General features: G+C 39.6%; 1 protein-coding gene across 2 annotated transcripts; it reads right to left on the bottom strand.

Moving 5' to 3' along the window:
• Positions 1–6657: 6657 nt before the first annotated feature.
• QSER1 (glutamine and serine rich 1) lies at positions 6658–98951 on the bottom strand. 2 transcript variants are annotated; one of them, XM_069091370.1, is made up of 14 exons: positions 98881–98951; positions 98377–98403; positions 54966–55078; positions 53536–53697; positions 45333–48995; positions 29064–29401; positions 26754–26870; positions 26079–26212; positions 25102–25313; positions 22287–22424; positions 19840–19937; positions 13152–13301; positions 11655–11750; positions 6658–10253 (listed from the first exon to the last, which is right to left on the bottom strand). In XM_069091370.1, the coding sequence occupies exons 1-14, from the start codon at positions 98934–98936 to the stop codon at positions 10113–10115; spliced, it is 5445 nt and encodes a 1814-aa protein (XP_068947471.1). In that variant the 5' UTR covers positions 98937–98951; the 3' UTR covers positions 6658–10112. The 2 variants fall into 2 exon arrangements, with proteins under 2 accessions (XP_068947471.1, XP_068947470.1); XM_069091369.1 differs by lacking the exon at positions 98881–98951 and having other exon boundaries at positions 98377–98654.
• Positions 98952–127855: the final 28904 nt, after the last annotated feature.

Below are 127855 nucleotides of genomic sequence, written 5' to 3'. Positions count from 1 at the left end.
TTGCATAACCAGCAGACACTTTGCTGCCTGGTTCTTAGAACCAGGCACCTTGGCTAAGTCAAGCAGGTCCCTTGTCAGAGCAGGCTCCTTCTCAGATGGCACCATTAGACCTCTGCTCTTTCTTCTGACCTTTTGGGATCTTCCCTGTACCAAAGGAAAGAAGGCACAAACAGTGGGAGCCCCAGCCCAAACACAGGCTTGCCTAAAAGGCCATTAGCTCGCCAGCCAGCCAGTCCCTCCCACCATCCCAGAGGAACACAGAGAGTCATCCTTATAATTCATGGGCAGCAGGAAGGAACATTTGATTTGTCTGGTCAGTGACTTCTGTCACTTTCCACTCAGTAGCCAAGAAAAGTAGACTTTTCCTCATCACTCAGTAAACATCAGGAGTCACAGAATTCCATGCCTGCTTTGCACCAGGGAACGGGTCCCTTCCATTACCCATCGTCCCTTACTTGAAGCAGGTTCACCTATCCTCATGTGTCCTTGCCCCCTCAGGTGGATTGGCAGCAGTTGGAGCCTATTGAGCATGCTCCAAGGACATTAGGCTACAAAGGTATCCTAATATTGGTGGATATCAATAAACTAACCAGTGGAAACATACAAGTTAATGTTTTCACAACTTTGGTTCTGTATCTCATTAAGTAAATTTTCAAACTGTCCTGATGAAATTGATTCATACTAAACCTTGTTCAACATCAAAAATACATATTGCTGCAGGTCTGGTATATTGCATTAAAAAAAATCAAAACCCGTGATTTCATGAAAGTAAGGAGTTTCTGGTGAGGACACTTCCCTCCTCTGAGGCAGTCATGCAGCTTTTCTGAAATTACTTTTTGCCAGGGTCAATGAGGGGGTAAGTGATCTATCTAAGTTAACATGGGTTAGATGAGTTAGAGGCAGGGATGGAATCCAGATAATGCTGGTTTTGAAGATGTCCCCTCTCCTAAAGAGTATGGCATTCAGAAAGATGACTGAATTTTGACTTGTTAGGGCTCAGAAATCAGACTTATTGGTCCCTCAAGAAGAAACTTAATTAACTTGTATTCTTTTCCCTGTCTCTTGAACCAAGTGCTTTTTGCTTTGTTGGGCTTATTGGTTTTTATTTTAGTAACAGGTAATTTTATTAAGTCTGGAAATTCTGAGGATTTGGCAGAGAGCTAAAATGCCTCATTTTCTTCCAGTACCAGGCCATAAGGTCCCTAAGTAGTATGTGTTAAAGGGTGCCCCAAGTGTCAAATCCTAAAGGCACAAATGTTCGCTTTGCTCAGGGTGCCAATAAGCTTTGAGCCAGTCCTGCTTTCTCCATTATTATGGCCATTTTGGATAATTACATCTAATAGGATATAGTTAGAAAAGAGTTCGGTTTTGGTATCATTTGTACTCAAGTCATTTAACTATGAAGGATGGGAAGGATTTTCTTGAGGTTCAGTCATATCCAACTCTTTGTGACCCCATTTGGGGTTTTCTTGGCAGAGATACTGACTGGAGTGGTTTGCCATTTCCTTCACCAGCTCGTTTTAGAGATGACAAAATGGGCAAACAGGGTTAAGTGACTTGCCCAGAGTCACACAGCTAGAAAGATGAGTTTTCCTGATTCCAAGTCCAGTGCTCTTCTCTACTACCTAAACAGGTCCCTTTCTCAGAAGATCCTGGAAGATCTATGACTTGGACTGGGTTGTGGGCAATAAAGCTGCCAATTTGTATCTGCTGTAGTCATGGTAGCCCCAGTAGATCTTAGACCTCCACTTGCCCTGGTCTACAGTTCTCTGTGGGCACTGCAGTGCTCTGTTGGGTTCTGGCTGACCCAGTACCAAGTACAAAGACCTTCCTTGTCTGTCTCCCTGTGCTGGGACAGACACACGATTTCTGGTGCCCTTTCCTGGATACCCCCATCAGCAGTGAGCCTGGTGCATTTTCTCAGCGCATTTGGAGGACATCTCACTGCACTGCTTCCTTAAACTTGGCCATTTTGGTTCCTCCCCTCAAAAAGTGTATTTTATGCCACTTAACAATGCCTTCTTAAGTCTAGCTGTGAATTTTCACCCTCAAAAATCAGGTCATCACATACCTTTATGAAATAAAAATTCTGTATTTGCACAAATCAAGCTATAAAAACAAATGTTGAGAGCCAGGTGAGCATTCTAACATAAATTTTGCAGTTTCTGACTGAAAACACAAATGTCCAAACATTGAAATGTTTAAACCCAAGATGCTACTGCCTGGTCCACTAGCACAATTTGGCTCTAGCCTGCAGATACAGAAAATGATGGGAATCCCAGCACCTCTAGTTCTGCCTGTCACATAAGAGCCATGGAAAGGATGCTGCACTTAGCCAGAGGACCCGGTTTCCCAGTCTGGCTCTGGCCCTTAACTGGGTGACTTGGGGCTTCAGTTTCCTCCCCTGAAGGAAAATGAAGGGGTTAAACTAGATCTTTAGAACCTGGAGAGACCTGTGGACTGCCTTGACGCCATGAGTTTAAGTGTTACATGAAGCATCTTAAAAAGGAAAGCAAAGAAAAAAACAACAGATGCAGAGTTGTCTTGTGAGATTAAGAGGAAACAATCGCCTAGCCAAGGATATGTCATCAATAAGTCACCTCGCCATGAATGCAGAAGACTGCCCTGGCCTCTCAGGTTACTCATCTTCCCCATTCTTGTCTTTCTTGACCAACCACTCCTGGCTCTCCTCCTTCTGGCTGCTTTTACTGGGTCATCCTCCATGCCACTATGGGGATCCCCCAAGGATCTCTTCCCTCTCTCTCATGGGAGCTCATCAGCTCCCCGGGTTCAGGCTCTATGCAGATGATTCTCAGATGCACACAGCTAGCCCTCGTGTCTCCCGAGCTCCTTCCTGTTTCACCAGCTGCCTTCTGGACACCTTGGATGTGTTTGCCCCCTATCTTGGCGTGTCCAGGACTGAGTGTCCTCGCAGTCATCCAGGCTCCCAGCCTGTATCAACCTCAGCTCTTTACCTGCACTCATCCCACATATCTATTCTGTTGTAGTTTACCTTCACAGGCTTCCCTTGTATGTCCCTCTCTCTACACTCACTCAGTCACTAGCCTAGGACAGGCCCTCACCCCCTCTTGCCTGTATTGTTACAGTAGCCTTGTAGTTGGTCTCCCCATCTCAAGGCCTTTCCTACTCTTATGCACCCTCCGTTTAACTGCCAAAGCAATTTTGTTAAAGCACAAGTCTGCCTGTACCTCCCCTCCCCTGCCTTTAAAATCCTGTTTGGTTTTTAGAGCCCACCACAACCTGGCCCTTTTCTCCCTTTCCAATCTTCTTGCCCTTGCTTCTTCTGGGCACTCTGTTCCTCTAAGCTTCGTCAACCAACTCGATCTCATCATACAACATACTCATATTCATTCTGACGCTTCCTGGAATACATCCCTTCACTTCTGCACAGACAGCCTTCCTTTTCCCCATTAGAATGTGGGCTCCCGTTTTTTGCCTCTTTATAATCCCAATTCATGGCACATAGTAAACACTTAACAGATGCTTATTGACTAACTAGGTCCCTGTGAAATGCACTGTTCCATAGGTAGGGCTGAGAGGATTATCAGCTGAAACACATCTGTCTCCTTAGACATATTCTTTACATCCCTGGAACCCACTTGGAATAGCTATAGCATTTCTTCTGTTTTTCATTTTATAAGAATACCCAAAATGTTTGTCTGTGATTAGAACTGACACGTAAAAGTTGGGCTTTGCTTTCCAGTGTTTGGTGGCCAGTGCTTTAATGTTATCTTCTTTGATAGTGATCTGTTTGCCAAACCCAGTGATAACGCTAATGCACTTTGCATTAGTCTAGGCTGTGAAAAACCCTGACTTCCTGACTCATTCTTGCCAAATAAACATTTTATTATTAAAAGTCAATGGAGGACTGGCATGGAGAGGGCCTCCTGTTGATTAATCCAAGAGTTTTTAAGTCACTGACAAAGTTCCATTAAAAACAAAGTTAATGAATACATTCCGCCCCCACTCCCCCAAGCCTGGCCCAGTTCATCTTTTGTCAGAACTCCACTGCAGAGACCAGCTCTGGAAATGAAGCAGAAAACTTCCACTGATGTCAGCAGAACACATCGTTACTGCCTTGAAGGCCAGGAAACATCCACACAAACTCCATTTGGTTACTCAAGGACCTTCTCACTTTTGACCCAACCTAATCTCCGGCTACCCTTGCTCACACTATCTGGCCACACTAGACTCCTGTTACCGTTACTTGGATCTTACTCTGCGTTTCCTTTGTTCCACCTGGAAAGCTTTTTGTAGCTTACTCTCCTCCCATCCCCACTTTGTCTTTTAATTTTCTAACCAGCCTTCAAGACTCTGCTCGCATGCCGGGCTGAGGCCTTCCTGAAGTAGTCTTGTGTACACTCACAGATTAACTGAGTGATGAAGCCCATCAGGTGTTCTCTTCTTGAACTCCTTGTGCCACGATGCTCCACAGAACAGAATGAAGCTTTGGATTATATGCTTATTTATTCTTCTAGTATTTCATTGGTTATAGTTTGGTTCTCCTCAAGTAGACTGCAAATTTCCTGAGTACAGGGACCATGTCTATCAGACACAGCAATTAACAGGCACCTTGTCACTCCTTAAATGAACAGTTTTAGAATTTTGGTCCCTGAAGGGACCCGAAAGAGCTTATCCAATTCTCTCATTGTACAGAAAGGTTGTGACTTTCCCAGTCATAAGGCCAGTGAGAAGTATCATGAGAAACCACATGCTTTCTTGTGACCGTACTTTTTTGTTTTATGAAACAACTATGTCCCCAGGTAGCACTTTGTATCAGAGGACACAATGCAGGTGAATATGATGAATTATAAGTGGAAAAAAGGGAAGAAACAGATTGGGGGAGAGATTTTTTAACATCCAGGAACAAAAATAGAAACTGAGAGGGAGAGGAAAAGGGCCGCTAGGTGGCGCAGCGAACTGAGCACCAGCCCTGGAGTCAGGAGGACCTGAGTTCAAATGTGACCTCAGACACTTGACACTAGCTGTGTGACCTTGGGCAAGTCACTTAACCATTTACCCTGCCTTCCCCCCTCCAAAAAGCAAGAAAGGGGGGGGTGGGGAAGGAAAAAGCATAAAGCCTGGAGAGATTCTAAAAGCAAGCAAACATCAAAATGAGCTTAGAGACTGCAGTGGAGAGGGTGAGAGAGTGGTTAATCGAGGGAAACATACCTGTTTTCTGTTATTTGAAGGACTACCATACAGAACAGGAATTGGAGATCTTCTGCTTGGCATCAGAGGGCAGAACAAGCAGGAATGACTAGAAACTGCAACAGGCAGCTCGAGCCTCAAAGCAAACTTCAGCGTCTTCTGGAAGAGCCTGGATGCTGGCTTGCCAGGTGTGGGCGCGCCAGATGTCTGCCCTGATGTCCTTTTCAGCTCAGACGCTGTGAACTAGAGATGGGGAGTACTTCACCTGGGGACCCTTGGCAGAAAATGGCCGAGCCACTGAAAGCAGGAGGACAGTAACAGTACACGACTCACCAAGCACAAAATGACCAGATTTAGTCTGTTTTACTTAGTACTGAGTTACCATAATATAATTAGGTTTCCTTCATTCTGAAGGTCACCCTCCTCCTAAATCATGACTTATGCCCAAACACGGACATTATCTAACACACTTCATTCTGATTCATTGCAAACCCACTACCTGGGCAATCCACAGCTCATTCCTCATGCTGATACATATTATTCCAAGAAATGAGGACTGGCATGGTGGACAGATGACTAAGATCAAAATCTCACTTCACATCCTGGCTCTGCTACTGAGAGCCTTGCCTGTGAGGCCTTGGCTCAGGTCCTTAAATACCAAGGCCCTCACTTTCCTCAGGTGTCATTTAGCTCTAATAGTCTGTTAGAGTCTTCCTATGAGATTTTCCTAAAAGAGCTTTCAGATGGGAATTGAAGGAAAAAAAGAAACAGAATTAGATGCTAAATAAAGCAATTTCTAAGAGCTAACTGCAGCTCCAAGGTGGGCCAATTCACTTCAGAAATGAGAGCTGACAATTTAAAAATATCTTGGAGGTAGGGAACCTAAAACCACAGGAGTTCTAAAAAACTGAACAAAGTTAAGCAGAAAAATTGCATAATACATTTTTTGGGTCCATTTTCATCAAATGTCTAGAGCTAATGTGAAAAATGTTATTTTCCAAATTTATAAAATGGCTTCCAAAACCAGAAGGAAAGTATTGCTTTAAGCAAACAGTGAAAATTTAAAATCAATGGCTCAATAGATCTTTTATTTCCTACAATGGGATTATATCTTGTTACTTTGAAAAGCAAGGAACCATAAAAAAAACAAAACCCATTAAATGGATTTAGGGCTAAAATTTCACTTTTTTTAAAGTGATATAGCTATTGCTTTAATTATGTACTATTTTAAGTGAAAAAAAAAATGCCTGTGGGATAACTACATGGGGTAGGGAAAGCCATAGGATTTTGAAGGGCATTTTAACTAAAAGCAACATTAGTTCAGTGTTGTGAATTTTTCTAGGATTAAACTGTAACTATCCTATTACTAAAACTGAAAGCAAGACAATTACTTAGTTTTAAATCATGACTCACTTTTCAAACACAATCTAAAAGAAGGCTGCTTGTAAAAGAAAACTTAATTCATTTAAAAGAAAAAAACAAATACCCAGAACATTTTCAGTTTTATTGTTTAAAAATTACTTTCATTTTAATGAATTAGTAACATCAAATGTGTATTATACAAAATTGACCCTTCACATTTCCATACATAGTATCTGGACCACTTGAAACTCTGGACTAGAAATGCATAAGGTTCCTTAGTATCCGTAATTTCAGTTATCGTCACATAAATAAAGGGTGATATGCAAAAGCATGCATTTAACATTGATGCAACAAGGTGTACATTGTGCAATAATGCACAGCTAGGTGCACTGTTTTTGTGCCACTGACACAGTTGGAAGCAATTATCCTGGGATTTTACATTCTATTCAGCAAACTGCCTTTCTGCCAAGCTTTTTTGCTTCGAGGGGCAGAAACAGCTTTTTAAAAGATACAGATGCAATAAAACATTCCAGAACTTAAAGACCTGAAGCAGCTTTCAAAGATATTACCAGCCACTTTAAACCCTGCTGCTCCATTCACTTCTATGGGTTTTTGCCTTCAAAGTCACAGTTCAAAATGGAACAGCTTTTTCAGAAAAAAATAATTCTTTTTTGCATGTTTTGAGAACTCATTTTCTTTGCACACACAAGACTTTTCATGCTGGGGAAAACAGGGTCTTAGAAAATTAATCTATTATCATTTTCTGATTTCATAGTTTAAAAGAGAATTTGTAAATTTATGAAAAATATTTAAGATTTTTCTTCTTCCTAGGACTTCTGTATTTGATCTTGCAATGAAAAGAAAATGAGCAATTGTTGTTGTCACCATACCATAATGACTAGTAAACCATTACAATTTCATGATTTCACTGCAGGATCAAGAAAAAGGAGAGTGGGTTAGGATGAGAGGAGGGGTGTGTGTGGGAACACCACCTCTTCTCCAACCAGATATCTAAAATAAAAAAAACCCCACAGAAATGATGTTTTGTGCAATCTCTTTCCCTTCAGGTTTGTGTAGACAGGAAAATCTCATCTTGAAAATGTTGTGGTGGCAACACATTCCCTTCTTTAGCTCAAGCTGCCATCCTAAGCCTTGTAATCAGCTTCTTTTCAGAAAAGTTAGGAACTGGTACTCAATAACACTTGTGTTTAGTTAGCAAGGGAAAGTTCATTTATCAGCTTGACTTATGTTTTTTCCCCCTAGGATCTGAGAGGAGGAACTTCTTGTTGTTGCCTATGTTGTTCAGCTCATTTGAGGACTGAGATATTATCACAACTAGAACTCTTGGGTCCCCCATAGGCAGCATATGGCAGAAATAGAGAACTAACCTCTAATCTTGTTTTTCTACATGTAGTGGGAAATAGTACACCTGTTTCACTGAAGTAACTTAAGCTGCAAGCATATGACTGTAAGTGAAATGGACGTCTTCATAGGAAGCATGTGATTCATTTCAACTAAAAAAAAAATCTCCCTTTAACTTTTCAAGGGCACATTATGAAATCATTTTGATGACCAAGTCAAGTGCTACCTAAAATGCAGAAATTTGGAAAACAATTTAGAAATGCTCAGAGGCTAATTTGGGTGAATGATGTAAAAGGCTTATGTTTACGAATAATGGCATATTAACAATATATCTTTCCTTTTTAGCATCTATATTTAGCAATATAATTTTCTTTGTAAATGAGTTCTGTCCAGAGTCAATACTACAAGAGAGATTATGGCTGCTTCCTACATATGTATGTTTCCTCTCCACTTAGCATAAATTAGTTTCATGATGCTTCTGCCTCTCACATTCTGTACTCTCAAATATGAGTCCAATAAGCAATTATATCGTGTACTATTTTCATGGTAATAAGCAGGTTTTAAGAAACTTCCAGAAATAGAACATTTGTCTTGGCATGAAACACACTGTTTCTATCTTCTATCCAATTGTATATAAGCATTTAAGTATTATTGCTTTAAACAACATAATAAGTATTCAAGACTAAATACTGAATTTTCCCCCAGTGCTACAGGTGTTTTGACACAAATCAAATTGCTTGTCATCTTCAACTTTCAGCCACATTTACTGAGGTTTTTTAAGTATTATATGTTAGCCTGTTAATTCAAAATCAAGACACTAGCTATGGCTACACAACCATGTCTTTTTTGGGCACTGAGCAGTAGGACTGCTTTCTTGGCAGGAGTTAAGGCACTAAACGGTGGTAAAATAAACAGAAGTATGGTAGTTGACCATTTCTTAAAATCTTAAAAAAAGATTGCTGAGTGACACTAGGAAATTTCTTCCAAACAAATAAGGCATCCTGTTGGCAAACAAAAATAAAAAATAACATCATGTTGAACCTAATACATTCACTGTCTGAGCAAAACTATTTGAAATGTCAGCTATTAAAACTAAAGAAAGCTACAAAAGTATGTATAAAGGTTGAAAAGGCACCAGAAGAACTCCACCACTTCCAGTTCTAAGAATGATGTAAGCTGTGTTCAACACTGCATATAATCATCAAGTCAGTTACCAATTTGCTAACCAGAAAGAAAGCCATAGTTAAGCTTTTGTTTTAATAAGTCAGTTAATCAAGTGCTAGTTTAGTAAGAAAATTTATTTTCCTATGTCAGAAAGTAACTGCAGTGTCTAACACAACTACATTTATGATGCAAAACTAGTCTAGTACTGAATGCATGTTCTGGTTAACACTGAAGCAAGACTGTATAAACAAATCAGTTACTTCAAGATAGAGTTTACAATAGGAGAAGTCAACATATAAATGAATAAGATTTACTGGAAACAATGCAAAGTGTATTACAAAGATATATGAAACAATTATAACCACAATTTTTTCTCTGTGAAAAATACAACTATTAGTGAGATAAAATGTACAATTGAATTTTTTCAAAGAAAAACAGAGTATAAAGGAAAATACTTTTCTTCAAAACAGGGAAAATAGTACAGTTCATTGTTTTTCATTACAATATAATTTGACACAAAAAGCAGTCAAAGGATTGCACCAATTCCACATCCAGTTTCCTGAATATGTTCCGAGTAAAAGGAGTCCATACAGCAGAATGTGGTTTCTGAATTTGATGATGGCAATATTGTCTCACAGAATGACACAACATACTAGCTGTTTACAAAATGTACAATACTCTCATTTTGGTGGCCAGATGTAAATGCAAGTATATGCTTATTTTTACCCTGGCTGTTGTTTATTAGCCAGAGTCAAGAAAAACTAAAGTATTTAATGTTCTCTGTAGCAATAAAGAATTATATTTAGTGCATGCTTTATTGTTTTTCAAAAAACATTTCTGAAAATAACTGTTACCCAATAGTTTACAAAATAGAAAAATTATTCATCAGGATAAAAATGTGTCATAGGTCCATTCACAAAGGACTAATTTCCTCAGCAGGAACCAAGATACAAGTTCCTTAAGTGAAGAAGGTATGCATTGTCTGAAGAACTGGAAATTCTCTTTAAATTTTTTTTCCTCCCACATGTAGAAAAATGGTATTTTGGAAAGTGTTATGAACACTTTTGCTGGACAAAATTCAAAAGTTCTCCAAACTTTTCAAAAAGGTCCTCTACCCAGTTTACATTTTTCATACAGAGCTGTACAATTTCTTCCTGTCCTAAATCTTCATTTTTTTTTTGCACAGTTGAAATCTGAAGGAGAAAAATTACCATATTAGTTTATTATATTCTTTGAATACTACAGTATCTTCAAGGTTTATGAATATTGGGATAAAATCCCAAACTAGTGGTAGACTGAGAAAATTCAGACTATTCCAGATTAGGCCAATTAAAAAAAGGACCCAGCCTCAAGCAATAATTTCTTTCAGGCAAGTTTGGAAGAAAAGACAAATCTATTTACGTTTGGCCCTATGGAAAATGGCCATCTTCCTATCTATCCTCTTACTAGGACTTTTGAGTCTTCCAGGCTTTCTCACACAAGCGATCTCTGACAACAGAAAATGTGCAGCTGTCATAGTGAGTGGCTATCACATTCTCGGCTGAGGACATTAATTCTTGTAGGAGCAACACTTTATCATGGTCCAGGGAAAATAAGTTTCCCTTTGATAGGGCTTCATATGAGAAATAAGAACATTTCTTCAAGGACCCCTCCAAAATTCTCATCTCCTCCTAAATGTGTTAAGTCATAACGACAAAGCCAACTGCCAATTTTAGAACCCCAGTCTTAGTGTAAATCCCCAAGTATTGTTTTTCTTCAAATCACTGTTGGACTTTTACCATATTTCACATACTTGACAAACATAGCCAGATCTGACAGGATCTGATAAAATTAGTTAAAGCTATTATAGGATCTCTCAGGAAGGTGTTACAGGTATTAAAAACATCCCTTCTACTGGGTTCAACTTTCTACTGTAGTATATGTAATTTCTTAGCAAGTTCAAAGTACTTTATCTAAATGCTGATAAAAGCTGATTGATATTCATTTCATGGCAATAAGATGATATTCATTGTAACTATCCTAAGCTGGGCTAGTTTAAGTACTAAGAAAGGAAGATTACTGTCAAAGCCGTTACCACAGACAACTTCAGAATGTTTGCTTGTGCGTACAAAAACTGAGGCAGAGTTTGTATCTCAATTAACAGCACCTCCTAGCTTGGAAATGGCATGCATCAGGACGCATGATGGTGTAAAACAATTAGACATAGAGAGCGGGGCTCAAGTCTGAGCAAAAAAAAGGAAAAAAGGTAGAATTACAAGTATCCATTATCCAAAGACAATTCCAAAGTAAATCTTTTTTTTGGCTTTTTCACTATATTTATACTAAAAGATACCACTATCAGCTGTAGTATTAGTTAAAGCAGATGAATTTTTTAAAAGCATAACTTATAGATTAATAATAGAAATAGGGGTGGCTAGGTGGTGCAGTGAATAGAGCACCAGCCCTGGAGTCAGAGGGACCTAAGTTCAAATGCAACCTCAGAAATGTAACACTTACTAACTGTGTAACCTTGGAGAAGTCACTTAACCCCAAATGTCCTGCTTTCCCCCCTCCAAAAAGCAAAAAAAAAAAATAATAAATTAATAGGCACTTACCTCCTCTTTACATATCAGATAAATATGGTATTTGTAATGATGAAGAGAATGATATAAAGAATACAACTGTATTTTTTCTGGATCTACAGCAAACTCCTATAAAAAAATTTTAATGATACATTTCACTGAACAAATAAGCACTTGACACAAGAATACTTTTACAAAAATACTGAATCAAACTCTCAACTTCAATTCTGTAACTGACTTATTTGGGGGAGATTTGGCAGACGACAAATTAACAACACTGCTTGCTAGTTCACATTGAGAATGAATACCAATCCTTCCTTCTGGTAGTTAGCTATAAAAGGAAGAGGATCTGGTCCACCAAGTGGGCTTACCAAGGAGATTAGAGGGGATCAGAGCTCAGGATCAGGTACAAACGCTCCATAGTTTACTTTGTCAAGGAAGGAGATCCCTTTGGGGTTTTTTGGAAGTGGAGTAAAGGAAGGAGTAAGGGTGGAAGAGGGGAAGTGAGGAGAAGAGCTCACAAGAGGGGGCCTCCTTTCTTGGTAAAGTAGGACTATTTGTCAAACAGTTAAAGAGGGATCTGTGAAGTCAGAACTGAGGGAGTGAGAAGGTCTGAAATGGCCCCCCTAGGGAACATGTAGAAAAGAGGATACAGTCTGAGGACTGGGGGAGTGAGAACGCTGCCAGAGAGGACAGATGTATGTTTGGAAGGGGGCATTACTAAAATAGCAAATAAATGCAGTATTAAGTGTCTGATAAACCCCAAACTCTATTGAGGAGAGGTCCTATTATCTGACAAACACAGCGGTGAATTGGAAAGTAGTCTAGCCGAAATCAGATAGAAACCAACATCTCACATCTCATAGCAGCCCTTAAAAGAGTGGCTTAAAATTGGAGACGAACAAATACTGTTTAGGGAATGGCTAAACAATCATGTTATATGAATACATTGGAATATTACTGTACTATAAGAAATGATGAAATGGTCAAAGGAAACTAGGAAGACTTCTAACAAATAATTTATATAATAACAGTAGAATTATATAAAGAAAAACAAATTTGAAAGACTTTAGAACTTTGATCAATGTAGTGACAGATCATGATTCCAAAGGACTAAAGTTGCAACACATTACCCCCTGCCAGAAGTGGTGAACCTGAAAAAATGCAAAATGAGACCTATATTTTTTAGACATGGCCAACGTGGAAATTTTTGATGGATGTGTTATAAGGTTTGCTTTTAAAAATTCTTCAGTGGGGACAGAAAATAAATGCATATTAAAAAAGTCAATCTAGGGCAGATTGGTCAAACTGGGAGAAAAGAATTGTTCAATGGTGATGAGTAGGTTTTGGGGAGTGAGGCAGTGGAAGAGGTGGAAAGACAGATGAGGGATAAGAAAAGGGAACTTCAGAATTAAGAACCGTGGAGAAAAGGGGCATTTTTGGGTGATGACAAGATGTACAGTGTAACTAGAGGGAGCTAGTTATGGTAAAGATAAAGGAGAAAACAGTTCAAAATCACATGACACTTACCTGTGTTGATTTAGTGGTTGATTTGGAAGTCCTAAGTGTTTTCTTGTTGTAAGATTTGCCATTCATTTTTATTTTAGAAACAGACCCTCCACTTTTCACTTTAGAGTCCCGAGTAATTATTGTTAGTTCAGGAAAACTTTCCAAAGCATTCTTTAAGAGAGAAAAGCAAAATAAACAATGTTTGAAGGAAAACAATCACTACTTTAAAAAAAAAATCAATTTAGAGAGTCGGAATGGCGGAGTGGAGGCACGATCTCTCTGCTGCTCTGGCTTCCACCTTCCCCAATCCATGCAGAGGGGGGACTCTAAACAAGCTTTGGAGCTGCAGAGCCCACGGGCCAGCGCAGTGCTCTGGGAGCCAAGCCCAGCCCGACACTGAGGCTTTAGCCCCAGGGCGGGCCTGACCAGCCACTGGCCTGACCAGCCACTGGCCTGAGGGACTCCAGATCAGCAGCAGCTGTGGCCATTTCCAGATTTATCAACACATAGATGAGAAGAACAGGGTGAGAGGTTAGTGCAGTCTGGACTCTGGGACCCAGTAAGTGGGAGTGTGTGGCTTTTGCCCCCAGGGTGAGATGCTGGCACAGCCAGCCAGCGCCACGTGGCAGCTTTAGCTCCTGGCCTGCAGAGTGTAGGGGGACCAAGCACCAGTCTGAGGGGTAATCGCTCTTGCTTTAACCTTCTTGGATCTGGATTGCAGTGTGGGGTGGAGGTCCTGGGGTGTATGTCCAGCTTGCCAGAGCATGTGGAGATCTTGGAGAGGGCACCCATACCTCTGGCAGCTGAGAAAACCCCAGCGTTTGGGACAAAAGCTCCCCTGTCTGGTGGCAGAGTACTACTGTGGCAAAAAGCCCAGGGGTCAAGTGACTGAGGGGCAACATGACCAGGCAAAGGAAACAAAGCAGACAGAAGATTCCACCACGACACTTCTATTTTGGGGACAAAAAGGGGCAAAGCATGGAACAGGAGGAAAGCAGTGAAGTCAGAACTCCTGCACCAAAAGCTTCAAAGGAAAATACGAGCTGGTTATACGCCATAGAGGACCTTAAGAAGCAGATAAGAGAAGTGGAGGAAAAATTGAGAAGAGAAATGAGAACGATGCAAGAAAATTATGAGAGTCAACAGCCTGACTGAGGAAAATACCACCTTAAAAAACAGACTAACTCAAATGGCAAAAGAGGCTCAAAAAGGCAATGAGGAGAAGAATGCCTTAAAAAGCCAAATTTGCCAGATGGAAAAAGAATCTCAAAAGCTCAATGAGGAGAATCATTGCTTCAGAATTAGATTGAAGCAAATGGAAGCTAATGACTTTATGAGAAATCAAGATGCTGTTAAACAGATCCAAACAAATGAAAGAATAGAAGGCAATGTGAAATATCTCATGGGAAAAACCACTGACCTGGAAAATAGACCCAGGAGAGATAACTTAAAAATTATTGGACTACCTGAAAGCCATGATCAAAGTAAGAACCTAGAAATCATCCTCCAGGAAGTTCTCAAAGAAAACTGCCCTGATGTTTTAGAATGAGAGGGCAAAATAGAGGTTGAAAGAATCCACCGATCACCTCCTGAAAAAGATCCCCAAAAGAAAACTCCTAGGAATATTATAGCCAGGTTCCAGAATTCCCAGATTAAGGTGAGAATATTACAAGCAGCTAGGAAGAAACAATTTGAATACTGTGGAAACACAATCAGGATAACCCAGGATCTGGCAGCTTCTACACTGAGGGATCGAAGGGCTTGGAATATGATATTCTGGAGGTCAAAGGAGCTGGGATTAAAACCAAGAGTCACCTACCCAGCAAAACTGAGTATGATCTTTCAGGGGAAAATATGGTCATTCAGTGGAATAGAGGACTTTCAAGCATTCTTGCTGAAAAAACCAGAGTTGAATAGAAAATCTGACATTCAGATACAAGAAGCAAGAGCAGCATGAGAAGGTAAACAGGGAAAAGAATTCATAAGGAACTTATCAAAGTTGAACTATTAACATTCCTACATGGAAAAACATTAATTTTAATTTATGAAACTTTTCTCAGTAGCTGAAGGGAATAGAAATATATATATATGTCCATATATGAGGGTATATGGGCATATGAATACATATATGAATGTGAGTATATATGTTTACAGGTATACATAGATAGAGGACACAGGACCAACTTAACAGGAAGGGATGATACTTAAAAGGTGATCTATCTCATATAGAAGAGGCAAGGGAAAATGGTTACAATGGAGGGGAAGAATAGGAAGGCAAAAGGGAATGGGTCAACCTTATTCCCATTGAATCTGGCTTGAAGAGGGAATGAAATACACACTAAATAAGGTATCTCACCCTCCAGGAGAGTTGGGGGGCGGGAGGTAAGAGGGAGGATGATGGAAGAGAGGGCAGGCTGGGGGAGAGGGAAGTTGGAAGCACCCACTTTTGAAAAGGGACGGGATCAAAGTAGAGAGTAGAACAAGTGGGAGGTGGGATAGGAGGGAGGGAAATATAGTCAGTCTTTTACAATATATCTACTATGTTATTGTTTTGCATTAGCCACACATGTACAACCTATACTGAACTGCTTACCTTCCCAGTAAGGGTGGGTGACAAGGGAGGAAGGGAAGAATCTGGAATTCAAAGTTTAAAATCAAATATTCAAAAAAAAAATATATATATATACACATACTATTATTACTACTATTTTACATGTAATTGGGAAATAAGATATACAGGCACTGGGGCATAGAGATCCACTGGAAAAGTCAAAAGGGGTATGGGAGAAAATATGGGAGATATGCTATTTTGGGGCGGTGGGTAGGGAAAAATGGTGAGAAAATTTGTAAGTCAAAAATCTGGCAGAAATGAATGATATATATCAGAAGTTAATAAAGCATTTGAAAAATAAATAAAAATCAATTTAAAATGCATCAGAAATTGAAGGCTGGCATTAGAATATATAGTTTTTAAAGCAGCAGGACCAACTCCACTGGAAAGAAAATAAAAGAGGTTGCTTCAGGTACAGAACATTACGTCCAACGTAGGCTTCTATGTCTAATATTTGATGTGAGAATCCAGCTGGTCATTATTAAAAGTGGTTTCTTGTCTAGGTTCCCTCACCAGTAAGTGTTTTAGGCCCTCCTGACACATGCCAGGCAGTGTGGTATAATGGGAAGAACCCCAGAAAGTCAGAAAGCCCTGGTTTCCTGTCCAGCCCCATTGCTTTTCCCAGGGGGACCTTGGGTAAATGCACTTCTCAGTTTCCTTCCAGTTCTAAATTCTATGATTTTAAGATACTCTATTCCTCTACATTTATACATCGAATACAATTAAATCTATATACAGTTCTTTGAATAGTTGTTCAATCCTAAAGCCATTTATTGGTTTAGCTCCACAGACCTCTGTTCTTCATCAGATTAATCAGCATTTTCAGTGTATAGATCAGAAATGAGTCAACCAACAAATAGGCCAAACCTCCAGATTTTCTTACTGCCTCTGTGCTAATAGCTCTACAAGCTACCAGCCTGACCCATGGAGGAGGGCCCATGACATTCTGACATAGAGAAAGACCTGGTACCTTGTAAGCTGAGTGGTGCCTCATTCTTGGAGCGGCCTTGTATTGAAGAGAGCTACTGGGCCTTGATGGGGAATAAAGGGGCATCTCTTGATCCCCCCATCCCCACCCCAAGCTGGCCTCCCAAAGGCCATAAAAAGAACATCTCTGCCCTTCAGATGCACCACCCACCCAGCTGGTCCCTGAGCTAGGCCTGTGGCTGAGCCATGCTTCTCTCCAGGGCCATGCCCAAGTCATCTCACTTTATAATCCTGCTTCCTACATGCATATGTCACCCACATATCACAGGCTTACTGAGCAGAAACCTTTAAAAAAGGATATCAATGTGAGAGATGAGGGGCAGAAACATCTTATCACTGTTGAGAGGTCACAGAAAAGTCAGAGGGTCACAATTCTGCACCCTTTCATTAAGGAACGCTATGGACAATCAATGTGACTAGAAGGACCCTAATGAGCTGAAAATTACATACCATCAAGTTTACCACTATTGGAGTAAAAGGGATGAAATATGCCAACTAAATTCACAACTTAGTCCAATAAACCTAGTACTTAGTGTTTCCAAACATCTAGAACTGAAAACATAATGGGCATGTATTTTTTCACAAATGAATTATATTTTCCCTTGAGAAACAAGGAGACTAAAAGTTTCATCTTTACTAAGCAACAGGATTCTTTGCCCAGTTAGCTACCAATAATTCCTGGCCCCTATTAATTTTTTTTTAAGTGTGTTCTTTTATCAAGAATTACTATAGGGCAGCCAGGTAGCACAGAGTAAGAGCACCAGCTCCAGTGTCAGTAAGACCTGGAGATCAAATCCTGGGCTCAGATAGTCAGCACCACACCCAGAAATAACTGGCCGTGTAACCTTGAGCAAGTTACTTAACCCCAATTGCTTAGGGGCAGCCAGGTGGCTCAACGAGTAAGAGCATCGGCTCCAGTGTCGGGATGACCTGGGTCAAGTCCCGGGCTCAGATAGTCAGCACCACACCCAGAAATAACTGGCCGTGTAACCTTGAGCAAGTTACTTAACCCTGATTGCTTAAAAAATAAAAAATTACTGTACTGCTTTTCATTTTTCTTAATGTAATTTTTTTTTTTTTGCTTTTTGGACAGGGGAAGGCAGGGCAATTGGGATTAAGTGACTTGCCCAAGGTCATATGGCTAGTGTTAAGTGTGTGAGGACGGATTTGATTGTGTGTGAGGACTCCAGGGCTGGTGCTCTATTCACTGCGCCACCTAGCTGTCCATCCTTTTCATTTTTCATATGCATTTCCTATCTTAAATTATTTCTTAACAAAATTACTCCTTTCAACCAATATATGAAAGAAGTTTAGAAACTAAACATTGATTCTGAACAAAATTGGAAGCAATGAATTTTGGGCTTGTATAGAGACAAAAAGACAACTTTTAAATTACCTTTTCTATAAATCCAGGATATCAAAAGACATTTGAAACACATTTCCTGAGGCAAAGAAAACAAGGACTACGGCACTGATTTCCCAAAATATTCAACAAGACTATTCTGGGAAGATATGATAAGTATTTATTTCTTTTATTTTTCTGGAATTAAGTATTTATTTCAAATGCATATGAAATAGGTATTGCACCTGTATTTTAAAAATTAAAAAGCAATTTAACAGTCTGCCAAATTAGTACACTAACTTTTACACTGTGTCTTTAAAGTTAGCTTAGAAGATAATCATCCATGTCAGCTAATAATTTGGAGCTTTCCACTTAAAAAAATTTAACTATCTTTACAGCTTCTTATAACCATGGGTTCCTTTTAAAATCAATTTTTTTCATTCTGTGAAATTAACATACACAACTACTCAATATGAAAATAAAAGAACTTCCAGACCTATTTAACACACTTGGCCAAGTGATGAGACTTAGGGTCTCTTGAGATTTAGGGTCAATCAGCCCTAAAAAGGATTAGTCCAAGCAACTGTGTTTAAGAGTGGAGGAGTCTTTAGAAACTGCCACTGCACTGCAAGGTAATTTTAGCTTAAAAGAAACTTCTCTTTATTTTTAAGGTGTAAGTTAAATGAACATCATGTGATATATTAACGCACCATGTAACAAGCATGTCTTGATTGTGCATGTGTCCTGGCAGTTTCCCCAGCCAGTACCTTCCCATTCATGGCTTTGGAGATCTGCTCTTCAAGGAAGCACAAGGTAAATGAGAGTTTGTGCGAGGGCCTCAAAAGCTAAGAAACAATGCCCTGGGGAGAAGCCCCAGCTTCCTGTGCTTGTTTGAATGCACTCACCTTCTTCATTCTCCACACTGGGGTTGTTTCTAATGAGGGAGCAGGGGGTGCAGGAAAAGCACCTGCAGAACGAAGCCAACACTGACCTTTCAGCATGTTTGTGAAAGTTTGTAAAACTCCCTTCCTTTCAAAGAGATCTCACTGAAGGTGTAGAGTTTAGAGTCAAACCAGAACAGCAGTTAAAAGACACAGACACTCCATTAAAGGAGCAGTACTGTTCAGTGGGCAGAGAGGGAACCTCAAGCCTACTTCCTTGCTCCAAGTCCCATCTCTGACCCAGCCTGGCTCAAGCACCCCGAAAATCTTCCCAGTTTGGAGTCAGGAAGATGAGTTCAAATCCTGCCTCAGACACTCACTTGCTGCACGGCCCTGGGGAGACCATTCCATGTCTCTGAGCCTCAGTGGGATACTAACGGCCTCCACTTCCCAGAGATGCTGTAAGGATGCAGTGAGAAAACACACAGGGAGCTTTGCACAATAGAAGGTCCCACATCAGTGCTAGCTAGTCTTGGTTTTCATATGACAAAGACACCTTAAAGAACACAAACTGTGGAACGAGGACTGATGTATGTTGGTGTAAGGAGGGCCCCTCCATCGATGAAATCACACAAGCACAGACACCACAGCGTGTCTCACACAGAAGTGCACACTCTGGGGCTGTCAGCATTTTGTTGAGATGGGTGGGCATGGATATATATATATATATATATAAAAGATTTTTATCGTGAAACATTCATTTAGGAAAATCATTAAAGCTGAATATGAATCTTCTGGTGAATGCAGAAGCTAGCTTCTTAGTAGAGAGTGCCCACTACAAATCTGCTCTTTCAACAGGCATAGATCCATCTTGGCAAGAGGAAATACCTTAAGTGACTGATCCAAATGGAGCTTCAGAAGAAGTCGTCTTCTGTTGTCACTCAGCATGCCGTCAATTTTCTTCATGTGTGGCAAAAGTAACTCATCTGAAATAGTATTAAAAAATGTATTAATATAGAGGAGAAATGTATTAAGCAGGAAATATTTGAATAATCAATTTTTAAAACATGTAATACACTGAAATATTTAAAATATACAAGCTTCAAGGGAAAAATATTAAATAAGCCAACTCCTAATAATTCAGAATTAAGGACTGACAGGACATAGGACATAAACCTTAAAAGTCTGGTTTTCTTTATCTTACTTGCTTTTACATCTCCCCTATTACTAATTACCAAATGTATCATTCCCTCTCCACATCCCAGAGAGCTATCCCTTATAACTAATAATAAAAAGTAGGGAAAAAAATTCAATAGAATTAGACAAAGTATCCAAAGGACATTAGGTGCAATGTTCCATACCCACAGTATCCAAATTCTGTCAAAGGTATGGAAGGAAAAATTTCAAACAAAGCCTCTAGGAGTATTTCTAATAATGAAGCAAATGAAAGAGATGCCAGAGTGTGGCAGAAAGAGTACTTCACTTGGAATCAGGAAATGGGGGTTTTAATTATCACTAAGTAGCTGTGTGACCTCCCTTACCCTCAGCTGCACAACTTGTAAAATAAGGGAGCCGAATGAGAAGACCTCTCTGATCTATTTTTTTTTAATTAATTAATTTATTTTTAAGCAATTGGTGTTAAGTAACTTGCTCAAGGTTACATGGCCAGTTATTTCTGGGTGTGGTGCTGACTATCTGAGATGGGGATTCGATCTCCAGGTCATCCCAACACTGGAGCTGGTGCTCTTACTCGATGAGCCACCTGGCCGCCCCTAAGCAACTGGGGTTAAGTAACTTGCTCAAGGTTACACAGCCAGGTGTTTCTGGGTGGGTGCTAAGTGTCTGAGCCCAGGATTCAATCTCCAGGTCATCCTGACACTGGAGCCGGTGCTCTTACTCGCTGTGCCACCTGGCCGCCCCTCTCTGATCTTTTTTGCCCTAATCACTTATGCTATGAAAGAAATCAGTATTACACATTTTCTGACGTGGCCACAATAGGTCACATCATAATGCATGGTATGCTTTCAAAGCACCTTTTCATAAGCAATCTTTATTTGATGCTCAAAACAACTTTAAGAGGGAGACAATGCAAGTATTACCACTTCTGTCCTGCAGATGATAAAACTGAGGCTGGGAGAGGTTAAGTCATTTACCTAATACCCAAAAACTATTCAGTGGCAGTCAGGCCTCAAACTGAGTTCTTCTGATATCAAATCTATGGTATCTGTCTGGGATAAAGTAAAAAACATCTGAAAATAAGTCATTTTTTTGTCAAGTGCAAAAATATCTTCGAAGACTTAGTAATTTTTTCTTTTTAAAGCAATCGGGGTTAAGTAACTTGCTCAAGGTTACACGGCCAGTTATTTCTGGGTGTGGTGCTGAATATCTGAGCCCGGATTTGATCCAGGTCATCCCGACACTGGAGCCAGTGCTCTTACTTGCTGAGCCACCTGGCCGCCCCGACTTAGTAATTTTTAAAAGTAACAAACTTTAGAAGTCATCTAAGTGATGGTTGGTTCACATTTGTCTTTGGAAGGTGGGGTTTAAACAGAACTCATGCACTGGGGAAACAGCATCAGCCTGAGTTTTCCAAAGCCTGGATTGTAGCTCCAGCTTTGTTACTAGCTAGGCTTGAATCTCAGCCAGACTGGATGATATCTATGATATATTCAAAGTAGACAATTATAGCTCTCTGCAAATTTTAGATGTGACATATTTTACTAGCTAGGGCATACACTGAGGGGGAAAAAGAGGAAGAAAAGAAATAGTCCACAGAAGGAAGATTGGGGAGGGGAGGCGGGGGAGTAGGGGGTGGGAGAAGAAAAGTATCAATAATTAGATACTGATTATATTTCATTACAATTAACCTGGAATTCTTTCTATTTTTAATGATTACACCTATGTGGACAGTATCAGGTTATGCTCAGCTATTTGAAATACTTTTCTGTCACCTATGGCATATTTAACAACACAAGTGTATGAAAAAAAATTCTAGTTGAAAATTCTAAAATGATTTGTTCTTCACATTTAATGTATACTAGGCTGCATCTTTCTTTGTATATGATACCTCCCAGTCTAAGAATATTTGGAGAACTTCAGACTGAAGGATTGATTTACGATGGAGCTATTCAATGTTTGCAGTAATATTATCACCTATAGTACAAAGTAGTCAAAATGCACCGATTGCATCTTTCCACCGTGATGGCAATGCTCAGCCCATCCAAAGGCCAGATTTGTTCAATAGAATAGCATGCAGGCAGATGGCTGCGAAGGCAGATTCTGCCCTCAGTAAGAAGAGCACCCACATGCCTCAAGTCTGCGTGATCAGCACATACCATTGCTCTTCTCCAAGGCCTGCATCGTGTCTGCGTCTAAGGCGATGCTTACAAGCAGCTCTACATAGCTCCTAAAGGTTTCCTTCATAGCCCTGGTGTTCAGAAAACGTGGGACGGAAGGAGCAGGAGGGTCAAATTCTAGAAAGTAGATACATTATTTTAAAATTGGAAGTACACTATTATTCATCTCAAATATCCTACAATTACTGTTCAGAGTAACCAACACCAATACCAAAAGTGGAACAAAGTTTGCAGGAGACTTCTCACAACTTTGGCTGGCTCCTCCAAGCTTCCCTGGCCGCCAGGGTGACCCTGGGGGACCAGATGACCCAGTACTTTAACTCCAATGGCAGAGACACACACATGGCCACACTGACCTGTGGCTCCGTCCCTTCCCCATTCCTTTGCACAGAACTCTGGCATAGGCACATAGTGCACAAAAACAAGAAAATGTAAAGTGATATTTCCTAGAAAAGTGTGCTTTAATTGGAGAGGCAAAATACAAGTTTTTGGTAGTAATTTTGAATGTAAAGTAATTTTAGACTTTACTATCACTTCTTAGGAATTTAGGGGTAAGAACATCTTCCTAAAAAGAAAAAAAAAGGGAAGGTGTTTAGTGTTATCCAATGCTGACACCTAGTGGTCAATCAAGCTTGCTGTCGAGTCATTTCAGCTGTGTCATTTGGGGTTTTCTTGGCAAAGCTGCTGGCGGTTTGCCATTTTCTTCTCCGGCTCAATTTACAGATGAGGAAACTGAGGCAAACAAGGTCAAGTAACTTGCCTGGGGTCACATAGCTAGGAAGTGTCTGAGGCCAGATTTGAACTCAGGGAGATGAGTCTTCCTGACTCCAGGCCCAGCACCCTATGCACTGCACCACAACATATTGTTTAAAAAAATTGTTCCTAACTTATCTACCTTCCTTGAATAACAAATGCAAAAGCCAAATCTTCCTATTATAAACAATAGCTGCCAAGATGTAAAAAACAATTCTATCTTCAGTGCCTGTTCTTAGTACTCATTTCATTCATAGGCTCTGCTACAAGAAACTCATGAATGCAAATCAGTAAATATTTATTAAGTCCCTACTATGTATAGAACATTGTCCTAGGTGCTACTGGGAGATAAATTGTTTTTACATGTAACTGGGAAAAGATTTTTTTTAAAAGGTGCTTTTCCTCAAGAGAAATGAGTTCATTTTAAACTTTATGGGAGGCTGATGCAGAAAAGACTCCATAGAAAAGAAGAGGAGGCATTTCAGGTGGGCTCAAAGAGGCCCAAGAGTCGAAGAGATGAGAGGGCTTTCTGGGTACAGGGAAGAAGATAAGCAAAAGTATAAAGGCAGGAAAGCAGGAGCACATATGAGAACCTCTCACTGCAGCAGAAACAGTATGTAAAAGGTCAGTGAGAAGAGAAGGAAAAGCTACACTAAGAAAAGCAGGGGGGCATCATCCTGGGGAGGGTCTTTAGCTTACTCAGTGGGCCCCAGGGAGGCAGAGGGGAACTGGCTGCTCTGTGGGCAGTTAGGGAAGGATGGTGGGAATGAGAACCTGCACTACAGGGACCTGGGGACTAGAGAGGAGGGGATGCACACTGGCTCTTAGAAAGGCACAAGCTCTAAAGCCGGAGACTATCCAGAGGCCATCCAGGTGAACTAACTCTTCATGGGATGGGAGAAATAGGAGTGTCTGGAGTCAGGAAGTAGCCTCAGACACCTCATGAGTCACTCAACACCTCTGTCTGTCTTAGTTTCCTTAAGTGTAAAATAGGGACAATAATATCGCCTACCTTTCAGAGCAGCTGAGGATCAAATGAGGTATTTGTAAAGCACCTTACAAACCATAAACTGCCATATACAACACTGGTGACTCTAATTATTAAGTACTTTGTCCAGGGTTGTGTCAGGCAGGGGATTTGAACCCAGGTCTAAGTGAACATGAGATGAAAAATGAAGAATCAAAAATAAAGCTCATGTTTGGAACATGAATGAAAGAATAAAGAGAAAAAGAAGAGATTTCTGGATTTTGACACATTGAGTTTGAGGTCCCTGTAGGATATTTAAGTACATGCTTGTTTAGACTAAGGAGAAAAGAAAGGGCACAAGATATAAATCTGGGAGTAAAAGATTGCAAAGGAAGGAGAAATAGCCTGTCAGGGTGAGCAGACAAGGGCAGGGAACAGACTCCAGCCAGTGTCTATCTGAGAAGCCAAGGGAGGTGAAAGGGTGAGAGGACTTTGTCATCAAGACTTGGGCTGAAAGTAAGCGTTTAATGCATTTAGGATTTTTAAAGTCTCTACGAGGCAGCCTGGTGGCTCAGTAAATAGAGCCTAGAGTCAGAAAGACCCAAGTTCACATCTGACCTTGGACACAAAGGCCCCCAGCAAGTCACAACATCTCTCTGCCTCCATTTCTTCATCTGTCAAATGGAGATAATAATGCACCTTCCTCCCAGGCTGGTTTTGAAGAGAGTCAAAGGAGATATGTGTGAAGCGCTTAGCACAGTGGCTGGCATACAGCAGAACTACTATTATTATACAAATGCTTATTCTCCTTCTCTATAGTAGGACTGACTCTCTAGTCATCAGCAGTACAAATACATAACTAGCTTTCCTAGGGCCAAGTATGACAAATATTTCACTATTTAATAATAAATTGAATTGTTATATTAAGAAGCAATGGGAGGAAAATACATTAACATCTATAACAAATCTAATTTTGGTGCAGAATCTCTTAGAATAGACCCTTTTAAATGCCCTTGGAGGAGCTGCAGCATCAGTGGATGGAGAAGGGCCTCTGGACACCCCCTGCCCACTCACCCTCCTCCTCACTACCACTGGTGTGGATTTCAGGTGAGGAATCAGACTGAGAAGACTCCAGTTCTGGCTTCCATTTCTTCCGTTTCTTTGGTGGTGGCTCGGCCTTCGTCTTTGGCTGCTTAGCTTTGGATTTCACAGAAGAGACTTTTGTTGTTTTTGGTGCCGGAGGGTCGGGAGCTTTACTGCTGCTGCTTGGTTTAGAATGGACAGCTCTGCAATGTTAGAAGCATTTACCTTGGTTAACAAAAGTTCTGTCAAATGACTTAGGAAGAAAACTCAGACACCCCTGTAGGTGATCTTAACATGACAGATTTCATCACCTTGTCAGCACCTTTAGGAATCTGAACTAGACCTAAATATCTCTAACAATGATCTTCATTATAGTTATCTTTTCACCATTTCTATTCAGCATTCAGTTAAGGGACTAATTATTCCAGTTCTTTCATCCTTCAGCTCCTTTTGGGGCATACCTAACTGCTAGAAGCTTGCACAAGAACAGGCCATGTCATACCTGCTTAGGGAGCCTCACGGGCTGAGAGCTTGAGGATAAGGACCTGGATGGCCACAGGTAGGGAAGAAAGTCATGGAATCTGCTGCTACTTAACGGTTCTGCTCTGGATTGGTTCTGGGGAATTCTCTAGATGACAAGGTGAGGTTTATCTCGTTTTGTCCTCTTTCAAATCCTAATACGTACAACAGTTCCAGAAACCTAGAATTATACTAGTGTCCTGGGATTCAGACTCCCCACCTGGTGGCACCAATAAAAGGCGCATAAGATCCCAGTAGGGCCCATGGCACCACAGAAAGCTGTTGTCTGTTACAGTACCCTCAGCATCAATTTCTTCAATATGCATTAGGTACTGAATTTTTAGTCTTCGATAATTAAAATTTAAAAGTCCAATATTCTACTGATTTCATTTTCTGCACTAGTCACGAATGACAGGCCCTGCCCAATACTAAAGCAAGAAGAGAAGTACCTGGATGTCGGTACAGGGTGACTTCTGGGCTTTCTTGAGCATACTCTGACATACTCCTTCTTGTTGATGTTATCGATGAACTTTACATATACCCGTCTGTATTTACTCTTTGCATCCCCAAAATATCCAAGATACTGAGGAAAAACACAGACTCCAAATTACATGACTGTACTCATTGCTTTGTAAAAAACACACTAAAACTCATGACAAAATGTTAAATTACTTCAATGAACATTAATCAGATGTTAAAAACTGCATCTTTTCCATTCAGTAGTTAAAAGCTCATATGCAACTTACCAAGGGGGGGGGTCATTAAAGTTGGTTGGGCTTGTTTCAGGCAGGGAAGGAAGGTGCTATTAGGAACACACTCAATATTCTATAAGTCAACAGAGAGAACGCCAGAGTTCTCCTGTACAACACAACACCCAGAGAGTTGTTATCACTTGCTTGTTCAGATATTTAAGAAAACATAAACTTTCAAATAAAAAAGTTTATTTGTCTAGTCTTCATGCATTCAGTGGAAAAAAGTATAAGGTGCTTTCACTTCATCTTAACTCAGGATATCCTAAAACAATTCCTTCAGAAATGCAAACTGTAGAAAATATTCTTGAGTTTCATCCATAATTTTTCTTGAGTGATGACCATCCAAAATTGGTAGATGTTGATTCTACTTACACTATTAGTAGCAGCAAACTCTCTGTGCCCATCTCGAATTTCAGGAACAAACTTTTGCAATAAAGCTTTCTGTACTTTCCAGATGGCTGGTGGTTCTTTACCTGTTTTTAAAGCCACCTGTAAAACGCAGAATTAAATCAAAATGGATGATTTGATTTTCAAAGTCAAAGAATTGGAGAAATAACTTCAAGAATTAAGTCATCTAGTCCCCCACCCAATACAGAAAACACCTCCACCATTTTCTTTATAGATGGGTCATCCGGCTTCTGCTTGGGAGTTTAATGCCTCAAAAGGGAGTCTTACTGAATTTTTAGCTAATTGTCAAAGTTCTTTGTACTTAGTGGAAATTTGCCTTGTAGCTTCCATCACCCTGGTTTTTAAGGAGCCACGGTGTGGTACTTTACGGTATATAATAATGTACATTTAGAGACAGGAAATTATCATTAGATGCTAACAGCCCTCACCTCTTCCATGTAATAGTTATTTCTATTTGTATTTTATAGTTTATAAATACTTTATACAAATTCTGGTCATTTACACATATGTATTTCCCCCCTAGCAGGAACCTATGATTTCAGTAGTTTAGGGAAGTCATGCTAAAGGAGCTCTCTCTGGAACATTGAGGCTAAGTGACATGACTAAGTTTTTCTCACTAGTACACATACAGGTCTTCCTGACTCTTCAGGCTGACCTCCATCCACTAGATCATGCTGCCTTCTATCTACTACACTATATTGTCTTATATATTCCCAACAGTACTTTATTAATGCTTAAAAAAAAGCCACTGTGATCATTTCCCAATCCTTCCCACTCCCTTCCCCCAAACTCTCCCATATAACAAAGCACAATTAAACAAAACACGCCATCATATTAATGATGTCATCACATAATGCATATCACCTTGAGAATGGAATTTATCCAACAATATAACTGTGTAATCCAAACTATGTCAAGCTACAATTAAGCAAGGAACTAAGTTAAAATTCAGATTTATTAAGGGCTTTTATTTTTAAATGACATTTACTTCATTATTTTGATATTTTTGACAGAATGGAAAGCACTGCAAAGAATAAAATGACACATTTAGCTACTTAAAACTGAAGGGATAAAAATGAGCCTTTGTATTATTTAGAATATCTGGAAATACAGAAGAAGAGCAACTAAATTCAATGAATATTTACTAAGTGACTCCTTATGTTAGAGACTGCTGGGTGCTGGGGATAAAAAAAGGAAAAACTATGGAGTTTCTTTCAAGAATCTTATGATATAATGTGTATGTGGAGGGGAGGGTGGGACAAAGACCACAAATAAGTATAATTCAAGGTGTTCTGTGTTAGGGGCAAAAGAAAGATACTAAGTGCTTAAGGAAAACCTGATGAGGAAGGAAATCAGGGAAAACTTCATGGGGAAGGTGAAAGGAAACTAAAGTAAAAAAAAATTTTTAATGGAGATAAGGGGAGAAAAAAAAAAGAAGAGACTGGGGGACAGAACTACTAAGTATTGCATTGGCACTACAATTGGCTGGAACAGAATGTTGGATGGTCAGCAATGTGACATAGAATGTGTGATGGTCAGCAATGTGAAATAAGGCCAGAAAAGTAGCCTGAAGTCAGACTGGAAAGGCTTAAATGCCAGTCTAAGAAGTCTGAATTTATTCTAAATAATAGGGAGTGCAGAACCAGGAGAACATTGTACACAGTAGCGGCAACATTGTTTAATCATCAATTTTGAGAGACTTAACTCTTCTCATCAACGCAAGGAGCTAAGACTAGTCTGAAAGACTCATGATGGAAAATGCTATCCACACCCAGAGAAAGAACTGTGGAGTCTGAAAGCAGACCACAGAATACTAATTTATGCTCTCTTTTTTTAGTTTGTTTTGTTTCTTCTTTCTTGTGGTTCCTCCCATTAGTGCTAATTCTTCTTTATAACATGACTAATGTGAAAATGTTTAATATGAATATATATGTAGAGCTTATATCAGATTGCATGCTATCTTGGGGAGAAGGAAGGGGGATAAAATTTAGAACTCAAAATCTTATGGAAGTGAATGTTAAAACTAAAAATTAATAAATTAAAAATAAAAATGATAAAAACAAAATAGCAGGTAGTCATAAAGGCCTGTAGGCAAAGGAGTAGCAAAGTCTTACCTACATAGGAGGAAAGTTATATTTGTAGAGAGATGAGCTGAAGAGAAGTGAGACTGGAGGTAGGGGAGCCCAATTGGAGGGTTTATTATATCTTGTTTAAAGTTATCACAATGATATTAAAAGGGAACATGTCTGGGTTCTCCTAGGAGCCTGTGATTACCTTCAGGTTATCAATGTCTTCCACCTTCACAACAAATTCATCCCGTTCTCTGTACTGGCCTTCTCCTCCACTGTCGCTGTTCTCTTCTGCACATCCTTCTAATGCAGCCGTTTCCTGGGCCTTTGCTAACTGGTTTGAAGAAACGCCATCGAGGTCAAAGCCTGAGAGTTTTGGGGGGTCTGCAGAACTTGTGTTTTCTGAAGCATTTACTGCGGGGGACATAGCTTTGTGTACAGACTCTTGCTTCACAGTAGCATTGGGAGTGGTGGTGGCAGCAGCAGCAGGCGGAGGAGGAGGAGTTGGCGTTGTGCCAGCAGTGGCCTTTACAGCTTCTAGAACTAAACAAAGTATAGACACACAATCAGTCTTCAGCCCCAAATCCCTTATGTGTGAGAGGCCAAGCGCTCCTCATTTTCAATGAGTTACTCTTGTTGACAGAGACCCACAGAAATGCAGGTCTAGCTAGATGAGTAACCCAGCAGTAAACCCCTAGCACGGAAGCAACAGGAGCTCATCACAAACCTGGAAAAAGGGTAGCAGGATAGGAGGGAGAGGCAAGGAAAGAGGTCCAGGCTAGAAAACAACGTTGTAGGAGGTAGGCACAATGTGACAGATATGAGAGGTTAGCATCAGGAATGCTGGATTTATAGTCTGGAATCTTGGCCAAGGTGCTGAACTACTGGGGACCTCAGCGTGCTCCTGTCTTAAATGGGGAAAGCAGGTGAGATTCTCTCTATGGTCCCTTCAAAGGTAAAATTTTCTGACTCCAAGATTAGAATCTAAAGCCACTGAAGAAGTTATCAGGAAAAAATGGAGCCTGAAGGGACAAGGGTTGAACTTTATGCTTAAGAAAATCCTCCTCTATGATGGCTTTGGGGAGAAAAAACACAAAAGCACCAAGGTGACTGTAATGAGCCATGTGTAAACTGCTTTAATATCGAGCAATGTTATGCTGCTGTTAAATAAATATGGGGCATAACAATGAGCTTAAAACAATCATGAAGGCTGATAGCTTTTTACTATCTTTATAATTTAAAACCATTTTTTTTTTTTAAGCAATTGGGGTTAAGTAAGTTGCTCAAGGTTGCATGGCCAGGTGTTTCTGGGTGGGTGCTAAGTATCTGAGGCTGGATTCGATCCCAGGTCATCCCCGACACTGGGGCTGGTACTCTTACTCGCTGTGCTACCTGGCTGCCCCCAAAACCATTCATTCTTAGTCTGTGGCTTGTGACAACTCAAATGGGAGTCTGGGGAAAAGTGCTGACGGCCCATAGCACTCCCAAGATGACCAGGAAGCCACGGAGATGGGGAGTAATCTGAACTTAGGGGTGGGGACGACACAAAGCAGTGCAAGAGTAACGGTAAGTTACATTTATACAACACCTACCAAATGCCAGTAGCCACTTTTGATCCTCAGAACAACTCTGGGAAGTGGGTAGTATTATTAACCCCATTTTATAGCTAAGGAAATTGAGGCAGACAGAGGTTAAGTGACTTTCCCAGGGTCACAAAGCTACTGAGTGTCTGAGGTTGCATTAAAATACAGGGCTTCCTGACTACTAGGCACATCTAGCTGACATAAAGGGGAAAATACTAACAGTCACAGGATATAGCCCAGGAAAGACTAGAAAGGGATGTTTAAGCCGATTAAGTCTTGAAGGAAACCTTGGGTTCCATGAGACAGAGGAGATGAAGGTTGGCACTCCTGGTGTGGAAGACACCAGGGCAAAATCATGGAGAAGAGCAGGCAGGCAGACCAGTATGAGTGGGTGTAGAGTATGTAAAGAACGGGGTAATATGAAGACTTGGAAGGGGCGGGGGGGCAAATGTTGAGTTTACATGATCCCAGTGCTAACAGGGAGCCAGTGGGGTTTACTGAGTAGAAGAGGGAGCCACTTTAAAGGATGAGTGGAGGGAGACTTAAAACAGGGAAACCACTGTGGACTGTGACTAGTCCAGGTGATGTGGGAGAAGGGCCTGGGTGACAAAGGGAGGTGTGCCTGCAATACTTTCCTTCTCCCCTTCCTGAAGTCCCTCCAAGGCTCAAGGGTTCTCTCCTCTTTTCCAGGTCTCTCCCAGTTTTCAGTTCCCCTCCATCTCTAACCTACATCTCTAACCACTGGGAGTTTATATACTATGTCTTTTGTACTTATTTGTGAAATGTGCTCTGTGGGAAGAATCGGAAATAGTAACTTTTTAGTTTTCAGTGGCCTCACAAATGAAACTGGACAGAATGAATCCCAAATAGTGCTAACTCACTTCAAGCTATATGGAAGCAAGTCCAGTTCCTTCCTTCCTCTTTTCTGTGGTCCCACCACATGTATCAACAGGTTCTATTTCCACTCCTTCCTAGACATAAACATTCCATTCCTATTCTGTTCTCTCTTACTTTCACTTTAAGCTTTGTATTCTATTACCTCTCTAAACAGAAGAACCAAATTTCTGTCCTGCAAAGACATACTAAAATTTTGAAAATCCAAGGAGACTGGGTTAAGAAAAGATTTTTGAAATTTCTTCCTAAAAATGGAAAAAAAAATGTCATCAGAAGGAAATCTCTACAGCGTTTGCAGTAAAATGCAAAGAAAAAAACCTAGATGAAGCTGGGGAGAAAATCTCAAAGATTCAATGACTTCTAAAGTGACTAAGATACAGAGGAAATACTTTTTGAAGCCAGAGCTGATTATTGAGTGTCCAGAAAAGTTGTTCAAGAAGTGAAGAAAATAGTACTGACTCAATACACAGAATATCGAACTTGTGAGGGGTCTCAGAGGTCATCTAGTCCAGCTTGTACTCAAACAAGGATACTCTACACCATAATTGGCCAATGTTGATCACAGGGACCGAGGCTCTTCAGGATGTTAACATGATTAAGAGCAGAACAGCCTGTCTCTACCATTTACTCCAACAATGGCTGAAAAAGAACAACGGACCAAAATAATCAAGAATTTCAGGGGGAAACTATAGCAGGTTCATCTTGCCAGACCACATCAACATAGTTAGAAGTCTGTGGGCCCTACGGGAACGGTCTAGACAGAAAAGTCCAATGTGGGAGCACAGTATCGCGAAACATTCCAGCAGCTACCAGGGGCTAGTGAAGAAAGCCTAGAACCTGAAGCTGTGTGCTAGAGTAGGAACCCCAGACTTGTAACAGTCTAGTTAAGACACCTGAATCATGGAGCTAAGCTGCTATGACCATCGACTGGCCTCAACAGTGTCTGGAGCTTGGACCAGGAGCATAATGAACAGAATGCCTTATATCAGAACCATTGAGGTACATCTATTCCATCACACTTGTTCTATTCCTCAACTGGGAATGGGACCTTTTCTTTGCTACCTCACAAAGAGATGAAATATTTTTGTACATCCTTAAGAGTTTGTTTTGTTGAGAACTAATCCTTCCTTTAACATCCCCTTCTTCTAATCCCTCCCTCCCTCTTCCCTTCCCATTTTCCTGTTGAATGAAATGTCTATATATTCCTTCCTTTGAAAAAAAAAGTTGTATTTTTTCATCTTTCAACCAAAAAAAATACGATTTTTTTTTTGAAAAAAAAATCCCTCACATTTATTTGATTAAACAAAAATAAAAATAAACTGCATGGGAACAATTTTAAGGTCCAAAGAGACACCAACTTTGTTTTAAGGCTGCTGGTGGCTAACACAGCATCTCCTTGCTACCTTCTCCAGCCTTCTCCGTGGACCACAATGACACATTCAGAAGCCTCTGTCTACACAGGAGTTGTTGAACACCTCTGTCCATTGCCTGTCATGCCTGGCTACCTACAGGACCTGGGATTCGATGGTCAAAACTGTTTTGGGAAGCAAAAGGGTATGCCTTCCTCTTCTCCCCTTTAGGGGAGGTGGACTGAGCCTGCTAAATGAAGATGAATTAATGCCCACGAAGTATTATAACAGGGAAGTCAAAGTTTCCCTAGGGAAAACAGCAACATTCCAGCCCTGCAACAGGGGAATAGCCAAAGAGAAAGTTGCCCAGCTTTTGAGGAATAAAGAAATTCTTCTACTCTGAGGGTGGTGGTCTTTCCAGATCATGTCTGACCTCAGGAAGTCAAAAGGCAAGGCTTAGGTCTTTCAGAGGGACACCAGGATTCCTCTTCCATCCCACCTTTTGATTCATCATTGAACACACCCTCCCCTCCTTCCCCCCCACCCCCCAAAGACCCAAGTCTATCAGTCCTATGTCATACACTTGGAGTAGTCTCTGCCAAGGCAGGACACAACAGCCAACAGACAGAGAAAGCCAGGTTCTCATAAACCATGCTAACAGGCCCCTCCCACCCACCCTACTAAACGTTACAAACTAGTTTTTAATGATCCCCACCCACCCCACCCCACCACTTAACCTGTACTGATTTAAGGGGGGAAAAAAAGGAACAAAAAACCCACCCTCCACCAGAAGATCACACACAGAACCCCAGGCCCAGGACCCATATATCCTTTGGGGGACAAGCTAAGCAGACTAAGAAGCGAACTGCACACAAAAAGAGGGCAAAGGCCTGGCAGGCAGTGACTCGGTTCACTCAATAGACAGGTAACATTCAGTCTGGATGCTCTGTGAAAGAAGAGCCTTTCACAGCCAATTCTACCTGAGTTTGTAACGTTTATACAATCATTAGGAGGGTCTAAGACCATGCAGGTACTCACAAAGCTTTTAGAACCAACATTGGTTAAACAATGGCAGGACACTTCCCGCCTCTCTGGCTTAATGTTAACCCATAAGATCATTTTATTTATTTCTTTCTTTTAAATAGAGGCATGTCTTCTCACCATGACACCAACTCAATGCACTGGAACTCCGAGGGGGTTCTAGAGACACTACCTAGGAAAAAAGGAAGTGGGGGGATGGGAGATCAACCCTACTTTCTGGTAATATGCTTCTCAATTTTTATTATTTAATTTAAAACAAACAACCCCCCCAAAAAATCCCCTCAGATTACCTTTGGTAGGCAAAACAAAACAAAAAACACATTCACTCAAAGAGTTCTCCCCAAATGTAAAGAGAAGTGGGTTACTTATAGGTCATGGTGGACGACATCCCACTGGGTCAAGAAAACTACAAATACAATCACAAAGTCAAAACAATTCTCATTCCCTTCAAACATTTGGTATAGATAGCTCTGCCGTCCAAAGCATTTCTAGCAATGCAATCTTCTCTAACAGGATTTATTTGTAAACATCCAAACATAAGATAAAATAAAATATTTTTCTCTTGAAGAGAGAAGACCTAAAGGTCTTGAGAATGTTACAAATTCAATTTCCAAGTAGGTTTCAAATGACTAGTAGTTTTTGTTTTTAATACTGAAAAAAGTGGACTTTTAAAACAAGTTTGCGTAACTCTTCATTAAAATTAAGTCCAATTTGTTAAGAACTAAGAACTAAGTTTGCTTGAGTTTTGTAAGAACATTTGGTTTAAATCCAGAGTTTATCTAACCAGGGCAACTGAAGAGTCCTCCTGAAAGTCAACAAAATCCCCTGTAGGTCAATGGATGGATGGATGTGTTTGACTCTGTAGGCATGGGAGAACTGGTTTTTTTTTGTGTGCCTTAAATGGATTAATACTATTTCTTTTTTTTCATTGATGAAAAGTTGAAAGATTCAAGTGTCAGCGGCTCTCTTCATCCCCTCCCTCTTTGTATATACTTCTACTTGTATACCTTAATTATGTGAGATAATTTTTAACCTAACTTTCTTCTCTTTACCCTCATTATTGCATTCCTCCTTACCTCTCTTTCCAATCTTTTCTTAATATCAAGACATAACAGAACCACTTCCAGGCCTTTTCTAATTAAAACTCCCTCTATGACCCCTGCTGATGATAGAGTTCATAGAGACACATATATAATCTCCCTATTTTTGAATACGAGCAATTTATCCTTCTTTAATTATCTTGGTTTACTTCTTTCTTTACATTCATGTTTACTTCCTTGTTTCTCTTTACTCCTATGTTTTGAACTTCAAAGTTTCTACAAAGTGCTGGTTTTTCATCGGAAATGCTTGGCAGTCCTCTATTTCATTAAAGGTCTTTTTTTCCTCCCGTAGCATTATACTCAGTTTTGTGGATAAGTTTTTCCAAACTGTTAAATCCACATCCTATAGTGGTGGCTGCTGAATCATGATCCAAATTGTGGCTCCCCCATATCTGAAATCTTCCTTTCTGGCTCCGTGAAGTTTTGTTTTGTAATTTGACCTGGAACAGAAGTGAATGATTATCACCCCCTGGGGATCGCTAGAATGATCCACAGGGGCAGTGGCAGCCTGGAGTGCAACTGGGGGGCATTAAATAAAAACAGGGGGTGGTAGAAGCACGAGGAAAAAGAGAACAAAATTCTGAAAAACTGTTCATACATGTTTCATCTGTTATGTAACAGAGTTAAAACTGTAGTGTTCACATTATTTTCCAAATAAACACACAAATGCAAGTTTATGACTCATCAGTGGTCAAGTTCACTGACAAGTCTTAAGTGTTGGCCTGTGAGTGTTTTGAGCATCCTCGGGAAATTCAGCCTGCAACAGCAAGAATATGTGCGTGTAATGGCTTGTGTACAAAATGATACTATACGGTTACATGATGCAATGTTACATCATCAAAATTTCAATGTAGGAAAAGCCCCACAAATTTACAATAAAGATTTAAGATGCATATTTTTTAAAAAATTATGTATTTTTTGAAGTGATGAAAATTAAAAAAAAAAAACCATTAAAGGATTAAAGAAAGATTTCCAGAGGGATGCTTAATAAATTTTTTTAAAGGGGGCAGTTTGGGACCCTCTGACCTGGAAGTTCTGGATTTTGGCTATCATGATCTTGAGAGTTTCATTCTGGGGTTTCCCTCTGGAGGTGACTTGGCAGAGTCTTGCTATTTCTACTTTGCCATAAGAGTAATGTTCTTTTGAGATTTCTCAAAATGGAACGTCTAGGTTTAGTTTTTTTGGCTATGGCATTCAGTCTAATAATTCTTAAATTTTCTATCTTCAATCTGTTTTTTAGGTCAGTAGTTTTTGCTATGGTTCTATGTAATCCCTTCTGCACACACACACACATACATACAGAGCTATACGTATCTTCCCCAGTCTTTTGATTTTATTATTTCTTGTTACTTTATGGAGTTACTGATTTCCATTGAGTCCAATCTAATTTTCCAGTAGTTTGTTGCTCTGGAAAGGTTTTATTACCTCTTTGTGCCAAACTGTTAATTTCCTTTCCAATTCTTTCTGCCATAGCTCTCATTTCTTTTTCCACTTTTTCCCTTCAAGTGTTCTCATTTCATTTATAAAAACATTTAACTTTCTTGGAAAAAACTCTTGCTTTATCTCTTCTAGAAATTATAGTTTAGTTTGTGAACAAGCTGTGTTTTTCTCTGAGGCTTTGCTTTAAGACGCATTGGAGACATTCTCTTCTTCTGAATTTGCATCCTTGAGTTTCCCTATCAGTACAATAGCTCCACATTTTTTTGCTCATTCTTCCAGCATACTTATCAACTTCAGGCTTGACATTAGGTTTGGGCCTTAGCATACTTTTGGGGGGAAGATCTGGTCATGTCCTATTGCTGCTTTCTTGGGGGTATTGAGTGTTCTCATATCCCAGGATCTCAGGCAAAAAGCTGGAGACCTACAAATTTCAGTGGTTCCAAAGTAATTTCAACCAGAGCAGAATCTGATTGCTGCACCCCAGTCTGAGCTCTGCAAGTTCCTGACACTGATTTTCATCTGAGCAACATCAGAATGCTCCTGAACTTAGTCCCTATCAACCAGATGGAAAGTTCTGTTCATGGAGAATGACAGACTTGTAGGGTACCTTTTGGTCGGGGCTTCCTGTCCTGCTTATTCCTCTGCAGGGTGGACTAGATGCTGAAATACACTGTGATCTGCTCCTGGGGTCAAGGCCATATACTGCTGCTAGTTTCTAAACTTCTTTTGGCCCAAGTCCTCCCTCCTTGCCCCTACCCTGCCCCACGCAGGTCCCCAGGTCTGCTTTAGATCTGTGACCTGGGACTGAGTAGTGGGCAGCAAAGCTTCCAGTTGGGACCTGTCCCAGTCATGATGCCCTGGCACATAGCTTTCCACCTGTAGTGTCTGCTTGGCCTGACCCCACTCCCAAGTGTCCTCAGACCTCTTTGCCTCTTTTTGCTGAACTGAGCTAGACAAATGATTCACTGTGTCACTTCTGAATTTCCCCCATCAGGATTCCATAGGGTACATTTTCTGGGTCTGTCTGAAGGAATTCTGCAAAGGGGAGCTTGGCTGCACTTTTGCTGACAGCCCACCACTGTCTTGGCTCTGTCCCAGGACTCTTCATTGAATTGGGACTTGACTGTCTGATATCTATTGTGGCTCTGGAGCAGGATGGTTAGATAATGTAGTGGCAGATCATGCCCATGGTGAAGACTATAGGCAGGACTACACAGAGGCCAATGGTAAGAGTCCAACAGCAGTAGCTCAGATTCTGCCATTGTGGAAAGGCATTCTGGTTCTGGCTCCTTGGGAGTGGTGGCCAAGCTAGTTCCAAGGCTTTTTCCTTCCTAAGGACTTTGAGGGAAACAAGTCACAACTTCAGCTAGGACCCCAGCTCTGGTGTTGAGATTATCAAGCCGGGCTGCCTTTGCCTTCACCTTTCTACTGGCCTCCTTTCTAAGATTATGATCCATTTAAAATTTCATCAAAAACACATTTTATTGTTATCCTTTATTTTTATATTGCTTATTTCCCCTGTAGCTTTCCCTTTCTCAGACAGCAGTCAGTACCTTATAATGAAATTTTTAAAAAAGGATGAAGAGGAAATTCAGCAAAACTGAATGACATACTCTTTGATTCAGTAATCCATTACTAGGTCTATATCCCAAAGAGATCCAAAAAAGGAGAAAAGGATTTATAGTAGATCTCTTTGTAGTGGCAAAGAATTGGAAATTGAGGGAATGTCTATCAATTGGGGAATGACTGAACAAGTTGTGGCATATGATTGTAATGGAATACAAGAAATACGAGAATATAAGAAATGATGAGAAGACCAATTTCAGAAAAAACTGGAAAGACATGAACTGATACAAAGTGAAGTGAGCAGAATCAGAACATTGTATACAGTAACAGTAACACTGTGTAATGATCAATTATAAATAATTTAGCTATTCCCAGCAATACAGTGATCCAAAACAATTCCAAAGGTCTCATGAGGAAAAATGCTATTTACATCCAGAGAAAGAATTGATGGAATCTGAATGCAGATTGAAGAATACTATTTTCTTTTTTTGCTTTTTTTGAGGGTAATTGGGGTTAAGTGACTTGCTGAAGGTCACACAGCTAGTTTTTATGTTAAGTGTCTGAGGCCGGATTTAAACTCAGATCCTCCTGACTCCATTCACTACACCACCTAGCCGCCCCAGAAGCATACCTATTTTCACTTTATTTTTCATGGTTTTTTTTTTCCTTCTGGTCTGTCTCTTCTTTCAGAACACTCCTAATATGGAAATGTTTTACATGATTACACACATATATAACCTTCATAAATTGCTTATCTTGGGATGGAGGGAGAAAATCTGGAATTCAAAATTTTCAAATTAAGGTGAAAATTTGTCTTTACATGTAATTAGAAAAAATACCATTAAAAAAACTGAATGACACATGGAGAAAGTCAATTACATGTAATGTTTCACACCCGTGGGTCCCAGCTTCTGCAAAGAAGCAGGGGAGATGTCTTATCTTCTCTTTCAGCCAAACTTGTTCTTTATAATTTCAGAATTATTTTGTGGTGGTTGTACATGTTCCATTTACATTATTCTGGCTCTGCTTACTCTAATTTGCATCAGTTTATGCAGGTTCTCTCTGCATTCACCATGTCTTTTTTCTTACAGCAAAATAAAATACTCCATTATATTAATGTATTACAATTTGTTTATCCATTCCCAACTGATGGGCATCTACTTTATTTCCAGTTCTTTACTACAATAAGAAGTATTGCTAAAGATTTTGGTAAAGAGAATTTCTAGGGTGAGAACACTGTTAGGGGTAAGGGAGAACATCTTGGAAGTAAGAAGTAGATTCCAAAGGGCAATAAAATATTAACTTACTCAGAAATAAGTGTGATTTAAGAGTCATTAATGAAAATAAAAGTTTGGGTTGTTTACATTTAACTGATGTAGGTCAATAGGCGTAACAAGAAGACCAAAAGCCCAGAAACTACCTCTGCCACCTAACACCTCATCTTGACAAGAAATATGGCAGCCAAGGGAAATACCAGTTTAGAATACAGACTCTTTGTAAAACCTTAAAGAAGAGGAGAATATTGGTAGATTATGAGCAGCTGCCACCATTTCAAAAAGTGAGATGCAATGGAAAAAACACTCAAGAAGGCTTGGCAAGAGACCCAGCTACGCAAAGTTACTCTGAAGTTATTTAAAAGCTAAAACAAGAAGACCAAATATACATTAGGAATAAAAATCTTGCAGATCTTTTCAAATATACTCTTTTCAACATCCAACAGTGGAGTCACTACATACGAGAATAAGAAGAGAAAAAGCGAATGTGCTGACAAAACCTAAAGCGTTCATTTATTAGTACATATGTCTTGGAAGAACAATGCAAATAGACAACTAATTGGCACATAAGAACAAGATGGAAAAAAGCAACTAGACTAGACCAAATATATAGAAGATCCATGCTATAGGTTACAATTTTGAGGGCCACAAGGGACAATCTCAAAGGTACCTGGAGAAGACATGTAAAGTACACATGCATGCGAGCATGCACACGTGCACGCACACACACACTCCCTCAGACTTTGTTACTCAAAACAGTGGCAGAGATCACTGATAACTTCCAACTCATATGTTTACTTTCTCATCTATACATAATTTTTTATGAGGATAATCCACTCATGCATAGAGGCCATCCTTGATGAGAGGGAAACAGAAAGGTATTCACTAGTGATACTCCACAGCAGACTCACATCTTTATTAATACACTGTCTATGTAAAGAATACATAATAAATATTTGAAGAATTTATACTCCTAAGCAGTAGGAAAAAAAAACACTAGACTTGGAGTAAAAAGATCCAGATTTGAATCTCTGCTCTGCCAAATATTACCTGTGAGATCTTGGGTCTCAGTTTCCTTATATATTTTCAAATCCAACTATCCAGCCCCAGCCTCTTTGCTAACCTTCAGTCCCACTTCTCCAGATGCTTTTCAGATACCTTAAATTGGATGCCCAGCAGACCTCTTGAACTAATCGTGTCCAAAACAGAATTCATTATCTTTCTTCCCAAGCCCTCCCCATTACTATACAGAGCAACTCCACCCTCCTAGTCCCTCAGGCTCTCAATACAGAAGTACTCCTGGACACCTTACTATCTCTCACCTTCTCCATCTCCCTCCCCCCCAATCCATGCTGTTACCAACACCTGTCAATTCTGTCTTTGCAAGATCTCTCAAACAAGACCCCTTCTCCCCTCTTGACACTGACACCAGTCTGGTACAGGCCCTTATCACCTCCTACTTGGACTGATATGAAGTCTGCTGGTCTGATCACACCCGTTGCCTCCTCAATAAACTCGAATGGCTCCCTGCTGTCTCTAGGATCAAATACAAAATGCAGTTTGGCATTCAAAGTCCTTCATAATCCAGCCCCCTCCTACTTTTCCAGTCTTCTGACATCTTACTCCTAGCCAAGTACTTTTTGATCCAGTGACAATGGCCTCCTGGCTGTTCACAAACAAGATATTCTATTTCTTGGCTCTTAAATCATGGAATAAGAAAGTTATTGACTCCAGTTTTGGATAAGAGGGGCCATTCACCTACGAGCCAAACAGGACCTCTTCAATGATATGTAGACCTTTCTAGGAGAAAGACCCACACTAACTATTCACTTACATACACTGTGAGCAATGCATACTGTGCAATGTACTGAGAAAAACACAAAGGCAGAATATACCTGTAAAAGAGATTACAATTCAATAATTTTTTTGCATCATATAATATGCCAGAGATTCAGGACAAGGCATTTGTGTGCTCTAAGTAGGCTCTGCAAACTTCCCAATGTGTATCACACCCTAAAATGATTGTTTCCAAATATTTTTGATTGTGTATAAGTAAAAACTTTTTGACCTTCCAAGCACCTCCTTTAAGACTCAGCTCCAGTGCTGCCTTCTATAAGAAGCCATTCAAGATCTGCTCAGCTACTAATGGCACCCCCCACTCCCTATCATTGTTTCCTCCAGCTAAATCACAAGTGCCTTAGTGCAGTATACTGCTCAGGACAGGTCAGACACTTAATAAATGTTTGTTGATTGATAGATCACCTACCACTCACCTTCCGACCTACCTCTCCTTGGCTACTGTTGCTGCCCCAGCCTCTTGCTGAGCTTTCATCTGTTCCCATCATCATCATCATCACCACCAACCAAAACTATTCAAATTAGATGGAGAAGTACAGAAGAGATAGAAGGCTACCCTGACGGTCTTGCTGTGCCACATCTGAATACTGATCACCACTGGCAAGCCCCTGGCTCATTCCAAGTCTGTCCACAGTGTCACTGCCGAAGACCAGTTGAACTGCTACAACATTCACTCAATTAAAAGGTCCTCTGGTTGAAATCAATGATTAGGAATAGGGAGGTTGTGGGGTGGCTAGGTGGCGCAGTGAATAGAGCACCAGCCCTGGAGTCAGGAGGAGCTGGGTTCAAATCTGGCCTCAGACCACTTGACACACTTATTAGCCGTGCGATTTTGGGCAAGTCACTTAACCCCAAATGCCCTCCAAAAAGCAAAAAAAATTAAAAAAAAAAGAATAGGGAGATTGCAGGGACGTATGTTCTTCATACATTCCTACCAACTGTGTTTAGCCCCTGAAGTGCACAGTCCTCAATTTGGAGATCCTGCAACAGAGGTTTTCATTCTTTGTTCTATCTAATAAATGTCACCACAGAATAACTACTTATGTGATCCAGATTTCTGCTTTTTCAAATGTTTGCATTCATAAAAAGCAATTTTATACTCTTATTGTATTCTCCTTGTGTATTTTGTCCTAGGTGGCTGCCTACTTTATCTCAACCCCTAATCAGAATCCCAGGAAGAACTTAACAAGAGAAAATCTAGCCATTCTCCTCATTATCTATACTACAGGCATCCTACTTTTCTTTTCATTATAATCATTCCTTGTTGAGATTATAGACTTCACAAGATTACTCAAAACACTTTGAAACTATCATTTCAACCAGTGTTTTTCATATATAGTCTCAGGAATTCAGTTAGGCACAAACTTGAATTAATCCTACATTAAAAATATCAAGAAGAATCTTGAAAATTCTGCTCTTAAGAAGTACAAATACCTTCTTGCTTAACTTTTTTTCCCCTTTGCTAAAAGAAAAGACTGAGGAGAGAGGTACATAAAGTAACAACTGATACAAAACCAAAAACACGTTTTAAAAAAGAGAAGTTCACAACCCACTTTTATAATAAATCCACATCATTGGCTTTTTTACACTTTATTAATATAATTCTCTCCTAAAATCTGAAAATAAAGCTGGAAATGTGAATAATTTAGTTACTTTACTAAAATTTCCAAATTTTAAGATCAGAAACTTAAATTTGTAATGGACCTCATAAGCCATCCAATCCAACCCCTTTAATTTTGTAGAAGAGGGAAGTGAAGTCCATGGAGACTAAGTGATTTGCCCGAGGTCACTTAGTTACCAAGCATAAGAGATGCAATTTGAACCCTAGTCCTTTGACTCCAGTCATTGCCCTTTCCACTGACCCATACTGCCACTTTATAGACTGTTATCATATACTGCAGTGGTGTCAGACTCAAATAGAAATGGATCTCACGCAGCAAATTGACTCAGAAAACATTAACTATGTTATACTGCATTTTATTTTGTTCAATACTTCCCAACTGCATTTTCATATGGTTTGCACTTGGGAGTTTTAGCGGAATTTTGCTGCTGAGAGCCAATACACAGCAGGTGTGCTGCCACTCCTTTTCCTCAAGGTACTCCCTGAACTGACACCCAAAACCCCCCATGGCCTTTTGGATAGTCTTGACAGTTATCAAGGCTTTTCTGACCCAGAGATCCCAGTACTAGGCAAACATCCAAGGATATCAAAGGCAGATCCACACACACCTAAGTATCTATCTATAGCATCATAGCAAAAAGCAGCAAACAAAACCAATACTCAGTGATTGTAGAATGGCTAAACAAACTGTGATATAGGAATGTAACGGCATATTATCGCACTTTAAAAAACAATGTATATGAAGGCTACAGAGAAGACATATGAATTAATAAAAAAAGACATCCATGGAATCAGGAAAACAATATGCATAATGTACTATAACAACATAGATTCACAGAACAAAAAAAAAATGAAACAACATTATGTGATCATAACTAAGCTTGATTCAGAAGAAGAAAAACGAAACACTTCCCTTCCTTCTTTGCAAGGGTACGGATGTGGAATATTGCTTATTCTGTCAGATTTAGTTATGTGCTGGTTAGTTTGGATGATTTTTTTTTTCTTTCCTTCTCACTTTTACTCTTTTAAAAAACAAAAAGGATGACTCTCTGGGGGGGGGAGGAAAAAAGGGATTTACTTTGGAGAGAAAAATGTTCTTTAAAAAAAAAAAAATAAAAAAATTTAACCCCCCCCCCCCAATGATATGAAAAGGTTGAAAAATTCATTATTCTGCTCATAGCCAACATGATGGTAAACCTCTATGAATTATGTTAGGTTAGTACTTGGGTTAACATATACAATTTCATACTTTCCAATTTGGTGGGATCTACCAGAGTTTGTACTCTACCTGTACAGACTTCCAATAACCCAGGATTCTCTCTATGCTATAATGAGATATTAGAGAATGATTCTGAGTAGATAGTCCTTACACAAGGATACATATTTTTACATATTTAAATATAAACTTACCAAACTTTGTCCAAAGAGATTTAGAACATCAGTTATTAGGCATCACTTTTGTAACTTAAAGACTGTTTCAAACTCAGAGAAATGAAACTGTACATCACAATAGACAGTTTCACTCTTAGGACACCACTTAAAAACAAAAAAACCCCACTGAAATTGCTAACATTACATCTGATCTGGTTGTCAGAATCTTCTAACATCTGGGAAACAGGTGAGTGACAAGCATCCTCAAACCACAGCAGAATGCTCAGATCTTACAAAAGAAATCCTGCCATCTGACAGGCAGGGAATAGGCAGGATGACTAAGTAGATGATGAGGCTTGCTTTATGAAAGATCACCACAAGCTTGGGATCCCTTAAAGTCTATGGACTTCAGGAGCAAGCCTGAGTAAGGAAATGCTTGAGCTGCTTTAAAAAAAAAAAAAAGAGGCAGCAACTGCTACATGTTCTTATAAGAAGATTTGGGGGGGCAGCTAGGTGGCGCAGTGAGTAGAGCGCCGGCCCCTGAGTCAGGAGGACCTGAGTTCGGATCTGGTCTCAGACACTTAACACACACACACACACACACACACACACACACACACACACACACAACTAGCCGCGTGACCTTGGGCAAGTTACTTAACCCCAATCGCTCTCCAAAAAGCAAAAAAAAAAAAAAAAAGATTTGGTTGGAGCTTTCTCTAAAGTCCCTTTATATTCTATCTCCTCTTCAATCTTTGGTCCTAATCTTAACCAAGCCTCAGTCTGTCTTATGCAAATAAACATGTGAGCATGCGTACACATACACACACTTTTGCCCACCCACACTCTGGTGACCACATTTATCACATCAACTGGTTTGGCCTCAACTCATCTCCAGGAAAGCTCTTAGCTGCTGTCCTGTTGGTGAGCTTAGTAACCCTGCTGGCCTGTCTAGTCACACCTTCCTTAACCGTCACATGGTTCCATGTCTTCCCTTCAACCTAGACCTCAAATGCCTTGCCTAAGACAGGACAAGGTTCTTTTCCAAATACTTCAAATGAATTTTCCAATTTTTCTGGGACAATTTCAGAAGCTACTAAGAAAGAAAGCGCTAGCTATGACCAGCCCGCTCCAAATTCCTCCATCCCAACCCTTAAGGAAGATAATAGCAATGTAGCATCCACTCTAGCAGGGTAATAACTTCCTCTTGAAAAATCCAATTCAAATTAAGATGCATGTCACCTACAGACCAACATTTTCTATCCCATTCCCATCTCTGTACCTACTGTAATTAAAAAAGCTGAATATTGATAATCCCACTAGAAATTGTTATGCTAGTGCTAAATTATAATCCATGACTACCAATGTAAAATTTTACCTGGCTTATTTTTTTTATCAGAAGTATCATCCAAAGTAGATAAAACAGTGGAGATGCTCTTTTGAAGATCATTACTACATCCTCCAGAATCTTCATCATCAGAAGAAAATGAAGGTAAAGCTTCAAAGTTTTTCTTGAGTTCATCAATTTTTCTAGAAGGACTAAATCCCCCAGCTTCAGACACTGCAGGTGAAGTAGATGAAGTCTTTGGGAGTTGGGTGTGGCAAGGTGCACGAACAACCTGGGTCCCTGGCCGCCGAGTCCGATTTGGCATTCGTACGGCAGGGGCTGAAAACTGCTGTTTGGGTCCAGATTTCAGAAAGTCTAAAAAAGAGGCAATAAATCCTGTTTTCACTTCTGGCTGCTTCTCTTCAACTTCTCTGATCTTCTGTCTCATCTTTTCTTGATGCTGATAGCCGTCATGACAACATTCTGAACCAGAAGAAGAAAACGGCAAGCTTGCATCTGTGCCCCTGGAATTCTGACGTTTACTTTGTGGGGGCCATTTTGCCTGTTTCTGGTTACTGTTGTTATCATCCTCCTTCATTAGCCCTTTTCCTGTCAGTCTTTTTTTCTGAAGGTTGAATTGTATTATATCTTGTTCATTTTCTTCAGCCTTGACACCGATTAAATCTCCAGGTTGTGCCATAGCCATTAGAGGAAGTGAGGCTTTATTCTGAGGTCCTGTAGCACTACTGTCACTAGCCATATGAAATTCATTCTCTGAAACAGCACTTTCTCCACTTAGACTTTTACTACTAGTAACAAACTCTTGGTCTCTATTATTTAATAGGCCATCAGTGGGGACTTCATTGTCTTCTTCAGATTCATTAGTGATATGAGAGGTTTTATTCACAGTATCAGAGCATTGCTGCTGCTCCTCAATTGTTGAGGGGGTGATATTTTGATCAGGAGTTTCAAGATGCTTTTGATCAACGTTCAAATTCTTTGAATGAATTATAGGTATGGATGAAAGGTTTATAGTAATTTGGCCTCCATTTAAAGAAATATTATTGAGATTCTCTGACTTTCCAACCATGGCTGTCAGGGAGTGGAAGTCTGGAGTCACACGCCTAATGTCTGCTGATTGCTGAAAATGGGATTTGGAGTCATCACCATTCTCAACCGTTGGAAGTGTTTCACTTGCAGTTGATTTGGCAAAATCAGATGATGTAACCCCACAAGCAGCAGCAGTAGCTGCTAAAATTTCATCATTTGATAAAATGTTTCTCTCATCACTGAGAAGTATTGACTCTGGAAAACATATGGAACCAAGGGAAACAAACTGATTCTTCGAATCATGTTGATTTGGTTGATTAAAAATGCCTTTTGTTGCCAGATGTTGTAATGGTTTAGAAGACTCTGAGAGATCCATTTTAATAACTTCAGAATTTTGAGGATGAAGCTGCTGCTGAGAATGTCCACCACTACTCTGAATAACAGGGCTATCCATTTGAAGGAATGGATGTACTATTTGCTGAGAACTCTGAACAGGCTGTATCTGTGTTGATACCTTTGCTTGACCTAAGCCTGCCTGTAAAATTGACTGCTGAAAAATTTGCAAGTCATACCCAGACTCTAGAAGTACCTGTGAATTAGACAAGGGTAGTTGATGGACTTGTCTTAAAGCATTAGTCTGAATTTGAATCTGTGGTGAAGGGTGAATGGCCTGACTATGTTGTTCTTGGACCTGTACTTCATGAACCTTAGGCAGAAGAGGATGTTGCTGGTTTAATTCTTTTGTATTTGTGTTTACTTGTGAAGTCTGCATTAAATTAGATGCTTTCTTAATATCATGGCTTGACACATTAGGCATTGGCCCAATTGACTGAGTTAGGTGTGTCATAGAGCTGACCATTCTTTCCTCCTTTTCTTGCTCTTGTAGACTAACACCAACCACTTGATCTTCAAGGCAAGAATTACTTCTAATTACACTCTGAGGATATCTATCATCTGCCTTTGAAATTCTATAGGCGGGATCTTGAGTATTAATTTCTCCATCAGGCAACCTTTGGGTTGGTGATTCAAGAGATGTTGGCTGCTGTAACACTTGTAAATCTTGCACTGGAAAATCATCTTCATGTTTTGAGGATGTATACATAGTAGATTCAGGTTTCCTTTTAGTGTAAGATTTTGTATCAGAGGAAGGTCTACTATTTTGTAAGGTTTGTGAATGAACAGGGGATGCAAAAGGAGATGACTGGGCAGTTGGCAAAAATTTATGTGACTGTGGTGATGATGATCCTTGGGTCTGAGTACTTTGAGAAGAATGCATAGAAATATAATTCTGGGTTGAACTAGAAGTTGGCAAATTCTGGACTTGAGGTGAAGAAGAAAATGGAAGAGAAGATGATGTTAATGTTAGAGACTGACCTGAAGTATAGTTTTCTGAAGGGCTACCAGCTGACAAAACTTGTGATTGAGATGAGAAACTAACCTGTGATTGACTGACAGTAGATAAACCCTGAGAGTGACCAGAAGAATAGCTCTGAGACTGGCTAACTGAAGACATATCTCTTGTTTGAGTAGAGTAGTTCTCATTTGTCATTGAAGATAAAACCTGTTGTTGATCAGAGGAATAGCTAATTGTCTGACTTTCAGAAGTTACTGTTTGAGATTGCCCAGAAAAAGTCAGTGTTTTATACAACGGTGGCAACTTCTCAGCTTTATTGTGTGTGTACACCTGTGAATGAACAATAGATGGCACATTATGTGACTGTGTGGAAGCATAATTTTGGGACTGGCTAACTGATAAAAGGCTAGGTAGCTGAGCTGTAGAATAAATTTGTGCTTGGCCTGATATTACAGAACTCTGGTTGTGTAAAGATTTGGAATAGCTTTGTTTTAGCACAGGAGGCATCACACTTTGAGGTTTGGGGGTCTTAGTTGACCTTGGTGGTTGCTTTGCAGAACAGTTTTTTACTTTTGAAGTAGGAAGATAGCTGGGTGATGGAATTGTAGATGGGTAAGACTGAGCCAGTCCCACTGAGACCTGGGAGGTCTTCTGTTGTGGTCCTCCACTGCTCACCTGAGTAGAATCTCCAATTGAGTTACAAGATAAAGATGGCTGCCTGGTTGTATCCTGAAAATCAGCTACACTTGCATTTGAAAAATAACTAGGTAAGGAATGCTGTGAACCAGTCAGTTGTGTCTGAATAGACTGAGTATTTGAAGGCCGCTGATGGTGTTTAATAACACTACATTCACGAAGAACTCTTTCAATGGATGTAGTAGAACCAGTAAAAACTGATGAGCTATAGGCTTGAGAAGCTTGCTGGGCTCCTCCAAGGGGGGAAGACAGCAAGCTAAACTGAGGTTGTAAGAGATGGGGTGCAGACTCTTGAGCTGAACGATATGTAGAAGACTGAGGTGGTATACTGGTACTTAACACAGAACTGCCGAGGCGGTCAAATGCCAAAGCGGTTGGAATAGTACCCTGTGAAGTCTTGATTTGTAGTAAAGGATCATGAGGATTTAAAATACCATTTGAAGTATTATTGAAAGTTGAATCTTGAAGTGTCAGAGGTGGGGTGGCAGCAAAGTTTCTACTGCTGAAAGTGTTGGGATGCTGATAAGTGGAAAGTGTGGATGTTGATGGAAACGTTCCAGTGGTTGGCAAAGCTCCAGTAACAAACAGCTCAGTTGTTGTTGAGGAATGCATACCTATGAGGAGAAAAAAAATTGTAAAAAAAAAGTACAAACAAATATCAACATATGTAGTACAGATGTGATAGCAATGAAAAATTCTCACATATACCTCACATCCTTGCCTATAAGGAAAAAAATTACTGATAGGAATAATTCTTGAAAATTAAGGAACCTTAAAATTCATTATCCAAAAGTACTTAAAGTTTTATTAAATCATAAAACCATATATGCAATTTTAAGTTCACATGAATGGGTATCAAATTGGAATTCACCTATTTTTCCAGAGTAATTAAAAAATTATAAAGCCAAGTACATTTTATATTGGTACACATTTTCACCTTCAAAAAGAATCTAGCCAGAGCGGCTAGGTGGCACAGTGAATACAGCACTGGCCCTGGAGTAAGGAGGACCTGAGTTCAAATTTGGCCTCAGACACTTAACATAAAACTAGCCATGGGACCTTGGGCAAGTCACTTAACCCTAACTGCCCTGCCCTCCCCCCTCCAAAAAAGCAAAATACAAAGTATCTAGCCAAATTAAAAACTAATATTAAGATGCCCACAGTCTAAGCGACAAATACATTTTAAATATTAAGCTTAAAATGCTAAAAGGTTTCTGTTGTCAAAACATATGTTTTTCTTACATTTTAAATGTTAAATTTATTACTACTTAGCAAAAAAATATTACAAGATATGCATGACAGTCATAAAAATCTAAGAAAATATTAAAAGCATATGCTTAGGAAATAATCCATGGCCCTAACATGTATATTTCACCTCTATTTCAATTCCCCTTCTTCTGTTAAATGTCAAAAAGTGCTTCCTTCTTACAAAGATGAGAAAATGTCTAGCAGACCACTAGCAACAACAGGTACTCTAACGATTAGTTTTTAATTATTAAGATAGCTGTATAAATAGACTACACAGTAAGGCAACAGTAATTGAAACTTAAATTAATTAAAAATTATACTTATGTGATTCTAGGTTACAATATAGATTACATTGTCATTAATACCAGAATGCCCTAAAACCAAAGCAACATGGCACAGTGAAGAGAACACTGGGCTTTGGAGTCAGAAGAGTAGGGTTCACTTTTTTTTTTTTTTAAACACCTGGGCAAGTCTCTTAACCTTTATGCACTGTAGGCAACTCCCCAGAGTTTATCTAGTAAAACAAGGCAGATTATGACATGTGATAGCAAGGGATTCCTCATATCAGATCTCCAGGCCAAAAGATTCTTTATGTATTCCTTTGCATATTCCCTAGATAGATATGTTGTATAGAAATGCAAAGAGATGTGAGAAAAAAGGGAGTGGTAAACAGCAAACCTATAAGATATAATAGGAGATTCTAAATAGACATCATTCTGCTTCCTCCCTCTGGAAGCAAATTAGTGTCAGCAATGTCATTTCACTTATTTCAAAGGATAATTGATACTTTCTTTGTAACTATATTTTATATTAATTTTAGAAATTCTTATATTATAAAGAATAAAATTACTTTTATTAAGTTTTTAATTTAAAAAATCATTGTTGTAATCAGTGTCAAGCTTATAGTAGAACTGAATTCAGGTTCTAGGCCTTTGAATCCCAGAATATATGCACAGTGAGATTTTTTTCATAGTTATACTGAGTTACCTACCAGTGCCCAATCAGTAATTTTAATAGATTTTTCAAAGCATTAAACAGAATGGAAATATTTTCTCGAGTCACTGAATTCTCTCTTCTCAAGCATCTTTAAACAAAGGTTGAGTGAACACTTATCACACATGTGGCCTAAGGAATTCTTGTTCTAGCAGGGATTTCACAGAAAATGTGCCTTGAGAATATATATAATATTATTAACACCATAAAAACTGGCAGAACATAGAATTTCTTATAGGCAGCATTCAAAGGTTTGTTGCATATAATTTAAAAGATTGAATATTTTTGGTAGTGATGTGACAAGTTTAAAATTATGTAAATTTTCACGTGTGTGTATATGGATATGTGTGTATATATCTGATATATCTATACAGTGTGTGTGTGTGTGTGTGTGTGTGTGTGTGTGTGTGTGTGTCTCCCCCCTTTAGTAGTGTTTGGTTCTAGCTTCTTTCTCCCTTTAGGAGAAGCAGCACTTTTCTAAGTAGAAAAGACTTGATCTAATTTATTTTTCTGCTTGTGGGCTTTTGTGTGTAGCATAGCAAAAAGCTATAGAAGATTAATTTTTGTATGTTATATAAAATACTTCCCAAAATACAAAACAATCATTTCATTAAGCAAAGCTATCACAAGGTGCTATTCTAAAAATGAGTTCATTTCAGATTTATAATTTGTGTGAGCTTTTTCCCCTCCTGTTTTATCTCATTTTTTCTTAATATTTATAAAAATATTTGGTATCTTTAAGGTTTTTTAAACTTGGCAACTAGATTATGAATTTTAAAATAAAAATAGTGCAAATATTATCAAGTTATGAATAAAAGAAATGTAGCCAAGTTCCTCGAATAAAATGCCTGAACTACACTTTCTCATCATCTTATTAAAGTAATACTGTAGAAAAGCTTCCCCCCCCCCAAAGTCTTTTTATGTGACAGATTAAAATTCAGGCTTTCAGTATGTAAAAAAATCATTTTGAAGCTTGTTATTCAGACTTTAAGTAGAGGTACATTTTCTTTTTTGGGGAAAGAAGGTCTGTTTCAGGGTGAGTGGGTGAGTGTGTGTTTGTGTTTGTGTGTGTGTGTGTATCACATAAGGATTAACATTGAATTTTAGCTCTTCTCAGCAATACAGTGATCTAAGTCATTCATAACTGATCATTGTACAAAATTGCCACTATTGTGGACAGTGTTCTCCTGGTTCTGCTCAATCCATTTTGCATCATCACTTCATGTAAGTCTTTCACAAGGTTTTTCTGAAATGTCTGCCTGTAATTTCTTATGGCATAACAGCATCCCATTGCATTCATATACGACAATTTGTTCAGTCATTCCTCCATTCATGGGCATCCCCTCAGTTTCTAATTCTTTACAACCACAAAAAGAGCTATTATAAATATTTTTGTACAAGTAGGTCCTTTCCCCTTTTTTTTGATCTCTTTGGGATACAGACCTAGTAGTGATATATATTGCTGGGTCAAAGGGTATGCATAGTTTTATAGCCCTTTGGGCATAGTTCCAAATTGCTCTCCAGAAGAGCTGGATCAGTTCACAACTCCACCAACAGTGCATTAGCATCTCAATTTTCCCAAATCCTCTCCAACATTTATCATTTTCCTCTTCTGTCATATTGGCCAATCTGATAAATGTGAGGTGATACCTCAGTTGTTTTAGTTGCATTTCTCTAATCAATAGTGCATTTTTTTTTTTAAAGCAATCGGGGTTACGTAACTTGCTCAAGGTTACACAGCCAGTTATTATTATCATTTTCGTGTGGGTGCCAAGTATCAGAGGCCGGAACTGATCCCAGGTCTCCTGACACTGGGGCCAGTGCACTTACTCACTGCACCACCTGGCCTCCCCCAAGCAATTGGGGTTAAGTAACTTGCTCAAGGTTACATGGCCAGTTATTTTGTGTGGGTGTTAAGTATCTGAACCCGGAACCAAACCCAGGTCTCCTGACTCTGGGGCCGGCACTCTTACTGCACCACTTGGCCACCCCAAAGTAAAGGTGTTTTTTTTTTTTTTTGCTTTTTGGAGGGCAATTGGGGTTAAGTGACTTGCCCAAGGTCACATGGCTAGTTTTTGTGTTAAGTGTCTGACGCCATAAATAGTGTATTTTTTCATATGACTATAAATAGTTTTGATTTCTTCATCTGAAAACTGCCTGTTCATTTCCATTGACCATTTATCAATTGGGGAATGACTTGTAGTCTTATTTATAAATTTGACTCATTTTTCTATGTACTTAAGAAATGAGGCATTATCAGAGACATCTGCTATAAAAAATTGTTTCCCAGCTTTCTGCTTTCCTTCTAATCTTGGCTGTACTGCTTTTGTCTGAGCAAAACCTTTTTTAATTTAACATAACCAAAATTATCCATTTTATATCTCATAATGCTATCTCTTGTTTGGTCATAGATTCTTCTCCACAGATCAGTCAGGTAAACTACTTATTCCATGCTCTCCTAATCTGCTTATGGTATTACTCTTTATATCTAAAATATGTACTCATTTTGACCTTATCTTGGTATACAATGGAAAATGTCGGTCTATATGTAGTTTTTGCCATATTGTTTTTCAGTTTTCCCAGCAGTTTTTGTCAAACAGTGAATTCTTGTCCCAGAAGCTGGGGTCTTTAGGTTTATCAAACACCAGATTACTATGGTCATTTACTACTATGTCTTGTGTACCGAATATATTCTACTGATCCATCACTCTATTTCTTAGCTAGTAACAGCTTTTATGATTGCTGGTTTGTAATAAAGATTTGTTACAGCTAGTCCTGACACGATTCTTAAAGGGCCATACCAAATTTTTGTTTTTGTCATGGACAGAATTCTTTTGTACACATTATTTTAAAATTATGTTGGATCACAAGTTACTAGTTTGCTGAAAAACCTAAAAATTCAGAAAATATTACCTGTCTGCCATGATGGAGCCCTGAATTGTGGTAAAAGAGAAGTTCCTGAAGAAGTGGCTGGAGTAGTTTGGGATTCAATAGCAGACAGGAAATTCATCACTGAAGATTCTTTAGTATTAGTGCCAGCACTGTTCATATTAGTATCAAATATTCCAGAGAGACCTACATGTTAAAATAAAATATATTATAAAAATAAATATACATATTATTTCCACCCACATTTACAAAGACAAGTTCCTGAAGTTTACAATTAATTTGAAATAAAGAAAAATTTTCCCCAATGTAGCGGCAAGCACCCCAGCGTTCCCAGGGTGGCTGCTAGCAATACAGGTTCTTGGATCTGCTTTGTTAAAGGAAAGCAACTCAAAATGGGTTAACAAGCTTACTTTAATCAGTCAGACATATATCGTTTACCTTGTTCAGGGGAAAAAAGGTCAGCACCCCGAACTTCAAAATACACAGACAGAATTATCAAGACAGAAACAGATCAAGTAGACAGCTTTCCAAACTGTCCAGCCATTACATCCATACCCAGTCAACATCTGGGTTTCCAAATTTGGGTTTTTCAAAGCTGGGGGGGGGCCCTGGACAACGGCTTCCCAGAATCCAGATCAAATCACAGAACACTTCTCAAAGTGAGCCCCCCAAAACAAAGCCTCACATCAGGGCTTATATAGCCTTCTCCTGGCTCAGAGAATGTAACAACCTTATTGACTCACTGGCCAATCAAAAAGTATCTACTGAAAAACAAGCCTCCCTCCCCAGGCTTCAGGTGCACTTTAGCCTAGGGGCAGGGAAGATCTTCCAAATTTGCATTCCCATTACACCCAATAATCCTGAGTTTCAATTAAATTAAAATTTACTTTAAAAATTTTACAGTTTCTTAGGGCTTCATGTCATCCACATGTAATCCCTGTCCAGTGGAAGAGGCTGAGGATGATATATGACCCAGGCTCAGGGATTCTGAACTGCAGCAGGGTTAAAGCCTATAAGGTGTCCACTGTTAAATCCAGTGCCAAGATGATGAGTGAACAGGAGCCAACAGGCTGTCTAAGGAGGAGTGAATCTGCCCACATCAGAAACTCAGCTGGTCAAAACTTCTGTGCTGATCAGGAGTGAGATCAGGCTTGGGAGTAGCCTACTGTGCTTTCCTGCCTGGGCAAGATAGGGAGACCTGGTCTCAAAAACAAACAAAAAAACCCCTATAGCTTCATTTCTCTAAATATTATATATATTTTGAAATCTAGTAATTGTCTTTATTAATACATCAGCATGACAGAAAGTTTTCATTCTTATATTTACTCGAGTTTCCTTTCCGTATGACTCTTTTCATCCATATTCATAACTCAAAATATGTACAGCAGCACTCCCACCCACCCCCTTCTGAAATCTGGGGGGAGTCATGACAGAGTTGACAACAAAACTGTTACCAGTGGAATGATGTGTGGCAGCATATCCAGGAAGGTGATGAGAAGCGCCATAATTCTGTCTGTGAAGAAGATCCGTTTCAGATTGTGATGAATGTCCTCCTCCATAGTTTAAACTAGAGAATATTAAAAGCAGAGACTAAAGATAACATGTCTCATACTACAAAAAAGACAAAACTTAGGTAAGCCAAAAATCTTTAACCAATAATTTGAGTAACATTACGACAGATACAAATCAATGAAACAAAAGTTAGCTTCATGAAAATACACCAAGGATCTGTGATTTTTCTCTCATAGAAGGGAGAAATGGAAATTCCTGGTAAGGCAACTGCCTCACCAAACAGGGAGTTAGTTACTTGAAGCAGTCTAGAGTCAGACAATTTGAACCTAATCTTCCTAACTCCAAACCCAGGATTCTGTCTACTTTAATGAAAAAATGTTTCAATGACAAAGGGAAAAAAAGATTAAAAATGAAGTATGGTATGTTTAATATTTTCCTCAAGAGCTATCTTAATTGAGAAACCAGATAAAATAAGGAACATGTTTCTGATTTTAAGCTAGATAAAAAATTTCGACAAATACCACCTTTAGAGTCTTAATAAAGTTTTAATTCAAAGAAAAAGTTTAAACAAAAACCCCACATTTTTGAGGCCTCTCCTGAACTTCTAGAGGCCCCAGAAATTACCTTTTTTCCCCCCCATTTTCCATTTTGCAATTATGTTGTTAAGCCTTGAGGGCAGCAACTGTTTCACTATTGTCTATCCCCAAGACCTGGCAAATTGCCAGTCTAATGGGGTGGCAACATATGAATAACAAGGTCCCTAAAAAGATAGAGAGAACAAACTGAAGGAAATATTAGAAGAGATGGTTCTAGAAGCGGAGGCAGCCAGGAAAGACCTGCAGAAGATGAGATTAGAACTGAGTCTTGAGACCAAACATAACAGCCAAGGAAAGGATGCAGTATAGCCCAAATCCCCTCTAAACTACTGCACAAAGACCTAGAAAACACACTAAACCAAGTTCTGATAAGTAATACACAGAAAATTCACAGTGAGTCATTTTTCCAGACCATGTGAATAAAGGTCTAGCCAGGAAGTCAGAAAAAAGAACCTTTTATTAGGGACTGAGATGGGGCTTGGGGATATATACCAGGGCAATAAAGGGTTTAAGATCTAGTACAGAAGAGCCTATAACTGTGCAGGGCACAGGAACAGGTGCCAAATGGCATGCCTGTCAAACTCTAGAACGGAATTACAGATACAGCATGGACTTGGGAAGGGACTTGTACCCTGACGGTCCAGGGCAGAACATTTGGGAGCCTAAAACTATACTGGGCAAAGAGCAGAAACAGAACATTAGTAAGCAGTCACTGTGTGGCTCTGACCCTTGGATTTTAGATCCAGCCATCAGTCTAGTCTGAAGACTACAAATGAATAACCAGGTTAGGAGCTCAGGACCCAAGGGAGCCTACAATTAATTCCGTCATTCTAAACTTGCAGAGACATCCAGCTAGTAGACAGTATTTGAGGCCAGCAATAATCTAATGAAGATCCAACCAGGGGAAAGTCCATAGTGCTGTTACCCAGACCCAAACTCAGGTCAGGAGTGTGCAAAACTCAAACACGGACAGCAGTGATTAAACAGCTTTGGGTGCATGGGAAGCTTACAGGTATGGCCAGCCTGAGCAGCCTAAGTTCACCATTACCCATAAACGTTACACTTCCTTGATTACAAACTGATATTTTCTGGTTGGACCATAACCTCTTCTTATTCCATCTTTTTCTAAACCCCCTTTTCCCCTTCATTGGATTTTTCCCCCTCTTGGTAGTTATTATTTATATCTATTATTTATTTTTAGCATTGTTTTCTTTTTAATATGAGTTCTAAATTCTCTCTTCCTCCTTCTACTCATCGAAAAGGCAAGCAATGTGTCAATTATACATATGAAATCATGCAAAACATATTTCCGTATCTGTTGTATATATTTTAAAAAGCAAGAAAAATAAAGAGAAAATTTTACTTCAATTTTCACTCAGAGTTCACTATTTCTCTCTTTGGAGGTGGACAGCATTTTTTCATCATGAGTCCTTTGGAACTGTCTTGGATCACTATATTCATCAGGGTAGTATCATTAGAACATTGCTTGTTACTGTGCACAATGACCTTCTGTTCTGTTCACTTAACTTGTTTTCAGTTCATATAGGTCTTGCCATGTTTTCCTGACACCATCCTCCCCCCTAATCATTTCTTATAGCACTCCATCATAGTCATATGCCACTCAAGAGCTCTTGAAAGAAAAAAAAATCATGAAAGAAAACTTCTCAGATTTCTTAGACCCAGGGGGCAAACAGAAAATAGAAAAAAAAAATCCACTGGTAATATCCTGAAAGAAACCCCAAAATGAAAACTCCCAAGAACATTGCAGTCAAAATGCAGAGCTTCCAGAACAAAGAGAAAAATAACAACTGGAATGAAAGAATTCAAATGCTAAAGAGACACAGTCAGAATCATACAAGATTTAGTAGCTACCACTATAAAGGAACAGAAGTTGGAACATGATATTCTAAAAAGCAAAAGATACAGGCTTAGGACAAAGGATTACTCTGTAAAACTGAATGTACCTACAGGGGGGAAAATGCAACTTTAATAGAAGAGAGGACTTACAAACATTATTGGTGCAAAGAACAGGGTTAAGCAGAAACTTCGAAATACAAACATAAGAGAATCAGAAGGGACTAAAAAAGGATGAAACATTTAACATTCTAATGGGGGAAATAAGTGTTGTCCCAGACACAATATCAGGAGTCATAGAGGGAATCAAATAAAACAGAGGACCTTGGAGTGATTTTGTTACATTTTGGTGATTTTTTTTTTTAAAGAAAGGCATGGGAAAAAACTAGCTGTGTAACCTTGGGCAAGTTACTTAACCCCAACTGCCCTCAAAAAAAAAAAAAGAAATAAAGGCATGGGAGAGGGAAAGGAATACACTAGGGAGAAAAAAGGGAAAGGAAGAGTGGAAGAAATTATCTCACATGTAAGTAGGGGATTATACAAACAAGGATGAAGGAGTAGATGGGACACATGAAATTTATCTTTTATCTGTGGTCAAAGAATGGAAGCACTCACATACAGTTGGGACCAGAAATAGAAGGAGAGAGTAAAATGGAGAATAAATAAGAGGGTAAATTCAGGAAGAGATTAGTCATAAACAAAATAAATTCTAACCATGGACAATGGACTTTGAAGAGGTAAAGAAAGAAAGGGTAGGAAACTATGACTAGACTCTAAGCAAGGAAAAGAGAAGAGATGTGGAGGAGGAACAGAACTAGATTAAAGTTCTGGACAGACAAACATTGGTAAAATAATGAAAGCAGGTTAACGGGGAAAAAAATCTCTGCAGCAAATTCTTTGATAAAATCTCATTTGCAAGAGGGAATGGATTCAAATGTATAAGAATAAGAGTCATTTCCCAATCAATAAGTGTTCCAGAGATATGAAAAGGAAGTTTTCAGAGGAAAAAATCCAAGGCAGGAAAAGTTATGTTCCAAATCCCTAAAAATTAAAGAAATGCAAGTTAGTGAAATTCAGAGAGCTCATCTCATATCCATCATATCTGCAAAGTTAACCAAAAATAAAAACAAACAAAAAGACTAAAAAGAAAGGCTGAGAGAAAACAGGTATAGCTGGTGAGGCCATGAACTGGTCCAAACATCTGGGAAAATAATCAGAACTACAACCCTCAAATTACTAAACTGGGTGTAACTTCTGACCCAACAACACCACTATTAGATCTGTTATCTATAAGACCAAAGTAAAAAAAAAGGATCTCTTTTGTAAATATGAATATGCAAAAAATATTTATAGCAGATCTTTTTGTGGTCAAAAAGAACGGGAAACTAAGAAGGTGTCTATTAGTTGGGTAATGGATGAACAAATTATGGTATATGAATGTACTGCAATACTATTAATGCTATAAGAAATGATGAAGGAAATGGCCTTGATTTTTTCACAGAATAGGCAAGATCTTTAGAAGAGAGGTGGAGAAGGGTTGTTGTAAGAGGCTGAAGGAGGCATGAGAACTTGCTTGTTGCATTGCAGGCCCAGCTGAGATAAAGTGACAAATTTGTAATGAATTTCATAATTTCCTTCAGCAAAGCAAGATGTGTGAAAAGACGAGAGTGAAGAATCTGTGAGTCAAGTGTTGTGCAGAGTTAAACTGGCTCACCAAGGGGCTGAGATTGGGAAGGGAACAGGATGTAGCTAATGAAGGGACCTGACAAAGAACTGAGGGTTAGAGCAAGCTGTGGTCGTGCAGCCAAAGGAATAGAGCTGGAGATCATGAGGCATAAAGAAATATGAAGTTATAAAAGATTATGATCAGATAAAGGAATTTCAGAGTTCATGAATGCGAAACACTTGTCAGTGATAAGTGAAGCCGAAGGCCCAAAGACGATAGCAGGATTTGGGGTGGAAATCCTCACTAAGGAAAGAAGGAAAATATACTGGGCGTCAATAGATAATGGCCACTGGGATCGGAATTGGGTGATAAAAACGGCATAGTAAGAAATCCAAAGGAAAAACTGCTAAGGTGAAAATGGTAGAAGGAAAATTTAGAAGTGGCAATGGGGTTAGCAATCTGGAATGGAATTAGGGAGCTTGGGTTGAAATATATGAGATTATAGATAGCAGGTCTAACTAAGAAATGGGGGGTAAAAATGGAGTTTCTAAAGGAAAAACTATCTTGGAGTGAGGGATGGAAACTTTCTTTACAGTTGTCCCAGAAAGACAGAAAAAAAAAAGGAGAAGAGCAAAGATAAATGCCAATTACTGGCAGTCCAATTAGGAGCTTTAAAAATTCTATTTGAAAGAAAAAGAAAAAATTAAGCTTAAATACCCAAATGACAGCGAGATCTCCCACAAAAATAGAGGGTAAGGAGAATCCCAGGCTAAATGAAGATAAGTGAAAGTCCCCAAGAGTTCTTCCCTTTGGAGAACAGAGCTCAGGTTGGATGTAGGAATAGGGAGGTATAGAAGAGGCAAAACTCATTATTTCACTCTCATTTTGAAAGTCTGAAACTATCCAGCTGGAAGAATGGAAAGTAGGTAGCTGAACCATTATCTCTTAATTACTTAATAGAGAATTTCATCTTGACCTTTAGAAGCAAAAAACTTTTCCAAAAATGAGTTACCCATCTGGTAGGAATAAGAATTGTAAGGGACCTTAGAGTTAGTGCAAAACTTTTACTTTACAATATAGAGAAAGAAGGCTAGACAACCTATTTGGCTAACATAATAAACACCTAACCTATGATTCATACTCATCAAATTCTCCAAGTCCATATGTACTATACTTTCTGTTGTAGTAAATAGGCATGATTCAATTCTGTTTTAGAGAAATTGGTGATATGTCAAGATCTAACTGTAATAGACCATAATGATAAATTTTCCAGAAAAGCCCTATGGAAAGCTTACAATTCCAAGGATGTAGCTATTCTGATCAAAACAATCTAAATTCATAGTGTACTACCTGTAGACTTCAGAGATATAGTATGATATTTAAATTTAACCTTAACTTTTATTAAACTTTCACTTATGTCCAACTTAAAGGGCAAGAAAAAAATGAACCTTTTACCTTGATATACAATTAAAATAAATGAAAATCTTGCATAAAATAAAACCAATTTGTTAATATTTATTTCATTAGCATAATACATCGAATAAAAGTATATTTCATTTGTGGTCAGATTCTTATCTGTGGATTACAAAATCATCTACCGTATTTGTATAAATGAGTGCCAACAACCAGAAATGGGGAGCTAACCCATTAATCTATGAAACATTTTAGATGCCACTGCAATTAGGAAAATTCAAATCCTAGATTAGTTTGAATAATTATGTTTTCCATGTTGACATGTCTTAGCTGCTTAATAATCTTTTTACTGCTTAAGTATCTGTCTTACTACTATAAACATTTAATCATCTACTCTATTATTCCCATTATCAAGGTAAGAATTACTATTGTCAGAATATAACTAAATTAGGTCAGAATGAGCTAGATTAAGTAGCTATAAAAGTGTAATTGAGTTTAGGAAACATATTCATACAGCCCTTTAGAGTTTATAAAGCATTTGCCCTACAACACCTAAATGAAGAGACTCAAAGGGGAAACATATTACCACTGGACATATACCTGTTAAAGTGTCAGAGTTAGGATTTAAACCTGGTCTCTCCTGAATCCCAAGAATCACCTAAATCAAACCAACAACTGCTTGCTACCAAAACCAAAACAATATTACCAACCACACTCTGAATAACTTAATATACCAGTCAAAGATATATGCCTCAAGCTCATTTTGATAACAAGGTCCTACAAAAGGTACTGCATCTATCTACCATGGAGACATGAACCTCCTACAGTGGGCAATAACATATAAACAGGGAAAAGTTCAGAGATGGAGAAATCCAGTGAATTAATTTAAAATAAGAATATTAATTTGAATGCTTTCATTTTCAATGGTTTAAGGATAAAGTGAGTTTAGAAGCTACTTGTGTTTTAAATATTCACTTTGTGTGTTTCTCTCTATGTATGTACGTCTATATGTATGTATATGCATAACTGAGATTACCTGTAGATGAAGTGTCCAAAAACAAAAGAAAGGTATAAATAAAACAGAAACACTTTGCTTTTAGTAAATACCTTATGTTCTTCCTCCAAGTGCTTTCATACACAACAGCCTTTCTGTATGTTAGTATCAGAAAGGGTGAAGGTACAAATGATGACAGAAATACAAAATATAATTGAGGGGAATGGGGAAGGGAAGAAAAAGTCAGAAAACAGGTTATATTAAATAAACCAAATCCATTATTAACTTGCTAAGAAAATACTGACATGGAGAAAAACATACCATATGCATCCCAGCCAATTCACATATTTAGTTAAAATTAAATGAAAATCAGCATCAAAGAAGGGAGCATAAAGGAGGGGAAGATGTATTAGAAGTTCTTTCTACTACCTACCTGGGTCACTGCCAAGTTGCTAGTCACTGAAATAGCTACAATACTTTCACACTCCATTCCATAAAAGCTTAGAGATTACTTTTACTGGGAGTGGTACAAATGTGGCACAGCAAGATGATACAATTTTCCTTTTTGGCTGTTCCAAATTTGGTGACAGAAAATTTGAACATAGGTGGAAATTTCTCAGCTAAAACAAGGTGCACTAACAATTTGGGGTTGGTAGTATTATTCAAAATAAGCACATATCTGAGAGCATTTTATCCAATTCAGAGGTAGGATTTGAGAATTCTAAGAGATCTTAGTGGCCAACTAGTACAAACCCAAATGAAACAGGAATCTGCACTGTAGCATGCTTGAACACAGGTCTTCCTTTTGCCAAAGCCACTTTGTCTACTCTGCCATAGACTCTCTCCATGTGCCCAGAAAATGATTACAAACTGTAAAGCATACAGATGTTAAGCTTAGAGAAAACTTAGGGAGAATATGGTAACTATCTTGAAGTCCCTGAAGAACTTTCAGGTGGAAGAGGCATGTTCTCCTTACCCCCAAAGGGCAGAAATCAAAGCAGAAGTTACAGAGGCAGATTTAGACTCAATGTAAGGGTTGGTCTGTGAGATCCCTGCTAACTCAAATTTTGCGAGCTATCAAGTGGAATGTGCTACCTTGGGAGCTAGTGAGTTCTAGTTCTCAATCTTTATTCAAAGACTTAATGACCACCTGTCTGATATGATATAAAAGGAATTTTTGTTCAGGCAGAATTAGGCTAAACAGTCAGTGGTCCCTTCCAATGCAGATTTTTGGAAATACTCCACTACAAAACACCACTTTGGCAGCAGATACACTTTTACAATAAAATGCTCTATTATTCCATTGTCAGACCATCAATTGAAGGTAAAATCTCAATTTTTACTTCTATCAGATCAACTGATTCAATAAAGCAAAAAAGTAGGGAATCTCTAGCCCAGCAGCCAAATTCAGTCTTTGGCTTAACTTCATCAATCCTTCTGGTCAAGCATTTATAAGTGAAGACCTTATGTTTTTCTTTTTTTTTTTGGGGGGGGTCTTTATTAATTTGTTTACTTTTAGTTTATAAGATTCATTACCACAATTCCTTGAGTTTCAAATTCTCTCTCCCTCCCTCCCTTCCCCCCATGGCGGCATACAATCAAGTATAGTTATCTGCAAATACTTTCACATTAGGCATTAGTCAGGTTATAAAGAAAGATTGTATCAGATGGAATGAACAATCAGAAAGAGGAAACAAAACCAAACAAGAAAAAGAAAAAGAGCAGGTAGTTTGCTTCAATATGGGTTCAAACTCAGTTCTTTCTCTGGATGTAAACATCTCTCCTCCATCATGAGTCTTTTGGGGTTGACTTATGACTCTGGATTGCTGAGAAGAGTCCAGTTTATCAAAGTTGGTGAAGACCTTATTTATACCTATAGTTGCAATAATACAGCGTATTTTAATTCGTTAGTGACAATATCCTAAAAGATCACAAGATGGAAATATACAATGTACACTGCCGTTCAGACCAGGCCTAAATAAATACTTGCTGAATTCAGCATGCCTCTATTAGTGGTGTCTTTCACATTTAAGTAAAGCCAATAAACATTTATTAAGTGCTGACTATGTACCAGGCACTGTGCTAAGAGCTAGGGATACAAAGAAAAGGGAAAAAATAGTCCCTGCAGTCAAACAAACTATGTTCAAACAATCTATCTACAGGACAAATTGGAGACAATCTCAGTCAAGGAAGGCACCAAGATTAAGAAGAGCTAGGAAAAGCTTCTTGTAGAAAGTGGGATTTAATCTGGGACTTGAAGAAAGCTAGGCAAGCCGTGAAGCAGAGATGAGAAGGAAGAGAATTCCAGGCATGACGAAAAGTCAATGAAAATTCAGGTAGGAGATGGAAGTGACCTGTGTGAGGAATAGCAAGGCCACTGTCATTGCAGTGAAGGGGGTGGGGGAGTCAGTATGGCACAAAAATACTGTAAAGGTATGAAGAGGTCAGGTTATAAAGGGCTTTAAAAGCAAAACAGGATTTTATATCTGATTATGGAGGTGAGAGGGAACCACTAGATTGAATTGGGATGGGAAGAGGTGAAGTTTAAGTAACAAAGACTTGAGAATGGCTTGGTGTAGGGAGATCTGAGGCAGGGGAAACTTCAAAAGCAGTCTACTTTGAAAATCTAGGCATGAGGGGATGAAGTTTTTGTACCAGGATGGTTGGCAGTGATAAAGAAGGAAAAGTGGTCTATAAGAGAAATACTCTGAAGATAAAATCAACAGGACTTGGCAACAGTTTGGATATGGTGGGGTAGGAATAAGGAGCTGAGGGTGAGCGCTAGGTTGTGAACCTGGGGGGCTGAAAATATAGTGGTGACCTTGACAGTGATAGGGAAGTTGAGGTGTGGTTTTGGGGGGAAAATAATGGTTGCATTTAAGATGTCTATGGTATAATTCAGTTAGAGGTGTCCAATAAGCAGTCAGAGGTAGGATTCTGTGCTGCCTTCTGTTCTCTTCTATGAACTTCTGAATGCCTATTGGCCTTTTTTTCTCCAACCCCAAACACCCAAATTAAAAACAGAAAAAACCCACCCATGTAACCAATAAGCATGGTCAAGCAAAACAAATACACAAAGAGGTCCTGTACAAAAATATACATCTCATTCTGTACATTGTGTCCATTTCATGTCTGGCACCTGTGCTTTATTACATGTCCTCTGGAGTGGTTGGTCATTATGTTCATCAAGCGTTTTAAGTCTGAGTTTTATTTATTTACAATGCTGTCACTGTATAAATCAGTCTCCTGATTTTGTTCACTTCACTCTACATGGCAAGGCAAGGTCAGAAGTATACAGTTAGTGTTTACTATGTGCCAGGCACTGTGTTATATGCTGGGAATACAGATACAAAGATAAAGAAAAATAGTTCCTCTCTTCAAAGGAGTGAGTTCACAGGCTAACAGCACTGGCTGAGGGGTGATGTGGCATAAAGAGGAGATGCCCACAGGAAGGGATGCTGCTGAGATCTGACAAGTCAGAAGAAAAGCAGGAAGGACCTGACAACGACCTGGTCTGGCCAAAGTAGAGGAACTAACCAATGGAAGAAGGACGTTTCAGGGTAAGAGAGCCCCAGGCACTGGGCAAAGTTCTACAGCTGAGATGAGGCATTAACATAGAACTACCCAAGACTCTCTGAAATCATCTCTTTGCTATTTTTCACACTGCAATAATGTTCTATTCACATTCATATACGACAGTTTTTTCAGCCATTCCTCAACTGACAGGCAGCCCCTTTAAGAGGTTCTAATTCTTTTCTCTCATCATCTCTCCTTCAGGATCAGGAAGTTTGTTTTGCTGGAGATTATCTCCACTCTGGTATTCTTTCTTCTTAATCCCCTTCCCTATTTCCTTGTATTTTTATATGTGCAGGCTAAGTCTCTGACCTTCCTTCTCCTAAGTGCAATTAAAAGTGAAGTCCATCTGATGCTTGCTCCCCTGTCATGCTTTAATATACTCTCATGTACCCTAACAATGAGAAATTCCAGAAAGTCTATTTTCCCCATCAGGTTATGCTCAGCTTTGAAGGTAAGTCATTCTTAGTTGTAAATCCTTCTCTTTTGCCTTTTGGAATACTGTATTCCAAGTTCTGCTCTTATTTTCAGCAGAAGCATTGGAGTCTTGTGTGATCTTGGTTGTGGTTCCTTGGTATCTGAACTCCCTTCTGGATATCTGCAGTATTTCTTTAATGTTGATGCTCTGGATTTGGACTATGACATTCCTGGAACTTGTCCTTTTGCAGTTTCTTTCAGGATTCTTCCCTACCTTTTTTGCTTTGCCCTCTGACTGTAATAAATAGATCTGGGCAGTTTTCATTTATGAATTTAAATAAAATTGTTCAGACTCTTTTTTTTAAATTATGGTTTACAAAGAGTCTAACGATTCTTAATTCTTCTTCCTTGACCTGGTTTGCCAGGTCCGTTGTCTCTAATAAGGGTATCTTATATTTTTTCCTCTTTTTTCAATCTCTGATTGAATCACTGATTTCTATGTGGTTTAATCTAATTTTCAGAGTCTTTTACTTGGGTGAGGCTCAGGACTTTCTTTTCCGAGCTATTTACTCTCCTCATTCTTTCCTTGAGAGCTTTAATTTCTCTTGATTTGATCTCTTCTAGGTTTCCATACAGAATATATATATTTCCATATATAATGGAAAATTCATTTTTTCCTTTGAGTCTCTGCTTGAAGTTGTTATGAAATTCTAGGCTAGATTTGGGGGCATCTCTGATTTTTTTTAAATCTATATTGCTGTTCAGTCATTTCAATTATGTCCGACTCTTCATGGAGGTTTTCTTGGCAGAGATAGAGTCATTTGCCATTTCGTTCTCCAGTTCATTTTACAGATTGGGAAACTGAGGCAAAGAGTTTTTAAGTGATTTGACCAGGGTTGCATAGACAGTATCTGAAGCCAGATTTGAAATCAGGTCTTCCCAACTCCAAGGCCTGGCATTCTATCTACTGCACCATCTAGCTGCCCCTTTTTGATGAATAATAAATCTTTATGTTGCTTACTCTCTACTCTAGTTTACTAATCTTTCCAGCTCCTGAATTGGAAGCTTTGGGCTAAGGTCAGGCAGAGTCCCCTGCAGTACTTTTGGGTATCTGGGTAATACTTTTGTAGTAGTTGGCCTGAATAACCTTGGTGCTTGAATAAACCTCCTAGATCTTTGAATTCCTGAGCACTAGATCTTTAGGGTTTTCTCAGAGTAGTGTTAAGTGCCTTGGAATCTTGGTTTGAAGAGTCCTGGTCTGAGTGCAACCACAACAATTGCTTCCAAGACTTTCTGCTATGGATATCTGACCACCCTTAGACCTTCTTAGGAAAGTCCCTGCTCTTCATACCCCTAGATATTGAGCCTTTCAGAACACATTGTCTCTGGTCCCACTGGAAGGCTATCTTCTTGTATGCTTGTCCTGACTTTGCTTGCTGGTGGATCTCTTTCCTATTATGCATGGACTTTTGTCTCAATTTTTTTTGTGAAGTTCTGAGAGGGAAGAAGTAATTTACTATTCTTTCTCTTGGTTTATTCTCTACAATGCTTAAAATCCTAAGAATAATTTTTTTAAAATCCTCTGAAATTAATTAACTATTAGAAAATCATTTATCATTTAAAAAATTTTAATGAAGTTTTATTACATTTAAAATGTTTCTTTGTGGGTATCTTACCCTACAGGATAATAGGGGGGTAGGGGATAAGAGGGGGGAGGATAGAAGGAAGGGCAGAATGGGGGAGAGGGTAGTCACAAGCAAACATTTTTGAAAAGGGAAAGCGTCAAAGGAGAAAATAGAATAAATGGGGGGCAGGATAGGATGAAGGGAAATATAGTTAGTCTTTCACAACATAACTACTATGGAAATGATTTGGGTAACTACACATGTACAACCTATATTGAATTGCTTATCTTCCCAGTGGGGGTGGGTGAGGAGGGAAGAAGGGAAAAAAATCTGGAACTCAAAAGTTTAAAAACTGTTTTTTACATGCAACTGGGAAATAAGATATACAGGTACTGGGGTATAGAAAACCATCTTGCCCTACTAGAAAGTTAGGGGTGGGGGGTGTCAAGGGGGAGGATATAAGATAGAACAGATTGGGGGAAGGGGTTTTCAGTAGGTTTGCTGTTTTGTGGTGGGGGTAGAGGAAAGATGGGGAGAAAAATTGTAACTCAAAATCTTGGGGAGACGAATGTTGAAAACTAAATAAATTAAAAAGAAAAAAAATTTTGGTCATAAATAGACTATAAAGGCTAAGTAGGGGATATTCTGAAGAGATAAGAATCATAAAGTAACAAAAAGTCACATACCCACAAATTCAAATACTCTTCTTACCTATATTTTTCAAAACTAACAGGAATTTCTATTATATAGATCAAAGTGGAGGCTAACTAGAAAGGAAAAATAACTAGAGGTAGTCTCCTAGACATGAAATCAGAAATGGGATGCAGTAACATAAGAAGACAGACAGCACAAAACTGTGGAAACTAGCTATGTTAACATTCAATTGATGTTACCATACCAAAAATCCAAATTTTGCACACAATACTTTATTCATCCAGAGTAGATTGTCAAAAATTTACTATATTTTCATACTAGTTCTACAAAACATTTCTTAATAATGTACATTATATTATATGTAATGTGTCATATATTCAGTGCTCCCTCATCTCAGGGTTTAAAGTTGTGATTAGTGATAGAAAGGTTACCACAATGAACTAAGGTTATCTATCCCCGCCTCTTTCCCCCATACATTCTCCTTCCCCTTCTTTTAAACCAATGTGTTGTCAGAAGAGTTTTATCTAAATCAATCAACACACATTTATTGTGTCTCCAATGTTCTAGACATTATGCTAAAAATTGAAACCTCTCTTTCCTGGCCTCCATTCTCACTTTTACTCCAGCTTCTGATGAAGAGGTAGCCCTTCTGGTTTTTAAGGAGTCATACTTGAATGCTTAGAAAGGAGTCCTCCCTAATTCTCTTTCCTTCATCCTTTTTTTTTTCCTTTTTCAAATGCTTTATTAACTTCTGATTTACGTCATTCATTTCTGCCAGATCATCTACAAATTTTCTCCCCATTTTTCCCCTACCCATCGCCCCAAAATAGCAGTCCCATAGGATATCCCCTCCTCCAATCTGCTCTCCCATACCGTGTTTCCCCGATAATAAGACACTGTCCTATTATTTTTTGGACAGAAAAACACCAGAGGGCTTATTTTAATGAACATTGACAGCAATTTTAATAAACAGGTAAATGTGAACAAAAAAATGTACCTTTATTCAATAAGCAAATCACTGGGGAAGAACAGGATGACACGCTCACTGCTGCAGCTCTGATTGGATGCAGCTCGGAGCGTGGCGTGCGTTTCACGGGGGGCGGGGGGGAGAAGGTGCATATAGAGGGTACCATAATGGAGCGTGTAGCGCAGGGGATCACTTTCACTACAGTAGCAATCTCAATAGGGCTTATTTTCGGGGGAGGGCTTATTTTAGAGGAATCTTACACAGTAAGGGGAGGGCTTATTTTCAGGGTAGGTCTTATTATCGGGGAAACACGGTATTTTCTCCCATACCCCTTTCGACGTTTCCAGTAGGGCATAGTGTATCTCTCTATGCCCCAGCACCTGTATATCTTATTTCCCAATTATGTGTAAAATAGTATTAATAATAGTATATATATATTTGATTTGATAATAATAGTATATATATAGAGATTAAAACATTTTGAATTTAAAACTTTGAATTCCAGATTCATTCTCTTCCTCCCTTGTTACCCACCCTTACTGGGAAGATAAGCAGTTCAGTAAAGGTTGTACATGTGTAGCTAATGCAAAACATTAACATAGTATATATATTGTAAAAGACTGACTGTATTTCCTTCCCTCCTATCCCACCAACCATTTGTTCTATTCTCTACTTTGATCCTGTACCTTTTCAAAAGTGGGTGCTTCCAACTTCCCTTCCCCCCAGCCTGCCCTCCTTTCCATCATCCCCCCCTCTCATTCCCTTCCCCCCTACTCTCCTGTAGGGTGAATACCCTATTTAGTGTGTATTTCATTCCCTCCCCAAGCCAAATTCAATGAGAATAAGGTTGACCCATTCTCCCTTGCCTTCCTATTCTTCCCCTCCATTGTAACCATCTTCTCTTGCCTCTTCTATATGAGATAGTTTGCCCCATTCTGTCTCTCCCCATCTCCTCTCATTATATTCCTCTCTCACCTCTTAATTTCACCTTCTAAGTATCATCCCTTCCTATTAAATTGGTCCTGTGCCCTCTATGTACACATATGCTCCTGTAAACATATTCACATATGTATTCATATGCCCATATACCCTTCATATATAGACATATATATATGCACATATATATATATTTCTATTCCCTTCAACTATTTTCATACTGAGAAAAGTTTCATCACTTACAATTATCATTTTTCCATGTAGGAATGTTAATAGTTCAACACTGATAAGTTCCTTATGATTTTTTTTTCTGTTTACCTTCTCATTGTATCTGAATGTCAAATTTTCTATTCAACTCTGGTTTTTTCATCAAGAATGCTTGAAAGTCCTCTGAATGACCATATTTTCCCCTGAAACATGATACTCAGTTTTGCTGGGTAGGTGATTCTTGGTTTTAATCCCAGCTCCTTTGACCTCCGGAATATCACATTCCAAGCCCTTCGATCCCTCAGTGTAGAAGCTGCCAGATCCTGGGTTATCCTGATTGTGTTTCCACAGTATTCAAATTGTTTCTTCCTAGCTGCTTGTAATATTCTCACCTTAATCTGGGAATTCTGGAACCTGGCTATAATATTCCTAGGAGTTTTCTTTTGGGGATCTTTTTCAGGAGGTGATCGGTGGATTCTTTCAACCTCTATTTTGCCCTCTCATTCTAAAACATCAGGGCAGTTTTCTTTGAGAACTTCCTGGAGGATGATTTCTAGGTTCTTACTTTGATCATGGCTTTCAGGTAGTCCAATAATTTTTAAGTTATCTCTCCTGGGTCTATTTTCCAGGTCAGTGGTTTTTCCCATGAGATATTTCACATTGCCTTCTATTCTTTCATTTGTTTGGATCTGTTTAACAGCATCTTGATTTCTCATAAAGTCATTACCTTCCATTTACTCCAATCTAATTCTGAAGGAGTGATTCTCCTCAGTGAGCTTTTGAGATTCTTTTTCCATCTGGCAAATTCGGCTTTTTAAGCCATTCTTCTCCTCATTGCCTTTTTGAGTCTCTTTTGCCATTTGAGTTAGTCTACTTTTTAAGGTGTTATTTTCCTCAGTCAGACTGTTGACTCTCATTTCATAATTTTCTTGCATTGTTCTCATTTCTCTTCCCAATTTTTCCTCCACTTCTCTTATCTGCTTCTTAAAGTCCTCTATGGCCTGTAACTAGCTCACATTTTTCTTTGAAGCTTTTGGTGCAGGAGTTCTGACTTCACTGTCTTCCTCCTGTTCCATGCTTTGATCCTTTTTATCCCCCAAATAGGAGTCTAATGTTGGGTTCTTCTGTTTGCTTTGTTTCCTTTGCCTGGTCATGTTGCCACTCAATTACTTGACTTTTGGCCTTGTTGCCACAGTAGGACTCTGCTACCAGACAGGGGAGCTTCGTACCAAATGCTGGGGATTTCTCAGCTGCTGGAGGTATCAGTTGGGCGCCCTTACTGAAGCCTCCACACATTCTGGCAAGCTGGACACACACCCCATGACCTCCACCCAAGACAGCAATCCAGATCCAAGCAGGTTAAAGCAAGAGCGATTACCCCTCAGACTGGTTGCTTGGTCCCCCTACACTCTGCAGGCCAGGAGCTGAAGCTGTCGTGGCCCGCCAGCAAGCCAAGGCACTCCCAACTACTGGGTTCCAAAGTCCACAGTGCACTGACCTCTCACTTTGTCCTTAGTATCTATGTGTTGATAATTCTGGATTGCTACAGTGATCTGGAGTCCCTCAAGCCAGCAGATGGTCAGGCCCGCCCTGTGGCTAAAACCTCGGCACGGAGCTGGGCTTGGCTCCCAGAGCAATGCACTGGCCGATTCCTGCCAGCCTACCGGGCTGTCCTCAGCAGGAGGTTAGCTTCTCTGTGTCATTTTGTGGGTTCTGTAGCACCAAAGTTTGTTCAGAGTCCCCTTTTACATGAATTGGGGAAGGTGGAAGCTGGAGCCGTGTGGAGGACCTGCTTCTACTCTGCCATCTTGACTCCGCCCCCTCCTTCATTCTTCATAAATAATCAGTTGCCAAGTTTTATCTTTTCTAACTGTATGACATCTTTTTTCAGATCCAAAACTACTCAAGTGATATTCTCAAATACAGGGTTCCCCATGTCAATTCCCTACACAAAAGTCTTTAGTAGCTTCCAACTGCCTTTAAGATTAAATACAAACTATTCATTAAGGCACTTTAAAAGTCCTCTGAAATCTGGCTCTCACTTACCTTTCCAGCCCTGTTCCATTATTACTACTCCCCTTCACTGGCGCTCTGTTCCAATCTAACTAGAACCCCACAAACAACTGAAGCCTTTCATTATAACTATTGAAGAATTACTGAAGGAAGAAACTTTAAGAAACCTACATTAAAATTAACATGGATATTAACTACTTAGATAACTCTGGAGAAGCCATTTTTCATCATAATACCAATTAAGAAATTTATAGGACACTTAAAATTTTTTCAAAATGCTTCACATAGACTATCTTATTTGAGCCTTACAACAGTGCCCTATTGGTATCATCCCTAGTATATAGATAAGGAAACTGGGTTTCCTCAAATAACCTGCCCAAATGTAATTTGAAACCAGATTTCTCTTGACTCCTAGGTGAACACTCCAGCTACTATATAAACAGGAACAACAATTTTTAAGATCAGTGTGAAAAGCCAAGAAAAGCCCAGGTCTTCTGACTCCAAATCCAGTCCTTGATTTATCTAATTTTTTTTTTCTGTTTCAGTGCCTAACAGAGTAGACACTTAAGTATTTGTTGCCTTTAACTGATTCTTTTAGGTACTATGACTCATAGGATGCAGCATCAGAGATGACCTCATAGATATTGGAGAACAAATCTCCTCATTTTACTTATAAGGAAATGGAGGCCAAGAGAAAGAAAGGAGCTTCTCCAAGATCACTCAAGTATTTAGAGGATATCAATGAAACACTGTTTTATTTTGTAAAAAGGAATCCAGACTGTCTGACAAGCATGAATTCAGCTATACTAAATTCTATTCTTACCTGTACCCTCCTAATAAGTTTAACTGTTTTCACCAACTAAAAGATTAAAAAGACTTGTCTGACTGCTTGATTGGGTAGGTCATCAAGCTGCAACATGGAAATTTTCTTTCTCTAATTTAGGGAGCAAAAACTCATCCAAATGAAATATTTAGCAAAGTCTTAACTATCCAGGAATTAAGCTCAAAGCTCTGGCTCCTAATTCTAAGTATTGCAGTGTAGGTTCTTAATGTTTGTCTTATCAAACATATGAAAAATATTTGATATTTTCTATAAAAGTATCATTTTCTAATGAATATCTTCAGATTCTAAGTACCTTATCTTGAAAGAATTAATTCCTTATTTAGTTTCTGTATACCTACACTCAGTCATTATGCTTTGCCAAAAGTTCTAATACTTTTTTACAACAAACATGATGGACTTCAGGTCCCAGAACTAAATGACTAAACAAATTGACTGGCTTCTTCAGTTTCTACTGAGCAAGGGAGATGATGTAGAGAAAGGTGCCACATTTCCAACTTAGCAGAGTTGAAGAAGCTATACAAAGATCAATCCATCAGTTTCAAACACCACACAAGCAGATCTAGAGACTTTCAGCAGCTGCTCAGATAAAAATGCTTTCTTCTGTTGCTCCTCTGGAAAGAAATGAAATATGATGGTGATGTGGCATATGCTTGGCTATATTCCTGACCACAAGAGCCACCAAAGCCTGGCCTGGGCACAAGTCCAAAAAAGTGTTGTATTTTATCATCTTTCCATTTCCTGGTCATCACTTATTTGTATTATAGGCCCCATCTATTGAATAAATACAAAATTTTGTCAGCATTTTGCAGTTCTCCAAAGGACAGCACTAATATTTCTGCTGGATTCTTTTTAAAAGCAAGAATTAATGCATATAAGTTTTTTTTAAATCTACATTTTGAAGCAGTTTTACAGAACAAACTATGATAGTACATTAATGATAATTGTCTATTGAATTCAAGTGCCTTCTATGTATAGGGCATGATTGTAGGCAGTGAAGATAGATACAGAGATAAACATGAAAAATGGTCTGTATTCTCAAAGAATTTCCATTGTACAGTTAGGTGGTGCAGCGGATAAACAGAATGCTGGGCTGAAGTCAGGAAATCTGGCTTCAGATGCTTACCAGCTGTGCGACCCTGGTCTAGTCACTTCAACCTGTCTGCCTCAGTTTCTTTATCTTTAAAATGAGAGGGAGAAGGAAATGGCAAACCACTCCAGTATCTTTGATGAGAAAACCCCAAAAGGAGTCATAGAGTCAGACATGACTGAAACAAAGGGTTCTTAACCTGTAGTCTTGTGAACTTTTTGGAAAATGCTTTGGTTATATTAAAATATTATTTCAATATTTTATTACTTCTCTATGCGTTAACAGAATTATTTTCTTTTTAATTCTATGTACTTTATGCATTTAAAAAAATTCTGAAAATACACAGCCTTCACCAGACTAGCAAAGAAATCTATTACAAAATGTTAAGAAAATCCTGCACTAAGAAGATATGACATATACCCATAAGAAATTTTGGGAAAAAAAATTTTGAAGCAGGAAAGAACACTAAAAACACTGGGGTGGTAGGAAACCATCAGAAAAGCCCTTGAATGAAGCAGGAACTGAACTTGGGGTTTTGAAGGAAGTGAGGGATTCTAAAAGGCTGAGGTGTGGGAATATTGTACTACAGACACATGGAACAATCTGTGTGAGGTATAGAGGAAGGAGAGATCAGAATATGCATCTTAGGGAGCAGCTCATAGGCCACTCCAGCTTAAAAGCAGAGTGCAGGAAATGAAAGAATGTTAAATGTATGGAGAAGCAGTGGAAGCCATATTGAGGAGACTTAAAATGTCAGGCTAAGGAATATATTTTATACTAGAGGTAAAAAAAGAGTAGCATAGTCTGAGGTTATATTAATGAGGCATCTGTTAAAAGAATAAAATGGAAGAGATGAAAGACTACTAGAAACAAGATTAACTAGAAAGACTCCCCTTCCCCTTCACCCACTCTCTCAACAGAGGACTCGGACCTGGTCTTATATTTTCCTGAGAAAATAGCGGCCTTCACTATGAGTTCCTTCTTTTCCCTTTTTCTACACTTAAACTCCTTGACATGATTTCCCTCCTTTATTCATCTTTGACAGAGAGGTGGCCCTTTTCACCAAGACCAACCTCTCTATATATCCTTGATCCCAGAGCCTTCACTAGCATGCTGCCCTCAAAATCTTCATCTCTACCTTCCTACTAGCTCCTTCCCTACTGTCTACAAAAACATTCAGGTTTCTCTATATCCTAAAAAAATCAACCCATTAGATTCATATCCTCAAGTTATGATCCTACAACTTTCCTCCTGTTAAAACTCCTAGGAAAAAAACTGCCTACTCTCACTGTTTCCACTTTTCTCATTAGCTTTTCATCTCCTTATAATCTGGTTTCTGATTTCATCACAAAGCTAAAATTGTCTCTCTAAAGTTAATCATGATCTCTTAAATGCCTAATCTGATGGTCTTTTCTCATTCCTCATCCTGACTGGCCTCTCTGCAGCCTGCTACTTCCTACTGGATGCTTTCTTGTGAATTTTCTTGACACTGTTCTCTCGCTTTCCCTACCTACTGGACCACTCCTCAGTCTTCTTTGTTGGACCATTATCCATATCATAATCCTTAATTTCAAGTATGCCTCAAGTTTTTACTGGGCTTTCTCTTCTCTTTCTATGTTATTTGTCCTTTGTTTTCAAAGAGAACCTGTGACTTCACGGCTGATGCCTTGACTTTTGAGTGAATTGGATTAAGTGAGGCAGACGTGCACAGTCGTCAGCTTCGCTCTCTCTTCCTCAGTACAGTAGCAAGACTGTACAAAGTCAAGACAACTGGAGCCCGGGATGCAGTGGATGACCCTAACAGTCCTCTGGGACACCCCTCTCTTTTTATACTGCCTTGGTAACCTCCTTAGTACCCATAGGTTTAATTATCTGTGTGCAGACAGCTCTATATCCTATTCCAAGCTCCAGCTCTACATTACCAACTATCTAGTAGCGATTTTTAACCACAAGTCCCAAGGGCATCACTCCCCTCCAAGGGTTTCTGGGGTGTTCAGAGAGGACTAGCACCTCTGGTGTGAGTGCTTGTCAAGACCTTTTCGGGACTGCTCATTTACCTTTCGTGGCTCAACTCTCACCTGTAGCTCCAAGAAGCTGTAGCATGTGCAGTGGCCACACCACAGTAAAGCCCATCTAGGCAGACAGGCTAAACCAGAATGAGGGTAACCAAGAGGCCTCAACCCCTTTGGTTGAGTTGGGGTGGGGTGTCTACTCCAAGCATGTGAAGACTTCCCCTAGTGGAATAGGCAGATGAGAACAATGTGTTCCATGGGCCCTGAAGGCGGCTGGAGCAGGCGCTGTGCAGTGCTTAGAGCTTGGTCAGACATCAAAGATGCCAGGTCATTCACTGCATTCAGGGTGATCACTTATCGTCTTGACTTCTGTCTTGCCACTGGACTTAGATGAATCAGGAAGAGAGAGTGAGGTTAATGACTTTGTGCAACTCTGCCTTGCTTAAATCCAATTCACTCAAGTCAAGACATCACCTGTGAGGTCAGGACCAATGACTTCCCCCAAATGATCCCCTTCTTTGCCATACCCCATACAATGTAAATCCAACTTAGCCTTCTTCTGAACTTCCTTCCCCATTTCTGTGGAGGGCACCACCATCATAGCATTCACAATGCTGGCACTGGCCTCAACACCTCATTCTCCCATACCCTGCATACATAAGTTGTCAAGCCTTCTCAATTCTACCTCCATATCTCCAATCCATACTCCACATAGCTATGATTTTCAGAACAGATCCAACCATTTCACCCTGCTCCTCAATAAATTCCAGTTCCTCTCTAATGCCTTTATAATACAAACTCCTTTGTTTGGTATTTGAAGCACTTCACAATCAGTTTTCAAACCAGCCTTCCAGAATATTACACTTTAGTCTCTTTGATGAACTCTTCAGTCTCATCGACTCTACCAGCTGTTGCACTAGCTGCACCTTGTGACTGTAATAACTCACTCCTCACCTTCACCTCTAAGAAACCCTTGTTTCTTTCAAAACTCACACTTCTTATGTGAGGCTTTTCCTGATTCCCCCAGCTCAATTCTCCTGCCAATTACTTTGCATTTATTTTGTTGATAGTATGTGTGTGTGTGTACACACTGCCCCCCTTGGTGGAATGTAAGCTACTTGAGGGCAAAATATTTTGTCTCTGTATTACCCACTGCCCAGCATAGTACCTAGAACATAGTAAGTAGGTGCTTAATTGATTGTTAATCTATTAATCAATCAATAAACATTTACTAAGTACCTACTATATCCCAGGTGCTGTGCTAAACACTGGGGACATAAAGAGAGACAAAAGACAATCCTTGTCTTCAAGGAGCTTACACCCTAATGGGGGAGATAATATTCAAACAAATATATACAAAGCAAGCTTTCTTTATACAAGATAAATAGGAAATAACTAAAAAAGGGAAAGCATAGAAATGAAGAGAGGTTAGGGATAGATAGCTTCCTATAGAAAGTAGGATTGCAAATGAGACTTGAAGGAAACCAGGGAGGTCAGCAGTCGGAGGAATCTGTAAGACAGAACATGCAAGAAAATCAAAAGAGCAGGGTCATAGAAGCCAGAGGAAGAAAGCATCCTATAAAAGGGGTAGTAGACCTGAGTCAAAAGCTACAGAAAAGAACAACAGGATGAGCAATGACAAACTGCCATCATGGTTTTTTATTTTTGTTTTTTGGGTGTTTTTTGGTTTTTTTTTGCTTTTTAGAGGGAGGAAGGCAGGGCAATTAGGGTTAAGTGACTTGCCCAAGGTCACACGGCTAGTAAGGGTTAAGTGTCTGAGGCTGCATTTGCACTCAGGTCCTCCTGACTCCAGGGCCATTGCTGTAGTCACTGTGTTACCTAGCTGCCCCCTGTGCCATGATGTTTAGCAGGTAAGAGATCATTAGCTACCTTAGAGAGAATAGTTTTAGTATGTGGTGGGGTTAGAAGCTATATTTACAGGGTGAAAGTAGAATATGAGATGACAACCATGACTATAAAATTCTTTTTAGGAGTTTGGCTATGAAAGTGAAAAGATAAACAGAAGAACAGTTGTAGGAATTATCAGTCGAGGTTTTAAGGAGGAAGTACTGACCACATTTAGGCAGCCAAGAAGAAGTAAGTGCATAAGGAGAGATTGAAGATTCAAGGAGAATGATCAAGGAGACAGACTCTGAGGGACAGCAGGGACAGTTTCTGCAAGCTCCCTTCTGGCTCCTGGTCCTGTGATCTAAGGAAAATGGCCACCAATCCTCAAACTAGAATGGGGGCGGGAGGAGGATGCTGCAGGGGAAATAAGGAGGATTCAGAGGAGCCCTGAGGTGCTAACTAGGAAGAACAAGGAGATCCTCAGAGACCTTAATGCTCTGTTAGTGAAGAGGTGAGGGAGGGAAGAGCAGACAGAGCATCATGAATCCTAGTAGAGAGCCAGACGGACAAGCTCACAAGCCTTCATTAAGTACCTACCACATGCCAGGCACTGTGGTAGGTGCTGGGGACACACAAACCAAGACTCAGACAATCCCAGATTGAAGGACTGCAATGCAGTGAGCACTGAAGGTCTACCTGAGATTTAGCTAACAGATTTGTAGTAGGCCTAACTGATATCACAGAGTGATTTCCTCCAACAGAATTCTTTATCAGTAGAAGCAAAAGAGTCTGGTGGTAGGAGTGACCCAGGGCTGGTAAATGGCAAGCCACAAGCAGCGTCAGGACTAGGAGGCAAGGGCTGAGGATGGTATGCAGTCTAACTGGTCAATCATTGACCCGGTCAAGAATATGAGGCCATGAGAAAACAGAGCAACCAGACTAAAAAGAGGTTATAGTGTAGAACAAAGATTAGTAGAAATGAAGCAAAGAGAGAAATGGTAGGATCAGTATTTTTTTTAAAAATGAGCAATTTCAAAACCCAAGATCAAAGGAGTTCACAACTCTACATGATGATGGGAGGTGAGGAGGCCAAAGTGGAAATCAAGGGACTTGAGAAAACATGAAGAAGTCAACACAGTGTCTGAGGAGGAAAGAGGACAATAGATGAAACAGAAAGGAAGCAAGGGAGCCACAGGCTGAACTCCTGGAGAAAGGGGAAAGCATGGCCAAAAGGATGGCAAATAACTAGATGCCTAAAGGGGAGATGAGAACATGGTCCTCAAGGAGTTTACATTCTAATGGTGGAAGGCAACACGGTACAGAGAATACATAACGGTAAAACAGAAGTCAAAGAGTACAGCGAGAGGGTATGAAAAGTTGCCAGAACTTCTTTAAGGAGAGACTTTGGGGGCAGTTTTTGTTGTTGTTGTTATTGGTTTTGTTTTGGTTTTTTTTTTTGCTCCTCTCTCCAGTCCTCAAACCTGAGGGACAGAGCCAGTGCTCTGGATCCCCCAATTCAACGTCTGGGGCTACAAATGGGAAAGTACAAGACACTAATGTCTGTGCTAATCTCTGGGCTTTCACTATAAATTACTAAAAAAAATCCCTGAGCTTGTTTTACTATCATTTGTCTATTCCAAAGTTCCATTTTTAGCTGACTGACAGCCCCCCAAAAAGCCAATGAAGTATAATACCAAGAGCAAGGAAAGTGAAAATAGCATTGTATTCTGCATTGGTCAAATCACATTTGGAATAATGTACTTAGATCTGAGGTGTTACATTTTAAGAGGCATGCTGCCAAGCTGAAGTGTGTCTAGTCAGTCAATACAAATTAAGTGCCAGGTGCTGTGCTAAGCACTGGGGATAATTTCTTTTTTTAAAAGGCAAAAGTCAGTTCTTGTTCTCAAGGATGTCAGAGTTTAACAACAACATGAAAACTAAGCACAAACAATATATGTAATAGGATAAATAGAAAATAATCAGAGGAGAGCAATAGGGATGGAAATCTAGAAACCATTTATCACATGAGGAACAGTTGAAGGAAATGAACATGTTAGCTTGGAAAAAGGCACTTAGGGGATGAATATGAGAGTATTCAAGTACCTCACAAAGAAGATATATTTACTTCTGTACAGTGTCAGGGATAGAATTAAGACCATCCTATGGAAGTTACAAGTTACACTTGGAGGTAAATATGTGCTACAAGAGATATTAAAATATGAAATGAGTTATCCATCACTGGAGATATACAAGGTGAAACTAGACAACTATTTGTTGGAGGTGGTAAAGGGATATAGGTCTTGGAAAAGGGCTGGAAGAGCCTAGATATTCTCAGGTCCCTCACAGTGCTAGGACTGAATGTATCTGTGAATTTATAAAACTCACATTTATATAATGCTTTTAAGATTACTCACAACAATCCCGGGAAGTGGGTATCTATCTATATGTGATTTGCCAATGGTCCACAGCTACAAACTGCTTAAGTGAGGATTCAAATCTAGGTCCACCACACCAGTTTGCTTCTCGAAATAAGTGTTCTTAAATCTGTTCAAATCTCACCTAATAAAAGTATATATTGATATTTTTGGTAAATAAAATTAATTTAGACAACTAAAATGTTATAAAGAAATACATAAAATGCTAACACATTCAGTAAAATGTTGCAACAAAATGCAAAGACGTGCTAGTGAATTAAAATGTTAAAAAACAAAACAAAACACCATGGCCTTGTGAGAGAAAGGAGATTAACTGGAGAAATGCTGTGAGGATAGAACTGATAGGAATGACAACTGACAACACATGAAGTGAGGGAGAGACAAGAGTGTGGTATGACTACTTAAGGGATTACTTTCGGTTCAAAGGAGAGAGGGAGATAACATATATAAAAATAAGCAAACTGGGGGCAAGAGAAAAGCACAAAAATTACAGAATTTGGAAAAGCCCTCAGCAGTGATCTAGTCCAGTCCATTACACTCAACTTTGGGGGTTCTTAAGATCCATAAACTTGTTTTCTACAAGATATGCTGGTGATTCCATTTTATTATAAGCAGTTTCCTTTGCAATCTTATGAATTTTATTTTATGCCCTTAAAAATATTCTGAGAAGCAATCTTTGACACATACACAAAAAAGAATGCCTGTACTAAAGTAATCCTCAGGATAATACACTCAATAAGTGTGGCTGCCTAGCCCCTGACTGATAATATCTCAGGAGGAGTAACCTGCCCCCTCTAAAGATAGCCCATTCCACTTGGGAACAGCTTGAATTGTTAAGAAAATTTCCTAATCTCAAGCCCCAAATGGTCTCTGCAATGCACGCCTCCCCACCCCCCCCCAACTGCTTTAGGTTGAGCCCCCTGGGGCCAACAGAGGTTATAAAAACTTGATCAACTCCCCCTTCTCCCAATATTCTATTCTCCAGGCTAAGCATGCCCAGTTCCTTCAACCACACTTTCTATGATAGGAACTTATGGACACTCCCCAATTTATCACTGTCCTTAAACAGGAGCACCCAGAACTGCACACAAGACTCCAAGCAGGATCTCAGGAAGGCACGGTACAATGAGACTGGTCCTGATTTCTAGAAGCTATGCTTTTCATGATGCAAGGTTGCTACATCATGCTGCTGATGCACACTGAGTTAGCAGTCCCACTAAAATGTCTAGATTGTTTTAAGACAAACTGTTGTCCAACCACGCTTCTTCTACCTTGTACTTGTGAGGCTGATTTTTGGAATGCAAGTAAATTTAATCACTACTCAGCAGAATATCATCCTATCAGACTCAGCCCCATGCTCTAGTCTTATCAAGAAGTTTCAATCCTGCCTTGTCACCTAGTACATTTGCATAAGCATGACACAATTTTCTCACAGATCATGAGGATTCAGGTATGGAAAGGCCACTCACTAATCCACCCCTTTATTTTACAGATGAGAAAGAAGCTGCTCAGTCTCCTGTCCCAAGTGGCACAGGTGGTAACTGTCGGAGGTGGGAGCTGAACCCAGGTTCTGACTCCAAATCCACTGCTCTTTTCACTTCATTACCCATTCTTCTCTGAAGCCTGGACCCAAACCCTGGACCTCTTATTTCAATAAGGTTCAGCCATAATACATAAGCATCTCTACTAAGACACCATGCTAAGTATCAGTAATGAAAAGAAAAAGCAAAAACAATCCCTGCCCACAAAGAACTTACATTCTAATGGGGGAGGGGGTGGGGAGGAAAGAGGAGGACACAGCACTTACATAGCACTATCCAAAGGACAGCTAGATGATGCAATGGATAGAACACCAGACCTGGAGTCAGGAAGCCCCATCTTCCTGAGTTTAAATCTGATCTCAGACCTTTACTAGCTGTGTGACCCTGGGCAAGTCACTTAATCCTGTTTGCCTTAGTTTCTTCTATAAAATGAGCTGGAGAAGGAAATGGCAAACTGCTCCAGTATCTTTGTCAAAACCCCAAATGGGGTCATGAAGAGTTGGACGCAACTGAACAATAACAAAAGGTTTGCAATGCACTTTACAGATGAACTCATTTGATTCTCATGACAATCCCGTGTGGCAAATACTCATATTATCCTTATTTTATAGAAGAGGAAACTAAGGCTAAGAGAGATCATGTGACTTGCCATGAGTCAAACAGCTGGTAAGTATATAAATCAGAACCTATAAAATAAATATAGTGCAGATGGAAGGTTATCTTAGATGGGATGGCATTAACAGCTAGGGAGAGAAGGAAAGTCCTCCTGGAGGGAGGACTGAAGCTGGGTCTTAAAGGAAAAACAAGGACCCTTAGAAATAGGAGGTTGGGATGGAAAGCATTTGAGAACTGAGGAACATTCAGTGCAAAGGCATAGGATTTTGTGGGCATGTTCAAGGCCATTTTATTTCCTACTACCCAAACTCCCCCTCAACACACACACACACACACACACACACACACACACACACACACACACAGAGCCTATCTCCTTGTAGCACACATCCCCCATCTACTCCAGTTCTGGGACTGGGTGAACCATGATCAATTCAACTCTGCTACTGTTCCTACTTGCAATTCCCAGTAAGTTTCTCCAGACCCCTACTCCCCAGGGTTAGGGTCTCCCCCATTATAATGTAAAACTACTTGAGGGTAGGGAACTGGATTTGTTTTTGTATCCTCAGGCTTAGCACATAATAAGCTCTTAATAAATCCTTTTTCATTCACTGAACCATGCTACTCCTCAGCTTTGGGGAGACCTTTTTCCTGGTTCTTCTACCAGTACGTCATCTCCTGCTCAAAAACCATCAGGGAAGGATTAAAAAGAAAGGTAGCACCTGAGCTGAACCATGAAGGAACATAAGGACTGAAAAGGTAGAATTGAAGAGAGTCAGTTATGCCAGACTAATCTTATTTACTTTTTGGACAAGATTACTAAACTGGTAGATCATGTGAATGCTGTAAATACAGTTTTCCTAGATTTGAGTAAAGTATTTTATGCTTTGAGACTATTCTTAGAGAAAAGATGGAATGGTATGGGCAAGATGCTCTACAATTAGGAAGATTAGAAATTGTTTAAATAGCTCAACCTAAAGAATAGTCATTAATGGTTTAATTTCAATGTGGAATGTCTCTAGTAGAATGTTTCAGGGATTTTTCTATTTAATATTTATATCAACGACTTGGATAAAATTGAGGGAATATTTATAAGGACAGCTAGCACACTAGATAACAGGATTCAAAAAGAACAAAATAAGCTAAAACACTGAGCCAAATAAAATTTAGTTGAATGTGGATTCATTTCAAGTCTTACACTTGTATATAAAAAAATTGACTTCACAAGTACAGAATGGGAGAGGTATGGCTAGGTGACAGCCTTGTACTTGACCATGGTGGAATGTCCTCATGACACTTTTTTCAGTTGTGTTCAACTCTTCATGGCCTCATGGACGATAGCACAGCAGGCCCTTCTATCTCTATCTCTCGAAATCTGTTCAATTTCATGTTCGTTGTTCCCATGATACTATCTCATCCTCTGTCATCCCCTTTTTCATTTACCTTCAATCTTTCCCAACATCGCTATCTTTTCCAATAAGTCCTGTTTTCTTGTTATATGGCCAAGGTATTTGAGCTTCTGCCTCAGTATCTGACCTTCTAAAAATAGTCTGAATTAATTTCTTTAAGTATTGACTGATTTGATCTCCCATGCACCACATTCACAAGCATCAATTCTGCAGCATTCAGCTTTCTTTATAGTCCAACTCTCACAGCCATTCACTGCTACTGGAAACATTATAGCTTTGACTAGATAAGACCTGTGTTGGCAACATGATGTTTCTTCTTTTTAGAAGGCTGAACAACAACAACAAAAAAAACCCAAAAAACATTTTTGCCTTCCAAAAAGCAAAAAAAAAAACCCCCAAAACCACAATCATTTTGGTGCAGCTAGGTGGCACAGTGAATAGAGAGCACCAGCCCTGGAGTCTGGAGGACCTGAGTTCAAATCCAGCCTCAGACACTTAACACACTAGCCATGTGACCTTGGGCAAGTCACAACCCCAAAAGCCCTCCAAAAAGAAAAAAAAAAAGACCAAACAAATTTGCCATAGTTTTCTTTCTAAGGAATGTCTTTTAATTTCATAGCTGCAGTCACCATCTACAACCATCTTTGAGTCCAAGGATATAAAATCTGACAATGCTTCCATTTCTTCTCCCTCCATTTGCCAGGAAGTAATGGGACCAGTAGCTAAGACCGTAGGTTTGGTTTTTGTTAAGTTTCCAGTCAGCTTTTATATTTTCCTCTTTCACCTGCATCAAAATGCTTCTTTATTCTTTTTCACTTTCTGCCATCAGAGTGGTATCAGTTGCATATCTGAGACTGATGAAATTTCTCTGGGCAACCTTAATTCTGGCTTTTGATTTGTACAGCTTAGCATTTTACATGACATGCTCTGCATGTAAGTTAAATAAGGTGGCAACATACAGCTCTGTCATACTCCTTTCCTAATCTTAAATAAATCTGTTTTTTCCTCTTCAGTTCTAACTGCTGCTTCTTGGCCCACATACAGGCTCCAGGAGACAAGAAAGATGATCTGGTACTCCACCTCTTTGAGGACTTGCTACATTTTGTGGTGATCCACGCAGTCAAAGTGTAGTCAGTGAAGCAGAAGTAGATTTTTGGGGGGGGACTCCCTTGCTTTCTCCATAATCCAGAGAATGCTGGCAATTTGGTCGCTAGTTCCTCTGCCTCTTCAAAAACCAGCCTGCTCCTCTGGCAATTCTTGGTTCACATATTGCTGAAGCCTAGCTTGCAGAATGTTAAGCATAACCTTGCTGGTGTGTGAAATGAGCATAACTGTTCAGTAAACTGATCTTTTCCAATCCGGTGGTCACTGCTGATGTTTTTAAAATTTTACTTATTTTATTTACTGTTGAATTTTTCAAATTTATTGGCATATTGAGTACATTCAATTTTAGGAGTCACAATTTAGGAAAAGTGTTAATGAGCTAAAGAGTATCAAGAAGAAGGCAACCAGTATGATTAAGGACCTCAAATTCATGACATAGGAGATTCTGCTGGGGAGGTGAGTGGGAGAAGAGAGGAATGTTGGGGGGGGGGGGAGAAGAACAACACAGAAAAGAGATGTTTAGCCTAGGTAAGAGATTTAAGTGTAATATGAGTGCTGACCTCATATAATTTAGGACCTGTCATGTGAAAGAGAGAATAGATTTGTTCTTCTTGGTCCTAGGGGGCAGAACCAGGAAAAATGGGCAGAAGTTGCCAATAAATAAATTTAGGTTTGATGCAAACAATTTCTTTAAGGAGGAGAGCTTTCCAAAAACAGAATGGGCTGTCTGGTATTCCTCAAGTCTAGATGCCTACCTATTGGGTATTTTGCAGAAATAGGTTCTTGTTCAGATAGGAGTTTGAATTGATGGCCACTGAAGTCCCCTTCTAATTGCTCTGAAACTCCAGTTTGGCTGGAAATAATAACAAAGGGAAGCAATGTGAAATTAAACTGTATAGTAGTATGGTACCAGGCTTTGGGAGGCCTTAAAACTCCAGGTTGAGGAGTTTATTTTTCATCCTAGAGGTAACAGAAAATCACTGAAAGTTTGTGAGCAAAGGGAGGAGTAACATTGCTGGACACCTGCAAGAGGAGCTGAGGTGTTAAACATGTCCCTAGTTGCAATGCTCCCCAGTGTATGTGAACCAGATTAAAATATAACTGGGAAATATTTCACAACAACAACAAAACCAACCCATAGTAAAACATAGACAACATTACAGTTTAAAACTAAGTCAATATGCTGCTACAGGGATCCTTATGTACAGACTGTTTCTATCTGGATTTGACACCTGTGGTGCAAAGGAGAGACTGGAGAAAGCTGAGAGAAGAAGGGAGATCTTTCTATTAAAATAATCTAGGCAAGTGGCAATAAAGGCCTCAACTAGGGTAGTGGCAAAAAGGAGACAAATATAGTATTATAGAGGTAGAACTGACATGACTTGCTACTGAATGTATTTGTAGAGAAGCCAAGGGAGGGAGAAAGTACTGAAGTTGGTCAACTGAATAGTACTCTAAAAGGAAAGAGGGAAATGTGGAGGAAGTGGGGGGGGGGGGCAGTGTGTCTGAACATGTTGAGTCTCAATTAAAATGCTAAGAAACAAGCCCCTGAATAATGATTATACAGTGGAATCAGTGCTGCATTAGAAAGAACTTTAAATGGTAACACTGATAGGGTAACTACAGATTCAAAATTGTCTTAAAATGTTTCAAATAATTAAATATGACATAGCTGTTTCACGTTCTACAGAAGTAATTCATAATAAAGGCAGAGTAAAAGGAAACATGAACTTTGGAAAGAGGCTAAGTCCTAAAGCAATGAAACACTAATCAAGAAAAATACTGTTTATAACATTTCATACACAAACTTTAACAAACAATGTCAAATTCCAGCTTTCAGTCCCATGGTCCAAGAGATGCCAATAAGTGGCATAACCACACACTGTCAGGAATTCCCATATCCCATGGCCAGGTGTATGTGTATATATGCCTATAGAAACACCCACACACACACATAATGTGAATAGCTCAGTTTTTACAAGTAGTTACTAAGTTATTAGAATTACTTGTAAGATTTGCCTTTGAGTATAGCATAAGAAGAAAAGGTCCCTTAGTTTGTACTTATATGTGAAAGCAAATCAGGATGATTACAAATCTCCAGTTCATGAGTTTTCTGAATGAGTTTCAACTGAAGGAGGTAGAGAAAAGACATAAGTGGAGCATAAGAGCTAACTTCCTATTATTTAGGAGTTGTCATGTGAAAGAGGAAATAGTAATTATACACATACACACGTATACAACACATATACATATATGTATATAGACATGTTATATACATCTGTATACACATACATCAGATATATGTATCTACACACAAAGAGATAGGCTAAGGCTTTCTTTACCTCTTACATTATATGCAAATTAAAGGTAAATCTTACAACTAACTCTAACAGGTAGTTTAAGAAAACATTGTTTTACTTCAGGCTGAAGCACTGAAAATATTCCAAAATACATCAAAGAAACTAACCAACAAGCCCCATCTCATAGAGCTCTCTGTCCGCTAAATCTCCACACTTGGTAATGGCTCACACTTTTAATCTGGCTGCAATTCAATACTTTGCCTTTATGGCTCTGGTCAAGACTCTTTCTTACACATTTTAATACCTATTTAAGTTAAATATTACCTACCTTACATGAGTTCTATTTATCTAATAGCATCAAAATAAGAAGTGTTAAATAATCTAGCCCAAAAAAGGGCTACACTAAGTACAGTGTCCAGAACAAGCAAGAATAAACCCACTAAATTCTGCCTTGGTCAAATCACACCATGAATATATCACTGTATAGTGATATATTCTATATACTCTATATATTCTATGTGTCATATCTTAATAGGGATACTGACAAACTAAAATGCACCCAAAGGAGGGTGACCAGGATATTAGGAGATAGACACCTTGTCATTTGAAGAACAAGAAAAGAAATGGAGCATTTTATCCTGCAAAGCAAAAGATATAAAGGGATGTGTTACTTGAAGACAACTATCTGAAATAATCAAGTCAAAGAGCAACTTTTAAATATTACTCGAAGGCAGGATTAAGACTAATACCTATTGGTCAAAGGGAGACAGACTGTGAGTCAGAAAAAGAAAAAAGAAAAGAAATCTTTTCCAACAAATAAGAGCTGTTAATTAAATAAGCTGTTTTCTTTTGGCAGTAGAGTCTCTGTGTTGTCAAGGATATCCAGAGAGTACTTTGTAAATTGGGTAGGAGGTTAGGATAAATGACCTCTATGGTCCATCCTGAAGCTAATATATGATTCTGACAAATGAGTGGTTAAGGCTCCTCCTAATACTTTCCATCTATCTGGCCACATCACACTTACGTTGAAAGCACACTTACTTTTCTGCCAGCACATATGAGATTCTTACTATTGCCCTGGAAGCAAGGAGGATGCAAGTACATGCCACTGTGGCAAGGCCTAAGTTAGCCCAAGATTATGGAAATTAGAGTGAGCTGGCATGTGTGAAAGCAACCACTCACGAGTAAAGCAGTTGTCTAGTTAAAAAGATCATATGAAAACTGATCAACAAAGTTATGTCAAATATCTAGCTTTCAATCTTGTTATCCGTCACTTCTAAATAACAAAATTAGGCTTTTACAAGAATGCAGACAGTTTCTTCTATGGACACTCAGCATTTTCTCATTTCACTTAAGAATAGGAAATAAAAGGGGAGGCTAGGTGGCGCAGTGAATAGAGCACAGGCCCTGGAGTCAGGAGGACCTGAGTGCAAATCCGACCTCAGACACTTAACACAAAAAAAACTAGCTGTGTGACCTTGGGCAAGTTACTTAACCCCAACTGCCCTACCTCCTCCCCTCCAAAAAGCAAAAAAAAAAAAAAAAAAAAAAGGGAAATAAAATGTGAAATATCATTGTACATTTTCTGAACTTTCCCATTTCTTGGGGCAGACAGGCAATTTGGCACAGGTTCACAGAGCCAAGTTAATTCCAAAATTTAGAGAAATCCTATCATTTAAAAAAAAAAAAGAATAAGGATCAAGATGGGGACTGGACCTGCAATTTCATGGGTACAAGAAACATCCAAAAAGAAAGACTCCTCTTTATACTGATGAACATCAGTACTTTCCACTGCAGTTTTCTAGTCTCTATTAACTAGTCTCCTAGAGAAGAGATTCTTAAACTTTTTCCATTAGAGACCCCCTTTCGACTTTCAGCACCTTTTGTTGGCATTGCTAGCCTGAGGGCACGTGCTGTATAAAGTGGATGCTTTGTGTTCAGAACCAAGGCTGCAGTGAAGTTACCGGATGGAATACAGGCAAGTGTTGCCAGAAACATCTTGGATTCATCGCTCATTTGAGTTTTAATTAATTTCTGGTCGTTGTGTATTCAGAAACCTTTTACTGTTGCCAAATTTTTCTTGATCCACAGTTTAAGAAGCACTGTCCTAGAGTAGAGAAAGGGGGTTACTCCCCTAGGAGCTCAAAGCCAGACTGTGTCAGAGGTGAATCCCAGGTTTCCTGAAGATGAAGTCTGCTCTCTATCTCCTCTGGCACAGTTGCCTCTGGTTGCTAAGGGAAAAATAAAGCTGCTAATTCAAATGAGTACAAGTATGCTTCATATGAGAACTGTTATTTCAAATTTTTCAAGTCATATTTTTGAAATTCTTTCCAATGGCTTCTAGAACCTGTTTCTCTTCCCACCTAAGTCATCCTTCAGAATTCTCTGCAAGCAACACCACTTTCTTCTCTTCCTACTGTCTCCATTGTGAGGGTAATCCCTAAAGTTCTTAACTGAGGATTTCAGGAACTTTAAAAACTTGAATGGGAAAAAAAATCAAATTATTTGTTTCAATATAAGTTTCCTTTGTATTTTATTTCATGCATCTAAAAATACTACTTTGAGAAGGGGACATGGGATTCACCAGACTGCTAAAGGGATCTAAGAGAAGGTCAGATTTGCTAAAATAGCCTATGTCTCTCTATGAGAATATTCTAGTATAATACTGTTTTGCATTAGTTTCATGAATAGTCATTAAACATTTTTTAGGTGCCTACTATGTGCCAGGCACTGTGGTAAACTCTAGGGAAACAAAAAGAGGCAAGATAGTCCCTGTCCTTGAAAAGCTCACAATCTAATTAATGGAAAAGACAACAAGCAAACAAATATTTACAAACAAGCTATATACAGGATAAACAGAAAATAATTAACAGGGGAAGGAATTAGAGTTGAGAGGGCTTCTTGCAAAAGGCAGGTTTTTAGCTGGGACTTGAAGCAAGATAAGCCAGGAGGCAGAAATGAAGAATAGAATTCCAGGTATTGGGAACAGCCAGAGAAAATGCCCAGACTCAAGAGATGGAGAAACATTGGTATGAAGGAGAAATAGCACACTCCCTCCCTCAAAAAAGACTAGACAAGAAGCAGGACTGAACATTTCTTGCAAGTCTGATAATTTTTTAGAACTGCACAGCTTAGGGGTGGCTAGGTGGCACAGTGAATAAAGAGCCAGCCCCTGAGTCAGGAGGACCAGAGTTTGGTTCGGGCCTCAGAGAGTTGGCACCCACACAAAATAACTAGCTGTGTAACCTTGGGCAAGTTACTTAACCCCAACTGCCCTCCAAAAAGTAACTCTGAATCATCTTGGATCTTGGCCTATGCAAGTTCCTAGTACTGAAGATTAGGAAGGACAAATGAGAGACACCTGAACTCCTAATAAGTAGGATTTTCAGGCTTCTTTTTACAATTAAGTTTTTAGCTATCTAGGGCAAAAACAGCCTGCACTTTGAGTGCCAACTGATCACCTAATGTTTCCTCTTAGCTATTCCAAAGAGAATACGGTGTAACACCATGCTTAATAACATGGTGAGTTGCTTTGACCAGAACAAATATCCCTTGTTGGCCAACCTTTTGGAGATGGGTCTCCTGGAATTTAGAAAGGCTAGTCCACAGATGACAGCTGGGCCTGTACTCAAAGCCTCTCCAAGCTGGTTAGGACCACTTGAGCTTGCACTCTGTGGATATAAATTTCAAGACCCCAGGGTCACTGTAACATCCCAGTAAAGCAGAGATGAGCTTTCAGCGCCATGTCATCTACTGTTGCTTTTTAAAAATTAACACATGTGATACCCAGGATGTTTCCCAAATTTAGTTGCCCCAAATATGGAGATTCAGATTAATAAAGAATTGCTAAAAAACCTCATATCCACATAAAAATAAATATACACAAGACTACAATCAATCCTTGAATTCATGAAAACCACAATGAGATATGACACAAGTTCATTTTATAACTCACCTAAAATTCTTGTAAATATAAAACAGCTGAGGCATAAATTCTGGCCAGATAACCCTCATACTATCTGTGCATGTGGAAAGGAGCCTCATAACAAGTCAATAAGAAACAAGAAACCAAAGAATTGACTAATTTAGTGATTTAAAGTTAGTACTTAAAAAAATGTTTCTAATTATGTACACTCATCACTTTGACAGTTCTAAAACCAGTTGGATCTAGAATTAGAGAGCCTTCAGTTCAAATCCTTTCCTTGATGGTTTCTACCTATGTGATCTCCACTACTTACAGGGTGCTGAATATTGCTTGGGAAAGTGATGAAATTGTGCTGACTGGGTCTCCTATAAATTTATGGAATATAATCTCAATAGGGCCTAGATTGCAGAAAGGTAATTTCCCACTCACCCCAGGGGCTATTCATCCCTCCTCAAGCTTTTTTAAGGTCATTACCTTCTGCATCCCCTCAGGGAAGGACCTCCTCTCATATACTTCACTGAAAAAAACTTAAGTTTTTCACCAAAAGTTCCCCTCTTCTCTCTTCCTCACTTCACATCACTCAAACATGTTCCTCCACTATGTTCTCCTTCACCTGTCTCTAAGAGAGGGACCTTCTCCTTGTCAAGGCAAACCCCTATACACACATCCTTGATCCCATCCTATCTTTTCTCCTGAAAACTGTCCTATTTTCCCTGCTCTTTCACTAATCTTCAATTTCTGCTTCCTTATCCACTGGTTCTTTCCCTATTACCTACATACACACTCATGTCTCCTCCATTTCTAAGAAAAATCCCCCACTTGACCCTACCATTTCTGCTAGCTCTCCTATATCTCTCTTTGCAACTATATTTGAGAAAACTGTCTACTGCACGAACCTCTTCATTCAACTGAAACTGCTTCTTCTATAATCACAGATGACATCTTATTTGCCTTTTCTCTGTCCTTATCATTCTTGATCTCAGCAGCTCTCTCTTCTCCTGGATGGTTGTTCTAGGTTTTCATGACACTCTTCTCTCCTGGTTCCCCTACCTGTCTGACCACTGCATATCAGTGTTCTTTGCCAATTCTTCATCCAGGTCACATCCATTAACTGAAGTTGTTCTTGGCCCTGTTCTCTCCTCTTTATACATTCTATATCCCATTAGCTCCCATGACTTTAGTTATCACCTCTATGCAGATGATCCCCATTTCTGTATATCTCCAGGCCTGTCTCTCTAGACCTCCAGGCTCACATCACAAATTGCCTTAGACACCTCAAATTCGAGGTATCCAAAACAAAGCTCATTATCTCCGCTCCCCCCCCCCCCCCCCCAATCCTTACCTCTTCCAAGATTCCCTATTAACAAAGACATCATCATACTACCAGTCACCCAGACTAGCAACCTACAAGTCATCCTTGATCCCTCTCTTACACTTATTCCACATATCCAATACATTACCAAGTCTTTGTCATTTCTACTTTCACACAACCATCACCCTAAGCTACAGCAACTGGCTGATCTCCCTGCCTCAAGTCTCTCCCCACTCTAAGTGACTGTCTACTAGGCTGCCAAGTAAACAAGCATTTATTAAGCCCTCACTATGTGCCAAGCACTGGGGGAAAAACTGGGGGGTACAAAGAAAAGCAAAAAAGAGTCCCTGCTCTCAAGTATGTTCTAACAAGCGAGGCAACATGTCAACAACTATATACAAACAAAACACATACAATATAAAATGGGAGACCTGGAAAGGTTGCAAATCCTGCAGCAAGCAGGATTTGAGATAAATCTTGAAGGAAATCAGGAAGCTGAGATAAGGAGCTGGATTGAGGTGAGGCTTAAGACAGGGAGATCACTAAGAGTGCCAATTCAAAAGTCCAGGTGTGAGATAAAGAAGCCCTGCCCCAGAGTGGTGGCTCTGTGAGTGAAGGATTTAGAAGGGGAATATTAAATTGAAAATGCATGAGGCAATTTGTGCTGTGACATTAAAGGTCAGGAGAGAGGTTAGGATTGGATAAACAGATCTGGATGAAGACCTAGAAAACTGAGAAGCAGTCAGACAAGAGAAGAACCAAGAGAGCAGCAGTGTTATATTAAAAAAAAAACCAACCCTCAAAGCAAGAGAAAAGAATATGAAGGTGATTCAAGTGTCAAATACTGGAGAGGGGTCAAAAAGAATAAGGATTAAGGAAAAAAAAGTCACTGGATTTGGTGATTAAGAGATCATTAGTGACTTTGAAGAGAGCAATCTGAGTTGAACAAGGAGGAGAAAAGTAAGACTACAGAGCACTATACGGTAGATGGCTTTCTTGACAAGTTTAGCCATCAAAAAGAGGACAACTGACTTACAGGAAACAGCTCCAGGGATGGGCACATCAAGTGAGTGCTAAGGAAGTCAAGGTGATTTTCCTAAAGTTTAGGTCTGGCCATCTCCAGAGGCTTCAAGCATTTCTAGGATCAAATATAAAATGCGGTTTGACTTTCAAAGCCCTTCACAATTTAGTCCGTTCCTCTCTTCCTAATCTTCTTTATTCCTCTGTAAAAAGCCTCCTTGCTAGTGGTCACACAAGACACTCCAACTCCAGGTTGTCCTCCATGCCTACAATATCTCCCTGCAGTTTTCCTCCCTCCCTCCCTCCCAAAGTCAATTTTTCCTGGTCCTCCTGGCTACCAGTGTCTTCCCTTCTGGGATTACTTTCCACTAACTATATTTTCTGTGTACCTAGTTACTCAACATAAAGGATATATAGGAACACATAAAGGAACTATTTTCTCCAGGACTTAACACAGTGCCTGGCACATAGTTAAAAGTGCTTTTTAAAATGCTTGTTGACAGATTGACTTTGGGCAAGCTATTTAAACCTCCCATTCGTTGTTCTTCTCATCTGTAAAGTTAAGGGGCTAGTGTAGATGGCTTCTGGGATTTCCAGCTTTAGATCCTATTAAGTGAACCTGGTGAGTCTGTGTCAGTGTTCTATTATGCTGTGCCTAAAAAGCATACCCAGGAAATGCCAAGACTTTACCCACCTTCTCTTCTCCAGGTGCCATCACCAATGCCCTCCAAGTTTATGTTTGGTTTTTAAACAAGTGCCTACCATGTGTTTGGGACAGTACTGGCTGTTCTGGATCCAAAGAGAAGAATGAAATAGTCCCTACCTGGATCGTTTATGCTCCATTAGAGGGAAACAACATTAACGCTCATGAGTAAATACCAAGTAAAGGGGTGGGGGTGGGGGTGAGGGGGGTGTCGAACAAAGAAGAAGGCTCTGGCCACTCAGGACCTGGTGGAAGAGGCAGCACTGGAAATGAGCTTGGGGGGTGGGGTAGCTAGGAGTTCTGTGTGGAAACAGGTGAAGAGGAAGTTCATTTCTAATATGGGGGACAAGAAACAGAAGACAGATGGTTTGTATAGTGGGAACAAAGCATCTAGTATGGTCAGAATATAGAGAAATGTTCACTAAGCCTAGAAGAGCAGCCTAGAGGCAGAATGTGAATGGTTTTAAAAACCAAACAGAGAAATTTGTATTTTATCATAGAGGTAACAAGAAGCCACTGGAGCTTCTTGCACTGGGGAATGACGAGGTCAGCCCTGTGCTTGAAGAGAATCAATTTATGGGTGGCTAGGTGGTGCAGTGAATAGAGCACCGGCCCTGGAGTCAGGAGGACCTGAGTTCAAATGGTCTCAGACACTTAACACTTACCAGCCATGTGACCTTGTGCAAGTCACTTAACCACAATTGCCCTGCCCTCTCTCCTCCAAAAAAAAGAAAAAAAAAAGAAAATCAATTTGGCAGTAATATGGAAGGAAGATGGATTGGAAAGGAGAGAGGAAATTAGGCAGCTACAGTCCAGGAGAGATAATAATAGCCTAGATTAGAGGGGCAGCTATAAGTGGACAAAAGAAGGCAAAGCAAGAAATGTAGAGGAGGTAGAATAAACAAGATCTAGCACTAACTGGATTAGGGAAAGGTGAGAGAAAAGAGTGGAGGGTGACTGGAAGAATAGTGGTGACTTAATCAAAAATAAAAGGGTTAGGGAAAGAGGGAGGCTTTTGAAGAAAATATAACAAGTTCTGCTTTGAACATGTTGAGTTGAAGATGCCTACAAAACATTCCACTGGAAGATGTCCAATAAGCAGCTGGGGATACAGGGCTACATATACAGAGGCAGAACTCATCTGAATAAAGATGATTACTGAACCCATGGAAGCTGATGAGGTCACCTAGAGAAGTGAGGAGGGCAGAAAAGAAGTCCTATGACAGGGCCTGGGAGTGGGGTATGGATGATGGGCCAGCAAAGAAGACTGAGGAGGGTTAGACAGGTATGAGAAGAGTCAGGAGAGATCCACATGCAGGAGAAAGGGGTCAATAATGTCATGCAGCAGGAAAGTCAAGAAGGATGAGGACCATGAAAAGGTCAGCTGATTTGGCAATTACAAGATCACTGATAACTTTGAAGAGCAATTTCATCGGAGTAATAAGTTTGGAAGTCAGATTAAGAAGTGAAAGGAAGTATTTTCTACAAGGTTAGCCAAGAAAAAGAAAAAGATATAGCTTAAAGGGATGGCAGGGTCAAGTAAAGGCTCTCAAAGACTAAGGGAGACAGGAAAGTATTTATGGGCAACAGGGAAGGAGGCATTAGATAAGAAGAGACTGAAAATTAAAGAGGGAATCTTTGCAAGCCTGTTACCTTCATCTTCCACATCAAACCCCATTTAAACATTCTTCACAGAAATGCTTGAAACTCACATCCCTAAGAAACTCCTTGCTGCTGCTATAGTCCTCAGTAAAACCCCCAGGTCCTTCTCTTCCCTTCCTACTACACTTAGGAACACTCAATCTTCTTGGTGCCTCCCCTCTGTGCTGACTGAATTCCTATTGTCTCATTTTACCTACTGTCACTAATTTAACAATATTAGTCCTCTGCAAAAATAACTCATAGACCTCTCTTGAATTTCAGTCCCAAATTCTGAAGGCCTGTTATTGAGTAAAGAGAAAGAAGTAGTCCCTGTATCTACAATAAGGACAATATCAAGAAATGTGATCTTCAGGGTCTTAAGTTGGTATTTGGAATATTTTCCTGTCTAAGTAATATCATAAATGGTCATTAGATACTACTAGTCTGTGTACATTATGGGTTAAATGGGTATTTGTAAGCTTTCCTGGAAATTTAAATAACCACTTATAAACTTTCTGTGGGTGAAAATTACTTACAAACAACTAAATTAAACGTTAGAACAGAACCCAAAAGTTAGGAACTGTTCATACTTAAAGTAAGTATGAAAAATCGGCCCTTTTCACAAGGCTTGGAGACCTGAATTAAAAACTTCATACATTGGAGGTTTTCCAGTTTTTTAACTATTCTATCCATTCACATTATTATCACAGTGGATTTAAAAAAAAATTATTAAGTTCCCTTTAGCATCAAAAATGATAGATAGGAACATTTTTCAGTTTAGTGAGTCAGGAAACAAATGTAAATCGGATCTGAAACAAATCATTTCCATTCAACCACTCTCTAGTGTACATTCAAATAAAAATACATCATCTTTCATCACTTAAGCAAACTCAACCTGTCACTTCCTGATCTACACAAAATACAAATATCAGGTACAGAAGTGAACAGAAATCCTGCATGCAGCTGATTCAACACATACTTAGCCTCTAAGAAAATGCTAAGGCACTAAAAATTCCCAATATTTCAACATGTCACTCTATCTGTGTAGGAAAGGCAGTGTTGTGAATTTACCTAAAATTTCAATTCTAGTACCTGAAATTAGCTAGTCCCAACTCAACTGGGTAGATATTAATATGTGGCCTGAACTTTTCTAGTAGGGTGCACTGGACTCTACAACAATAGTTTACAAGCACCCATTTTAAAAAAGAGGCTGGCTTCTCCATTAAACTCTTTCCACTATTAAAATATGAGGCATTTTATGTTTGGTGCAGCTATTTTAGACAAATTGTAATTTTATGCTCCACTGTTTCCCAAGCTGCCTAGAAATGTCACATTTCAGGATTGTTCAATGACATAAGTAAAGTTGTTACACCCTAGATTGATAACAATTGTCTATCATTACCATCTGTCAGCTATTTTGTGAGTTATGGGAAACAAGGTGATAGACAATCTAATTCCTTGTGGATAAGTATTCATGTTACATCATTACAACTGGTGCTAATCTGCACTCTACACAGAAATCTTCACAAAGGGAATCAACAAATACATAGCCCTCATGTCAATTAGGACACAGGCTTTTAAAACTAAGAAGCACAAAAAAGACAAATCTTGATTGTTAAGACAGGATATAAATTTAATTTCTAAAGTTAAGTTATAGTAAATCCAAAATATAATACTATCCATGAGTTAGGGGTACAAAAAAAAGATGTAATAAGGTAAAATTAAGAAGGATGCAGAGCCCTATACAGATGGCCTGATCCTAACACGAGACATTAACAAAGCAGGGAAAAGAAAAGGCTGCACTATCATAGAATGCTATAACTCTGTAGACCCAAAAAACGCAAAACAACGCGCCCCCCCCCCCGCGCTCACAACACAAAGGGAGGGGGCATTTTTAAAGGCCATTAAGAAAGAAAACCTTTTAAAAACAGGTTTACAACCAGACCAACCCAGCTTTTGTGTATCTTTGTGCTTTAAAAAAACCTTCCATTGGTTAAGTGTCAAAAAATAGAGTTTTAGTCTGATGCTTCAAAGAATGATTCAGTTAAAAGGAAAAAGGGCAGTAACAGTTAACATTTTTCAGCCTCATCTTGCATAGTGAGAAAAAACTTGTAAGACATAAAGGCATCGCAAAAATTTTCCTAATTCTTGATATACAGTGAAAAGAGACTGATTTAACTTCGTAAATTAAACGTACACAAAGCAGCGGCTATTAAACTGGTGCGGAAAGTCAAACCTGCCTCCTCTCGAGGCACACCGGGAGAGACGGGCCGCTAAGCCCCGGGAGCGCGGTCCCTCCCAGCGAGCCCGCCCCGAAGGCTCCGACCCCCCACCCAGCGTCCCCGTCACCCCAGACCCCGGGGCCGGCCGCCTCAGCCCCTGGACGTCTCTCCTCCCAGCCGGAGCCCGGCCGGCTGCCCGGGGATGGCCGGCCCCGGCCGAGGAGCGCGGTCGGGGCGGTGGCCTCCCCAGAGTCCCCCCCGGGCCCCGCCGGGCCGCCCCTTCCCGCAGGGGCCGCGCTCCGGGAACCCCGCGCACACGCGCCGGGACGGGCGTTTAAAGGGCGGGCCCGGCCGCTGCCCAGGCCCGCCGGGCTGACAACAATGGGCCCCGAGCCGGGCCGGACGCTGTGTCTCCCTTACCTGGCCTTCAGGCTGCCGCCGCTACTGCTGCTGCTGTGGCTGCGGCCCGGGCTCGGGCTACCCCCGCCGCCGCCGCCGCTGCCCCCGCCGCCCCCGCCGCTGCCGCCGCCGCCGCCCCCCGAGGGCCCCCGGGGCTCGTAGGCCCAGGCTGGGGCCGGGGCGGGCGTGGGGGCGGGGGGCTGAGCCGCGGCGGGGGCGGGGGGCGCGGGGGCGGGGGGCGCGGACGGCCCGAGCGGCAGCGGCTCCGCGAAGCCCGGGCTCGGGTAGGTCCTGTCCATGCCGGGGCCGCGGAGAGCGCGGGCGGGCGGACAGCGGGGCGGCCCGCGGCCCGCACGGGGAGGAGAGGCGAGGCGAGGTGAGGCGGCGGGGGCCGGGGCTGCCCTCACATGCTCGCGGGGCCCAGGGGCGCGGGCGGCGGCGCCGGGCCCGGCCCGGCTCGCTCAGGGGCGCGGCGACGGCGGCGGCGGCGGGGGCGGCGGGAGCGGCAGCGGCGGCAGCCCGGACCCGCGGCGGCGGCGGCGGCGGCAGCAGGAGGAGCAGGAGCCGCCGCTTCTCCCCATGTTGCTGGATTTCCCAGGATGCACCTCCCCCTCGCGCGCCCGCCCGCGCCCCCGCCCCCGTGCCCGCCCCAGCCCCGCCCGCCCCCTAGCCCACGCGCGCGCACGCGCGCACGCCCCCTCGCGCCGCCCCGCCCCTCTGCTCGTCTTGTCCCCAGCGCGGCCTGGCCAGGTCGTCCGGGCTCCGTGGGGCGGGCGAAGCGACGCTTCGGTTTAGTCTAGCGGCTGCGGGCCGCCCGCGAACCTCGAGGACCGGGACCGGGCGAGGAGTGGGGCGTGAAGCCCGAGGCGCCCTGGGGGCGCTCATTCCGCCGAATGAGCCCCGCAAGAGACGCCGGGAGGGGGGGCCGGGGCGGGGGTGTGAGCCCCCCGGGGCCTGATCGGTCCCCACGGCTGCCCTAACGCCCGCCGGCGCGGACCTGCCCATCCGCCCTCGGGCGCCTCTGGCTCCCCGCCCCGGATCCGGCGACGCCCGCTAGAACCCTCCTCGGGTGCGCTCCCCTTCCCCCCACCCCCTGGCAGCCCGCCGCCGCCCCTTCCCCGGGAGGCTCCGGAGCCCGGGGGCCGTTGGGGGGGGGGTGAGCTCGGTGGGAATCCCCCCTCCCCCGAGGATGGCAGCCCGAGGACCGCCCCCGGGGCGGGCGCGGGGTCCGGGGCTACCCTGCCCACAGCTCCCACTCTGCGGGAGCTGCCCTCCTTTTGTGTGCCTCCTGGAGACCCTCCCGGGCGGCCGAGACGCTGCTCTATCTCCCGGAGGCCCCGGGAGCTGAAGAACACTTAACTCCGGCTCCGGTCCCTTTGGGCACTTAAGCCTCCGCGAAAGTTGAGAAAAAATTTACAATTAAGATGTGCTGAAATGAATGCCATTAGTTCTAAAGAATACCCATCCGTCCGTCAGCCAAGGGAGCCTCTATAGGAGGCCAGCACTCAAATCTGATCCCTTGGAGAAAGTGAAAATTGAAGTATAAGCCTAGGAGCCTTTCGAGGGGACGGTGTAAACTTGATACAGTACCGCCGACTACTGATCTGAAGAATCAGCTTAGACTTTGGATAATAGGATAATTGCTCACAAATGACCCATTCAGATGTTACCCTTGTCTTAGAGTCCGTAATTTTGGCTCCGGATCTCCCCCCTTCACGCTCACTCGGTAATTTTGTTGCCTTAAAAACAGAGGCATTTACAACTCTCCCGAAAATATTTTGTCTGGTCCCGGTTCATCCTATTCTCTTCCTGGCGCCTACATCCTTTTGTTCCTGGTCCCCCCCTTTTTGCAAGTCTATTTGCACCTGGATTGATTAGAACCTGGTTGTGGTCTGAGAGAAGGATCGAAGAAGGAAGAGGGTGATTGATTTTTACAAATGAATCCCGGCGTGGGGCGACCCGGCCAGTTTTATGCTAATTCCTATGGACATTTGCGTGGGTGCCTTTGAAAAGTAGCATTACCATGGGAGGAATTCCAGATCTGGAGGCGAAGGGAAAGAAATCTCCATGACAATATTATGACGTGCTTCTGGCAGACCTTGGAAATTTCTTTTAAACGCCTTCACTGATAGCAGTTATATTCTAAAACACTTTTTTGGGACATAAAGGTATGTGTTGGTAATGGTGGTAGTGGTGGAGTTTCATTATACTGGGTTTGGGATGCCCGAAACCGATACTCAGTTATACAGGCAATAACAAATTACTATAAAGCTTTCACGTGGCTATGTTGTTTATAACCCCCTAAACTAGTAATAAAAAGGGGAAAAGTGGAGACACTTTGAGGCAATTTCTTTTTTAGAGGAAGTGTGACATAGTAGGATATAGAAAACCGATTGGGTTGGGTTCATTCATGTACTGTCTCTGACACATACTAGTTGAGTGACCATGGGCAAACCATTTAGCCTCAGTACCCTAGGGATCTCTTGAAGATTATAAATTGCAGAGAAGATGCCAAGTTTTTTTTAACATGGAAGTTCCTTAGACCAGTCACATGCCAAGTCCAATCTCTAGCCTTATTTTCTACATATTTTAGAAGAGTTTCTTGATCCCCTTAAATGTTCCATCCCTCTAAGATTATCTTCAATACATGTTTTATTATCTTGTTTATGTACTGTTGTTTACAGGTTATCTTCCCTGATAGATTATTAACTCTTTGAGAACAGGAACTGTTTTTGCCTTCCTCTTGGTACATAGTAGGTGTTTAATACATGCTTATTGACTCAATTTGACTTTTTACCTGTTAAAATTATATGTACTTATTTTTCACAAAAGAAGCACAATCATACATTAGATGATCAACACAAAGGCACCAAAAGATAACCAACAGCATCAGCAGATTAGTAAAAAAAAAAAAACTTTACAAAAACTTGCTAAAGTATGCCCCACCATTCTGTAATCAAAGTGATCCAAACAACCCCTTCTGGAGCCTGTCCTATACCACATCAAAAATCTAGGTCTTTAAATAAATAAACAATCCATTCCTTTTCACTTTTGCATGTAAAATTAAATAACAAAACAACCATTACTTGTCCCTTCTGGGCCACTATACTCAGATAATGAACAGCAACCATACTTCACCCCTCAACAATGGAGCCAGACAAAAAGGAGTCAGATTTTTTTCTTTTTACAGGAAAATTTTTTACTATAACAAAGACATCATACAATTTTTATGATCTTGGTCTTTCCTTGCTTTTGTACAAGGCCAGAAGAGAAACATTTGCAACTTTTACAACCTTGAATCAGGCTCCAGGAATATCACCAACAGCATGACCTTTCCGACCAAATCCAGCAACCAAAACTTCATCGTTTTCCTCAAGAAAGTTTAAGCAGCCATCATTGGGAACAAAGGCAGTGATTTTTTTTGCCATTCTTAATCAGTTGAACTCTCATACACTTCCTGATGGCAGAATTGGGCTGCTTGGCTTCCACACCAACTTTTTCCAAGACAATCCCTTTTGCGTGAGATGCTCCTCCAAATGGGTTGGCCTTCAAGGCAGTGCCCAAATGAGCTTTCTTATATTGTTTGTCATGCCACTTTTGGTCTCTCCAGTGGCTGCGAAGCTTTCTAGCAGTACGAAGACCATGGCACTTACCCATGCTGCCACCGTCTGGGCCGAAGGAAAAGAGAGAAGCAAAAGGAGTCAGATTTACAGAAGGACAAAAACTTCTGCCCCTAATCTGAGTCCCCATTTACTATTATTCTGGATATTGAAAGAGGAAAGGGCATCAGGGGGCCCTGTCCAGAAAAGTAGATAGGTATGTGAGATGGGAGTGTGTTGGAAAGGTGTACTATGGCCTGGAGGTGAGGGCCTCTTTTCTCCCAACACTCCCCATCCCAGCTCTATCTCTGTTCTTCAGAGTGGGGGAGGGAGGCTATATGAATCGTTGGCAGAAAAATAGATTTGATAAGTTCTAAAGCAGGGAAGTGTCATGAAAATTCAATTGAATACAATTAAATAGATACTATTCTGTGCTTAGCACAGTGTCAGCCATTGGACGTCTAACATCAAAATGGTGGAATATCAGGAAGAAGTACAATGAGCTCCCCACTCCCACGCCCTCCCCCCAAAACCTTCTTCAAACAGATCTAGTAAAGGTACCAGAAACTGCCACTTGGGAAAACCAAGGGAAAAAGTCTCACGAGTCATATTTCCAACCGGGTCGGTATGTAGAATGAGTACTGAGGACACTGGGAAGAAGGTCCAGTCCACAAACATTTATTTTGTTCTTAGTCGTTTTCAATCACATCTGACTCTTCATGACCTGTTTGGGTGTTTTCTTGACAAAGATACTGGAGTGGTTTGTTATTTACTTCTTCAGAAACATTTATTAAGTACCTGCTATGTGTCAGGCACTAATGCAAAGCACCAGGGATACAAAAAAGGCAAAAGATAATCCCTGCCCTCAAGGAGTTTACAATCTAATAAGGGAGACCTCACACAAACAAATATATACAAAGCAAGCAAGTCATATACAGGATAAATAGAAAATAATTAACAGAAGGAAGGCTCTGGAATTAAGAGGGGTTAGGGAAGTCTTCCTATAGAATGTAATATTTTAATTGTAATTTAAAGGAAGCCAGAGAGGTCAGTAGTCAGAGTTGAGAAGGGGGAGTGTTCTAGAGTACATGCCCAAAGTCAAAAGATGGAGTGTCCTGTTTGTGGAACAGCCAGAAACCCAGTGTCGTTGGATTAAAGAGTACATGTTGGGGAGTGAGATGTAAGAAGACTGGACAGAAAGGAGAGGACTAGTTTATGAAAGGCTTTGAATGCCAATCAGAGGACTTTGTATTTAATATTAGAGGCATTAAGGAGCTACTGGAGGGTAGCTTTGGGAAGATCACTTTAGCAGCTGAATGGAAGATGGATTGAAGTGGGGAGAGAACCTCAGGCAGGCAAACCTACCAACAACTATTTCAGTTGTTTGTGCTTGAAATGATGAGGGCCTGTACTAATCACCAGGGTGAGGGGCAGTCATGGGCCCTAGTCTGTGTATGAGTTGGGAGCAAGTTCAGAAGTGAGCAGCATCTATATGTCTTAGAGCCTAGGAGCAGAGTGGCATCTTTCAGTTCAAGCCTCTAGGCAATATGAAGCCTGCAGAGGAAAACCAAGGCAAGAATCCCTAAACTAAACTAAAGAGAAGCTTGCAGTTCTATCACTCTGAACCAGTAAAACTTCCTAACTAGCTCAGTGTCTGAGTGAAGTAATCCTGTTTACTGGAACTCCCAAGAGCAAAGCCCAGAGGCCAGGTACTCAGACCCAGACTCATATCAGGAACTTGCAGGGCTCAGACCAGAAGAACAGCATTCAGACTTTGCCCTGGATCAGACTTGTTTGGGAGTACTAAAATCTTGAATAACCTAGAGTTGAGCTATCCTTGAGATGTAACTGGAATAACCCAGTACTCAGTACCCAAGAAAATAATAGCAGGACCAGTCTAGACATTCCCTTTAGAAGTGTGCAGAACCTGGCCCTGCTACAACATCTGAAGTCAGGAAATAGACTGGAAGAAGGAGCAAACAAAAAATAACTCAACCATTAAAGCTATTATGATGACAAAGATGTTTAATACAAAAACCCAGAAGAGAATGATTCCAGAACATCTACAAGCAAAACCTCAAAAGAAAACATGTCTTGCACACAAAGTCAACTAGAATTCCTAGAATAAATGAAGCAAGAATTAAAAAACATTAAAACTTTTTATAAATGAAATGAGAGCACTGGAGCAAAAAAAAAAACCAAAAAGGAAAATAAATGAGAATTTAAAAAGTATCGGAAATGGAATTAACAGGGGAATGGCATAAGAGGTACAAAATTGTGCCCAAGCAACAAACTCCTAGAAAGTTAGAATGTATCAAATAAAAGCCAGTGACTCCATGAGATGACAAAAATGATTAAAACAAAGTTAAATGATTGGGAAAATAGGAGAAAATATAAGCCATCTTATATTTAAAGTAACTGACTTGGAAAACAGATCAAAGAAAAAAAATTAAGAATGATTAGACTAACTGAAAGGTATGACCAAAAAAGAACCTAGAAATGATGGCTCAAGAAATCTTGAGAGAATCCTACCCAGAACCTTAGAACCAGAAGAGGGCAAAGTGGAAATAGAATCTACTGGCCACCTCCTGAAAGAAACCCCAAAGTGAAAACTCCCAGGACTTTGCATAGCCAAAATTCAAAGGTTCTAGGTTAAAAAAAAAAAACTTCAAGCTCCCAGAGATTTCAAATACTGAGGAACCACAGTCAGAATCACATACTATTTGACAATCATCACTAAAAGGAGGGGAGAGCTTAGCAATGATGCAAGCAATATTTCAGGTTCATTGCCAAGAATAATTTACCCAGCAAAATTGAGCATAATCCTGCAGGAGAGAAAATGGATGTTTAATGAAATAGAGAATTTTCAATCATTCATAATGAAAAGATAAGAGCTGAATAGAAACTCTGAAATCCTCAAACACAGGATTCAAGAGAAACATAAAAAAGTAAACATGAATGAACAATTACTAAGGGCTAAACAATGATAAAGTGCTTCCATTCTAACTTGCATATTGCATAATCCTTGTAATTTGTATATGGAAATTCTCTCTTTCTCATTTAAAATTAGAACAAAAAAATTACTCACTTTGGTATATTCTACACTCTAGCTATTCTGGCCTTCTTGCCATTCCTCGAGGACACATGGCACTCCATCTTCTTTTGCCATACTTTTGTACTGTGTCTTCCATACCTGAAACAATCTCCCTCTTCCCCACCATTTTTTGGAATCCCTAATTTCCATCAAGACTCAGCTTAAGCACCACTTTCTGCACAAGACCTTTTCTGATCTCCCCAGATTCTAGAGCATTGTGCCCAAGGTTAACTAATAGGGAAGAAGGGAAAGGGAAGAGGAAGAATAAGCATTTATATAGTGCCTACTCTAGGAACACTGTGCTAAGTGCTTTACAAATATCTTATTTGCTCTTCACAACAACCTTATGGGGTAGGTGTTATTATCACAATTTTACAATTCAGGCAAAAAAAAAAAGTTGTGACTTGCCCATGATCACCCAGCTAGTAAGTATCTGAGGCTAGATTTGAATTTAGGTCTTCCTGACTCCAGACTCAGTGCTCCATCTACTATCCTACCTACCTACCTACCTACCTACCTACATACATACATACATACACACACATACACATATGTATGTGTACTTTGTCTTCCCCCTTAGAAAGCAATTCCTTGAAGGTAGGGATTGTTTACATTTTTGTCTTTGTACCTCTGACGCCAAGTACAGTGTCTAGCCATATAGGCATAGAGACTAGACCTATGATTTCCTTGGTACAGGGAACTCCAAGGTGAAGAAACTCAGCTAACTAATGCAAGTAAACAGTTTTCCTATATCATATAGAATTAGAGAGTGGTTACAGCACAGAGGGGTTAAATGACTTGCCCAAGGTCACATGTCAGGATATGTCAGAGGCAGAACTTGAACCCTATTCTTCCTAGCTTCAAGTTCAGTTCTCTGTCCACTATATTTCAACAAATATTTGTGAATTAACTGGGGGAAAAGGAGATAGAGGGTGCTAAGAATCACCTACTCTTTAAATCCTCTACAAACATTAGATTAGCTGTTAATATTCCAAATGTGAGGTCTATAACCAAAGACCAATGAGAAGGCATTCTATTGGAGAAACTGAACTGTACTAATCTTGATATTTTCATTATAAATGAAACTAGGAGACAACGGGAAATTATAGTTCATTGGAGAAATAAAGGAGTCAGTAGAGTTGGTTTTATTATACATTCAAAGGCAAGAAAAAGTATCATTTAATGGAATGTTATATTGCTTATATAGCAAGATTCAAGAAAAGTATTTGAAAAAGGTTACCAAGGAAGTAATTGCAGCTTACATCCAAGCATAGGGTGGGGAGGCAGAGAAAGTCTGTGAATATAACTTGATGGGACCCTCCAAATTAAAGCGGCATATACTTGATAATCAATGACTATGCCATGCCCTACAAAGGTAGACATGGAGGAGGATAGTAAATGTGTGTATGTGTATGTACACACATGTGCATGTGTGTTTTGGAAAATATGGTTCAGAAGTAACAATTGAGACCACACAGAACCCTCACATCATAAATAATTTCTTCTAGAAGCAATTCGAGGAATGCTACATGTGACAAACTTCAAGGTAATCAATCTCAGAAAAAAATGAAATTGGTTGCTGTATATCTGCATGTTTATCCCAATCTTGACCAACTTATAAAGGTTAAGGACCGTGGTTGCTTTTTTACTCTATTTTTAAAATTATGGATTTGATAAACATCAATAAATATTATTCCATTTACAAGAACAGAGAATTTCATAACAAATCTTGAATCTCATCTATAGCTTTTTAAAAAATGAATTTTAGGGGGTGGCCAGGTAACACAGTGAGTAAGAGCACCGGCCCCAGTGTTGGGATGACCTGGGGATTGAATCCGGGCTCAGATACTTAGCACCACACCTAGAAATAACTGGCCGTGTAACCTTGAGCAAGTCACTTAACCCCCATTGCTTTAAAAAAAAATGAATTTTAACTTAGTAATATGTTAAATGATTTTGACATAGTAATTCCAGTATTGTTGTACTATTTACTGTCTCTCTAAACTTCTGCTCTCTCTTGTGAATGTTATAAATGTTTCATTAATACTCTTATTTCTTTTCTTCTTTTTGGGTATCACTATTAGGGCATTTAGGTGGCACAGTTTCTGGCCTTGGAGTCAGGAAGACTAGAGTTTAACTCCTACCTTAAATATGTGTGATCCTGGGCAAGTTACTTAACTTCTCTCTGATTCAATTTTCACATCTATAAAATGGGGATAATTATAGCCCCTGTCTCACTGGGTTGTTGTGAGGATCAAACGAGATTACATATATAAAATGTTTTTCAAACATTAAATTGCTTTGTAAATGCTAACTATTATTAATACATCCTCTATCAAACCAATAAACAAGAAGCAATAAGAAATGAGGAGCAGATGGACTTCATATTTACCTGGAGAGGCTTATACGAACTGATGCCAAGTGAGAAGAGTAGAACCAGGAGAAATTTATACACAATTACAGACACAACATATTTGTGACGACCAACTTTGATAGACTGGACTCTTCTCTGCAATGCAGGGTTATAAGTCAACCCGAAAAGATTCATGATGGAGAGAGATGTCTACATCCAGAGAAAGAACTAGAAAGAACTGAGTTTGAATCCAGATTGAAGCAAACTACCTGCTCTTTTTCTTGTTTGGTTTTGTTTCCTCTTTCCCATTGTTCATTCCATCTGATACAATCTTTCTTTATAACCTGACTAATGTCTAATGTGAAAGTATTTGCAGATCCTATACTTGATTGTATGCCATTGTGGGGGGGGGGAGGGAAGGAGGGAGAGAAAATTTGAAACCCAAGGAATTGTGGAACTGAATCTTGTAAACTAAAAGTAAACAATCAAATTAATAAAGACCAAAAAAATTAAAACAAACAAAAAAAACCCCAAGAAGCAAGCAACCTCACTTGTAAAAATTAAATATGGTCAAACAAAACAGACCCTATACACCTGACATGTTAGAATATATATGTCTCATTCCATATTCCTCTAATCTATTATATCTTTATCAGAATGTAGGTAGAATGCTTTATCATTGGTCTTCTGGAGTTGTGGTTGTTCATTGCATTAATTGACATTTTTTAGTCTTTCAAAGTTGTTTTCCTCTGCATTATTATTGTATAAATTGTTTCCCTACTTCTGTTTTACTTTGCATCAGTTTATACAAGTTCCCTCCCATTTCTCTGAATCTATCCTTTTAGTTTTTTTCTTACAGTACAATAATATTTCATTTCATCCATATAGCATAATTTACTTAGCCATTCCTATTCCCCAGCTGATGGGCACTCACCTGCTTTGTTTCCAGTGCAATTGACAATGTTTTTACTGACATGAAATAACTCATTATTGATTTGTAAGTCATTCCCAAATGTACTATACCAGATCACTGACATGTTAAAGTAAAGGTCAAAAATAATGCAAAACCAGAATAAATAATGGAATGGGAAAAAGAAATGGTGTGCAATTAAAACAACTCCTGCCTGATCTAAACACATTGTGTAAGAAGTATGAAAAAAAAATAGAGGACAGTAATATGGTTATAACAATTTCCTAAAGAAATTTAACCAATGTAAGTTAATATCCATAAAAAAGAGACCAAAAAAAAAGCAACAACATTAGAAACAACCTTAGCCAATAGACACTTGACCTTTCCAAGTGAAGAACTCTGATAGCCCAGGCCAACACTAGTTTAGAATATAAACTCATTTGAAAAAAAAATCCTTCTATTACTGGAAAATTAAGAGCAACAGCATATAAAGAAACAGCAAGCAGCAGTAGAAAGGAAAATACATTTAGAGAAAGCTTGGCAGGAGACTCAGCTAAGCAAAGTCATCTTGAGAGTGTCTAAGGATAAAACCAAGAGGAGGACAACAGACAAAGCATGAAAAAATGAATAGTATTCTATTTACCATCAAGAACAATGAAACCGTCCCACTTGGACTCCAGTATTACAGTCTGAGATGTGCTATAAAACAAAGTAGAAATGGCCTTGAAGAGAACAGAGATGCAAGAAGACTGGAAACGTAGGAGAGGTCAGATTACGGAGGGCTTTAAAAGCCAGAGGATTTTACACTTGATCCTGGAGGTAATAGAGAGCCACTAAAGTTTATTAGATATGGAGGTGACTTCATCAGATATGCTCTTTATGATGATCAAATTGACAAGCAAGAATAAAGACACCCCTGACTTCAAAGAGCTTCCATTTTTTCTGACATGCTCAGCAATGCTCTATCCAGCCTCTGATTGAATACCTGTAGTGAGAAGCCACCTGCTGAGGCAGTTGCCCATTCCACTTATGAAATGTTCAGAAGTTTATCCTAACATCAAGTCCAAGTTTGCTTATTTACAGATTCCACCCATTGCTTCTAGTTCTGTCCTCTGGGGCCTAATAGGATGAGTTTGATACGTCTTTCACATAACAGCCCTTCAAATACTTGGAGACAGTTATCACTTTTCACTAACTCTGAAATCTTCCATTCTCAGGGGGTAAATATCCCCAATTTTTGGTGATTTACTTTGGTGTTTGTTTATCCATCTATTTATTTATTTGGTGTTTATTTTATTTTTCTCAATTACATATAAAGAAAATTAACATTTTTGAAAATTTTGAATTCCAAATACTCTCCCTCCTTCGTCCCTTCCCTCATTGAGAAGAAAAGCAATTGTATAAAGGCTATACATGTGCAGTCATTCAAAACATATTTCCATATCACTCGTGTTGCAAAAGTAAGCAGACTAAAAAAAAACCAAGAAAAATAAATAAAGTTAAAAAAAGTATGCTTCCATCTGTATTCAGATTCCATCAGTTCTTTCTCTGGAGGTGGATAGCATTTTTTGTCACAAGTCCTTTGTAATTGTCTTAGATGGCTGTATTGCTGGGAATAACTAAGTAATTCACAGTTGATCATCATACAGTATTTTTGTTATTGTGTACAATGTTCTGGTTCTGCTCATTTCACTTTGCATCAGTTCATGGTAAGTCTTTCCTTTGATATTCTTGACCTTTTGTTCTTGATGAATTTTGCTATTTTTTTCTAGCTCTATAAAATTTTTTTTGGTAGTTTAAGTGGCATGCCACTGAATAGGTAAATTAATTTAGGTAGAATTGTCATTTTTATTATATTGGCTCAGCCTACCCATGAACAATTAATATTTCTCCAGTTGTTTAGATATGACTGATTAATTAAGATTAGAAATGCTGATGACTTATGTGAATTTATTTTATATCCTGCAATTTTGCTGAAGTTGTTAATTATTTCAACTAGTTTTTTTGGCTGATTCTCTAAATATTATATCATCTGCAAAAAAGGGATAGTTTTGTTTCCTCATTGCCTATTCTAATTCCTTCAATTTCTTTTTCTTCTCATATAGTTATAGGTAGCATTATTAGTACAATGTTGAATAAAAGTGGTGATAATGGACATCCTTGCTTCACCCCTGATCTTATTGGAAGGGCTTCTTGTTTATCCTCACTAAAGATAATGCTTACTGATGGTTTTAGATAGATACTACTTACCATTTTGAGGAAAGCTTTATTTATTTCTATCTTTCTAGTGTTTTTAGTAGGAATGAATGTTGTATTTTATCAAAAAGACTTTTCTGTATCTATTGATATAATCATATAATTTTTATATTGTTTTGTTATTGATATGGTCAGTTATGCCAATTGTTTTCTTAATATTGAATTGACCCTGCATTCCTGGTATAAATCCTACCTGGTCATAATGTATGATCTTTGTGATATATTGTTGTAATCTCCTCACTATTATTTTATTTAAAACTTTTGCATCAATATTCATTAGGGAAATTGATCTATAGTTTTCTTTCTCTGTTTCTGCTTTTTCATCAATAACAGCAGCATATTTGTTTCATAAAACGAATCTGGCAGGGCTTCTTTCTTATTTTGCCAAAGAGTTTATAAATAGTATTGGAATTAATTGTTCTTTAGATGTTTGGTAGAATTCACTCATGAATCCACCTAGTTCTGGGAAGTTTTTCTTAAGGAGTTCATTGATAGCTTGTTCAGTTTTTCCCCCCCCAAAGATAAGGTTATTTAGGTATTCTATTTCCTCTTCTATTAGTGTGGGCAATTTATATTTTTGTAAATATTCACCCATTTCACTTAAATTGACAGCTTTATTGCTTTATAATTGGGCAAAATAGCTACTAATAATTGCTTTAATTTCATTTTCATTGTTGGTAAATTCACTCTCATTTTTGAAACTGGTAATTTGGTTTTCTTTTTTAGATCAAATTAACCAAAGGTTTATCTATTTTATTGTTTTTTTTTTCCATAAAACCAGCTCCTACTTTTATTTATTAATTAGTTAAATAACTCTCTTACTTTCAGTATTATTGCTCTCCCCTTTGATTTTCAAGATTTTCAGTTTAGTATTTATTTGAGGATTTTCAATTTGTTCTTTTTCTAGTTTTTTTTTTTAGTTGCATGCTCAATTTGTTTATCTGTGTTTTCTCTATTTTATTGATATAAGCATCTAGAGATATGAAATTTCCCTAAGTACTGCTTTGGGAAATTCCCTAAGTACTAAAATAAATTTTAGTATGTTTTCTCATTGTTATCATTCTATTTAATAAAATTATTTATTGTTTCTGTGTTTTTTTTAAACCAATTTGCATATGACATGTGGAGGCAGTTTGGTGGCACAGTGGATAGAGGAGTCAGAAAGATGAGTTTAAATCTGACCTCAGACATCTCTCCCTGTGTGACCCTGGACAAGTCACTTAATCTCTATCTGCCTCAGTTGAATAGGAAAAAAAAATAGCATTACATCTCAGAGTTGTGAGAGTCAAACGAGACAATATTTGTAAAGTGCTTAGCAAAGTGCCTGGCACACAGTAGTTACTTAACAAAAGCTTGTTTCCTTCCTTTCTTTGTATGACATCAATTTTAAAGTGCTTCAACATCCTGGTTCCCTTCTTCCAGATACCCTCGGGGTTTCTCAGTGTCCTTCCTTAGAACTGAACCTAGTCCTCCAGAGGTGACCAGGGCAGGGCAGCTTTAAGAACACTACTTGCTTATTCCTGGAGGCTATACAATAGCCTTTTTTTTCCCCAGTGCCACATCACACTGTATTGAACTTCCAGGTGATTAAAACCCCAGATCTTTTTCAGAAAATATCTGTCTAACAATGTCTCTCTACATCTCTCTACATCTCTACATTCTACATTTGTGAAGATACACCCAAGTGGAGAACTTTCTATTTATGCCTTCTGAATTTCATCTTCTTAGATTCAGCTCAGTACTCTAACCTGTCAGAAAAAATTGGATCCTGACTCAGCCATCCAGGGTATTAGCTGGCCTTCCCTGTCTGGTGTCATCTGCACATCTGATAAGCCTGCCACGGCGTCTTTAGCTTACTCATTGATAAAATGTCAAACAGCAAAGAACCAACACAGGTCCCTGGAGCATGCCCCTAGAGTCCTTCTGCCAAACTGACATCAAACTACTCATTTGAATCTGTTCATTCAATCAGTTCCAAATCCTAATTGTATTATCACCTAGCTAACACCTCTCCATCTTTTCCACAAAAATAGTATGTAATACTACAGCAAGTGCTTGGCTGAAACCTAAGTAAACTCCATCTACCTTAATCCCCTGATTGACCAGTTTAGTAACTGTAAAAAAAAATAGCTAGCATTTATATAGTGCTTTAATATTTGCCAAGTAGTTTGAAAATATTATCTCATTTTATCCTCATAACAACCTTGGGAGGTATGGGCTATTATTAGCCCTCTTTTACAGATGGGGAAACTGAGATATAGAAAGGTTAAGTGATTTGCCCAGGGCTACCCAGCTATTAAGCATCTAAATGCTAGATTTGAACTCAGGTCTACCTGACTCCATGTCCAGTGATCTATTCACTGCATGCCCTAGTTGCCTATAGGTTAGAAACAAGAAAAAAAAAGAAGCAAAGTTAGTATGGCATGACCTGTTCTTCATAACACCTTGTTAGCTCTTTGTCACCCATGCTTCCTTTTCTACATATTCACTGTCTTTAAAGATCTGTTCTAAACTTGTTCTAGAACTTGAACTCACTGGCTTATATGCTGCAGATTCTATTTCCTCTCCTCTTTTGTGAAAATTGGGATATTTGCATTTCTCCAGTCCTGAGGTACCTTTCCAACTCTCCAGGATCTTTTAAAGATCACTGACACTTAATCAGTAGTCCTATCTGCTAGTTCTCTGAGTACCAGAGGACATAGTCCTATGGGCCAGGTGACTCAAATTCATCATGGCCAACTAGCTGCCCTCTTCATATCTCCTTACTTATCTTGGGAATGTTACTTCTTCTAGCTGTATTCAGAAGTATAGGAGTAAGTAGTTGAGAAGGTGAATGGAGAAGTATCCCAAAAGTAAGGATTGGGGGAGCATAAATGGCAATAAGCCAAGGGGAAATGGTACTCAAGGGTGAGAAGCAATGTATAATTTGGCAATAGGTCAAGACTGTGAAGAAGGGAAACAGAGTCTAGGGCAGGGGTGATGGACTATGAGAAAAAGGAGATATGGAAAGTCTAGAGGACATAATGAGGTTTAGGAGGAGAAGAGGTTGAGCAGGGATTGGAATAATGGAAAAGACTGTGAGCCACATCTGAAATCCTTGAAAAAGGATGGAGAGTGAACTGGAAGCTGGCAGATGACAGTGACAAGGATCTAGACTGGTTGATATAGATAAATGGGATGAGTCTCAAAGCTGAAGAGGTTACAGAATGATGATGGCAGAGGAAGGGTCTGGAAATGGTGGTGAGGAGCAAGACTGTATGTAGACCCTTCCTTCTGGCCATGTGTTGAAAGCAAGAGAGAAGGGGCTCCCTGTACTGGAGAAGGTAATTGGTAATTTTCCAGAGGGATCCATGTTTCTATGAACATAAGAAAATGGAAAGTATAAGAAGAGATCTGTGATGAAGAGTTTGTTAATGAGAAAGCACAAGACACTATGGAAAACAAGGACAAAGAAGGGTAATGATTGAAGATTGGCAAAATTGGGCAAATCTCTTAATCTCTTCCAGCCTCAATTTCTTTATCTGTAAAATGAAGGGCTTAGACTCAATGACCTCCAAAATTCCTTCCAGTTCTAAATTTATAATTTTATGGACTTAGGGGTAGGAAATAGAATGTAGGAGTTTGTTAACCAAAGAACAAATGGGAACCCTTAGAGTCCTACAATGATGGAGTGCCATGTCAGTGTTGGGATAGCACCTTCTTTCTAAACACAACTACCTTGAGCAAAGGTGGCAGGGCCTTTAGACCAAATATTTGAGTGGCTAAATATCTGTTGATCTGGTTCTTTAGATTGGTGCTAGCTCCATAGCTTCACTTGAAGGCAGAGTATGAGGTACACTGAGGGAATACCCTCTACATGTAATGTGTACTTGATTCTTGGTCATTCAAGGAGGTCTGGATTAGACTTGGAAAGGACAGTCAGAGTGAGGCACTGGGACTCTGGGGGACACAGGAACTCAGACCTCTGGTTTAGGTCTATATGGGTATTAGATGGTACAGGATCTGTTGACAACAGGGTACTTCTTACCTCTGCTTTGGGGAAAGGAAAAAATGGGTTCAAATTGACTGTGGTTTGACTAGGACAAGGGACAGGGGAGAACATCTTACTCTTCAACAAAAAACGTACCTTAGAATTTATGCTTTATGCAGCTTTATCATCAGTTCTGTGCACATAGCAGGTGTTTAACAAAGGACCAGTTGAATTGGCTAGAAGATTAGTGATTTTATTGAAGGTAACTTGTATGTCAAACTGCCCAATTCTCAGTATTTCCCAAAATGAACATCTTATCTTTCCCTAAAACCTGCTTTCTCTTCTAACTTTCCTGTTTCTATGGACATTCTCTTTGACTTTTCCCTCTCCCTCACTGATCATAGCCAGTTACTAACATCTTCATTATATAACATCTCTTGTATTCATCACTTCCTTTATATCCCCACTGCTATACCCTCTAATTCAGGCTCTGCACCTGGATGATTATAATAGCCTCTTGATCCTCTCCTCTCTAACCCATCATGTATATAGCTGCCAGATTAATATTTACTATGCAAAGATCTGGTAATGTAATTCTTTCACTCAAAATTTTTCAGTAGCTCCTAATTGTCTCCTGAATAAAGTTCAAACTCTTTGGTGTGCATGGATTTCAAGGCCCTCCATGATATACCACCATCCTATCTCCCCAAAGCTTCTACATTGCCATCAACCTCAATGAACTGCTATTCCCTATATACTTTCCCTATTGCTCTGGCCCCATCTCTTTCCTGTGTCTTAAATGCTCTCTCTTCTTATTTTACCCTGTCTCAATTCCACCTGTGGAGATTCTACCCATCTTCTAATAATTCAATACTTCAAAGAACAGAGATTTTGTCAATATGGGTCTCCCCCTCCCACTTCCTGCTCAGGAGATAAAATGCATTTCCTCTATGACTTAGTAGAACATTTTTGAAATTTGGTATGGCCCCAAAATTCAATATCCTGAGTCCAACCTAATGAGCCAATCAATCAACCCACAAGCATTTATCAACTTCCTATTATGTATATACAAGGCACTGGACTAATAATAATAATAGCTAACATTTATATAGTACTTATATAAACTGCTGTTTCTCTGTCTAGAATATCTTCCCATTCCCTTCCACTTGACCAAGTCCTGCTCTTACCTCTTCCATGAAGCCTTCCTTGAGCACTTCATCCCACAGTGAATTAACTTAACTTTGGTCAGGTGCTGTTTATCTTATTTGATCCTCACAACAATTATTATCCCCATTTTACAGATGAGAAAATTGAGACAGGCTGTGCCTTGCCATGGGTCACACAGACAGTAAGTTACTGAGGCTGGATTTCAACTTAGGTCTCCTTGACTCCAGGCCTAGTATTCTGTTCACTGCAGAACCCTATAGCTGTCCCATGATAGTTTTTCACTAAAACCTGAATCTCTCCCAACTTAACTTGAACAACATATGGCCCTACCCTGAGGAGGACTGAAATATCTCTCCCAGAATCTGGCAAAGTGCAGGTGCTTTGTGTTTGTTGTGGTTGAACATATCAGGAAGGCTGTAGGGGTTTGGGCTGATAGCCTACAGTATGTGGTGAAGAGCAGCAGACCTCTACTTATTTCCTCCTTTCTCCCTTTACCATGAGAAAACTGAAATGTAAAAAAAGATAAAAATGAAAAAGAAACCCACGCAGTCCTATTAGTAATCTTTTTCTTTAGGTCTTACACTTGTAAAGACCAACCCTGATTTCACTCTCCCTTGGGCTATGGGCCAGGAACTAAGTTCAAATGCAAACATTAAATTGGCTCATGTTCTTGCCTTTCCTGTTTCTGTCATAGTTCCATCATTTTAGTTATCCAGGCTCAATGTGGTTATTTATCTTTGATTTCTCATTCTTTATATATATTCAGTTACTTATCAAATGTGTCATCTGTCCTTTCCATTTCCAATTCCATGAATTTAGATTAGGCATTCATCACCTTATATGCTGCTATATCCATTCCTACTCATTCTGTACAAAATTGTCAGAAGAATCTCCCTAAAACATGTTTATTATACTGAAAATAGTGAGTCCTCATTATCTGTAGAAAACAATCTAAATTCCTTAACTTTCTAAAGCTCTTTACAATATTCTTCCCAATTTGCCTTTCTAATATCAACGAGTAGAATTCATCTGTATGAACTCTGTTCCAGACTGCATTAATTTAGTTGCTGTCATCCCCATGTATACCCCAAAGTCCATGTTTTGGGTATTTTATTTCTTTTTCTGGACTGCTGTTTCTCTGTCTAGAATATTTTCCCATTCCCTTCCACTTGACCAAGTCCTGCTCTTACCTCTTCCATGAAGCCTTCCTTGAGCACTTCATCCCACAGTGAATTAGCTCCTTCCTGTGAACTTTTAGCAACTGTCATATGGTCCACTGATTTGTTACTCAGACACATACTGCCTTGTGAGCAGAGTTCCAGCATCTCTCCCTCCAGGCTGTCTGTGCTTTGGGAAATCAGCAGGACTTTTAGGATGACAGTGATCAGGTATCAGAGACCTGACCTGAAAAATTGGTGAGAAACCTATACTTCAAGATTTCTAAGTAATGTGTTTTTTGGTCAATGTTGCTAATTGCAACACTTCTATGACAAAAGACAGTCTTGGAGAGTTGTAAATAAAAAAAAAAATTCATCCTCTGAGTGGCCAGCTTGGTAATGAGCTCCTCCAAGCCTAGTCAGATTGGTCTTCAGACAACAGACAATAATATAGTCCATCCCTAAACTCACTCTTGACATCTTCCCAGCTTATTTAGTTTGCTAGTCTCCTCTCCAGCCTTTTTTTACACTGCCACTAACACAGCTTGCAGTTCCTGCTAGGGTTGGGACCTGCTTACATAACCTTTGAGAAGCCAGGGAAATGTCATGGCATAATAAGGCAACAAAAAAAAAAATTAGTGGAGGTGGTGTGCTGAGAAAAACAAAAGAACCTCTGCCCACAGGTTTTATTTAGCCACAGATAAAGGTAAATAGTGATTTCAGGCAATATGATGAAGTAGGTGATGTTTGATCACCTCTTCTTTCTTTGACCTTCCAACCTCCTGCACCAGTGGTATTCCCAACCCCTAGGAGACAATAAATCAGTAACAACATTTAGTAATAATAACTGATATTTACATAATGTTTTACAATTTGCAAAATACTTAATATTCATTACCTCATTTGAGCCCTCAAAGGTAGGGAATAGAGCAATTATTATTACTTCCATTTTATAGATTAAGAAACTGAGGCTTAGAGGGCTTAAGGACTTGCTTAGATTTTTTATCCTGTTTTTTCTGACTCTAATTCTAGTACTATATCCACTATACCAAGCTAGTACTTAATATTAGTAGAAAAGTGACCTAAGCATTGTGTTTCAGGTCCTTATCACTGGGTAAGTGGTGGGGAACCTGTAGCCTTGAGGCCACATGTGACCCTCTAGGTCCTCAAGTATGGTCTGAAGACCTAGAGGACCACATGTAGCCTAGAAGCTGCAGGTTCCCCACCCCTGCACTAAGTCATCAAGGGAAAAGGAGATGAAAATTTCATAGAACAATGATGAATCTGGAGAATATGGAATCCCCACTGATAGACAAGTTTGGATAGGGAAAACAGGTATGTGTTTATGTGTACTTGCTGACCCTTTCTCATACGTGTTTTGTTTAAGAGGTATTTTCTTAAAACCCTATGGGGAGTGGGGCAAGTCCTTGACAAGGATAGTGCATGAACATTCTGAGTGTTCAGATTACTGAATTTCAGTAGGACCAGGCACAATATTTGGAGGGGAGGAGCCTGTGCTTTGGGAAAAGCATGATTTGGGTAATGACAATGGCCATATCTTCCATCCTCATTCCTCCTTTTCATGAGACCACCTCAAAGATGAAAGGTGATCTTGATTTATCATCCATCTCCAGCTCAGTATGAGAGAATCCAATTCAGTTCAATTCATTTATTAGAGGTGAGAGTTGATAGTTGACCTTTTTCTTTAAAAAATTTTTTTTAAAATTTTTATTCTGAACTCAACAAACACCAAATAATATGGACATTTCCATGTACATAGTAGAACATAAGCAATAACAACAAATGTTTAATAAGCAATGTGCTAAGTCCTGAGGGTAAAAACATCATCCCTACCCTCAAGGAACATACATTCTAATAGGAGAGACAAAATGCAAAAAGTTATTGCATGCAAAGTATATACAAATCTAAACAAGAGTTAATCTCAGAGGAAAGCATGAGCTGTGCCAGGATATGGAGGATTACATCTGAAATTTCTGATCTTTAATGTGCATAGCTAGTTTTTTTAACTATATAATAATTTAAGCTACATCTTTCAAAGATGACCTGCTTGTTCATGCTTTGTTCTCTGCAATTAAAAAAATGCTTTGATGATCCTCTTTTCTTTTTTGTCATCCTATCTCTTTTATCCCTTACTCTCTCACCCAATTGGGAAAACAAAAACAAAAATGAAATGAAAAACCCTTATAACAAATACACACAGGCAAGGAAAAACAAATTCCTATAGTGAATGTGTCCAGAAATACATGTCTTATTCTGCATCTTGAGTCTTATCACCTCTGTGTCAAGTGTCATTATCAGTCCTCTGGAATTGTGATTGGTCATTGCATTGCATCAGTGAGACAGTGTGATGTATATAACCACATAACTGGTTGTAGTCAGCTGACCCCTAACTGAAGAGGAAGATCATGACTTTCTGTTGAAGCATTTAAAATGGCCTCTTTTGTAATGGGAATATAAATTTTTAAGATCTTGCCTGCCCCTAGGCTAAAGTGCACCTGGAGCCTAGGGTGGGAGGCTTGTTTTTCAGTAGATACTTTTTGATTGGCCAGTGGGTCCAGAAGGTTGCTACATTCTCTGAGCCAGGAGAAGGCTATATGTAAAGCCCTGATGTGAGGCTTTGCATTGGGGCTCACTTTGAGAAGTGTTCTGTGATTTGATCAGATGAGACTCTGGGAAGCCATTGTTGAGAGCCCCCCAGCTTTGAAAAACCCAGATGTTGATTTGGTATGGATGTAATGGTTGGACAGTTTGGAAACCTGTCTACTTGACCTGTTTCTCTATCTTGATAATTCTGTCTGTATACTCTGAAGTTCGGGGTGCTGACCTTTTTCCCCTGAACTAGGTAAATGATATATGTTTGACTGATTAAAGTAAGCTGGTTAACCCATTTTGAGTTGCTTTCCTTTAACAAAGCAGACCTAAGAACCTGTGTTGGCAGCCACCCTGGGGACGCTGGGGTGCTTGCTGCTACAAAATGGTGTCACAAACAGGATCTGCAGAGTAAAAGGAAAGTATGGGGACTGGGATAATTGTTTGTTTCCCAGTTGTGGTAGCTGTGACTCTGTGGAGCCATGGACCAGGAGAGAATAATGGCCTGCATGCGGACTTCGCTGAGCTGAGAGCAGGAATGGTGAGCTGCCTGCATCAGGACCTGGGCAGAAGCCAGGAGTGGCTGCCGCTTGTGGGAGGAGAAGGAACCCAGGAGTTCGGAATTCAGCCACAGGAAAAGATAAGAACTGAGCAGCAAAGCAGGGGCACTGAATGTGTTTCCTTGCTGCATCCCACAGTTTGGGACCCAGGGGGAGGATGGACTTGTGACTATGGTGGGTGGGATGAAGTGCCATGGACCCCCAAGGACCCCACCTTATTGGTTTTGTTGCCCAGCCCCCTCTCTGTACTTGGAAACAGGGGCTGGAGCTGTGTGAGGGGAAGGACACCCCCCTCTGCCCAAGAGAACTTTATTTGGACTCTTGTTTTGAATTGAGGTGATAATGCAATGTACTTTGTGTTTGTTTAAAGCCCGTTGGCCACTTTGGTAACTTTAGTTCTGTATCTTGAAAATGTGACCTAAGAGATGTTTAGTGCTAATTCAAAAGTAAATTGACTATGCTATGGGCACGAAAGATCTTGGGGCCAAATATAATGGGAATGTAAAATTTTAAGATCTTCCCTGCCCCTGAGCTAAAGTGCACCTGGAGCCTGGGGTGGGAGGCTTGTTTTTCAGTAGATACTTTTTGATTGGCCAGGGGGTCCAGAAGGTTGTTATATTTTCTGAGCCAGGAGAAGGCTATATAAACACTGATGTTGCATTGGGGCTCACTTTGAGAAGTGTTCTGTGATTTGATCAGATGAGACTCTGGGAAGCTGTTGTTGAGAGCCCCCCAGCTTTGAAAAACCCAGATATTGATTTGGTATGGATGTAATGGTTGGACAGTTTGGAAACCTGTCTACTTGATCTGTTTCTCTGTCTTGATAATTCTGTCTGTATACTCTGAAGTTCGGGGTGCTGACCTTTTTCCCCTGAACTAGGTAAACGATATATGTTTGACTGATTAAAGTAAGCTTGTTAACCCATTTTGAGTTGCTTTCCTTTAACAAAGCAGATCTAAGAACCTGTGTTGGCAGCCACCCTGGGGACGCTGGGGTGCTTGCTGATACACCTCTCAGTTTCAGCCACATCCTTATTGCTTCCATTAGGCACCTTTCACTTCCAATGTCCAGGAAGAACAAAACTGTAAGGGAGAGACACAATGAAGCCTTCTGCTTTCTGAGGTCACATGACCCTGTGAAAAGTATATCCTGTATCCTTGCCTCCACATTTGTTCTTTTCATTTTTAGGTGAAGGGAGAGGAGCCTCCATAACCTTGTGAGTTCTAAAGATCCCTAGGGTGCCTTGGTATCCCAGGGTTCCAGAGTCTCTGTTTCAGAGCCAGGATAGCATATAAATGTTATTATTAAATGTTAGCAGCCACTTCTGGAGGGCTATTCTTTGTTGATAATATTTCGTGGCCTATTTAACCCTTCTTCTACCCCCACCTCCACACTCATCTCCCTCTTGCCATTTAGGTGACCTACAACTTTTATTATTTGGAATCTGATATTTCACAATTTATAACCAGAATGTATCACTGTAAGAACACATTGGCATGGAAAAGATGGGCTTTTGTTTCAGGGAAGTACTTGGGGGTTATTAAAGTCCCTCTCCAATTTCCCAAAGGCAGCCCAGCCTATTTTGCTGCTTCTCTTCCATTCTAGGCCTAGCTGGAGTGTCTGTCTAAGAGAGTTGTACTAATTGAATCCAACCCAGGACCTTCAGCAAGCCATTTCCATATTTTTGTAGGCAATTTTGCAAGGGAAAGAAGAGACAAGGGGTAGGAAGACAGAGTGGGGTGGATGTGAGGACTACGGAGATTTCAAGGTCTAGCTGAGACAAGGGCAAAAATTTGAAGCTAATTTTGAATGCCATATATGTTTTAGAAACCAGATCAAACTCTTAACTTTATTTAGTCAGATTTACTTCTAGCATAAATCACTCCCCTCAGTGATCTAGAATCGCTGCCAAGACTTGTTTGGTCACACCCAAATAATTTCTTTAACTATTGTTACATTCTACTATATGATATACTGTGTAACATTTTATATGGTTCTTTTAGAATTTAGTGGCACTTCAAAATTAGCAACTGGGTAGCACAATAGCAAAGATAAGGACAGAGGTTTGGAAATCAGTTCAGACAAAGACCAACGAATGGACAGGAAGGTAAAAACATGAGTTTTGTGCATAAAAATTTGTGGGGCATGAGGGTCTGGGCTCATGGTCTCTTTCTGCCCTCATATATTATCCCTTGTGGGGACTTCTGCTTTAAATTCTTCCCTACCCAGTGCTGTTTCTCAATATTTCTTTACCCTCTTAATAAAAAAATTAAGCAGAACCAACAAGAAATTGATACAATATGCAACCTTCCATTGAGAATAAGCAAGTATATCTCATCCTCTTTTCTCTGGGACCAAGAGAGTTCATGCAGTTTTAGTTTTCATCATAATGGTCATTTTGTATATTGTTTGGTTCTGCTTCATTCCACATGAGCTCACAAAAGTCTTCCTATGATTTTCTGAATTCTCATATTTGTCATTTCTTACAGCAACTAGTTATTCTATTATATTAACATGCCCCAATGCTTTTCCCCATCAGTGGACAACAACTTTCTTTCTTCTTGTTACCACAAAAAAGTTCTGCTATGAATATTTTTGATATGTAGAGGACCTCCTCACTTTTCTTTCTTTCGTTGTTGTTCAGTTGTCTTCAGTTGTCTGACTCTTTGTGACCCCATTTGGGGTTTTCTTGGCAAAGATGCTGGGGTGGTTTGCCATCTCCTTCTCCAACTGATTTTATAGATGAGGAAACTGAGGCATACAGAGTTAAGTGATTTGTTCAGGGTGACATAGCTAATAAGTGTCTCAGGCCAGATTTGAACTGGGGAAGATGAGTCTTCCTGACTCCAAGCCCAACATTCTTTCCCCTATGCCAACTATCTGCCCCCCTCTCTTTTAGATTCTTCTAATTGGTAATAGTTCACCAAATCTGTTGTTTGACCTTTGTTTTTAAAGAGGACTAATACAGGGTGATGTCTTGACTTATGTATGAATTACATTTAAGTGAAGCACAGTCCTCAGTTGCACACTCTCTTTCAGAGTCATGTGGCAGGACAAAAGTCAAGGTGACTGGTATTGGTCCAGGAAGCAATGGATTGGCCTTGGCATCATCAATGCCTGATCAAACTCTAAGCCTTCAACTACCTTCATGCCTGTTGGAACAAGTTATTCTCATATGCCCATTCCACTGGGGAAAATCTTCACATGCCTGGGTTAGACTTCTCCCTAACTCATCAACAGGTTTGAGGCCTGTTGGGTTGTTTTAGCCCATCTGCCTAGACAGTTTTCCCATGGTCTGGTTGTTATACCTACTACATCTTGGAGCCAAACCCCTCACCAAATCTAGCACACCCCAAACTCACCATATTGTTTTCCAGCCATTTTCCAGGCATATTGTTGTACCTCCCTGCCCCTCTTTGCTTTTTACCTCTATCTCTGAAACCAATAATAAAATCAACGATATCAATCTTAGTGTGGCAAGTATTCTTCCAGAGTAAGGCTGGTCCCATGTACCCCTCAACATTCTGTGGGTGCTCCTCAGGGGCCATGAGGTCTCTTCTCTAATTCTATTACCTTAATATTTCTGTCTGATGTATTTCAACCATCTCACTGCCCCCCTCTTCAATGTTTAAGCACCAGTGATTAGCACTTTGTCATATTTACACAATTCATTTCAATTAGCTTTTACAAGAGATATTAACTTTGAGGGTACAACAAGGAAAGTAGATTCAGACTTTTGTTTGCTTTTTTTTGGAGGCAGGAAGTAGGGTAATTGGGGTTAAGTGACTTGCCCAAGGTCACACGGCTAGTAAGTGTTAAGTGTCTGCGGTCAGCTTTGAACTCAGGTCCTCCTGACTCCAGGATTGATCCTCTATTCGAACGTCACCTAGCCACCCCTGGACTCAGATTTAACAAAGTTTTTTTTTTATTAAAAATTTTTTTTAATTGATTTATTTACTTTTAGTTTACAACATTCAATTCCACAGTCCCTTGAGTTTCAAATTTTCTCCCCTCTTTCTCCCCCCCCACCCCATCATGGCTGCATGCATTCAAATATAGTATCTATAAATATCTTCACATTAATCACTAGGTTGTAAAGAAGGATTATAACTGATGGCATGATCAGTGTGAAAGAGGAAACAAAATGAAACAAGAAAAAGAAACACAATAAGTAGTTTGTTTCAATCTGCATTCAGACTCCAAATCTCTTTCTCTGGATGTGGATATCTCTTTCAATCATGAGTCTTTTGGAGTTGTCTTATAACCTTACATTGCTGAGAGGAGCCCATTCTATTGAAGTTAGACATTACACATACGTTGTGTCTGTGATTGTGTACAGATTTCTCCTGGTTCTGCTCTTCTCACTCAGCATCAGTTTATATAAGTCTCTCCAGGTTATTATGAAGTCCATCTGCCCCTCATTTCTTATAGCACAGTAGTAATGTTCCATTACATTCATAGACCACAACTTGTTCAGCCATTCCCCAATTAATGGGCATCCCCTTGATTTCCAATTCTTTGCCACCACAAAAAGAACCACTATAAATATTTTTGTATACATGAGTTCTCCTCCTGCTTCTCTGTTCTCTTTGGGATATAACCCTAGAAGTGGTATTGCTGGGTCAAAGGGTATGCACTTATTTATAGCCCTTTGGGCATAGTTCCAGATTGCTCTCCAGAATGGCTGGATCAGTTCACAACTCCACCAATAATGCATTAGCGTTCCAATTTTTCTACATCCTCTCCAGTATTTATCATTTTCCTGTTTTGTCATCTTACCCAATCTGGCCAGTGAGATGTGATACCTCAGAGTTGTTTTGATTTGCATTTCTCTAATCACTAGTGATTTAGAACATTTTTTCATATGCTTATAGATATCTTTAATTTCATCTTTTGAGAACTGCCTGTTCATATCCTTTGACCATTTATCAATTGGGGAGTGGCTTGTATTCTTATAGATTTGACTCAATTCTTTGTATGTTTTAGAAATGAGGCCTTTATCAGAGACACTGGTTGTAAAAATTCTTTCCCAATTTTCCACTTTCCTCTTAATCTTGGTAACATTGGCTTTATTTTTACAGAAGCCTTTCAATTTAATGTAATCAAAATTATCCATTTTGCATTTTATAATGCCCTCTAACTCTCGTTTCATCATGAAGTCTTCCCCTCTCCATAGATCTGACAGGTAAATTATCCCTTGCTATACCAGATTGCTTACAGTATCAGCCTTTATACTTAGATCATGCACCCATTTTGACTTTATTTTGGTGTACAGTGTTAGATATTGGTCATACTATGTTCCAGTTTTCCCAGAAGTTTTTGTCAAATAGTGTGTTCTTATCCCCAAAACTGGGGTCTTTGGGTTTATCAAACAGTAGATTACTATAGTCATTGGCTGCTGAGTCTCATGTACTCAATCAGTTCCATTGATACACTACTCTATTCCTCAGCCAGTAGCAAGTAGTTTTGATGACTGCTGCTTTATAATACAGATTAAACTCTGGTGTGGCTAGGCCCCCTTCCCTAGCATTTCTTTTCATTAATTGCCTTGATATTCTGGATCTTTTGTTCTTCCAAATAAATTTTGCTACTATTTTTTCTAGTTCTACAAAGTAATTTTTTGGTATATTGATTGGTATGGCACTAAATATGTAATTTAATTTAGGTAACATTGTCATTTTTATTATATTAGCTCAATCCAACCATGAGAAATTGATGTTTTTCTAATTAGTTAGATCTGACTTTATTTGTGTGAAAAGTGTTTTGTGGGGTGGCTAGATGGTGCAGTGAATAGAGTCAGGAGGACTTGAGTTCAAATCCAGCCTCAAAACTTAACACAAAAAACTAGCCATGTGACCTTGGGCAAGTCACTTAACCCCAATTGCCCTACCTTCCCCCCTCCAAAAAAATGTTTTGTAATTGTGTTCATATAGGTCCTGGGTTTGTTTTGGCAGGTAGATTCCCAAATATTTTATAATGTCTACAGTAACTTTAAATGGGATTTCTCTTTCTATCTTTTGCTGTTAGATTTCATTTGAGAGATATAGGAATGCCAAGGACTTAGGTGGGTTTATTTTGTATCCTGCAACTTTGCCAAATGCCAAATTTTTTTATTATCTCAAATAGTTTTTTACTTGATTCTCTAGGATTCTATAAGTATATCATCATATCATCTGCAAAGCATGATAGCTTAGTCTCTTCTTTGCCTAATTTTATTCCTTCAATTTCTTTTTCTTCTCTTATTGCTACTGCTAACATTTCTAGTACCAAATTGAATAAGAGGGGTGATAGTGGACATCCTTGTTTTACCCCTGATCTTATTGGAAATGCTTCTATCTTATCCCCAATTACATATAATACTTGCTGATGGTTTTAGATAGGTGCTACTTATTATTTTAAGGAAGACTCCTTTTTTCTAGTTTTTTTTTTAATAGGAATGGGTGTTGTATTTTGTCAAAAGCCTTTTCTGCATCTATTTAGATAATAATATGATTTCTGCTAGTTTTGTTGTTGATATGATCAATTATACTGATTGTTTTCCTGATATTGAACCACCCTTGCATTCCTGGTATAAATCTTACCTGATCAAAGTGTATTATTCTCATGATGAGTTGCTGTAGTCTTTTTGCTGATATTTTATTTAGAATTTTTGCTTCTATATTCATAAGGGAAATTGTCTGTAATTTTCTTTCTCTGTTTTGTCTCTTCCTGATTTAGGTAACAAAGTTTTTAGGTAACATTGACCTTATGAAGTTTACTTCCAAATGTACCATCAAAATTGGATGAGCCATTGTCTTGGGTGCAATTCATTTGGGTTCTGAAAGAAGCTCCTAGCTCCCAAGGGTGGCAAATATGGGCTGTTTACAAAACAGCATTTACTCAACTTCCAGATCTTCTAGTAGTTTGTTCTCTTGACTTTCTGAAACTCACAAGTGTCCAGTCTCTTTCACTTAAAATGGAAGAATAAACAATGAGGAAGTGACTGAAGAACATGTTCTTGGGCCATATGGTTCTTGGGCCTTGGTTGGGGAGGACCCTAGGCCTCTCACCACAAAGGGAGAACTCAAACTAACAGAAAGGATGAAGTTGGTGAGCACCTTTTGAATGCACCTCTAGTTGTGCTACAAAGCCTTAAAGAGTTTCCTATTCACCACATTGTTAACAGACCAGAACCAGTTATAGAATGTCTGTCTGCAATTGCTGCAAAGTCTGTGAGGGAATTGTCCCAGACAAGCACTTTACACATGCTTGTGGGGCCTCGACTCATAAGGCTGATCTCTCATTAGACTAGAAAGGACTGTCAGTTAATATCCCTGTCATTTGACTCACCATCCCTAGAACACTTCTCTCTGGTCTCTACTTCCCCACATTGTCTTCCTACTTTAACCATAAGCTCCTTGAAGGTAGGGGTTGTCTTGTTTTTTGTACCCCAAGTGCTTAATTCAGTGCCTGGTATATAGTAAGTGTTTAATAAAGGCTTTTTCATTTATTCATTTTTGGGATCAATGTTTAGTAATGTGATCATTGGGTCAAAGGATATGAAAAGCTTAGTCCCTTTTCTCACACAATTCTTCCAGAATGGTTGGACAAATCCACAGCCCCCCAAAAAGTATGTCAGTGAAAGTTCCCTTTCTTTAAACCTTGGACTAAAATTGGTTTTAAAAAATGAGTATATTTGGAAAGAACCAACTCTTTTCATGCTGATTATTTTGATATTTGCTACCTATGCCCATTTTCCCACATCACTAATTATCATGTGACTATAGGGTGGAGGCAATTATCCAGATAACTTGGTCAAAGAATCCTCCTTCACCTTTCCACTC

This window comes from Petaurus breviceps, unplaced genomic scaffold, assembly GCF_028583685.1.
Source record: "Petaurus breviceps papuanus isolate PSGF00001 unplaced genomic scaffold, PetGlider_PUasm1.0 188, whole genome shotgun sequence".
NCBI lineage: Eukaryota > Metazoa > Chordata > Mammalia > Diprotodontia > Petauridae > Petaurus > Petaurus breviceps.
Note: the sequence above shows the minus strand (reverse complement) of the source record. Positions and strands in the feature narration are given on the sequence as shown.

Bases quoted from the DNA above. Each gene is read 5' to 3' on its own strand.
- QSER1 (XM_069091369.1), bottom strand. From the start codon at position 98,654: ATGGACAGGACCTACCCGAGCCCGGGCTTCGCGGAGCCGCTGCCGCTC. The intron at 29,402-45,332 runs GTAAAATTTTAC...TACTTTGTTTAG, and splicing joins TGATAAAAAAAATAAGCCAG to TTCTAGAAGCTGTAAAGGCC. The intron at 25,314-26,078 runs GTACTTCTCTTC...CTAACATTGCAG, and splicing joins CACCCTGTACCGACATCCAG to AGCTGTCCATTCTAAACCAA.